At 41.7% G+C, this 144,179-nt stretch overlaps 2 protein-coding genes and 1 long non-coding RNA gene across 3 annotated transcripts in view; 2 read left to right on the top strand and 1 right to left on the bottom strand.

Annotated features, from left to right (window-relative positions):
• The window catches only part of LOC108717488 (F-box only protein 25), a 19,935-nt gene extending 12,477 nt beyond the window's left edge, over positions 1 to 7,458 (top strand). Inside the window, exons 8-10 of the mRNA XM_041565018.1 lie at positions 982 to 1,164; positions 2,377 to 2,520; positions 6,703 to 7,458. Of these exons, the coding sequence (XP_041420952.1) occupies positions 982 to 1,164; positions 2,377 to 2,520; positions 6,703 to 6,792 (417 nt within the window). The 3' untranslated portion in view covers positions 6,793 to 7,458. The remainder of the gene's footprint in view (positions 1 to 981; positions 1,165 to 2,376; positions 2,521 to 6,702) is intronic.
• A 34,681-nt stretch (positions 7,459 to 42,139) lies between these two features.
• Positions 42,140 to 61,661, bottom strand: LOC121394318. The gene is made up of 3 exons (XR_005961651.1): positions 61,027 to 61,661; positions 59,505 to 59,650; positions 42,140 to 42,379 (listed from the first exon to the last, which is right to left on the bottom strand). It is a non-coding gene; the product is annotated as an uncharacterized LOC121394318 (long non-coding RNA).
• Positions 61,662 to 61,899: 238 nt separating this feature from the next.
• On the top strand, positions 61,900 to 134,647 carry hs6st1.S (heparan sulfate 6-O-sulfotransferase 1 S homeolog). Its single transcript, XM_018265908.2, has 2 exons — positions 61,900 to 62,761; positions 133,198 to 134,647. Exons 1-2 carry the CDS (start codon positions 62,256 to 62,258, stop codon positions 133,904 to 133,906), a joined length of 1,215 nt encoding a protein of 404 aa, XP_018121397.1. The 5' UTR covers positions 61,900 to 62,255; the 3' UTR covers positions 133,907 to 134,647.
• Positions 134,648 to 144,179: the final 9,532 nt, after the last annotated feature.

The following is a 144,179-nucleotide window of genomic DNA, read 5'->3' as shown; positions in this document are numbered from 1 at the left end:
CTATGGGGAAGGTCCCCATAGGCTTTCCTAAATTTTTTTGGTCGAAGGATAATCCTTCGATCGTTGGATTAAAATCCTTCGAATCGTTCGATTCGAAGGATTTAATCGTTCGATCGAAGGATTATTCGATCTAATTATTTGCGCTAAAATCCTTCGACTTCGATATTCGAAGTCGAAGGATTTTAATTCCCAGTCAAATATCGAGGGTTAATTAACCCTCGATATTCGACCCTTAGTGAATTTGCCCCTAAAAGTTTACTTAAAGGACAAGGAAAGTTAAACTAAAGAAGTAGCTAGAAATGTTGTAGAATAGATTATGTTTTAAGCTTCTGTACCAGCCAAAGGCAACCACAGCCCTTTAGCAGTAAAGATCTGTGTCTCCAAAGATGCCCCAGTAGCTCCCCATCTTCTTTTCTGCTGATTCACTGCACATGCTCTGTGCTGCTGTCACTTACTGAGCTTAGGGACCCACTCACAATATACAGTACACATAGAATAGAAATGTCACAATATAAGGCTGATTAGTAATTAATACAGATAATTACTACATGGCAGCACAGAAACCAGTGCAATTAGCATCAGCATTTAATATTCCACCCCATAGCATCATCTTTTATTACAGACTAATCTCATTTTCTGCTTGATAATTTGCAACCACCCCTAAGCTTAGCTTCTCAACAGCTGCTCAGAGCCCACTGAGCATGTGAGTGTCACAGACACTTTCCAAGATGGTGACCCCCTGTGACAAGTTTAAAGTTCTGGATCATTGCTGCTATTGACAAGCTCAAACTTTAGGCTGGTGCAATAAGTTCAGTATATAAAATATGCCATTTAGCCATATTCATTTTTAGGGATTAGTTCTCCTTTAAGCGGTCAAGAGAGATTTGACGTTGCCTGTGCAAAGCGTGCTTACTGTTTTGGAGCTGGGTGGCTTTGTGCAAACTACTATTTAAGATTTTGTACAAAACCAATTTCTTTTAGCATCTTGATGGGGGCCCCACCATTTGTGATCTCCCTTCACAAATGCAGGACAATATAATGAACAGATTTACTGATGTCTGGGACATTATTAATCTTAGCCAAGTCACTCCTACTCTGCATGTGCTGAGTGAAGATCAATTCCTTTGGCAAAAACTATGCAAGTACCATTTTGCAGAGAAAATGGTAAGTATAAACATGCCGATACTTTGCCCAGTTATTGTTTAATGTTAATTCTTTTAAAGTGATTCTGTCATAATATTTATGATGTAGTTTTTATTTCTAAATTACACTGCAAATAATTTTACAATATAAAATTTCATTCCTGAACCAGCAAGTGTATTTTTTTTAGTTGTAATATTGGTGTGTAGGTGCATCTCAGGTCAGTTTGCCTGGTCATGTGGTTTCAGAAAGTGCCAGCAGTTTAGGATGGAACTGCTTTCTGGCAGGCTGTTGTTTCTCCTACTCAGTGTAACTGAAGGTGTCGCAGTGGGACCTGGATTTTACTATTGAGGGCTGTTCTTAGATCTACCAGGCAGCAGTTTCCTTGTGTTATGGAGCTGTTATCTGGTTACCTTCCCATTGTTCTGTTGTTAGGCTGCTGGAGGGAGGGAGGGGGTGATATCACTCCAACTTGCAGTACAGCAGTAAAAACGTTGTGTTTTACAAAACAGTTTATGCGTGTAAATACGTATAAACTGCACTACCACTGAAACTAAAGGAAATGCACTTCTGGCAATTCTCACAAGGCGCTTGCAAGCTGAAATCCACCATGGGACGCCAGTGTTGGCATTTTTTAGCAGAAACGCCAATACATCAATAAACTACCAAATCAATAGACTCTATGGGATCTGCAAGTTTGAAACCACACTTTACGTAAATATCCAGCGTATTATAAATATGGTGTCCAAATTCTTGCAAGATAAATGACACATAAAAGTTTTTACGGCTGGTGACGAAATTATGTTGCGTATTGACGATCATTCCTGCTCCATTTTGCATGTAAATAGTTTTTCTATTTCTAAATAGCTTTTCTATTTGACGGGCGCGTGTGGTTTCAGTGGCGTTTTACGCCCGACTGAGCTTTTTTAAAACCGCAGCGTAAGAATGCCTGGCCTTGCCCTAAATGCGCAACATTACTGCTTCTGCCAATGCAGAATCTCCAGAGCTTCTCAGAAACGTATGAATGTTTCTCACAGATAGTTTGCTGCTGATCATTTTGCAGTTACGTGCCTTTTCTAAATGTTAATATCATAATTATCTTGACCCTACACACCACCTTTGCTTTTTGATTGGGTGGTAGGTGCCTACACTATTTATTTTACATTACATCACATTAAGCAACATTTCTTTCACTGTTGTCTGATCATCTGAACTGATTGCTTGTCTCTCCAATAGTTCTGTAGACATTTGAGTGTCTCTAAAACAGGCCACATCGACTGGAAACTGAAGTTCTTTGCTCTTCAGAAATATTATCCAACAAGGGAACAATATGGCGACACTTTACAGTTCTGCCAGCATTGCAGCATCCTGTTTTGGAAGGTACAGAAACATAATTGCTTTTAAGGGTTCCGTAACGGACAGAATGCATTGGGCACTGGGAATTGGCATGTTCTAATTTTGTGTATAATAATGTAATAATGTACATTGGCACGCTGTTTAATCAATAAGTCCCAGGTATTTGTGGGTTGCAGGGAAATGTTAGTAGGAGTGATCAGCCAGTAAAAACAAAAAACACATACTTTTATTTTTGCATTTTTTTTTTTTGCATCTTATACACACACTTGCCAGATTAATTGTATAATCAGTATAATTTAGTGGGCACGAGTTGAATCCTGTACTGAATCCAGGGAGCATGAAATAGGCTTCTAGTCTTTATTCCAAATCATTTGGGAGGTTCATATCACACTCTCAGATTTGGGGTAGCCACTCATTTGCATACATACGCCAGTGTGCAGGTTTCTACTGAAATAATCATTTCTGCAGACACTGAAGAGCTAACAGTATGTTGCATACACCTAATTTATTATTCAGCTGGAATGGTGGGTTTGGAGATATTTGCACACTTTATTGTAACTCTCACATCTGCAGTCACAATTAGGGTTGACACTTTTTCTAGAAAAAATACTGGCCTTCCTATATATTTATCTTACTTCCCTATTAATAACATTGGGATCAACCATCATTTTTACCGGCCAGGCTGGTAAAATATCGGCCAGGTGGCAACCCTAGTCACAATGTCAGTAGGAGCTTTAGTTTTTTACTGCCCAAGACTTTTCCTGGTGTCTCAACTTGCACAGTGTTCCACACAGGAGCATTGGGCTGTTTGATCCTGTACCTTATTATTGAATAACTGATTTTCCCTGGTATATTAAGATATGCAGTATAGATATCTTTCACTACTTGTATACACAGTGTAATACATCTTACAACACAACAGACGGCAAAATAAAATAAATGTAAACAGTTCAAAAGATGAAGTGCCATGTTAATAGACACAAGCGGGAAAAGGTACCCATAAAGCTTCAAGTCTAAATGGTATTACATGGGCTTCAAATAACTGTGGCAGCCCACCCTTAAAGGAATTCAACCCTAAACTTAAAAAAACCCTACCCCCTACCCTAAATAGATACCCATCCCTCCTCCCCCCAGCCTAAGTATTACCCAGGGCAAATGCCCCTAACGTTTTACTTTCCCCTCAGTGCAGATTCAGGCATCGTAGTTCACGGGCGCCATCTTCAGCCGCTTCAGTAGTCTTTGTAATGAGACCGGCACTTCTGCAATTTTCTTGAGTTTCGTCGCATGCGCAGTTATCGCGAAACAGAAAATTGCTCCCAACTGCACATGCACCAACATGCCGGTCTCATTCCGGAGATTTACGAAGAGAAGAAGATGTCGCCCGTGAACTCCAATGCCTGAATCTGCACAGAGGGGTAAGTAAAACTTTAGGGGCATTTGCCCGGAGTAACACTTAGGCTGGGGGGAGGAGCGTCAATATAGGGTAGTGTTTAGTGTTGAATTCTCCTTTAAGGACATGAACAAATGTTGGTTCTCAAAGGTGAGCTTGAACCCCAAAATTCTGAACACGAACCTATTAAATACATTTAGTGGGTCTCCTATTCACCAATAAGACTTGGAAGATGTTCACCTGAATGGTTAGGCCAACCAAGCACAGAATCCAGCACACAGGCAAGATGGATACCATATCAAGAGCCTTACATATATATATAGCCACCTTTCTGTTGTGCTGATGTTTGTTCTGAAGCAATTGGATCGGCACAGTTGCGCCTTCTCTTCAGTTCAATTTTAGCTGACCAATGGAATTATTCCATCAGGAACTATACACCAGGAGTATCTTTCTGAGCATCCCTCCAGCTGGCCATACATGCCTAGATGATCAAAATACTGTCCTTATCTGGCCATGTATGGTCATCTTAAATGACTAAAAAGCTACAGACAACAATTGCACTGGGGACATATGACTTTATATATAGGTTTATATGACTTTATATATCGCCTATGTACAAAGGTAACGGTGCTTAGTGAGCAAATGTGCTAAAACACAGTTATGCAAGTAAGCGCGCTCTATGTAATTAATGTAATATATGAGATTACATTAATGGACCTAGGAGTTCAAATAACATGTTTATTTCTTTTATTACTCAACAATACAAGTTAAAGGGGTTGTTCTCCTTTAAATCAACTTTTTAGTATGATGTAGACAGGGACCCCCAACCTTTTGAATCCGTGAGCAACATTCAGAAGTAAAAGGAGTTGGGGAGCAACACAAGCATGAAAAATGTTCTTGGGCTGCCAAATAAGGGTTGTGATTGGCCGATTAATAGCTCCTATGTGGATTGTCAACCTACATTGAGGTTCTGTTTGGCAGTGCATCTGGTTTTTATACAACCAAAACTTGCCTCCAAGTCTGGAATTTACAATTTTGGTTGATAGGGTCCAAATTCCCCTAGCAACCATGCATTGGTTTGAATAGGAGACTGAAATATGAATAGAAAGAGGAGTAATAAAAATTAACAATACTTTTGTAGCCAGACAAAAGATGGCGCCAGTGACTCCAATTTGAAAGCTGGAAAGAGTCAGAAAAAGTCAAATAATTCAAAAACTATAAAATTAAATAATTAGCCATTCTACAACATAAAAAAACATTGTGTATGAGTTAACATCTCTTTTATTGGTCTAAAGTACAATTTGTTGGTCCCAGTGTTTGTCCTTGGTGTAATCTGGGTGCCGTCACTTTAACAGCTGCAGTTGAAATACACAACATAATCCCATGTTTCTCATTTTCTATTCTATCTTTCTGCTCTGTTTCCTTCTTTCCTTTCAAAGGATTACCATCTTGCTCTTTTATTTAAGGTATTTATTTAAGCATGTTTATATTCAGACTTTGTTTTCACTTTTTCCTCTTTTTTTTTATTTCAAATGTATACATTTTGTTTAATACATTGAGTTGAGAGTGTACCAGTATGAAGAAATAAAACATATTGTCAACACTTCAAAAGTCAAGGTGATTTCCTTGCCCGCCCATAATTTACAAATGCAAATTAGGATTTGGATTCAAGGCCAGATTTAGATAGCAGGTGCCCCTAGGCCTGCTGCCGTTCATCACCCCGGTCCCCTCCCCTTTATTTGTGCATGTCCACAAATCTTCTTCATTGGGTCCAGAGCACTGGGGATTGGCACAGGATTTTTTTTCCTGCACATGCCCAGTGTTTCTAAACCAGAATGGATGAGTTTGGGCAGAATGCTGCCCCCTAAAATCCTGCTGCCCTAGGCCCAAGCCTTGGTGGCCTTTCCACAAATCCGGGCCTGTTTGGATTCGGTTCAGCCAGGCACAAGGATTCGACCGAATCTGAATCCTGCTGAAAAAGGCAGAATCCTGGCTGAATTCCGAACCGAATCCTGGATTCGGTGCATCCCTATTTTATATAAACTAAATCAAGTGGGAAATATACTAGGAAAATAAGGCTAATGTGAGTTAATCCCACAATTGCAAGTTCTTAGAAGACCTCTCACAGCAATTTTACATTATATGTGTTTTTCCTACTCTGGTATGAACTAGGGATGCCCGGATTTTTGGGCAGGCCACATAGGCCCGGGCCTAGGGTGGCAAAATGCTGGGGGCGGCATGCTGGCCGCAACTGAACCTGTCACCACCTGTACTTTGAATCCGCCCGCCACCAGATGAGCAGGTGGGGGGGTGAGCGAAATCCGGACCAGGCGGAGAGGTGTGCGGCCTAGGGGCACACATTTTAGATATCCGGCACTAACCGAATCCAGGATTCGGCCTTTTCCAGCAAGATTTGAATCTGCCGGAATCCTCGTGCCTGGCTGAACCGAATCCAATCCTAATTTGCATATGCAAATTAAGGGCGGGAAGGGAAATCACTTGCCTTTTCGTCACAAAATAAATAAGTAAAAAAAATGTTACCACTTTTTCTCCTTCCTGCCTCTAATTTGCATATGCAATTTAAGGTTCGGTATTCGGCCAAATCTTTCACGAAGGATTTGGGGATTCGGCCAAATCACAAATAGTGGATTTGGTGCATCCCTAGTGTGAACCTGCCAGAGCTAAAGGTTTTGGGCTGGAATTCATGGTTCTCTCCCATGCATCAGAATGTCATATGCAGTATCTGTGCAGACATAAATGTTATTAAAACGAATATGTGAGCCTGAACGTACAATTTCCTTTTCTTATTATACCAGGACACAGGACATCCCTGCACCGCCAACAATCCCGCCAGCTGTCAGAATCCAGTGTCTCCCCAGCACTTTATTGACCTCTTCAGGTTTTGATTGTCACATCCGATTCCTCTATCCTTTTTTTTTTTTAATGTCTGTTGTATTAAAATAAAAAATTAAGATACAATATGACAGAAAACAGAAAAATGCATTTTAAAATACTAGGGTTGCACAGAATCTAGGATTTATAGCTTCAGCTGAATCCTCCACCTGTAATTTGCATATTTTAATATTAACAAAATCCTAAAATATTTAGATAGATATAGATACAAATTTAAAGACTACATTGAATCACTGAGTTGGGCATTGTTACTAGCTGTTATTTAAAGGAGAACTAAACCCCCCCACCAAAAGCCCCCCTAATCTTGCAGGCATTGCGCCTCTCCCACCCATGTGCTTTAGTGTTAAAAAAAAAACCTTTTAAAAATTTCATCCCGATTCCTGACTTGGCCCAACTGTGCATGCGTCGGCAGGCTTTGTGACAGCGAAGAGATCCAAAGACGACGCGAAGATCCGCAAGATGGCGACCAGGAGCTCCACTGAGCTTCTCTGAATTGAAAGGACCAGTAACCTAAAAAATCATTTTAAAAAAATGAATTTGTACTTATTGAAAAAAAAAAACCAAGATGCAATGAAATTTAAATTCGCAAACTTTATTAAGAAATAACTTACCCATTCTCCACTTGCACTCCTCTTCAGAAATGGCCACAGGGCAACGATCCATCGTGTGGCGCTCGATTTCTCCTCCCTGGCTATCTCCTATACAAGGCAGGGAGGGGAAACTGAGCGCCGCACGATGGATCGTTGCCCTGTCGTTATGTAGAAACTATTTTTTTTAAAACATTTTTTTACGTTACTGGTCTTTTAAGGGTCAGAATTTTTAAAAGGTTTTTTTTTTAACACTAAAGCACATTGCGGGGAGGGAGAGGGGGTTGCTTTTGGTGGGGGGGTTAGTTCTCCTTTAAACACTTAATGAGAGTGATTTCTGCTGATTGAGACCAAAATGTTACACCTTTTATTTAAGCATACTTGATGCTTTTTGATCATTCCTTTTGTTGACACTAAAATGATACCCGTTTGTATTCCCAATGCTTTGCCACGGTGCAGACGTTTATTATCGCTGCATTATTTCATTATCTATCCTTTCACAAAAATGCCCATCAGATATACCTGCTTCCCATCGCTCTGCTTTTTTCTTATTATTTTTCCTACAGAAAGCAATTTGTGTGCAGGTCTGGGATCTATTTTCCAGAATGCTCAGGACCAATTCTGTTAAGCATAAAAATCCCAAAAACTGTGCAAAAAAACCCCAAAAAAAGACTGTGAAAATGATTTATTAAATCTTCATTTCAATTTAATTCTGTTAAAAATAACAAACGTTGTTATTCTGCTAAACTCTTGAGAACAGGGTTTTTTTTTGTATGAATCCTAATCTACTAAAAAAACGACAGTGGAATTGTCAAAATAAAAAAGAATCTATAGACTAGTTTTATACCCTACAAACTGCAATTTATTTTCTACAGAGATATTAAAGCTGCGCCGCTGATCATTTTCTCTCTGTTATCATCTAATTGTTTAATTTATTTTAATTTTTAAAAGTTGTTGTTATGTCTGTTCTTTTTTTTTTATTATTAACTGCGCATGTGATAATATTGAATTATTGTTCATATTTTTAGCAAGGAATAATGTATCTGCTTATAGGGATGTAGCGAACTGTTCTGCTGCGAACTAGTTCGCGCGAACTTCGACCGCTCGCGTCCGCCGAATGTTCGCGAACGTTTGGGAACGTTCGCATTTTGAGTTCGCGTTCGATTCGAATACAAGTCGTTCGACCATTCGACCATTCGAATTCCTTCGACCGCTAAAAACGAACGATTTCCATTCGTTCGAACGATTGTAAGCATTCGATCGAATGAAAAGCATTCGATCGAATGGCTTCGATCGTTCGATTCGAATGAAAATCCTTCGATCGAATGATTAAAATCCTTCGATCGTTCGAATCGAACGATTTTAGCGGGTGTTCGAAGTTCGCAAACTGTTCGCGAACGTTCGCATTTTTTGCCGGTGTTCGCGAACGGCGTTCGCGAACACCAAATCGGCAGTTCGCTACATCCCTATCTGCTTATGGAAGGCAGCAGTTGTGATAGTAAGTGATCGACTTGGGGTAATGTGCAATGTATTAGAAGAAGGGGCCCGGTGTTAAACATTTCAACTTCAATATGATCAGCAAGAGTTTAGTCAGCACTCATACCTCCGAAATTCTTTTCAGCTGGTAAAAGTCTCACAGTTTCCACCACCAACTGGTTTTCGAATCCTTTGTATCACAGACCGAATCAACGAATATATTTTCTTAAAACGGTTTTAATTGAGACATAGGCTCTTGACCCAGATAAAACACAACGGTTCAGACCTGCATAGGTCTTTTTTCAAGCCCAAACAAAAAAAAAATTCATTATGATACTCCAACCTTAGTGGGGCAGGGGAAGTAATTCTATGGTATAATCTGTTGAAGGATATGAAATTGAGCAAGAATTGTATTGTGACTGTTGTAAGCCAAAATGCAGTTTAATAAAATGCATATTGTGTTTATTTGTTCTGTACTTAACTGGACCACTTAAACCCATGAAACAAATATGAAGGAAACAAGGAAAATAGAGGGTCACCACTTGCTGCCAACCCACTCATAGAATTCAGCAGAAACTTAAAGGAGCAATAAAGCCATAGATAAAAGGTAGTATCCCTGGAGAGGCTTCCCTCCCCCCCAAACCGCACCAGTGGGCCAACCCTCTACTGGCCCCTGTATGTTCTCTCTTGAGAGGGGGTTTGGAAGGTTCCATTCTGCATCTCCTGTAAGCAGCTGCTGCTCTGGACCTGGATTCAACTGCACATGCTCCATGTCTGAAATTACTTGCAGTGTTCTTCTTTTTTCCTAAATACGTAATGCAAATGGTGCAGTATTGGGAGGGGGGTTTCGCACTGCACAGTTGGACAGCAATGATCTATTCTAGACAGCACCGCACCGGGTGCAGAAGACCGTACTAAATAGGATGACACTGTTTTGAAGGCAAGACCATTTTCCCATAAATGGTCTCCAAATGGAATAGGTTTGGGATCCCCAACCTTTTGAACCCGTGAGCAACATTCAAAAGTGAAAGGAGTTGGGGAGCAACACAAGCATGAAAAATGTAATTGGGGTGCCATATAAGTGCTGTGATTGGCCATTTGGTAGCCCCTATGTGGATTATCAACCTACATTGAAGCTCTGTTTGGCAGTACATCTGGTTTTTATACATCCAACTTGTCTCCAAGCCTGGAATTCAAAAATAAGCACCTGTTTTGGGAACACTGGGAGCAACATCCAAGGGGTTGGAGAGCAACATGTTGCTCATGAGCTACTGGTTGGGGATCACTGAATAGGTAATGAACTGTATAACATATGGCATGTACAGTAGTAGCATACCTCCCAACATTTTGGAGATAGAAAGAGGAAAAAAAAAAGATTTGCCAGGTGTAGCGCGCCATAATTTTTTTTACAACGCCTATTTTTGTGGGCACACACCTTAGTTACCATGTTCATTTTACAATATTTGACAGGTTATGAAAGTTTAAATACATTTTTGTGGTTTTTTTTTATGTGTTAATACAGTTTTGCTAATGAAGGTGAATTGCCCTTTAAAGGAAAACTATACCCCCCTGAACAATGTAGGCCTCTATGAAAAGATATTGCATCAAACAGCTCATATGTAAAACCCTGCTTCATGTAAATAAACCAGGTCCGGACTGAGAATTAAAATAGGCCCTGGCATTTCAGGTACACAGAGGCCCAATCAGCACACATAGATGCCCAAACGGCCCCCACCAGTCCATTAAATAGAGACTTTCTATGGCACCTTATAGCAGCCCTTCTGGAACCCACAGATTGCCAGTCCGGGCCTGAAATAAACCATTTTCATAATAATATACGTTTTAGTAGTATGTGCCATTGGGTAATCATAAATAGAAAATAGCCATTTTAAAAAATAAGGGCCGCCCCCTGGGATCCTATGATTCACGGTGCACACAAACAAACTATACTTGTTAGGTCACATGAGCCAATTAACAGACAGAGTTCTGCCTTTTGCTTTCACACTTCTTCCTGTTACAGTTAGAGCTGCAGTATTTCTGGTCAGGTGATCTCTGAGGCAGCACACAGACCAGCACAAAATTGTGGTTCAAGGCAATATATGTAAAAGGGCAATATTTACTTAAATATATTCCAGTTTGATAAGATTCTTTAGTCAAAGTCAAAGTAAACTTTATTGTCATCTCAGCAGTATATGAATACACAGTGAGACGAGACGACGTAGCTCCAGCTAGTACATATCACAAAAAGGCACTTAGGATACACAATAAATATGTAAACATTGGAAATGTGCAATATATTGGCAGAAGTTGGATATATACATGTGTACACCTTTAGAATTTGTTCACAAAGTTAAGTTCACAGTTCAGGTGTGTCTGGAATGTAGTGGGAGGGCAGGCAGTGAGTTGAGGAGTCTGATCGCTTGCGGAAAAAGCTTTTACCTGGCCTGGTTGTTCGGGCTTTAATGCTGTAAAAGCGTCTGCCAGATGGGAGCAGCGTGAACAGTCGGTTTGAGGGGTGTGTGTGCAGTGTGTGCAGAGGGGTGTGTGAGTCCAGTGCAATGCAGGAGGCCTTTCTTGCTCAGTGCTTGTGGAAGATGTCCTGCAGTGATGGAAGAGCCACTCCAATGATGTTGCCAGCTGCTTTGACAGTCCGCTGTAGACTTTTCTGGTCAGCAGCGCTGGCACTACTGAACCAGACAGAGATGCAGCGCATCAGGACACTCTCTATGGTGCCCCTGTAGAACACTGTGAGTGTGGGAGGCGGAAGGCTGGCCCGTTTCAGTCATCTTAGGAAGTGAAGTCGCTGCTGAGCCTTTTTGGTGATGGAGGCGGTGTTGGTGGTGCAGGTGTAGTCATCAGAGATGTGGACTCCCAAGAATTTGGTGTTCTTTAATGTCTCTACCATGGAACCGTTGATGTTAAGTGGTGTGTGAGCAGGGCGAGTTCTCCTGAAGTCGACGATCATCTCTTTCATTTAATCCTCATTCAGTGACAGGTTGTTCTCACTGCACCAGATTGCCAGCTGCTGAACCTCATCTCTGTATGATGACTCGTCGTTGTGGTTGATGAGCCCCACCACAGACTTGTCATAGGCGAACTTGATGATGTGGTTTGAGCTGTGTCTAGCTGTGCAGTCATGTGTCAGCAATGTGTACAACAACGGGCTGAGAACACATCCTTGAGGAGCTCCTGTGCTCAATCTGATGGGGCTGGAAACATTGTCACCGATACAAACAGACTGAGGCCTCTCTGACAGAAAGTCCAAGATCCAATTGCACAAAGAGGTACTCAATCCCAGCTCGCTTAGTTTCCCGCTCAGCTTTTGAGGGAGGATGGTATTGAATTCTGAGCTAAAGTCTATAAACAGCATTCTCACATAACTGTCTTTCTTGTCCAGATGAGTTAGTGAGAGGTGGAGAGCAGAAGAAATGGCATCCTCAGTTGACCTGTTTGGTATGCAATTTGATATGCGAATTGTAGTGGGTCCAGTGAGCGGGGGAGGATGCTCTTGATGTGTGCCATCACAAGTTTCTCGAAGCATTTCATGATGACCGGGGTTAGTGCAACAGGGCAACAGGGCGGTAGTCATTCAGGCAAGTTACTGAAGACTTCTTTGGCACTGGAACGGTGGTGGTGGACTTGAAGCATGTGGGATGATCATCTGGTTTAGCGATGAATTGAAAATGTCAGGGAAGACATCAGCCAGCTGATCAGTACAGTCTCTGAGCACACAACCAGGAATGTTGTCTGGTCCGGCAGCATGCCACTTAACGTGATATAAACTTAAATGTTTATTTTGATTGTATCGTTTTCCTTGAAGCTGCAAGTCACAGTTTCCCCTGCTTATCTTAAATTGTTATAATTGTTTCTTTGCTTATCTTAAATTGTTATTAATGTATCTTAGTGCCCCTGCCACGTATTCTGGGCTCTCTGCCAAAAGCCAGTTAGGTTTTAAAAACATTGTATCTTTTTCTGGCTGTTCAGCGCAGGAGATCAAAGAGAAAGTTGGGACATTTAAGTAACAATCTGGGACTGTGGGTTGAGCTGTCAAAAGCAGGACTGGCCCACAAAAAAGGGACAGTTTGGAGATATGCAGTAGAACCCTGTCTTTACATTTCTCAAGCGACTGAGCCAAAAGAACATGAAATTTTGAAAAACGTAAGATCCAAGAAAAAACAAACATAGTGTACGACAACAGGACATGAAATATCGGCAAATAATATAGAAAATTATAAATTCTTGGGACATAAAATCGGGGATCTAATAATGTATCACCCTTATTGAACCAAATAGTGGGGTTTTAACTGGTTCATTTTTCAGTATTGTCCTCTCCAGCACCTGATTTCTAAAAAATGCTATTTTTCAAAAAGCTGTATTTTTGTGCATCCTGAATAGAAATGCAGTCAGCCTGCAGCACCCAAGTAGGACTGGAAATAAATTTACCCCTGTTCTTATTTGTGGGCAGCAACACAACTGCCAAAAGAGCTTCTTAGGCAGTGGAGCCTTTTTGTTGTTACAGAATCATCCCTGGGTGATGTTGATATATATGAAAAGAGATTATTGGATGCATTTAAAGGGCGACTATCATGAAATCAATAATCGCAGAAATGAAAGGCTCCCAACATTATGTAATATTATGTCTTTTATTTTAAAGCATTTTTGTTAAACAAATATATTTGAGAATATTATTATTTTCATCATAGTCTGTAAAATTTGATTTTCACGATAGGTCCCCTTTAACCCACAGATCAGCAGATGTAAATATAACGTGAGTGCTGTAGAAATTATACTTCGACGTGGCAAATAATTTACTAGTAGTTCTAGTAGAGTAATGGAAAACCAACAGTCAAGACATGCTGCTCATTCTGTGTCATTGAATCATTTATTTGAGGCTTGTTCCAAATAATAGCAGTGGTCACAATAATAATGATAGCTTGTTCCAAATAATAGCAGCGTGGTGTTCAATTAATGAGGTCATGAATTCTGTGAAAAAAACAGGTGTTAATTACGGCCGTTATTTAAGAAAGGAAGGAGCAAATGTTGTGCATGTGGTTATAGTGCATTTATCTCTGAAATCTGAGTAACATGGGTCGTTCCAAACATTGTTCAGAAGAACAGCGAACTTTGATCAAAAAGTTGATTGGAGAGGGGAAAACATATAAAGAAGTGCAGAAAATGATAGGCAGCTCAGCTAAAATTATCTCAAATGCTTAAAATGGCAACCAAATCCTGAAAGACGTGGAAGAAAACTGAAAACTACCATTCGTATGGAGAGAAGACTATCCAAAATGGCAAAGACTCAGCCAATGATCAACTCCAGGAAGATCAAAGAAGGAGTAAAGTTACCTGTGATACTGTTATAATTAGAAGACGCCTATGTGAAGGCAAGCTATCTGCAAGAAGCCCCACCAAAGTCCCATTGTTAAAAAAAAAGACGTGCTGAAGAGCTTACATTTTGCCAAAGAAAACATTGACTGGCCTAAAGAGAAATGGCACAAATTTTGTGGACTGATGAAAGCAAGATTGATCTATTTGGGTCTAGGGGCTGCAGTTTGTCAGACGACCTTCAAACACTGAATTCAAGTCACAGTACAGAGTGAAGACAGTGAAACATGGTGGCACAAGCATCATGATATGGGGATGTTTCTCATACTATGGTGTTGGGCCTATTTATCTCACACCAGGGATCATGGATCAGTTTCAGTACATCAAAATACTTGAAGAGGTCATGTTGCCTTATGCCGAAGAGGAAATCTCCTTGAAATGGGGGTTTCAACAAGACAATGACACCAAACTCACCAGTAAATGAGCAACTTCTCGGTTCCAGACCAACAAGATTGACATTATGGAGTGGCCAACCCAATGCCCAGACCTTAATCCAATAGAAAACTTGTGGGTGACAACAAAAATGCTGTTTCTGAGACAAAAGCAAGAAATACAGAAGAATTGTGGAAAGTAACAGGTGCCAGAAGTTGGTGGACTCCATGCAGCACCGATGTGCAGCAGTTCTCAGAAACACTGATTATACAACTAAATATTAGTTCAGTGATTTAAAGGAAAGCAAAATCTTAAAATATTTTTCAGTTTTTACTGTGAATGTTTGAGTTTGTAAAGAAGAATGCAGACACTGCTATTTTTTTGGAACAGCCCAATATTCCCTTTTCTTCACTTTTTGTAAAGGAATAACAAATTTGATACATTTTTCTTCATGTTTTGATTTGGAATAGGATGTGCAGAGTTTCCGGTGCATTTGTGTATGGAAATAAAAGCTATTATAAGGATTTTGAGCTTTATTCATTTTTTTTAAACACACTGCTATTATTCTGAACACAACTGTACATTTAACACTATGACTTAATTGTATATTTTGTCATAATGTGTGTTTTCCCAAAGTTACTTGGAACTGTTCGGCCTTGTAAATTTATTGATTTCTTGTGCAGTGCTATGAAAATCCAGCATTGTACTGCTGCCAGGTAAGCTGTAAAAATGGCAGTTGCTGTTTGCACTTTGTTCCTGGAGATGTTGCTATGTGCTACGCCAGTTACCAGCAGATATAAATAGGAACTGGGATTCTACAAGCACTAAAGCTTCAGCTTTCTAACGAATGGAAAAGACCGTGTGCATAGGGTATATGTAATATACAACAAGAGGCACTAGATGGCAGCATTGAGTCAACTTTAATGTTCAGGCTGTGAGCTATGGAGGAAACTGTAGATGAGGCTCTGCCCTGTATAATATATACAAAAGAAATAGAGACACAATGCTGATGTATCAGTACAGTTCTAGTCAAGCCCAAACCCAGGCAAAATGAAACAGTGAGTTCTGGTGCAATAAGTTCAGTATATAAAACATGGCATTTTTAGCCCTATTCATTTTTAGTGTTTAGTTCTCCTTTAAGCTGTGAGTCTAACTTCTCCCAAGGGACCTCCTTATCTAAATGGTTACAATTACTTATTTGCTTATCTCAAAATTGTTACAAAGTATCTTATCTGAAGCCAATTAAGTTAGAAACTGTGTTTCTTTTTTTTAAGCTGTTCAGTGCAGAGAATATGGAACCCTCTCAGCTCCCCTATTCACCTAATACAAAGCGCTGCAGTCCCTTCCTGGCAAAAGCGGCATCGAAACTCAGTGACTCCGCCCCTGAAATATCATAACCCCACCCCTGAAATGGCACAACCCCACCCCCCAGGCAGCTGGTTGGATCATGGCAAAACACTCCCTGGCAATACTGAATTTTCAATAACAAATCTGGCACATGGGCAACAGCCTTATAAACATTATTAAGCATATAAAAGTGCAAAAGGTTTCAGGTGACAAATGCATTGTGTCACTACTACAGTATCTTTTATGATTATTATATACATTGTTATTGTGATACACACTGGGTGCTGATTTTAGGAACAATAGTTGTAGAGAGTTTCTGCATCGCTCTGATCATTTCCCTGTCATCAAGTGCCGATGTTCCCCTTGGCTGAGCGGTTTGTAGGCAGGTGAGAGCACTGCTGCTTTCTTTCCTTTTCATGCAATTCCACATTGTTGGTTTTGTGATGTTTCTGGCTCAGTTCTCTTTGTCTTTCAGCATCTCCGACTCTTGTGTTGGTTGAGACCTTCTGACTCCAAAGGGAACAGCAGAGACTGAATGTTGCACAACTGATTAACGGCTCGTTTGTGTTTGTGAGTGTGCAGCCCATGTAACATAGTAAACAACTGCCATTTCTTCTGATACGTATACTGTAAAGCTTAGTTTATCTGAAATAGCTCATATAGTATAACAACAAATATTCCACCTTTCTTGGTTACGTTTTCTTTTATCTGAAGTTTAAATAGCGACTGTAACATCACTCTAATAGACTGATTTATAGAAGGTATTCTCCAGCTCAGATGTAGTGTTCTCTTTCACTTGCTGAAGGCAGGTGTCAACACTTGCACATGTGTGGCCTCCTCCAGTGCAGTTTTAGCAGACCCTGCTGTGGAACAAAGGCATTTGATGATAATTTCTATTGGAAGGTAGAGGGGGCATCAGCAAATTGCAGCTCTCCTTAGCTTCCATGTAGAAATACTTCCCTCCTTTATTTGAGAAATGGACCCCAAGTAGCCCAGGGCACTCAATGTCAACTTCATTTCGAAAGTTATTGGTTTTATATTGCACAATTGAAGGAACATAAACATTAGGTCCAGAAGCAAAGCCAGATAGTTTTACAGAAGACTAATCACATATCAAACAGACCTGTTGTTCGCCCCAACAGGACCTGGGAAAATACCCTGAGTTGCAAAAAAATAATGGATAATTTGAGCCCATCATAGGCCACAAATGCCCCTTCTTTGCATCTATACTTGATCATATAGCAGGTCCTGTTCACAACCCGACTTAAAGAATGTTGGCTTTTTAGCAGTTCAAACAGGGCAGGGGAAGAATTCCAAGGACGTTTAGACAAGTCCCACTTGCCAGTGTATTTAACATTCCCAGATGAAAAGCCAGACAATGAGAGGTGAAGACCTAAGACAAAATATTGTATACAATTTGAGAGGAAACTACCATTGTAATGGGTATGGTATTATACATTGATACTTTACTTTCCAAGTGGAATAAATGTAGAAGGCTCTCCAGTCTTGAATTTACTGTCTAAGCCATTAGTCCACAACCGTTTTTACGCGTGAGCCACATTCAAATGTAAAAAGAGTTGGGGAGCAACACAAGCATGAAAAATTCCACGGGTGCCAAATAAGTGCTGTGATTTGCTATTTGGTTGCCGCTATTTGCACTAGCAGCATACAAGAGGATTGGTTTGACAATATATCTGGTTTTAAGCAGCCAAAACTTGCCTCCAAGTCCAGAATTCACAAACTGCCTTGAAGCCACTGGGAGCAACAGCCATGGGGTTGGTGAGTCACTGGTTGGGGATCACTGGTATAAGCCATCACTACCACCATCTGTACATATCTTAGTGGCCTCAGTGTGGAAACAGTTAAAAACATAAGCACTCTGCTCAGTGAAAAAAGGCATGGATCACATATATTGCCGTCGAGGTCAAAGTAGACTGGACCTAGGACTTAAGCTTTAAAGGGGAAATGGCCAAAAGCTGTGGAGGGGGGGATGATGGGACAAGACATTCATTATTCATTATAAAGTCATTATTGAATAGTCCTAAATTATTGAAAAGCCCTAAATTCTATGTTTGCCATTCAAATTAAACCCCCAGTGGTCCCACACGCCTTATACCATAGTAACATGGCAGCCAAAGCTGAAGAATAAAAAGGACATTTCCAACATATATACACTGCCGAAATTCAACCCCATTTTAAAAATTAAATACATAGAAACCTAGCAACCACAGCAACACATAGCAACATATGACCTATTAGTGATGTCCAGTTTATTGCTCTTGAAGAGAAGACAACATGCCTCGGCTTTATTCATTCTCACTATGACACGTTGCCTTTCCTGCATTTCCCATCTCTGGGATTTATGTACTAAACCTGGGCAAAAGCAGCAACAGAGTGATCTGACTCCAGTGATCAGCGCTTGATTATGTTCCTCTCCATGGGGAAAGGTTCTGATTAATAACTCGGGGGACAATATACACCAGATTCATGTATTTGTCTTTGGAAATAAATGTAAATGTATTTCTCATTGTGCTGAGTATCATAAAATATCTTTGTCTTATTAGAAAATGTTTAGTTAATGGCGAAAAAAAGAAGTAGCCTTGAACCTTTAAGCTGGTGCAGTAAGGTCAGTATTTTAAATAAAGCTTTTATAGTCATCGTATTTTTTTTAGCCTTTAGTTCTCCTTTAGGGTAAGGACACACTGGACGATTTGTCGCCAACGTTTTAAAAAAGTAAATCGCGGCGACAAGACGATCGTCTTTTTTGAACAGACGATTCACAGCGACTATTGGCACAGAGCGATTTGTATCCCATTACTCTGTGCGGTACGTGCTCCACCTAAACCGGAAACGGTTTGTGCTTCCCGCTGTAACCTGGCGTCTTTACGTGCTTGCGTTCTTGCGTCATTGCGTTCGCATTGTAATTTGAATACAATTGCTGCTACTTATCTGTATGTGTGTGCGTGTCTAGGAGATTTCAGTGCTTTTCTAAGTACATGCTATTTCTGATAAATTGCTCGGAAAAGGGTCTCAGTGCGTTTTGGAGCTACAGGCGATTCACAAACGCGCTGTGGGCACAGGAGCTGGCGTCTTTCATTTGGTTTTGTTCAGAGACAAAACGAGCGATATGTCGCCGCGATTTGCTTTTTAAAAACGTTGGCGACAAATCGTCCAGTGTGCCCAGCGACAAATTGCTTCTTCTTTGGGCAACTAATGTCCCCGAATTGCCTTCCTGCTGGCTAGAATGTAAATCATGGCGGGATGGTTTTGGATCGATTTGGTTTTCCAAAGTCGCCCGAAGTTTCCTCTTGAGGCAACTTCGGGCGACTTCGGAAAATGAAGTGTTCTGCGTGCCATCCCGCCGGCTATTTACATTCTAGCTGGTGGGAAGGCGGTTCGGGGATATTAGTCGCCCGAAGAAAAAGCCATTTTTTCGCTGGGCGACTAATCTCCTGAAATAGCAGCGTGTCTCTGCCCTTAAATTTGAAACAGTGGGAGTTTTTCCAAAAAAGGTCACAGTGAACATTTCAGAATCAAAAAAAAATCTCCATACTCGTCATTTAATTGATTCAAACACTAGATGTGAAGTATATGATAGTTCCCTATAAACATGCCAGGAGAGGAAACCTATTAATAGCATGGAAGTTCTTCTGAAATTTTAAATGCTAAATAGCAGAATAAAAATGAGTCAGCTGCAATTATGGTTTCATAATATAAGGATAAAACAAGTTAAATGATGGGATCCAGAGCCAGAAATATTCAGCTAACCACTGATGTCCATGGTGGAACCCAGTCAACTATAGTTCTTTAGGAAAGAGACAGGTGTAATGAAGGGCTCGTAGAACGATGATGGGATACAAAATGCAACTTGCAGCTACTTTTACCATCTACAGTACATACAGTAGTGATGTCACACATTTTAGAAAATGCTGCACCATGGTGCTGGAGCCTTACACTTTTAATACTATTGTGTACACCAGGGGTCCCCAGCCGTTTTTTTTTTTACCAGTGAACCACATTCAATTGTAAAAAGAGTTGGGAAGCAACACAAACATGAAAAAAGTTTTCCTGGGATGCCAAATAAGGGTTGTGATTGGCTATTGGTGGACTTGTCCCCGTGTGGACTGGCAGCCTACACGAGGCTCTGTTTGGCAGTACACCTGGTTTTTATACAACCAAAGCTTGCCTCCAAGCCAAGAACTCCAAGGGGCAAATTTACTAGCGTTGTCTAATTTGCATACAGCGGGAAGTTGAATGGACGTATACTGTATGTTGCTGCAAATACATTACACTACACAAGCCCAGGAAAGCTTAATAAAAGAAAATAGAGTTGTTATATTGCCCTACACATGAGCCCAGTGTATAGTTTATGTGCCACATGTTAGGAAATGTAGGGGGGAAGCCGGTTACCCTAAAAAAATGTTTTACACTCTTTTCCCGAAAAAAGGAAAATACACCAGCGTTTTTTTGGGAAAATTTTTTAACTAAATTTTGAGGAAGTCCTATCTATTCTATTGTACTTCGCCTGGTCTTAGGTGGCGAAGGCAAGTCTGGCGCAAGAGGCAACGTTAAGTAACATCCGCATCTTAATGAATTTGCACAGTTATGTCCCTTAGCCAGAGCGCAACTTCGCTTGCCGATTGAGTGCGAATGAGCGCCAGCGTCAGTCTCTAACGCTAGCAAAGTTACGCCTGCGCCCGTTAGTAAATCGGCGAAGTACAGACGAATTTTCACCAGCGTTAGTCACTTCGACTTTAATTAAATTTGTCCCTTAAAAAGAACCTGCATTGAGGCCACTGGGAGCAACATCCAAGGGGTTGGTGAGCAAAATGTTCCTTGCAAGCCACTGGTTGGGGATCACTGGTCTAGACCCAGCACATACCCTGTAAAGTTTGGCAGGTGGCATTGTCTCAAACAGACCAAAACATGGCGTTTTCTGCAGTTCATTTGGGATTTGGGCTGATATGTGAGGGCAAAGGTTTTAGGGCAGAGACAGACGAGAAGATTGGGGAGATTTATCCCTTCTTCTTTGGGCGACTAACCTCCCGAACTGCCTCCCCGCCGGCTAGTATCTAAATCGCCGGCGGGATGGCACTCGGCATGGAGTTTCCCGAAACTGCCAAAAGTTTCTCAGAGTGCCATCCAGCTGGCGATTTAGATACTAGCTGGCGGGCGACTAATCTTCCTGAATCTACTTGTCTGTCTCTGCCATTAGGGGGAGCTCAGAAATGTTGTTTGCCAACCTCTGAAGGACTTCAGTTTGCCAAAAACAGAGGTCTGTTTCTCAGTTCAGGTGATGGCCAATGGATTCTATGGTTCTTTTTTAATCTAATCGTTACTCTTATCTTGCTTGTCCAAGCTGATCATAAGAAACTTTCTTCCTCATGGCGCTTACTCCTCCTCATCATTTTCATATCTTGACAAATCCAACTTGTACTAACTGACTCTGAAGATCTGATCCACAGTGCTTCACTGGCCTCATTAGCCTTATCTGTCATTCCACATCTGCTGACTTGTCATGACAGACCCCACTCTGGCTCCGCATAGCAGCCATAGACAGATTGAAATGACAGCCAGCTGATAAAAAGGCTGCTTCTCTGTATAACATGGCATAAGTAGAAGTCAATGAGCCCACAGCAATATATGTCCCCATCCAAAGCCATTTAGCCAAGAGTGGGGGAAACATCATCTCAAATCATTCAGGACCCCACTAGGACCGCAATAAAGCTGGTCATAGACACAAAGATCCGATCGTTCGAATCCTCGATTCGTACAATTTTCGGGCCGTGTGTGGAGAGTCCCGACAATATTCTTCCCACGGAGATTGGTCGTTTGGTCGATCGGACAGGTTAAAAGATTTCTGTCGGCTGCCGATAATATCTCTGCGTGTATTGCCGATCGTACGATTTTCAGAGGGAGACTGTCACTATCTTTTGTTGGATATAGATATCGTACGATTGCTGTCAGGGGCAGAACATTGGCTGATCTGTTCTTTTACTACTTTATTTGATCTGAATGGTTAGTGGCAGGTCAGGAGATGGGAAGTCCGATCGTTCAAGGATTTGAACGATCATATCTTTGCATTTATGGCCATCTTAAATCAAAAGTACTATGTCAGACCTGCAGCACCCTGTTCTGTGCACAAAGTACAAAAAAGGAGGGTTGTGGGTGCACTCCTAAGGCCATATAAAAACATATTTAAATACAATAATCCCCTGTCTAAAAAAAGAAAAACAGGGTTTTTTGTTACAAAGTTATGATCATAAAATTGGTAAGCCGCCATACCACGTCAAGGTAAACCCCATACGGTGGTCCCTAACCTGTTCACCTGTGATCAAAATTTAAAACCTTGGTTTCAATCTGTGGACTAGATCCTCCCCCGCCACCTACATATGCGGCTTTTGAAGGGGAGACTGCCCAGACCAACGCCCATAAAAAAAAAAAAAAGAATGATTGTGAAGAGACTATAATAAAGGCAAAGTAAAGTTGTATATATAAGTGCACACTTGTGTGTGAATGTGTGTGAGTATAAGTACAGGTGTGGGTATAGATGTAAATGGAGATGAAAAAGGAAAAGCTAAATGAGGAGTGTAATGTGTGTGAGTCTGTGCAAGTGTTACCTAGTGATAAGTGCAGCAAATATATATAAATATGAGTGCCTCACAGGTGTTGGTAATAAAAAGGCTAAAGCCTCCCCAGCCGTTAGCATTTGTGGCTTTTAAGGGAGAGAAATTGCCAGCGAAATTACACCAGATACCGTTAGTAAATCGGCGAACTCTGGCAAATTTTTCACCAGCGTTAGCTACTTCGCTCTTTAATAAATTTCCCCCAGTGTCTTAAGCTGGCTATTGATGAGTACATCCAATTTGGCCATATGCAGACCCGTAATGTGGGCCAATGCAAAGTTGTTAGCCAAGTACCACATCAATTCACCAATGAAGTCTTCAGCCAATGGAATTTTTAAAATTGCCAGATATCGATATTGTAGGACATCAGTGAGCCCTCCTTACATTGGCCAATAAGCTGCAGACTCAGTCTGGAGCTTATACAGTATTGGCCAGTGTATGACCAGCATAACCTTACCTGCAGCACTGGTTGTCTGTTTAGAGCATCTTTAATGTATTGATCTGTAGTTACATACTGTGCATAATATGTACATGTTCTTGACCCTGTGGGCTCTGTAATCCAGGTAAGCTCTGCAGCATCGACAGGAGTTCTGCTGCCCTACAGATGTTGTTAAACTGCAACTTCCAGCCGGCCATTGGAGAACTTTAGGTTGCCTGTACGTGGGAAGGTGCTATGGTCCTGCAGGCTATATTGATTGGCTTCCACCCTTAGCTGGAGAGAAAGAAAAAGGCACCATAAAACACAATTATTTAAATTGCTAAGGGCACAGTAGATGATTTTTAGCAACTGATTTGACATTCTTGGGGATTTTAGGGCCCGATTTGGCATTCAGGGACTCTGCTCAAACTGCCTCTAGCAGAGAATTCTATCATTAAATGTGAAGTGCTGATGGCTGATGACAGGGTCAGACTGGGATTAAAAAGCAGCCCGGGCAAATAAATCATAGCAGCCCACATGTAAACACACAATGGTCTTGTACTCATCCACTCATATACTGGGGTAAAACTGCAAAAAAGTATGTGCATATAGAGAGCCTCCTTTCTCCCTTAAGGGTAGGGGCACACTGGACGATTCGGGGAGATTTAGTCTCCTGGTGACTAATCGCCTCGTCTTTGCGGCGACTAATCCCCCCCGAACGCCTTCCCTCTGTCTTGCGCCAGCTAAAATGAAAAATCACCTGCGCTAAAGCACACGCGGCGCATCGTTTTCTGAAGTTGCCTGAGCAAACTTCGGGCAACTTCAGAATACGAAGCGCAGCGTGTCTGGCAATGTGTTGGCAATCGGCAAACGAGCGGATCTCTCCCAATATGCCCACATTGAGGTAGACGATATCGGGCTGATCTGATCGTGGGCCCTAGAGCCCAACGATCGGATCACAATGCTGTCCATACGGGCAGTCAGATTGCGGGACCGCATCAACGAATAGATGCGCCCACAATATGGCGAGATTTTAACCTGCCCAACCGAGATCTGGCTGACTTTTGCCCAGATATCGATCGGGGAAGGCCAATGAGCTGCCGACAAGGTCTGTCAGCAGCTTTTATCGGCTCGTGTATGGGGGCCTTGTGGTGAAAGTCTCCATAGCAATTCTTGAAACTGTGCTGAATTAATTGTACAGCCAATGTGTCTATGTAACTTTGTTATGGGTGAATGGAGGGTGGCCTGACCAAATGTTGGGCCACAGAGGTGGCTTTGAACCAAAAGAGCAAAACCTTGATTATAAATACATAATTGAAATTGCCAGTATCCCCAGTGTTAGAGCAACAGACATAGAAACAACATGGTTTCCCTGCAGGTGCCAGGCATTTTGTGTCATGTTTGTGTGTATTTGCATGCACTGGAGCTTGTGTACCTTACATTGTGCGTGACCTCTCCCTGCCCGCTGCATGATTTACACACACTTTGCTTGATTCAATTTGGCACCTGGTGAATATACTAGACCTTAATAAGAACTGTAGGGCTTCTGGGACAGATTTACTGTGCCCCTATTTCTCGTGCTTAATGCATTCATGACGGATGGGTTTGCCCTTGTTCTTCTTACTGGAACAGACTTCAGAGGTTCATATATTAATAACAGAGCAGGCCCTATAGCGACTTGGGATATCTGCCAATTTTTCATATGCTTGCTCCTATACTTTTCTTTATTAGGATAATTCAAAAATTTGGGGGTTTCACCAGACATTTGCTTACCCTTTAGGGTCTGGCCACACGAGCAGATTCTGAGAGATTAGTCGCCCCAGCAACGAATTTCCTCTTCTTTGGGGCAATTATCTCCCCCCGAACTGCCTTCCCTCTGCCCTCCGCCAGCTAAAATGAAAATCGCCTGGGTGAAGGCACACACGCTGCTTCGTTTTCCAAAGTTGGCCGAAGTTGCCTCAGAAGGAAACTTCGGGCGACTTTGGAAATTCGATTTTCATTTCAGCCAGTGGAGGGCAGCAGGAAGGCAGTTCGGGGAGATTGTCGCCCCCCAAAGAAGAGAAGATTTGTCGCTGGGGTGACTAATCTCCCCGAATCTGTTTGTGTGGCCAGACCCTTAAACGAATGAGGATAACCATGGTAGATAATACACACTTGTCTTCCTTCATCCACCGTCCATTCATTTAAACAGGAAGCTCACTGACTGGGACTCTAACACTCATCCTCCCGTTCCTGAGTGACCCAGGAGGGGGTATTATTCCCTTGACAAAGGTATATATAATGCAGGATTATACAGATTATTGAGTATGTAAGTAAAATTCCAACTGATGCTTCCTTTGGCTGGAAAGGGTTTATGGGAATTGTAGTTGAGTAGTAAGTGGAGGGGTACATGTTGGCCAGCTCTATTCTAACCACAAACAAAGTATTCTTCTCTTTTACAGACTTCAAGTAATCAACCAACAATAATAAACCATTCACTTGGTAATGAATAAACATATTATCCAAAGAGGCAATTAGCATATAGGCCGTAGTCATCACAATTTGTATTGTATTGGACAGACATAATATTAAAGGCTATTGTGATACTAAACTCTATAGTTAGTATAGATATGGGTATATAGAATTTATGTGAAAGTAGGGAGGGGTGTGTGTATGGATGCTGGGTTTTCATTTGGAGGGGTTGAACTTGATGGATTTTGTTTTTTAACCTGATTTAACTATGTAACTATGTATTGTATGAGGGCAATGGCCCGTTCTGATGTGTGCTGCTCACACTCCTATTTTAGTGCAAATGGACCCCTTGACATAACATCATGGTGATGCCTCCACTTTCCATGCCCCTGGGAAACAGTTGTGGTAGCGGAGAACAAAGCTTGGCTTGTTGAAGGAGAACACATTTTTAAAGAGCTCAGGATAATGGGGAAGATCAGGGTTACACGTCTATGAATGAGTTGCATGTTATGGGGCTAAATGGCTTTCTATAAGCGTGCTAATCAGTCCCTAGTTGGTCTTTTAGGGAAGATGGTAGAGAGAGAGCTATAGATATCCATCGTGACGTGTCTATCTGCACAAGGCATACGGCAGATCATTTGCATCAGATGCATCACTCCAGATTCTCTTTGCACACATGCAAGGGTGATATTTAATAGGATCATTTACTGACCTTGATTATGAGCCATTAGGGGGTATTCAAACAACAGTAATTTAAGACTGATTTTAGAAGCAATGGTGGGTTGTACAATCCTTGCGTGGTGGTTCCAATTAGTGATGGGTACATTTATTCGCCAGGCATGGATTCGCCATGGGGAAAAAAAAATTGTCGCTCGTCAAAATTGTTAGGATACCAATTGACTTTTCTGCATTTGTACAAAAGACTCGCTCGTGTAAAAATTGGCGATTGTCAAAATTATTCGGACGCCCATTGACTTTAATGCATTTGGACAAAAGAGTCACGCGTATAAAAATTGTCGCTCGTGTCAAAATTGTCACACGTCAAAAAATTTTGAAGCCCATTGACTTTAATGTGTTTCGGAATTTTTTTGTAGTTTCGCAATTTTTTCAGAGTTTCACGAATTTCTCGGCAAAGCGACATGGGACAGATTCGCCCATCACTAGTACCAGTGGGTGCAGCATTGTGTTTGCAGTGACTGAACCATTAAAATGCTCCCCTAATGTACATGGCCCAGGGGCGACACAAGGAGACGGCACCTTCGTTACAATGTAATCACATGGTCCATAAATGAAAGATACACAGAAGATACTGTATGCCCTTCAGCTCATGTTAATTATCAGCTCCCACTTTACTTTCTCTTTAGAAGTCCCTGGAGCAGAGTGCACATACCAACATTGCTTAATGGGTAGATCCCCTCCCTGTCAGTAGCTTGTTTAGCCTGTGTATGGGACCCACCAGCAGACCTCTCTAAATAATATCTGGACAGGTTTGATTTTAATGTCTACATAGACACTGCAGTGTAGTCCTCACCTGACAGGCCTGTGGGGACCTCTGTATGATCTGATCATTGGTCTTTGGGCCAAGGATTGGCTCATTCCAGTTTGGCCGGTGTCCAAATTGAGCCCATATCTGTCAGGTTTCATTTTCACATCCACAGTGCAACTCCGCTACTCCACAATCTGCTGGAAGCATACTAGCCACGATCCCCTGAGAGAGACTCACAATTATTAACGCTCCCTTCTCACTACCTCTTGGTAAGTGCAAACGGCCCGCAGGGGCGATACATCACTATCTGAATCATTTATATTTCAGAGCCACAACACCTGCAAAAAGAATGCCTATATGCCTACACTATATGCCTACACTATATGCCTACACTATATGCCTACACTACATGCCTACACTACATGCCTACACTACATGCCTACACTACATGCCTACACTACATGCCTATACTACATGCCTACACTATATGCCTACACTATATGCCTACACTATATGCCTACACTATATGCCTACACTATATGCCTACACTATATGCCTACACTATATGCCTACACTACATGCCTACACTATATGCCTACACTATATGCCTACACTATTTGCCTACACTACATGCCTACACTACATGCCTACACTATATGCCTACACTATATGCCTACACTATATGCCTACACTATTTGCCTACACTACATGCCTACACTACATGCCTACACTACATGCCTACACTATATGCCTACACTAAATGCCTACACTAAATGCCTACACTCAAGCGACAACTATGTGAGTGGTTCTAAATACTTATATATCATTTGTATAAGACGTACTACACTATATATTGCTTCCCTTTTTTTTAGGCATTTGGGGAAACATCGATTAGCAGATATCAGCGCACTGAACCTTGTTTAATCAATAGCCGTTGGTTATGTTCAACTTCAACAACAAGTAGAGGACCTATTATATCTCTTTCAACATGGTAAAGGGCTGGATTATATTAAGATAACAATGTCATAATCAGATGTATTTGTTCCCACAATACAGCATTTTGCCCCCAGATTTCCATATTGTATATGAAATTTCTGGTCAGCGGGACTTCGGAAGTGTCCCGACCAGTGTCATGTTTAAGAACCCCACTCTTTCCCACCCCACTGAGCCCATCAGTTAATACTTTCCCAAGTGTGGATTAATTTCTTGCTGACGCTTCTCCAGGCTATTGTTTTACAAGTGTACATTTGCTCTGGCATTTAAACGAAGTACCAAGCACCCTGACCTTCAGTAAAGCCCTCGACTTCAGCAGGATTTTCTGAAGAGCAATGAAGCCTAAAGCTTTCATAAAACCATCAATAGCAATCATACAGCTGAAAGCACTGAGCGGCCTCATGACAACTCTCGAGTCAGAGAGGGATCTTCAGGCACAATGCTAAATTAGTAAAAAGAAGCCAATGTAGGAGGAAACTAATGATCTCCGATGGAACAAATATTTCAGATCAGATCTGCTCGTATGTCTTTCAGCTAGTGTATATATATATATATATATATATATATATATATATATATATATATATATATATATATATATATATATATATATATATATTTCAACCATGTAGACCATGGATTTTGGTTGCTGCCATCCATATTCCACATATATATATCTGTATGTCCAGGGTAGTAAGCAGCGCACGTCGGAACTTTAAAAAATATTAATTTATTATCAAAAGTTTAAAAGCACATTGTAAGGATCGACGTTTCGGTCTGGGTCTGAGACCGTTATCAAGATCCCATCTGTTGTAAAAGACAATGCTTTATGCTCACACATAGAACACAACGGGAAATAAAGTCACCAACCCCCACCTTAAAGAAACATTGAGATTTAAGACATGATACAATACATTTCCATAAGTGCTAAATCGCAACAATGTTGCATATGAACAAATGATGATACAATTAATACAAACAACTTAAATTAAGGTACTACGGGGCAAATTCACTAAAGCGCGAAGCACCTAACGCTAGCGCAAATTTGCCAGCATGACGTCATTTCGTTACTTCACTGATTTACTAACGGGCGCTGGCGTAAATTCGCTAGTGAAGTGGACCTACTCTAGCGCTACTTCGCACCCTTACGCCAGGCGAAGTTGCGCTATGGCGAAGGGACATAACTACGCTAATTCACTAACTTGCAGATTTTACTGAACGTTACCTCTTGCGCCAGGCTTGCCTTCATAACCTCTGACCATGCGAAGTGCAATAGAGTAGATAAGGATTGCTTCAAAAAAAGTTTTTTAAGTGTGATAGGCTGAAAAAGATCGTACACTTTTTTGGGGTACCCTCCTTCCCCCCTACATTTCCTAACATATGGGACATAAACTATACAGTGGGCTCATGTGTAGGGCAAAATAACAACTCTATTTTATTTAATTAAGGTTTCTCAGGCTTGTGTAGTGTAATGTATTTGCTGCTACATATACGTCCATTGTACTTTAACTTGGCGCCGTATGCAAATTAGGCATCGCTAGCGTAACTTAGCTTTGCTTGATGAATTAACGCTAGTGTAACTTTGCTACCGTTCGCCTCCCTTAGTGCAACTTCGTATTTTAGTGAATTTGCGTAGCGCTGGTGAAACTACGCCTGGCGAAGTGCGGCGAAGTGCGGCGAAGTGCAGTGAAACTGTCGCTGGCGCAACTTGGGGACTTAATGAAATTGCCCCTATGTATCAGTCTTAGTTCCACATAAAGGGAGTATACAGAATATGACATGATAACATAGCAAAATTATCTCTGATTCAAAAAACATGATAGGGACAGTTGTTCATTGAGTCCATGTGGCGCTAGTGTATTTCATTTTTTTATCCAAAAACACTCCCTTTGGAGAAGCATCTCGGACCTATCACCATCCCTTTCAGAAGGGGTTATGTGGTCAATCCCAATATATTTAAACGTAGGTAAGTGATGGCCCTTTTCTAAAAAGTGTTTAGCCACAGGTTTTTTAATGTTTGATTGTCCCTAAATGGCGTACTTATTGCAGATCAATGTGCATCCATTCTAAGGTACAGAGTCTGATCCGTCTTTCCCACATATGAAAGGCCACAAGGACAGGTGATCAGATAAATAACATGAGTGGTAGTACATGTGATGAAGGATCTGATGGCAAAGCTTCTACCCGTATGTGGATGTGTAAAGGTGGCCATACACGGGCCGCTAAAAGCTGCCGACAGGCTGTGTCGGCAGCTTATTGGCCCGTGTATGGGGCCCCGTGACGGGCTTCACTGATCGAGATCAGGCCGAAAGTCGCATCGGATGGGACAGAAAATCCCGTCGGATCGCAGCCGCATCTATTAATTGATGCGGTCCCGCGATCCGACCGTCCGTTTGGGCATCGTTAGGATCCGATCGTTGGGCCCTAGGGCCCACGATCGGATCAGCCGATATTGCCCACCTCAAGGTGGGCATATCGGAGGGAGATCTGCTCGTTTGGCAACATCGCCAAACGAGTGGATCTCTCCATGTATGGGCACCTTTAAGCTCTGACCTGGAGTCATAAATCGACATGATGTGCAATTCGGACATCTGAAGCATCCCTTCTTCCTATTTGACAGCCAACCAGACTTTGTTTTTTAATAGCACCCTATCGGGTCGATGTTAACTAACAGGTAAGCTAAGCTAAGCCATCATGGGGGGACTCTATAATATTGGTTTTAATCCACTATCTGCCTGCAAAATATTCCATTTCTTACCCACCACATTTTTAATTTGCCCCGACACTCCTGCAAATTGTGAGGAGAACACAAGTCTATGTGAAGACTGGTCTCTCTTATCACTATCAATCTCTTTCCTTTTGGCCTTATATAGGGCTTGTTTAAGCAGCCTTCCCGGATAGCCCCTCGCTAAAAATCTATTTTCCATTTCCCTCAGTTGTATAGCCGTAATTTCATCTGTGGACTTTTCTGCAGCACTCTGCAGAATTATGAAATAGGGAGGGAGGATTTCATTGCCTCTGGGTGTTGACTATTAAAGTGTAACAATGTGTTATGTTTTTTTCTAAATAGAGAGTAGTCAAACCTATTTCCATTGCGGGTAATTTGTATGTCCAAAAACTGTACGCTGCTTGTACTGCCAGTGGCTTTAAATTTCACTGGACCATCCGAATTAATTAAATGGGTCACCATGGCCGTACCCGACACCTGCATATAAAAATCATTTTTGAATCTGAAATAGTTCATAGTGAGGTACATTTGTAATAACTGCAAGACAAATTCAACGTCGGGGCCAGAATATTCCTCAAATTGTATTACCGATCTACGGACAGACTCAACAGCCAAATCTTGAGGAATACATGTGTATAAATTAACAACATCCATTCTGGCCACTGTGATTACTTCATCTACCTCAATTGTAAACTAAGACTAAGCAAATGTGGGGTGTCTGGCAAGTATGATGGTGTGGCTTGTACAATGGGTTGCAATATTGTATCACCAAATATTCCGATAGGGTGAAGTAAGCTGTCCCTACTGGATACTATGGGCCGTCCCGGGGGTGATGCAGGATTTTTATGCACTTTAGGCAAAGAGTATAGAAATGGGCATTTTGCAAAATCCATTGTCAAAAAAGGCTTTAATTCATCTGTAATTAATCCGTTGTCAAAAGCCAATTTGATTCACTGATCCACCTGCTTTTTAAATTGATTGACAGGGTCACATTTCAGGATTTTATAGACATGTACATCAGATAACTGTCTAACAATATCATTGTGATAGTCCACATAATTCAACAAAACAATCTCCCCTCACATTTGACAAAGGGCGCTGCCCGAAACATGTTGTGTACCTCTATCCCCAATAAAGAAGTTATTGCATTCCAGTTGCTGCCTTGGATTTGTCCCACACCTCTACATATTTCTACAGATTGACCTTATTGGGATATCACGCACAGGATATCCCGTGGGAAAAATCCGACCCAGAGATTAGGTGAGCTTTACTTGTACTTTTAATTGTGTAATCCCCTCACCCTTATCAGCAGGGCGAATCACAATGCGGCTGTCATCCGACAGGGTTTTAATAGCTTTAATTTCAGATTTGGTGAAATTACTTCCGATGAATGGAAACACCTCGTTTTCTACATCTTGTTTAAAACGTTTAATAGCTGAATTTGTCAAAGGGGGATTAAACAAATATATATATTGTGTGGGGGAATAGCTCAAACCAATGGCTCAAGCCTCCCGTTGGCTCCACACATCCCAGCGGAACAAGCCCTTTGTATTCCACAAGAACAAATGAGCTTTATATATTATTTACATGGCTGCTGTTTGGAACATTGCTTGTTGTGGCATTCACATGAAGCCATAAATATTCTGCCCTGGGAAACAGCACTATCAAAGAATTTGAGTACAATGCTCTAATTCTCTCGTTTTGACTTTTAAATTGTCCGTTTGGGGCAGATTTACTAATGTTCAGAAAAAAATAACCTCCTTTTTCTGCATTCTAGCCAGAGAATAAACGTTTTTGTGCAGTTCACTTTTTTTTTTTCCACATGAAAATGAATGATATTATTCTCCTGCCCAGGGGACATTTTTGCTTGAAGAGCCAATATCAGAGAATTTCTTCTGATAATGAAAACAATATTTTAAGTGAATATTCGTATCTTTGCAAATGATTTTCCCATAGGTTTGCACCACCTTGGAGCAAGCTGAAGTTAAATGTAGGACCCCCGCCATCAAGGGTTACAGAGGTACTGAATTCTGGGGACACATGGCAGATGTGGGCTCTAAGATGGAATATCGCAGTTTGATGTTGGGGCTGATCAGGAGTGAGGGGGTTTGTGTAAATGATAGGCACATTTTGGCACACTTTGTAGTGGTCAGGGCAGATCAGGGGTGTAACTGAGCATGCAAGGGTATATTCTGCCATTTTACTCACTCAAGGGGTTCATGTAACCAGTGGGCTACTAACTACGGTCTTCTAGAGAAGCATCATTTTCACTTGCTACAACTTTTGTCCATTTTTATTTGAGCAGGGGAAATGCAGTTGCATATTGAAGAAACTTAAGATGATTGGCAGTTGAGGTGGGGATATACAAGGTCGCCCCTTGTGGTGAGGGATATCGGGCTGACCCGAGCGTGGGCTCTAGAGCCCAACAATTGAATCACAATGCTAGGAATGTAGGGGGTCAGAGCGAGAACCACAACAATGAACTGATGTGGTCCTTGATCCAATGGGAATTTGTAAACTTGTCCGATTAACATGTGCCCAATTTTGGGCCAGATATTGATCGGGGAATCCCATTGGAGAGCCCCATACACTGGCCAATAAGCTGCCAACTTAAACCTTTATTACCATTATTCGTATTAATACGTTTTTATAAAGGTCCAACATGTTCTGCATAGTGATGGGTGAATTTGCTTCGAATTTGCTTCGCTGAAAAATTGTGAAACGGCAAAAAATTTGCGAAACGGCAACGGAATTTTTACCAGCGAATTTCAGCACCCGTTTCGTGAATTTATTCGCCGGCAGCAAATAAATCTGGCCATCACTAGTTCTGCAGCATGGGAGTTGATCTTTATTGTTTGTATTGCTTTGCAAATACGTGGCCATGTACTTGTGGTTGCTGACTTGTTTCCTCCAGACCAAGATTGACCCATGTATGCTGCCCTTAGGAGGGCCAATCTTAAAAAAATGGACAGCTATGTATTGGGCAGGGTTGCAAATCTTATTGCAGAAATTGATTTATCTGCTAAACTTATGTGATGAGCAGATCTCAAAGTGTATGGCCATCTACAATCTCTCTGGGGTTTTGGTGACCTTGGCAAACATACAGGTAAAGTAGATGGTTTGAGTTGAGCGAGCCTAGGAACAAGATCAGTGTAGAGCTGCAGTGTAGAGACCTTCAAAATAATAAAAACAAAAGTTAAACTATTAAAAGACTTTTGGGTGATGTTGCCATTTAGTTGAATTTTCTAAGAAATTCATTTGTAAGTTCTCCCTCAGTTTTTGTATGTTGGATTATTATGGTGCTCCTGTTTCCCCCAGCTCCACTGGGTAAGGGATTGACCTGCATAACTGACAAAAGTCTGAAAAGATCTGTGAAATAAATCAGCTCTGTATAAAGGATAATAATAATAATATAAATGGAATTTTAGAGCCTGGTCATTCTGCCCATTTAAAACTCAAGCTTATAGGGCCTTATGGAGCTGCACCACATCACAGTGAGTTGTATACAGCATCAGGCAGATCAACTAAGAGGTTCCAAGATGCTGCTTCTGTTGGAGAATCCAAATGTGATTTCCTTGCAAAGGCATTACACTACACACTTTAAGATGTAACAATTACGATCTTTCTTGGAAAAGACCTTTCCAAAAAAGATTGTTTGTTTCAATACACATGTGTGGAGCTGAATCATCAGATATACAGGTAGAAACAATAGAATTTTACCTGTATCTGACGATGGCCGATGTTTGGGTGCCTTCAAAGGCACCGATCAAAATTCAAAAATCGACATGCCGACCAATATCCAAGTCTTCTGCTGATATTGATCTGCACTTTTCCCAACAAACACGCACTGAATATCGTATGAAAATTTGTTTTGTACAATATTATCTGTGCATCTATTAAGCCCATGCTGCTGATGACCTGATTAATTACATTTATACAAAACGATATTATGGGAGAAGGGTAATTGCCATTTCACATGTGAATATCTGTGGCCTGACTCTAAGCAGAGCAGCGTAAGCAGTACATTTAGACAGAGCGGCTCTCCTGGGAAAGGTTCTGTTGAACACAGCCTCACATCAAAGTAGAGAATTCAATCCCTTTAATCAAGTGGATCATAATAACCCCATTGCAAAAGATCACCCATTTTCTCATTTTCTTCTTCATTTTCCTCCAGGTAAGTACATGCTGGAGATAACATAGTTTTTAGGTTGTACAGGAAAGCATGTGTTTGGGTTGAGGCAGATGAGCAGATTCGGGGAGATTTAGTCGCCTGGCGACTAATCACCTCTTCTGCGTGGCGACCATCTCCCTGAACTGCCTTCCGTTTGCTTGAATGAAGAATTGCCTGCACTAATACACTCGCTGCGCTTCGATTTCCCAGACGGAAGGAAGTTCGGGGAGATTGTCGCCACGCTATTTCTATAATGGGAATATTTATAAGTGAATATATAATTATTTTCTTTTTTATGCTATGATTATCCCTAGCTTTTATGAAGGTGCCACTCAGGCTGGCCATAAGCTTACCTATCACCTCCCATAGTCCTCCTGTCGTGTTATAATATTATAGCAAGAAAATATAAGAGTGTTGTCTGATATAACTCTAGGCATGACCAGAGGCACTGGGCTGTAAATGGAATGCACTATAACAGGGGTCCCCAACCTTTTTTACCTGTGAGCAACATGCAGATGTAAAAGGAGTTCAGGAGCAGCACAAGAATGAATAATGTTCCTAGGCGTGCCAAATAAGGGCTGTAACTGGCCATTTGGTAGCCCCTATGTGGACTGGCAGCCTATAGGAGGCTCTGTTTGGCAGTAAACTGGTTTTTATGCAACCAAAACTTGCCTCCAAGCCGAAATTCTAAAATAATCACCTGCTTTGAGACCACTGGGAGCAACATCCAAAGGGTTGGTGAGCAACATGTTGCTCACGAGCTACTGGTTGGGGACCACTGCACTATAACAATAAACACCCCTCCATGTTTTCTCATATCCTGTACTAAGAAATGTCATATATCTATTCCAGCATTCGTTTTCCAGTGTAGCAGGACCTTATACAAGTATGGATATTAATCACTTATAGGATGTGCCTAGTTTAAAAAAGAGCTTACAGTCATGGAATGGCTACTCTCTTGTCAGTCTCTAATGGATCAGAAAGCCAGAAAGATCGGTAATGCAGGACATGAGAGGAACTGTGGTAGACCCAGACCCAACCCAAACCCGCAACACGTGACCCAAACCACAACCAGCATATTTACTCACTTTGATCCGCAACCCGACAGGAAGTGATGGTGCTGCAAACCGGAAGTGTCATTATCAAAAGTGGACCGGACAGAAACAAGTTTTGTAAAACTTTAAAAGGAGTAAAATATAGACAATATCACATAATTTAGATGAGACCCGGGACCCGCGGGTATATCGCACCTGAAAATCCTCCCCTCATTCCACAGGGTGCCTGCCTTTTTTGCGGGTAACCAGCAGGTACCCGACCCGCTGCAGGACTCTTCTACCTACCTCATGGACTATGGCTCCCCCCAAACATGGTGCATCAGCAGATTTAACTTTCAGACATACATGCCTTCATGGTATGACAATATACTGTAGTTCAAATAGTCAGTAAGGTAACCAGTTCCCAGGTCCGGACTGGGATTCACAATAGGCACCGAATAGACAGAGGCCCAAGCAGCCCCCCACCAGCCCAATAAATAGTGACTGTCTATGACAACTTTCAGTAGCCCCTCTGGCATTTGCTAGAACCCACAAATTGCCAGTCCAGGCCTACTAGTGCCCTTAAAGTCCCATTGCAAAAGTTGTCCTGGGGCCCTCCATTGCTTGATTGTTTTATGAGAAGCCCCTGGCACCGCTTCTAGAAAGCATTTGTTTGCCCGTGAGGCTACCAGGTTTTCTACCCAAAAGTTAAATTTATATGATTATCTTCTCTTTATTTTGTATGAGGTTATATTTTCCATATCTGAGGCCCTTGTTTTCTGAGGGTGAGATATACAGTATACTCTAACCAATAAATGGAAGTCACATTTGCTATGTAATCATACAGTTGGAATTTACATGTACCCTGTGTGTTTCCCCTGGGCTGGCAAGAACACCTAGTCCACATTAGGCTGGAATAGCTATAACTTTTTCACTCTAAATTAAGGGGGGGGGAGAATGGGGCCAATCCAGAAGAACAATAATGGTTATTGTGCTAAATTGGGCACAGGCAGTAGGCCACCGCTGAAGAGGTTATTGTGCTGAATTCTTTCTTTTAAAAAGTCCACAAAGGTTTTGTTTTTCTGAGCTAGGATCATACAGCTGAAGATTTTGGCATGCAATTAGAAATGTAGGAAAAAACATTCACTTTTGTTCTCAGCTGGAATGCTAATTACTGTTGTTTATATATTATAGCTTTTTGGACAATATATGTGTCCAATTGAGAGGACTCTGCTTCATACCTAAACTGACATACCTCCCAATGTTGGAATTCAAATAAGAGGGTCAATTTAGATTATGTTTCTGTCCAACTTGGCCATGACCATTTATGCCCCCAAATCCTGAAACTGACACTTCACCCACATTCTTGTAAGTCCCAATCCTTTTGGGGGTCCATGATAATTACCTGTTGGAAATTAGGTGGAAGATATTATTTTGTTGAGTACAAAGTGATCTAACTAAATTGGGAAACTGGGCAGCAAACTGGAAAATGAAGTTGAAAATTGATAAATGCAAGGTTATACACTTTGGCAGAAATAATATAAATGCAATTTATACATGTAATGACAGTGTGTTGGGCGTTTCCTTAACTGAGATGGGTCTGGGGATTTTTGTGGATAAGACGTTGTCTAATTCCAGGCAGTGTCATTCTGTGGCCACAAAAGCACATAAAGTATTGTCTTGCATAACTCAAGGGATGAAAACATAATTATGCCTCTTTATAGGTCCCGACTAAGGCCTCATCTGGAGTATGTAGTGCAGTTTTGGGCTCCAGTCCTTTTTTTATGAGCTTATTAATGAGAGCGTGCAGAGACATGCAACTATACTGATTAGGGGGATGGAAGAATTAAATTATGAGGGCTTGTTCTCTCTGGAGAAAAGATGCATTTAAAGGGACATTAGAGGGCATTATAGACAGATTGTGGGAGATCTATTCTTCCATGAGGATCACCGTACCAGAGGCCACCCCTTTAGATTAGAAGAAAAGAACTTTCATTTGAAGCAACGTAGGGGGTTCTTCACAGTCAGGACAGTGAGGTTGTGGAATGCACTGCCGGGTGATGTTGTGATGGCTGATTCAGTTAATGCCTTTAAGAATGGCTTGGGTGATTTCTTGGACAGACATAATATCCAAGGTAATTGTGATACTAAAATCTATAGTTAGTGTATGAGTATATATAGTTTATGTGAGTGTATGGTGGGTCAGCATGTGTATGTGCGCTGGGTTTCATTTGGGGGGGTTTAACTATGTAACTATATAGAATTGACCCCTAAAGCTTGATAAAGGGCTGGATAAGCTCAAAACATCGCTTAGCTTGAGGCACAAATAAAAAAAAATTTCCACTTAATCAGAGTGCTGCTGAAATACTTTCTTGTATATAGAATTGACCCCTAAATGCACCATAAATGGCATGAGTTAGGGTGCAACACAAGCATGAAAAAAGTTCTTGGGGTTGCCAACTAAGGGCTGCTCTTGGACATGTGGTTTCCCTATGTGAACTGGCATCATACTGGAGGCTCTGTTTGAAAGTACAACTTGTTATATTGCAACCAAAACGTGCCTCCCGAACAGAAATGCAAAAATACACCTGATTTGAGGCCACTGGAAGCAACTTCCTAGAGGTTTGTGAGCACATGTTGCTTATGAGCCACTGGTTGGGAATCACTGTGTTAGAATAAAGAGAATCTGAATGTTGATATATTAAGTGAGACAGTGAGGTCAAGTAAAATTAGTTGGGGCAATTGTCTCTAGGTCATTTATCATTGTCTGAGTTTGGCACTTTGAATTGTGCCTAAACAGGAAGGACCCTGAAGAAGGGAGGCTGCATTTTTTCAAAGCCCTCTTTGATTTTTCCCATCTACATTTCACTTTCTTCCATGATATTAATGGGTGACCTTTCACTCGTCAGATGTTGTTAAAGTACAAATCTCAGTACCCCACCCAACAACCATTGGGTAGGTGTTTTAGCTGAACAACATCATGAGAACCACAGGTTGCCCATGCTTGACAAAGGGAGGCTGTTTTCTCTTTAACAAAACTGGGAATGTACCATGCATCTATTAAACCATGTAAGGGCTAACAATCCCCACTTACAGTATTTGAATTATTTGATGCATCTGGCACAACTGCGGCAGGCACAACTCCTGCAGCAAAGACCCCGGAGTCATGGGTAAAAACATCCAACATTGCACATTACACTTGAGTTTGTAAATGAGCCTTAAAGACTTCAAATATCCTTCTGATGATCCCTATGTTGTTTTCCAGCTTTTGTTACCAGTTGCCTAACTGCTTTATGTAGAAGACTGAAGCCATTATACACTAAATCATAATTACTCATCAGTGAAAGAAATTAAGGAGACATTATGTACAGAAACTCTAAATAAAAATCCTCGGGGGTGGTAAGAGAAAAGTATTAGTAATTATACAGTATGTACAAAATGCAAATTGCCCACTGGAATCAAATTGCCCAATTCATTAATAGCGGCTTTGAGGGTGGCCACCATTGATAAAGAGCGGGGCTTTGATCCAAAACAGAAGCAGTTATAGATCAATGATGCTTATTTATATGCTACTGAGGAATTCACTCTTTCCATGCACAGCACTAAGGCACATGGCACATAATTGTGGGGTAGGGTTCAGATTTAGCTCTTCAACAGCGACTAGGGGGAGAGGGTAGATCAAAAGATATGTTATTATTATGAGGCAATAATGACATTTAAACATCTGCTGTGTGTGTTCCTTGTGTTGGTGCAGAGCTGCCTTATTCCTTGGGCTGGAAGCAATTAGAGAATACCAGGATACAGGCTGATTAAAGCTGTCAAGAACAAGGCCTATGTGTTTGAAGCAAGTTGCATTGGCAGCCCACTAATAAACGGGAATTTGTGGTTTCAAGCACTTTTAGGCAATAAAGATTTACATGCTTTACGGATTAATGTTAAGTTTAGTGTTACCAGGACATTGGTCAGCAGGAAATGCAAGTCCCGAGTAGATTTATAGCCTGTTGCTGAAGAATATAATACTGGCACCAACAAGTTTACCCTTGACCTCTGTTTAGACATTGCTGAGGGATTTCCGGCAACTTTGTATGAAAGTTTTTTTTGCCTTGTATGGAAAAGAGCAACCAACCTAATAATATCTCACCACTAAAAATCAGATATGCACATTTTACTTAGTGTAGAACACAATTTTGGCCACATTCATTGAATCTGGTTAACTGTAAACCTAGACCTGACAGTCAGCAATTGCTGTAGATTTGGTCTGTCTAGCATATTACTGTTAGGTACATATGGGCAAATAGACCCGTTTGACAAACAGTGGAGCAGGCAGACCATTGGCCAGTAAATAGCTTCACAAATGTAATGGCCCTGCTCCAATCCTTTGCCCTAGGGTTGGCCCTTAGATGAATGTTTCCTTTAGGGGATACCATGTGGGCTCCTTGATCAGACATCTTGGGCACCCACAATGAGTTCTGCACTTTTAGTGACAGAATGGGCTCCGTTATGCACTTTTGGGGGCAATAAGGTTTTGGGATATTTGAGGTACCATGCAAGCAGATTCCTAAGGAAATTGACTTGTTTGGACCAATACAAATTTGTAGTTATCAATTAATGTAACAGAAAATTGAGCAAAGCAATATACTTTATCTGTACCCATTTTTAGCCATGATGAAATGAAAGGTTTAATTTTGTTTTTAGGGGTTACTTCATTGGAGGGTACCTATTGTTTTCACTGGGGTCCTTGTTTCTGCCATAGCTGTTGGTTGTGAATTATGGTGTTGACTTGGAGCTCAGGCAGTTGGTGGAAGGAAATGCAGCAGTAAGAAATATATTGCTTTGCTATTATTAAAAGACTCTGACTATGCCTCTAAATACAAAAGCAATTAGCTTGGCTTTACTCATAAATTATGTTTTGTGCATTACTGTGCTATCATTTTTCAAGTATAAAATCTGATATTTTTCATTCTTGATTGATCGAACCTGATTTAGATTCCTATAAAATAAAATAATATTCATTATACTGCAAGAATAACTTTACTTCTCTGCATATTTGTATTAATGAAAGTGAGAGCTCCCATGCAGCTTGCCCTGACAAGGAGAATAAATATTGATCCACAGGCTATAATGGTATTTTCCCTCCCAGATTGTCATGGGAATAGGGAATATTTTATTTGCATACAATATATTATGTGCCCTCTAAGAAAGACCACCCAAATAATGTATTATATTATACTGTAAATCCTACAGACTACAATCACTAAGATCTTGTAATAACTTACCCCGGTAGGGGTGTTGGGGGTCGGCGGGGACGCCCACCGCACTCCAAGCGGGGACGCCCGCAGGGTTCTTCGGCGCCTAGGGCGCGCGCGCCGTGTCTGGTTGTGTCTTAAAGGCGCACGCGCGTTGACGTGTGACGTCAGTGCGCAAAGGCGCAAAATTCAAATGTTTTTAAAGGTACAGTTTTACTTTATGCATTGCCTGTGATAGGATTGATATCCTGGTGCTTCTTGTGCTTGCTGATCCTGACCTTGATTCTTGTTTGATAACCCGTGTTTGACCCTGCTTGTATACTGACTACTCTGAACTCTGAATATTGACCCAGCCTGAACTTTGACCACTCTCTTGCCTGATCCTATCTGTCTGATTGATACCCGGTTTTGACCCTTGCCTGCCTGACGATTCTGATATCCGCCTGCCTCGATCCAGCCTGTCTGACCATCCGCTTGCCTTGACCATTGTACCGTGACCTGCAGCCAAAAGACTCTGCTAAACAGCCGTGCCCCTCCGCCAGCCAGAACATCTCGCCTTGCACCCCTCGTTAAGTCCAGGTGGCACCCAAGTAAGCTGAGGGCTCCTCCCGAAGCCCAACGGTGGTCACACTACTGGTGAAGCCGAGCAGAGACCGGGGTGCTTGGCATTTGTTCTGGTATCAGGTGCCCGGCCGTGACAGATCGGTCCTGATTCCAAGTGGCATAGCCAAATGATGCCCTATTGTACTTTCCCCTTAGAGATTAACTTCTTGTTTCATTGTGTTAGTGTGTGTCATTCTTGTGTCAGTGTGTGACCAGTGTGTAATGGGGGGACACTGTCAAACACCTCCCAGTTCTGCAATGCATCAACTTTACAGCATACATGTCCTATTTGCAGATGCAGATGTTACTGATGATTTGTCAGAGGGAAAATGGCCGCCTGGTGAAAGTTACTATTTGTTTTAGGAAAATGTGATGGCGCTGGCAAATGATGTGGCTTGGGTGGGGAAGATATGCCACATATATACATGGTAGGAAAATGTAGGCTTTACATGTCCTTTAAGGCCTGGTGGCATCCAAGTAGCGGAGGGCTTCTCCCGAAGAGAAAGGCAGCTATTATAGGCAGAAGTGTGAGCCGTTACTGGAACCTTGGCATTTGTTCTGGGTTTTGGGATACCATGCGTAACTGTCCTCGCTAGGACTGTGGCCCTTCAGGAGATCCTTTGGTATTGTGGCAGGTCAGTCTGACCCTGGCTTTATCTGGAAACAAAAGAAGCGTTACATATAAATGGAATCGGTCACATTCATGAGATAAACGGTTCTGTAAAGAGATAAAGGAACTAGTTGAGAGATAAAATGTGTTTTATCAACCACAATGTCTGATCTCGTGCAATATTTATCAAGAACAGATGCTACCATGAAATAATCGGATTCATGATTAGAGTTTTTCTGTCAAATGTACCTACATTACTGTTAACTTAAAGGGATACTGTCAGGGGGAAAAACTTTTTTTCAAAATGAATCAGTTAATAGTGCTGCTCCAGCAGAATTCTGCACTGAAATCCATTTCTCAAAAGAGCAAACAGATTTTTTTATATTCAATTTTGAAATCTGACATGGGGCTAGACATATTGTCAATTTCCCAGCTGCCCCAAGTCATGTGCTCTGATAAACTTCAATCACTCTTTACTGCTGTACTGCAAGTTGGAGTGATATCACCCCCTCCCTTTCCCCCCCCAGCAGCCAAACAAAAGAACAATGGGAAGGTAACCAGATAGCAGCTCCCTAACACAAGATAACAGCTGCCTGGTAGATCTAAGAACAACAGTCAATAGTAAAAACCCATGTCCCACGGAGACACATTTCTTTTGAGAAATGGATTTCAGTGCAGAATTCTGCTGGAGCAGCACTATTAACTGATGCATTTTGAAAAAACATGTTTTCCGATGACAGGATCCCTTTAAACCCTTCAGTAAGACTAGGGACAGATGGGGCCGAAATAAACCTGCTCAAACACAAAGGCCGATTTCAGCCCCTCACCACAAGCAGTAGCCTCTTCTTCTTTCGTGTCCGGAAGTTTTGTGTCGGTTCTGGCGTGAACACACTCTGTGAATTTCAGTGCAAAATGCAAAGTCTTTTCGTTTGTTTGCACAGGAACAGACACAAGGCTTCCGGATGCGAAGGAAGAATGAAAATGCCTCTCGCAGTAAGGGGCTGAAGAAGTCCTGCAGATTTCAGCTGGGTGATTTCACCCCATGTGGCCCTAGTCTAAAGACGGCCATAGACGCAGAGACGCTTGTTTGGCGATATTAGGCTGATATTGGTTTGGTGATATTGGGCTGATCGGATCACAATGCATCCGAAATGGGTGGTCGGATCAGGGGACAGCATACATGCACAGATGCGGCTGCGATCCAACTGGATTTTTTAACCTGCCCGGTGTCGGACTGGCCCACCAGGATACCAGGAAAACTCCCGGTGGGCCCAGGTGTCAGTGGGCCCTCCTGCTTCTAATCATTTGGCCTATTTCATGGCCATTATCAATTTCTATGAGAACAAAGAAGCTAAATAGATGAATTAATAGATTATAGTATGTAAAGAAAAGAGACTAGGAGAATAGAGGTTGAGTGAGGAGAGGAAGAATAATAGTACTGAGAGTGGGCCCCTGGTCTAAGGTTTTTGGGTGGGCCCCTGGTGTCCCAGTCCGACACTGTGTGGGGGCCCCTGAGGTAGCAGTCCCAGTGGGTCCAGGACCCCCAATCCGACACTGAACCTGCCCGTTATCAATATCTACCCGACTTTCTGCCCATTATCAATTTTGGAAGCCCGTTGGATGGCCCCACACGGGCCAATAAGCTGCCGACTCTATCTGTCGGCAGCTTTTATTGGCCTGTGTATGGGGGCCTTTAGGGAATGAGTTATTACAATTCAATGTGGTGGAACCCAGATGGATCCTGATGGATTTCAAGTATTTGATCATAATTATAAACTCTTTCCTCATTTTGAACAGTGACATTTTTTATTGGGTGATAGAATTTGTCAGCTTTTCTTTCCTATGAGGTGTTAGCAATACTAGAATAAACAATATATGGGCATATATTATTTGTGTATTTATGAGTGTGCACTGCAATATAGGCTGCCTCCATCAAAAGAGCTTCCTAGCCAGCATTATAAAATGGTGCTATCACTACTGAATACATTTCAGGTGTAGCTCAGCAGAGATTTAATGGCAACTTCTGTTCATATCTGCTAATGCAAATCACCAAAGAATGAATAATTGGTTCTTTTGAATTCTATTTACAGGTTTTCTGACTCCCTGATTAGCTGAGTGGGAGCAACTATGTCGGAGCGGACTAACTGGCCGGGCCTCTCCATTTGGGGTAACTGGAATATGAGTGTAAGCTGATTAATCAGTGATCCTGTTATGTATCCCATGTAGAAGGCTGAGTTACAGTATGAGTTACAGTATGTGCACAATGGATTTGCTCTCCTCATCCCAGAGGTACTTATTCCTGTGGCCTGGATTTTCAGTTGCCTGCAGTACATGTGCTTCCTCTGGCACTTTTGGGTCACACAAATAAACTCTGTACATCATCTTCGCTAGCTGGGATTTGTAGCCTGACACCAGCTGGAAGATCACAGGTCGGCTATAATGGATATAAATGATAATCTCCCAATTAATAAACAGTCTAATTATATGGAATGTATGCTTTATCTATGGATATTGTATTTTCTTCTGAGGCATGGGATCCAAGCATCTACACTACAATAGTTTCTGAAGATTCTAGGTCTCCTTTTCTAGTTCTAGAGGTCACTGTACCATTTTCTAGTTCTAGAGGTCACTGTACCATCACATTGTTTTGCAAAAGGGGAATACCTATGCTAGCATTGATGGTATCCATGTGTGCAGAGAATAATAAAACCTAGGGAGTATATCCTTTTACTGCACCCTACGTACTGCACCCCAGATTTGTCATGCTTTTTGCCATTGGTCAGCCTTAAGGAAGTAAAGAGGAGTCAGACTTCTGCAGTTCCTCTTTCTGCTGTTCCAATTATTCTGGCGGCCAAGAATATGGAACAATACAAAGATTAAAATCCATGTTTATGGTCTCTCCTATGGTATCCATGTGTCAGCCAGAGAGACAAGGCAAGCCATGGTCATTCATGCCTAGATGCAGTCAAGAAGTTTGGACAAATTAGATAAAACTGCCAAGTGCCCAACCAGCATGGCATCTCAGGGGTCCATTTTGAAATACTCTCCGGCATTACACTGGGAGGCAATTGTCAGGGAGCCCGGAGCTCCCTCCTGGGAGGTAGTCAGGATCAAGGAGGAAGCCCTCTTGAGGGTGCAAGGTCGCGGTATCCAAAAGGGTTAAGCAAGATACAAGGTCAAAGTCCAGGCAAGAGTTCAATGGCAGGCAGATCAGGATCAAATAACAAGAGTCCAGGCAAGGGGTCAAAACCAAGGCAGGAGCAGGAATCAGGATAACAGGATAACAGAAACCCAGGTTCAGGGTAGCAGAACCTATTCTTGGGCACCCTTCTGGAGCCCTGGGCGCCCTTTTATAGCTGAATTTGTTGCCATAGTGACGTCACTGGCGTCCTTACGCTGGAGTGCTTGCGCCGGCGTGTTTGCGCATGCGTGTTTTACACATGCGTCGGCGTTGCGGCGCTGGCGTCCCAGCGTCCACGTGGGCCGACTGGGCGCCGCCATTTTGGATTCTTCGCCGCCGGGAGCAGACGCGTCTCTTCATGCTCCCGGCGGTCTTGACAGTGATGGATTGAGCTGTAGGATAGCAGGATGGTCATGACCATCTTATATACTGCAAGTCGATAGAAACTTGCAGAGGATAATCAAAAATAAATACTGTATGTCTAGACAAACAGAAAATAAAAACGATGGCAATGTGCCTAATTGGCCATTTACTGGAAGCAGTTGGTAGGTCACTTTAGCAGTGACCAATGTAGCCATCAGCAAATTGCTGTCCCTGTTTAGAACTTTTACCTTAGAGACATTACAACGAATCCATGAAAGGGAAGAAAGAGACAAAATGAAAGCCCTTCTTTAATAAATCTACATTGTTAGATTCTACCTTGAATATAAAGTACAGCTTTGCGTGCCGCTACATAAAAAGCCATGAAGCTAATAAGAACTCAAGAAGAACTTGCCAAAATATGAATAAAGTGAAGCTATTAGTTATGCCGACCATCAGAGCAAACGGCAGCTGCTTCTATTAGAAGTGTGGCACCAAACAGATTACAGTGTGTCACGTCACTACAAAGACTCACTGGGAACTTTCCCTTTGCACTTTCAGACAACACAAGATTAAACAAAGGGAGGTGAAACCTTCAGCAAAGGGGAAACAAGAAATGAACCCTGACAAGACTATAAAAATGTAGAATTGTATAATAAAGTAGTCACTGTCTGGCTGGTCAGAAATGGCTTCCATGCTTTGTACGACCAGTAATGACAAAACAATAATATCCAAACTAGACCATAGTTAGAGGACTATGTAAAATTAATACTTATATATTGGCTGTTACAAGACAGGAGAGGGTGTGATTGTGAGAAAAGCAATGATTTTGTTATGAATGTAAAACCGCCTCTTCCAATTTCATTGAATGTAGGGGGGCACCAAATCCAGGATTCAGTTTGGGATTCGGCCAGGATTCAGCCTTTTTCAATAGGATTTGAATTCGGCCAAATCCAGGTGCCTGGCATAACCAAATCCTAAAATCATGTGACTTTTCATCACATAAAAAAGGAAGTTAAACAATTTTTAAGCAGTTCATAGTTCTCTTCCTTGAACATGCAAATTAGAGTTCAGATTCAGGTCCCTATTTAGCTGAGTCTTTCGAGAAGGATTCGGGATTTGGACGAATTCCAAAAAAGTCAATTCAGTACATCCCTACTTGAATGGGATGTGCTTGACATCTGGTGTTTCTAAGCCCAAAGATTAAATATATAATATATAAAATCACCAGTATTGAAATACACCAGTGGAAGAAACACCCCATGTACCACCAGTTGAAACGGCAATTTAATATAAGCAAAACAGAAAGGAAAGAAACAAAATCAAACACTAAAGCTTACCATAGACGCAAAGATCTGATTCATACTATTTTTGTTACTATATTTGGTACTATATACTATTTTTGTACCGTGTGTAGAGAGTCCCGACAGTTTTCGTCCGGCGGAGATCGGCCGTTTTGTCGATGGATCAGGTTGAAAGATTTCTGTCGGCTGCCGATAATATCTCTGCGTGTATTGCTGATCATACAATTTTCTGTGGGAGACTGTCAATAGCTTTGGTCGGACATAACTTTCGTACGATTGCTGTCAGGGGCAGAACATCGGCTGATTCTTCTGTTCTTTTTTACTTTATTTGATCTGAATGGTTAGTGGCAGGTCGGGAGATGGGAAAGTCCGATCGTACGGTGATTCATACGATCGGATCTTTGCGTCTATGGCCAGCTTTAAGGGCCAGATTTATTAAGGGTCTAATTGTAAATTAGAATTCAAACTAGAATTTTCGAGTTTGATTTTTTTGTCAAAACTCACAAATTCAATTTGGGAATAATCTAAACTTGAATCATACCTGGACCTAGGGTTGCCACCTTTTCTAAAACCTGCCTTGGCAGGTGTTTTACCGGCTAGGCCGATAAAATACCGGCTGGGTGGCAACCCTACCTGGACCCTGGGAACAACTTGAATTCTAAAATTTGCCACCTAAAACCTGCCGACTTAATGTAGAAATCCAGTGACCCATTTGAAGATGTTAATAAACTTCCATTCGATATGTGAGTATATTTTATAAGAGTTAAAAAAAATTCACATGAATTCGAAATTTGACATTTGATAAATCTGCCCATAGGGATGGCCATACATGCACAGATTTGGCCAGGCATTTTGGCTGATTTTGACCATACGCACCAATCATCTGGCCGTGTATGGCCAGTCTGGGAGCTGCTTAGAGTGATAATCTTGCGATCCATCTAGAGTAATTATCTTGCGATCCTGGTGGATCAAAGATCATCATTCCTAATGGAAAATTTACATTATAAGTAAGCGAAGAGGAACTACAACCCAGCGCCTATTTATTTCACTTGGAATAAAAGTAAGACTAAATAATTTCTAAGGTGTTGATCCGTGGAGAAGAACTGACATTTCAGGTGAACATTAGCTGGATTTTCTCAACAAAATAACCCAGATTGACAGAGGAAATTCAACAAGATCAGAATTCCTATTTATTACTGGGGTGAGAGAAGAAACATATTCAGTAAATCCTAGAATCTAAAGGCCCCTATACACGGGTCGATAAAAGCTGCCGACAGACAGAGTTGGCACTTATTGACCCGTGTGTGGAGCCATCCGCCGGGTTTCCTCGATCGATATCTGGCCAAAAGTCAGACAGATCTCGATTGAGTGGGTTAAAAAAATCCCGTCAGATTGCGACCTTATCTGTGCGTTTATGCGGTCCCGCTATCCGACTGCCCATATCAGATGCATTATGAACTGATCATTGGGCCTTAGGGCCCACGATCGGATCAGCCTGATATCGCCCATCTCAATGTGGGCATATCGGGGGGGGGGAGATCCGTTTGTTTGGCGACATCCTAGATATAAGTTGGTCTACAGTTCTGCTTGAAAAAATACACTAGAGGAGTCGAAAATTGCCCTGCTGATATTGCAACTAATGTGTAACCCACTCTGTCTCTCTCTGACATGAACATTGAGTGCTACCTCAGCACTGCGCAATTTGTTGCGCCCTAAAAATACATGTTAATAATAAACCTACGAGGTTAGTATGAAGAGACAGGCTGCTTCTGAGATCACCCAGTTCTGAGTTCTTTGTGAAGTTGTCTCTGTTTTTTTCAGAGTTGCCAGATACAGAAAGTGTGACAATTTGGGTTATGTTTATTTACTGTTTCTCATAACAGTCAGAGCAAAGATCTCCCAAGGATTTGTGTTTTGCAGCATTTAGATGATAACCAGACTATAAGACAGTCCTATAGGAATGCAGATAAATAAGGAATTGTTAAAAAATATTTATTTAAATATATTTGGCCAACTGCATCAGTCATCTCTGAGCCACTTATACTGAATACTTATAACGACATTAGTTGAAATAATCCTGAGTAATCACTTAAAAATGTCCTTCACATGCAGGGGGGCGCAGAGGTGCAGCTTTATTGCATGCTGCATGACTTAAAGGCATACTGTCATGGGAAAATAGTTTTTCAAAATGAATCAGTTAATAGTGCTGCTTCAGCAGAATTCTGCACTGAAATCCATTTCTCAAAAGAGCAAACAGATTTTATTATATTCAATTTTGAAATCTGACATGGGGCTAGACATATTGTCAATTTCCCAGCTGCCCCAAGTCATGTGACTTGTGCTCTGATAAACTTTAATCATTCTTTACTGCTGTACTGCAAGTTGGAGTGATATCACCCCCTCCCTTTCCCCCCCAGCAGCCAAACAAAAGAACAATGGGAAGGTAACCAGATAGCGGCTCCCTAACACAAGATAACAACTGCCTGGTAGATCTAAGAACTACACTCAATAGTAAAAACCCATGTCTCACTGAGACACATTCAGTTACATTGAGAAGGAAAAACAGCAGCCTGCCAGAAAGCATTTCTCTCCTAAAGTGCAGACACAAGTCACATGACCATGGGCAGCTGGGAAACTGACAAAATGTCTAGCCCCATGTCAGATTTCAAAATTGAATATAAAAAAAAAATCTGTTTGCTCTTTTGAGAAATGGATTTCAGTGCAGAATTCTGCTGGAGTAGCACTATTAACTGATGCGTTTTGAAAAAAACATGTTTCTGATGACAGGATCCCTTTAATAAATGAACCCCAGTCTGTATAATTCATACTTGTCATGAGGACAAGTATTATTTCAGACATTCCAAGCAATAATGCCTTGTAGGTACATATTTTGACTTGCCAATTGATTCATTTGTGTCACTTATTTAAAGTGATGATGATAAATTGTAATACACTGTAGGGAGTTTATTTTCTTCTTACCGTCGCATTGTTAATCTACACGTTGAGGAGAATATCCTTGACAGTTGGCATCTGTTTCCATGACTGCAGCAATGACTGCTATGATTTTCCTGTGTCTGGAACTTTTACGCTTGTTCTGTTTTTGTGACTTTATCTGATAACACGGTGGGACATCACATTCTTTCTCTTGATTGTCTCTGGGAAAATTTCAGTCCGTCAATTTTCACTGCCCTCTTTAAAGCAAAAGGGCAATGTAACATTTGCCCCTGGTCTAGAAATCATAGTAAACCCAAAGGTTTGCTCTCAAATCAAATGCAACTAATGATTGCTATGGGTAGGTTGTCCTCGAATGGGGGTTCCCAACCTTTTTTTTTACCCGTGAGCCACATTCAAATGTAAATGAGCCAAGAAGTAACACAAACATGAAAATTGTCCTGGTGCCAAATAAGGACTGTGGTGGCCCACAGGAGGCCTCCAAGCAAGGAATTCAAAAACAAACGCCTGCTTTGAGGCCACTGGAAGCAACATCCATGGGGTTGGAGAGCAACATGTAGCTCACGAGCCACTAGTTGGGGAACACTGAGCAGATATGTTGCCCCCTGTTATTGTAACTCACACTAAGATGCTTTACATGTACAGGGGAAAGACTTCAAGAAGATTCCAGATGATAGCTCCAAGACAAGGATTGGGGCAAGAACAACTAAATAGTATGGATCCAGCAATGAATATTTAGCATATAAATTGTAGTAAACAGTTCTAACTCAACAAAAACAAAAAAAATGGAAGGAGAACTCCAGCACAACCTGGAATAAAAGTTCTCCTTCCATTTTTTTGTTTTTGTCTACAGACACACAGTGAAGTTGCAAGAACAGAGTAACTATATTCAAGCTGAACATAATATAGTTTACAGACCACCACCAACCTGTTTGCATTTGGACTTCATTAACTCTTATAGTCCTAACAAAAAAAAACTACAGCAACGAGGCAAAGGGCTATTACAAAAAAAAAGCTGTGGAACCCCAAAAGAAAGACAAAGAGCTGGACCATGAACCCACAAGAGTAGGGAATATGCCATTCATACTTGAATTATAGGTGAGAATTGACTGACACAGGTAACATTTCATGAGTTTTTCATAGGAGGCATGGAGACCAGTTATAAATTAGATAGATTGCGATATATATTATCATAAGATAATAGGTAATGTTATACAAATCCATCCTGAACTTCACAAGCTAAAAGTGTCACAAAGAAGCTGACGGATTCTGACATGTATCATAAATTTTAAATAACAAATGGAATATTTGTTCATACTCTTCTGAAGGTGGATCAATGGGCAGCGGAGGTCTCATCTTTCACTCGTAGCCTACAGGGGTTCTAAGCATCACTAATGTCTATTTTGCAACATGAGTAGATGAAGTCCAAGGCAGCGATGTCACCCACCCTTAGGCATAACAAGACCTTAATTTGACTCAAGATCTGTCCAGAGGTAGATTATGTTTCTCGATACAGTTACAAGGTGCACACATGAGAAGTACTCTTTGTGAATACATCAAACAAAGACACCTATCCCAAAGCACACACACACACAAAGCATGGCTATGGATGATGTACTATAATTAGACTGTGTCTTTCTGTTAACAGTTGTCTCATGCCTGCTCCTTTCATGTATTAATCCCATAGCTGAGCACTTCTATTATCAGAGGAGAACAAGGAAGACGTTTCCCATGTACAGAGAGACCTCACTCTGTCACGCTGATAAATTATTGAAGACTCTGGTGACAAAGCATTGCATCCTGCTGACATTTTCAGCTCCTCTTGTCGTTTTTTCCGGAGATCATAGGTAATTCTGCAATATATCATGACCTTTTCTTTGACATATCGGGTCAGGACAATAGACTTCTTTGACTGTATTTACCAAAGGCCATCGAAAATTGGACAGGATCTGAAAATAAAGTTAATTCACCTGCCAATATTAAACTGTTATGAATGGAACATCTCATGTATCTAAGTAAAAATAAATCAGGCACTGAAGCCTAAAAGCTGTATTCTGTATATCTGTAGGGGTTACTTTTCTTTGTATGCCCACAGAAAGTATTTTCTGTTATCAGTAATTCAGATACCAGCAGGGGTGCTCCGCCAATGAGGCGAGTTGAGGCCGTCGCCTCAGTCGGCAGCGCCCCACTAGGTACCAGGGGCAGCAAAAATGCTGCTCCTGGTACTTTAAGAGCGAATTTCTGGGGGAGGGGGGGCAGCGGCAACTGCTGCTGCCTCAGGCAGCGGAGGGGCCAGGATCACCCCTGGATACCAGTTAGCAATCTTCTAAATCCATTTAGCTTTTTTTCTACTGGACTGGTCTATCATTTCCCTGTTGTTGGGGAACACCCTACTTTAGAAAAAAATAGTACAGCGTGATTAAGAAAACAAGTTTATTTAGGATAATGAGACGTGTCCATTGATTTGTATAAATTTCAGCAAAACTATGCACTATTTTACATGTTTTGAGGTATAAAATTAAAAACCTGTTTTTTAAGTAAACATTTTCCCAAGTTCTTTGGTGGCAAGAGCAATGAGGTTCATCAGGCGGAGAGCTCATATTTGATAAGGGTACATAAATGTGTGAGCAAGATAATGGCATGAGTCAATGGTCCCTTTCTACTGAATGTCTTCCATGTCACCTGTTGCTATAACCAGGGCAGCTATCAATGTGGTGTAGGTGGCACAATTGTATGGGGACTGGTCACTGATGGGGCTCTGAAACCAATATTTAGGCTAGAGGAATACAGAGAATAACACAGGAATCCCAAAAAGCTATGAGGATCCCCAGTTAAGGTTGTCACCTTTTTGATCTGGCCCTACCGGCCGGTGACGTAAGGGTGGGGTGGGCCAGAGAGGGGCAGGGTTGTGCCGGTCCAGGGGCGGGTTATGACATTCCAGGGCAGGGTTATGATGTTCTGGGATGGGGGTATGATGTTTCTGGACGGAATTTCGCAAGGAAGGACTGCACCCTTGGATTAGGTAAGTAGGGGAGAGGGGCGGATCTGAGGCAGGCCAGGGCGGGCCCCTGCCTTGGCTGGTATTTTACTGGCTAGGCCGGGGAAATCCCGGCCAGGTGACAACCCTATCCCCAGTATGACTGTATGACTATACAGAGCAATGGTGAGTGATTTAATACCACAATCCCACATAATATTCCCTAGCACAGAAATTTGCACATTAATGATTTATTTAGAGAGATTTTTTTTATAAGTCTGACTCCCCATGGTGTAACCTTGTTGTTTTTAAAGGAATGACAATATAATGTACTGTTGCCCTGCACTTGTAAAACTGGGGTATTTGCTTCAGAAACTCTACTATAGTTTATATAAACAAACTTCTGTGTAGCCATGGGGGCAGCCATTCAAGCACAGGACACAGAGTATATAACAGATATGTTCTACTATAGTTTTTATAAAAAAACTGTTGTGTAGCCATGGGGGCAGCCATTTAAAGGGATACTGTCATGGGAAAAAAAAATTTCAAAATGAATCAGTTAATAGTGCTGCTCCAGCAGAATTCTGCACTGAAATCCATTTCTCAAAAGAGCAAACTGATTTTTTTTATATTCAGTTTTGAAATCTGACATGGGGCTAGATATATTGTCAATTTCCCAGCTGCCCCATGTCATGTGACTTGTGCTCTGATAAACTTAAATCACTCTTTACTGCTGTACTGCAAGTTGGAGTGATATCACTCCCCCCCCAGCAGCCAAACAAAAGAACAATGGGAAGGTAACCAGATAACAGCTCCCTAACACAAGATAACAGCTGCCTGGTAGATCTAAGAACAACACTCAATAGTAAAAACCCATGTCCCACTGAGACTCTTTCAGTTACATTGAGAAGGAAAAACAGCAGCCTGCCAGAAAGCATTTCTCTCCTAAAGTGCAGGCACAATTCACATGACCACATGACCAGGGGCAGCTGGGAAATTGACAATATGTCTAGCCCCATGTCAGATTTCAAAATCGATTATAAAAAAATCTGTTTGCTCTTTTGAGAAATGGATTTCAGTGCAGAATTCTGCTGGATCAGCACTATTAACTGATTCATTTTGAAAAAAAAAATTTTTTTCCCATGACAGTATCCCTTTAAGCATGGAATTTGTTTTAGCCACTTGTGTAATGGAATCTGAGCTGGATAACCAAGATGGCGTCCAAGATGGTGGCTCCCTGGTTCCTCACGGACGCAGACGGATGATGTCGACCTCTTCCCACACTCAGATTGGTCGCCGGCGACGGAATGGGCGTCGGCGTCAATAATGGGCGCCGGCGTCAGTCGCACACGTCAGCGCGTCAGTCGCTGACGTCAGCGCGTCCGCGCATACGTCATGACGCCGATGCGTCCAAAATTGGCGCCAAACCTGGGCCTTTATAAGGGAACTCCGGACAGTCATCAGTGCCCAATTATAGGTTTAGTTTACTACTCCTGGGTGTGATTCATTGCAAACTTCTTGTCTATTGTGTACCGACCCTTGCCTGGAATTCTCGACCTTGAACCTCTTCTGCCTGGACTGATCTTGTTGCCTGTTTTTGACCATTCTTCTGTCTCATCCTCTACTGTACTGCGAACTTGGACATTGTTATTTTCCTCCCTTGGTCCTCACTACTCCTGAGGCCTTTGGCCTTACAACTTGTTATACTGGCATAGGACTCTTTCTGTTTACTGCCTGTTGCCTTGTAAATCTGTGAGATGCTAACTCTATGTTTGTCCTCTACCCACTGGACCATTGAAATGTTAGGTCTTTAGTTGCCCTTTAAGTGAGGAATGTCTAACTGGTGGCTCTCCACTTGTTCATAATACATATCTCAATTCATTGATCAAGCAGGTTTGCAAATTTCATCTGCTGGTGCAGCATTTCAGCCAGTGCAAGGTGTGTTGGTCGATAGGGAAGTGGTGAACAGCCACAACTTGTAACTGCAGTATTTGTTCCTGGCTGGCAGTTGGTATCAGATAGGTTTACTTAAAAACAGAGCTTTGAATGGATATGGCAATGAAGGGATATGCACATCTCTTTAGCAGTGAGAGCAGGGAGAAATGTAGAAATCTGCCAATATCATTAAGGATGGATTGGAGTGGAGCTAGACAGCTGAGCTGAGTTCCAGTAAGAAGGAGCTGGCAGGTTGAGTTGGAAATCACGGTGCATTATTTATATCTTTCCTGCAATAACTAGAAGCCTGGAAGCTATACAGTAGGGCTGTATTTGGGCACTGGTATATATCGCATGTTACACACATACAATTCTAGCTGCATCAGAAGAGGACAAAAATATCTCAAATTAATAAAAAGCAAGGGCATGTTTCCATATACATATCAATTAGTGGGACATCATATAACCAGGACTTTAACCCAGAACAAGACAGGGCTTTCACTAGGTGCTGGTTAAAAGCTTCTAGACCTTTACCTATGAGTGCAGCTTTTAGCTGAGACATTTTCTAAGGAATATTACAAGTGGCGTTTCTCAAGTTAAATGTAACAATGACTTGGGTTCCTCCAAGTCTCAATGCCCAGTCCTACTCTACAGACAGTTGTGGGCTAGGACTGATGATTAGGCTAGAGCCACACAGGGGCTGAAATCAATAAGCTGAAATACTACCAAGGCAGACCAGTAGATTTCGGCTCAAGATTCAAAGACTTGAGCTTGTTTGCTGAAGTCAACCGAGTCTGTTCGCGCCAAAGACGGTTTACAACTACTGAATGCTGAAAAGACAGGAGGCTACTGCCCACGTTAGGGCTGAAATCATCCAGCATATTTCAATTGATCTGATTTTGGCCCTCGTGTGGCCCTAGCTTAAAGCTGTCATTGCTAATGTCACAGAGGCTAACCTCCCTGGCCATGCCATGTAATCTCAGATTGGTGTCGAAGTAACTGGTTCTGATCTACATTGGTCACTTTCCGTAACACAAAGGCAGCAAATGGGAGACTAAAGCGAGATGTGACCTGAGTGCTCCGCTCTGTGATATTTCTGCACCTGTATTTTTGCATTGAAATCTGCTCTAAGGCCAAGGACACTCAGAGTGTTGGCTCCAATTGCTCTCAGCCTGCGTATTTATTTTCAGGCTGGGAGAAGTGGCTCCACTCCATGCCCCAGCTCCATTCACCTGAACTAATTACACTTGCATGCAGGCACATGCAGCAATCGTCCTAAATACAAGAAAGCAGGCATTTTCAGGACGACTTCTGCTCAACAGCATGTGCCTGAACTCAGGGCTGGATTTATATAGTGGGCACCGCTAGGCCCGTTGCTGTTTGCTGCTCATCACCTCCCCTTTATTTGCTCAAATTTTCATCATCAGGACCGGAGCAATGGGGATTGGTGCACCGGGAATTTTAAAAACTATCTCCTGCGTATCCCCAGTGTTTCTGAACCAATGTGGGTGTTTTTGGGCAGCATGCCGCTGCCTAAAATTCTGCTGCCCTAGGCCTGGGCCTTGGTGGCCTTTTCACAAATCAGGGCCTGCCTGCACTCAAGCTTAAGCAATTCATAGGCAGGCTGACAGCAGCGGAGCCGACATTGAGGTGGGCGATATTGTGCTGATCCGATCGTGGGCCCTATATGCTGCAATACAGGCGGTCAGATCGCGCGACCTCATCAACGAACAGATGCGGCCGTAATCAGACGGGATTTTTAACCCTGCCCGATTTCGGCTGATTTTTGGACAGATATCGATTGGGGAAGCCTGTTGGAGGGCCCCACTCACATGTCAATAAGCTGCTGACTCAGTGTGTCAGCAGCTTTTATTGGCCCGTGTATGGCCAGCATAACTTTTGCAGAACTACAACTTCTACCATGTCAACGGCAGTCAAGAACTGACTTTTTGGAGAGACTCGGTTGCAGTTCACTGCTAAAGAGGTTAGATGGCAGACACTTACATAATTGTAAATTAGCATGTAAAGGGTTGGGCTCCAACATTCCAGTTTCTCATAAAATCACCCCATGCCCAGCTTTGGAATTTACTGCAACCAGGCGTCATTCCATAAGATCAAGTCTTCTAATAGCCTGACTTTAGAACCACAAGGGACACCCAGACTGCCTCCACTATCACTGTGTATTAACTTGATTCTATGTCGCTGTCTCTGCAATTATATAGTATATAGTAATTTATTTTAGTGTATATTGATGTCTTGCTAATTGGAAGGGCAGACATGAATCAGAATATGGAATCCACATAACCCTAAATCTGCCTTTGTAATTCATAGGTGCATTGTTTAGACAGAGTGGCTGTCCCACTGCAGCTGGTTGGATAAGCCTGATCGTTAAAAGGCTGCTGTCGTCAGGAAAACAAATGGTTACTGTTGCTTTAAAACAATGTATTAGGTTGGCTAAATTAATTAATTTGGGAGAAGAAATGTACTTCGTTTAGGAAAAGGCCCATTTTGTGCTTGCATGGAGGAATCCATTTCCATGATACCAATGTAATTATTTCCTTTCTGGCAAAATAAAAAAAACTCGAATTTTTCGTGATTTATTTTACCCCGAGGATGGAAAAAGTTTGAATCCGAAAATCCGGCATCTCAGACCTGCCGAGATTGTATATAAATCAATGGGAGAAGTCCCGAAAAAATCCTGATGGTTTAATAAATAAGGGGGAAATAACCTGTGCGGATTTGGCCGGAGTATATTTTAGAAAACAATTAGATAAATTCGGATTTTGATAAATAAACCCCATAGTATTTGTAGGTTCATCTTTGCTAATGCTCCTTGAGTAGGGAAGTTCACAAATTCTAATAATCGGATGGTTTTGTCTGCTATAAAATTCCTGTTCATCTATGGGCCTAGTTGCAAATGATTCACAGCATCGACTTTATTGCATTTTGCTTCTAATCCCAGCAGCCCATTACTTCGATAATAATCTCAATGCCGTTTATATTGCCACGGGGGCTTGTCTGCATGCATTCCCACAGCGCAACCCCCTTCAGCATTTACTGTCTGTACCATCACCCTTCACCCGAAGGTGATAAAGCATCAGACTGCAACTATCCCAGATAACAAGGTCCCTTTCTCTGTCTGATAAAATAGGAGCTAAAAACAGGCCCTTTTATCCTATCAGACACAGTGCAATTAGAGACAGAGAAAAAGATAACTCATGAATAGAATGACCAATGGGATTAACACATTTGCATTCCCAATTTACAATGGTATGATAAACCTGCTGAATTGAATCTATTTCCTTAATCTGTATCATTATACTGTGTCTGCGTGGAAAAAAAAGACATATACTAGACACATTTTTGGTCACATAAATGGAGAGAAATCACAGATGGCTCAGTTAGTCAATATACAAAACTTCTGCACTGCAGTCTGCTTTCCAGGTGGTAATCAATGAATCCCCTCCAGACCTGGTCATGAGTCTAAGGGTTAGTCGCCTGGCGACTAATCGCCTCGTCTTCTGAGCGACTACCTCCCTGAACTGCCTCACAGTGTTTTCTCATAGGCTACAATGAAAAGTCGCCTGCGCTAAAGCACACACGGCGATGTGTTTTCAATAGTCGCCCGAAGTTGCCTCAGTGAGTCGCTCAGAAGACGAGGCGATTAGTCGACAGGCAACAAAATCTCCCCGAATCTCCTCGTGTGGCCTTATCTTAAAGTGCAATTTTCCAGCTGCAAAAAAATAACTCCTTTATGTTCTTGTGCCCAACTGAGTATCTAGTATCACCGGTTGAGATACAATTATAGTCTTTATAGATGCAATTATAGTCTTTGTTAAAGAGAAAATATTCACGCACATAATGCTACACATATACCGTTTCCTGGAAATGCTTCCTACGGCAATTAAAATCTACTGAATTCATACGTTTTGAAATTTGACTGAATACTGAATACTCCAGAAAAGTATATGGCTGAATATTGGCCCATATCTGAACTTTAGTTTTCATAGTAATATTCGAGTAATAACGATATCTGTTAACAAGTAATTGTTTTGTTTTGTTGTCTAGCGATTTGAAGACCCATTTGCCCTGATGAAAGGGAACATATCTAAAATGTTGCTTTCACGTATTTGGTGTTTGACACAATAAACCACAGGAGTTTCCCTGTATTAAACTGCAGCCAGGTGTCTCATAGTCGCCACACAAAAGGGGGTGCCTTTCCCTTCTCACCCAAATATCAAGAGGGTGAGGTGTCCAATGTGTTTGTATTGTTACTATTTAGCAATTAGTATTACTGTACAGCAGGCAGAACAATCTCTGATTTGTTGCAATGGATTTCGTACTAGGGACGAACAGAAACCACATCACCTCAGAGTTCACTTGAATTGCGGTTTTACAAAGCCCCAAAGTCTCTTATCCAGTAACTTTCCTCTCAGTTTAACGCTTTACAAAACATTGTATACCTACGCCATGTTGTCCACATCCAATCAGAGCTTAGTAACCGGCTGTGACAAATGGAGCTACGGGTTGGAGGATTCCATTGGAACACAACAGCTAACAATCACTCAACAGCAGTTCCAGGAAATCCACGTGGGAGGCTGATTCCAACCTGAAAAATAAAGGAGAAAGCGAGTGTGTGAGGTGAGTGTAGGAGGGGCCCGGGTTGTGATCATGGTGGTGCAGGGACTGGAAGGAGCTTCAAATATTGTCTGCAGATCTGAGGAGACCACATGGGCTTATATCAGGATGAAAGCCTGCTTGATTCCCCCCCCCCCCAAGCCTCTTATCTTTCTCGGTCCCATGCTAAAGGTGGCCATAGACTCAAAGATCCGCTCGTTTGGCGACATCGCCAAATGAGCGGATCTTTCCCCGATATGCCACTAAACAGCATGGCTATATCGGGGGTAATTCGAACGTTCGGCCGTATGGCCGAACGATCGAATTACGATTCGCCAAGGGGCTCCGACGGGTCGGTCGGTTTAAAATCAAACCTTGCCGATCGATATCGTGGCCAGATATCGATCGGGAAGACCCGTCGGAAGCCCCCATACACGGGCAGATAAGCTGTCAAATCGGTCCAAACGACCGATATCGGCAGCTTTATGTGCCCGTGTATGGCCACCTTAAAGAGCTCTTGATTTCTTCTATTGGATACATGGTAACCATGCAGGGCAGCCATCAGGGGGGGACAGGGGGGAGAGTTGTAGGGGGCCCCGAGGGTTAGGGGGCCCTGCCACGCCACATTTACTTGATTAGCCCGGCCCCCCATCTTTCCGAGAGCTGCTGACTTCGGGAAGGCATGGACGTTTAAGGGGCCCTGGCCACCAATTTTCTTATAATGATGGTGGGGGGGCCCTGGCCACCAATTTTTTTTCCTCATGTGGGGTCCTAGCCACCAATATTTTTTTATGGGGGGGCCCTGGCCACAAATGTTTTTTTATGGGGGGCCCTGACCACCAATATCTTTTTATTAACATGTGGGAACCCTAGCCACCAATATTTTTTTTGTTTTTTTACTGTGTGGTGGGGAGGGCGGACCTGTAGGTGGGGCTTGCGGTGGGCGCAGCCAAGGGGGCCCAGGAAATTTTGTCGTACGGGGCCCTGCGATTTCTGATGGCGGTCCTGTAACCACGGCCACCATCAGAAATCACGGGGCCCCGTACAGCAACATTTTCAGGGCCCCCTGATCCCCACCTTAGCCCGGGCCCCCAAGCCCACCCCAGATTCCACCACCCCCCCCCACAGTAAAAAGTCCAAGACATCAGAGCTAAAAACGGTACCCCCTCCCCCACTCACAAGTTATAAAAGGCCATTGGTGGTCAGGGCCCCTTATAAGTTAAAAAAAAAATTGCAGCCAGGGTCAAACAAAAGTTTTTTAAAACAACATTGGTGGTCAGGGCCCCCCCTATAAGTTAAAAAAAAAAAACAACATTGGCACCAGGGCCCCCCCATAATTTTTTTTTTAACTTGGTCAGTGGAACTTACCTTAGATTCTTCTATAGCTACTTTCGTGGCTTCGGGTCTTTTTGTGGTGTCAAGACTTGAACTTCGTGTTTTTTCTTGGTTCTGGGTCTTTTTGCGGCTTTGGGTGTTCTTCATGCTTCGGCTACTTTGTGACTTTGGGTCTTTTTGCTGCTTCAGGACTTCAACTTCGGGTTTCTTTGCGGTTTTTGGGTCTTTTCGTGGCTTTGGGTCTTTCGCTTCGGCTACTTTTGTGGCTTTGGGTCTTTTGGTGTCTTCAGGACTTCAACTTCGGGTTCTTTTCGCGGCTTCAGCTAGGTTCGCAGCTTTGGGACTTCGGCTCTTCTGCAATTTGTGACTTCACCGATCCGGGACTTTGGCTCTTCGGGACATTCGGCTCTTTCGGCGGCGCATCACTTCCTCGCTGGTAAGGGGGGCCCGGCTAATTTGAAAAGTGCAGCACAGCTGGGTCCCCCTTGAGGCCCGGTACAGTTGTACCTCATGTGCTCCCCCAATGGCGACCATGAGGGCAACAAAAGGGGTAATGTAAGGACAGGGGAGGGACAGAGGAGAGGGACAGAAGAGAGGAAAGTGATAATGGAGAGGGGAGGGACAGAGGAGAGGAAGGGGATAGAGGAGAGGGGAGGGATAGAAGAGAGGAAAAGAATGGAGGAGAGGGGAGGGAGGGACAGAGGAGAGGAATAGAGGAGAGGGGAGGGACAGAGGAGAGGAAAGGAATAGAGGAGAGGGGAGGGATTGAGGGGAGGAACAGAGCAGAGGAAAGGAATAGAGGAGAGGGGAGGAACAGGCGAGAGGGTAGGGACAGAGGAGAGGAAAGGAATAGAGGAGAGGCGAGGGACAGAGGAGAGGGGAGGGACAGCGGAGAGGAAAGGAATAGAGGAGAGGGGAGGGACAGAGGAGAAGGGAGGGACAGAGGGGCGAGCTACCAGGGTAGGCGAGAGCTGCAGACTGGAGCGAATCCGAACTAGGGGTAGGCAGAAGAATCTTGAAGAGGCACCCACATGGTTGCGCCCTAGACAGGTGCCTCTTCTGCCTACCCCTAGTTCCCCTGCCTGATGGTATCCCCCGTGCCAGCTGCGTGAGAGACTCTATAGTCTGTGCTGAGCCGGGAGTGAAGAGCTGAGATCGGCCGCGTGTGCGGGGGGAATCATTTAGATGCGGCACATGATATTGGTTGATCCCAGGAAGCCGAGGAAGGACTGTTCCCTGCAAACCCTGGGAGATGGTGACATATGAGGTGGGTTGGCAGGACCATGGTTGAGAGGAGCAGCAAGTTTCTGCTGATCGTGGTGGGGTCGGTGTTCTTCATGCTGATCTTGTACCAGTATGTGGGGCCAGGGATGAACCTCGGATCTCCCAGCAGATATTACCAGGAGGACGCCGACCTCTTCCCGACCCCTGACCCTCACTATATCAAGAAGTTCTTCTTCCCAGTCCGGGATCTGGAGCGCTCCCTCACCTTCGATATGAAAGGGGACGATGTCATTGTGTTTCTGCACATCCAGAAGACCGGGGGCACCACTTTCGGGAGACACTTGGTGCAGAACGTCAGACTGGAGCTTCCTTGCGACTGTCGCCCCGGCCAGAAGAAGTGTACCTGCTACAGACCCAACCGAAAGGAGACTTGGTTGTTCTCCCGATTCTCCACTGGTTGGAGCTGTGGCCTCCACGCCGACTGGACCGAGCTCACCAGCTGTGTGCCGGGGGTACTGGGCAACAAGGAGATCAACATCAAAAGGTGGGTTTTAATAGTCCATGTTGCGACAATGCTGACACTCCCATCAACCCTTCCTAACTCTTCCTGTGATGCTGCTGGGAGTAGCAGGAGGTGCTGGGAGTAGCAGAAAGTGCTGGGAGTAGCAGGAGGTGCTGGGAGTAGCAAGAGGTGCTGGGAGTAGCAAGAGGTGCTGGGAGTTACAAGAGGTGCTGGCAGTAGCAGGAGGTGCTGGGAGTAGCACGAGGTGCTGGGAGTAGCAGGATGTGCTGGGAGTAGCAAGAGGTGCGAGTAGCAGGAGGTGCTGGGAGTAGCAGAAGGTACTGAAAGTAGCAGAAGATGCTGGGAGTAGCAGGAGGTGCTGGGGGTAGCAGAAGGTGCTGGGAGTAGCAGGAGGTTCTGGGGGTAGCAGAAGGTGCTGGAAGTAGCAGAAGGTGCTGGGAGTAGCAGAGGGATGGCACAAGCCAGTACAGTATCTAATAATATAATAATATCACCCAAATTTTATAGTATAGGCAACATTTCTATTTAATAAGCACTGGGAAGTTGCCTAGTGTGCCTTTCTGAATAGAGATGATCTATTTTGGCTGCAGTTGCACCAGTAGAATGGTGTCCTATTGTGTGGCAATGAGGAGTTTTATAGTACACCTTCCCTCTTTTTTGCTTTATTATTATTATCATTATAATTATTAATAATAATATTATTAATATTAATAAGACTTATTTACATAGTAAGCCAATGTGCAACAGAATCGGACCCATGTCATTGTTGGTGTACAGTAGCCCTTAATCATAGGTGTTAAAGGGATACTGTCATGGGAAAAAAAAATGTTCTCCCCCCCCCCCAAAATGCATCAGTTAATAGCGCTGCTCCAGCGGAATTCTGCAATGAAATCCGTTTCTCAAAAGAGCAAACAGATTTTTTTTTGTATGTTTAATTTTGAACATGGGGCTAGACATATTGTCAGTTTCCCAACTGCCTCCAGTCACGTGACTTGTGCTCTAATAAACTTCAGTCACTCTTTACTGTTGTACTGCAAGTTGGTGTTATATTACCCCCCCTCTACAACAGAACAATGGGAAGGCAACCAGATAAGAGCTCCCTAACACAAGATAACAGAGGCCTGGTAGATCTAAAAACAGCACTCAATAATAAAATCCAGGTCCCACTGCGACACATTCAGTTACATTGAGTAGGAGAACTTAAAAAAAATACACTTGCTGGTTCAGGAATGACATTTTATATTCTAGAATGAATTATTTGCAGTGTAAACACTTTAATTTAGAAATAAAAACATCATAAAACACATCAATAGGCTGCATCCGATAACCCCTGATTGCCTTTCCTAACCCCAAGGGCTGGACTCCACAAGCGTTTCTGGTCAGATCGACGCCCACCGTCAAAAGCACGCGTCAAGTCGGATGGAGTCAAATGCGTGAAGATATAATTGGACTGAATTAGTTAACAACTACACGCTCCGACCCGACTGTCGGATAAGGACGCTGCTTTCTGCTTCCACATCCGACAGTTGTGTCGCATCGAATGTAATGTAGTTGTTAGCAATTATAGCTTTACACGTGCGTCTCCATCCGATTTGTCGCGTGCGTTTAGTTGACAGGCGTCAATCCAACCCTAACACTGGCCCTAGCTCATTCCCCAGGCAAGGAGACTTTACTGAATAGAAGTGACTGGGAATGGGGGGGGGGGTTGCACGGCTTTTCCTCTCTTGTGGGCGGGTGATGGAATTTGTAGTGATAAGACAAAAATGTTGTTTTAAATGACATTCTGGAAATTTTAATAGGTCAACATTCACAGTCAATCTGTTTACTTGGAACTGAAACGGAATTGCTCAATAACATTAACCGCACTTATAAGTTTTTATTGTCAACTTGACCTTTATGTTCATTAAAGCTGTCTTCAGGGGGTCCAGATAATGGCAACTTTCTAATGGGCCCTCTCCTTTTCATTTCACAGTGTCTTATTCAAATCAATGCATGGTTGCTATGGTAATTTGAACCCTAGCAACCGGATTGCTGATATGGCAAACTGGAGAGCTGCTGAATAAAAAGCTGAATAACTCACAAGTAAATAAAAAACTTGCAACCAATTGCAAGTTGTCTCAGAATATCACTCTCTACATCATACTAAAATTTAAGTCTAAGGTGAACAACCCCTTTAATGGGAAAAGATGTGTCAGAATTTTCCAGTTTTTGGCCTTTCAGCTGTTACAACTTCAGCTGTTGGTGGTTGCTGGGAGTTGTAGTTCTGTAACAGCTGACAGGCCATTAGTTGGTCTGTTCTGCTTTATAAAAATAACCAGGCCCTGCTTTCTACCTACAACTAAAGACCACCTATATGTTCAGTGCAGAGTAGACTGAATTAAATAAGTTCCGGGGTGATAATGAAGATGTCTCTAGAATAAACTCCCATGTGTCTCTTTGCCCTTTTGGGCATCTGACTTTACACTGAACTTCTCCCTTCTGGCACCAAAGTTTCACATTGTTCCAAATCCTATAGGGGTCAGCGTTAAAAGAAGCTCAGGGAAAAAAGTATAATGGAAAAGGGAAAAAAGTATTTTATAGTGTAGTATTATTTTTTATGTTGTAGTTCCACAACTTCATACATTCCCGAAATTCACCTTAGGTGCAGTTACCCTTTAACAATCAAAGTGTGACAGGCAGGCAGTCCTGACAGCTGGAAATTATCGCTTCTTCAGTAGTCTGGAACCCTGCATCAATTCTGTCGTTGGGAATGGCCGAGCAGAAATGAAAAATTTGCTTATGTAAATGTATAACAATACAAATTGTTCCTCCTAAATCCCTTCCTTTATCCGCTCTCTCTGCATTTGTCTGTGACGTATTACTGATCACAGCCGTGGAAAAATAAAACTATAAATGTGATATTTTATGGGGTTAAGTTAAACTATCTGTCTGAGAAATAGTCTTCATGGGGTATGTGCCTCCCACTTATAATGGAGAGTCTAGAATATAGCTGCAGTATGCTGATATCTACAAATGATGATATTTAATAAATAGGAAAGGCTGCTTCCCACTGTTCTACCCTAATGTAAAAATCCACAGAATCAGCCCCTCCGCAACTTGACAGCCTTCAGCTGGGAGTCGTGGCAGTACAGCTGTTGGAATACACAGGCTGGAGACAGATTTTACGCAGGACCATTGTGTCTGACTGGGTACTGTCTGCCTTGTAATTCCCAGCATGTCCATTTTCACTATAGATTTACCCACTGAATATGGCAAAGTTAGGTGAGAGTTTCTGAAACAAACTGGAAGGAAAGCAACCTTATATTGCTTTGCATCTTAAAGGAGAAGGAAAGCTACTGAAGAAGTGTATTGTAAGACACAATAGTGCAAGCTATAACAAGCTATTTTTATTCTGCAGAATGCTTTACTATACCTGAGTAACAGCTCTAGACACTGTCTGTTTGTTTAGGATAACAGCTGCCATATTAGCTTGGTGTGACATCACTTCCTGCCTGAGTCTTTCCCTGCTCACTCATAGCTCTGGGCTCAGATTACAGCAGAGAAGGGAGGAGGAGCAAACTGAGCATGCTCAAGCCCTGCGCTGGAGGTTAATGCTGAAAACAGGAAGTCTGATACAGAAACCCATGAATACACAATAGAAGGAAAGAAATACTGTGTTTCTTTTGACAGAGGACTCAGAGCAGCATCACCTTGAGGGTTTACTGGTGTATTTATAGAGACCTTTCTGATAAAGCTTACTTAGTTTTAGCATTTCCTTCTCCTTTAAAGAAGTTGCTCATCTTCAAATTAACTTTTAGTATGATGTAGAGAGTGATATTCTGAGACAAACTGCAATTGGTTTTCATTTTTTATTAATTGTGGTTTTTGAGTTATTTAGCTTTTTATTCAGCAGCTCTTCGGTTTGCAATTTCAGCTATCTGGTTGCCAGGGTCCAAATGACCCTAGCAACCATGCATTTATTTGAATAAGAGAATGGAATATGAATAGGAGAGGGACTAAATAGAAATATGAGAAATAAAAAGCAATTGCCTTAAAGGGCATTTGTTTTTTTAGATGGGGTCGGTGACCCCCATTTTAAAGCTGGAAAGAGCGAGAAGAAAAAGGCAAATAATTAAAAAAAAAAATATAGAGAAGAAAAAATGAAGGCCAATTAAAAAGTTGCTTAGAATTAGTCATTCTATAATATACTAAAAGTTAACTTAAAGGCGAACCACCCCTTTAATCTTAGGCCCTGAGTTATTACTGCCTGCAACTCCCAGCATGCTTTAATTTTTTATTATATATGAAGGAATGCTTAGAGTTCAGGGGCATCTGGGGACCCAAGCTACTGGCAGTTGTATCGCTGAATAATATTTGCACTTATTCACTAAACAGACATATAAAAATCACCATGGGTTTAGGAAACGCATTGAGCCAACCTACTACTGGTATGGGATCCTTTATCTGGAGAACTGTTATCCAGAGAGGAAAGGCAGCTTCCCTCTGGACTTTAATCAAATACCTCCAATTTTTCTAAAAATATTACTTTTTACTTTGTAATAATAAAACAGTACCTTTTAATTTATCCCAAGCAATGATATAATGAACCCTTAATGTAGACAAAACCAGCCTATTGGGCTTATTTAACATTTAAATTATTTTTTAGTAGACTTAAGGTATGGAGTTCCAAATTACAGAAAGATCCTTTATCTGGAAACCCCCAGGTGCCGAGCATTTTGCATAACAGATCCAATACCTGTACCAAGGCATTTTCCAGTGATGTTTGGTATTGTTAAAGGAACAGTAACACCAAATAATGAAAGTTTTTTTTAAAGTAATGAAAATATCATGTACTGTTGCCCTGCACTGGTAAAACTGATCGGATCAGAAACATTAACAACAAGCTGCTGTGTATCAATGGTGGAAAGTGAAAAAAAGTCTATATGGCACAGGTTAAATAGTGGATAACAGATAACACCATTATGTTCTACAGAGCTTATCTGCTGTCTAACCTGAGCCTTTTCTCCTTTGAATGGCTGCCTCCATTGCTACACAGCAGTTTATTTATATAAACAAAAGTAGTGTTTCTGAAGCAAACACACCAGTTTTACCAGTGCAGGGCAATAATTAAAGAATGAGGAGAGCACTGCTCAATAGCAAAAACGCTGTGGTTGTGTTTATTAAAACATAAACATAAAACATTAAAGCTTTTAATAAACACAACCACAGCGTTTTTGCTATTGAGCAGTGCTCTCCTCATTCTTTAATTTTTGTCATTTGTTGGGATAGCGGTTTACCCAAGCCAGGATTGATGTATTCCTAAAAAGACTGAAAAGGCAGTGCGGAGGACATCATTTGTTTATTTTGCAGTGCAGGGCAATACTACATTATATTTTTATTACTTTAAAACACTTTTATTTTTATTTTTTGATGTTACTGTTCCTTTAAGGGCTAAAATATTTTATTGCACTGGGGCTTTCCACTGCTTTTTTTCCCTTTACCTTCTGACTTGCCATGGCATAGAAGTAGTACCTGTACAGCATGTTACCTGTTCTGAACTCTGGGAGGGTTTAGTCACCTGACCGCGAGCAAGCATCATGTGCGAGTAACAACGTTTCCTACTTTCTCCATTCATTCCATTTTCATAGAACCCACTACCACTGCTGCAATTCTTTTTGCCCCTAACCCCTTAATGTAAGGTTTACCATTTCTCTATAAAATCCTGTTATGTTTTGTTTTCTTCTCCCAACAAAGTAAATATCCGTTCCCCGTCTGTCTGTCGCTGTCACGATTACATAGCGGGAGGTAAAGGAACATGTTTGTTATCCGAACACATTTGTTTTGCTTTGTAACTGCTATAACCTGTTTACACTGACAGGGTCTGTCTGCTGTCTGCTAAATAAATTAGCTTTACAGAACTCAAACTGTGCCAAATGTTCTAATTCTGTAGGGGGAAAAAACAACCCTTATTTCTGTTGATTTACTGTTCTGCTGACTTACATTCAGTAGTTGGCTGTCAGAATAAAGATGTCTATAGCTAAGTTTTTTGGAATGTGTTGCAGTGAAATGATCCTGTTGTTTGTGCAGGTTATCCAAAATGCTCGGGACCTGGGGTTTTCTGGATAATGGATGTTTCCGTAATTTGGTTCTTCATACCTTAAAGGAGGCCATACACGGGCAGATTAAAGCTGCCGATATCGGTCCTTTAGACTGATTTCGTAGTATTGTAATCCGATCGTTCTGATTCATCCGATATTGCCCAGCTGTAAGTCGGCATATCGGGTTAAGATCCGCTTGTTTGGCCACCTTGCCAAACGAGCAGATCTTATAGTGTATGGCCACCTTAAGAGTGGTGGCAGATGAGGCTACTGGGTGGATTAGTCGCCCAGCGACAAATCGACTCTTCTTCGGGCTACTAATATCCAATAAATGCTTTCCCGCCTGCTTAAATGTAAGTCGCCAGCAGGATTGCACTCGGATCGCTTCCAAAGCCTCGTGAAGTAACTTTGGGCGACTTCGGAAAACGAAGTGTTCAACCGACGATTTACATTCTAGTCGACAGGAAGGCATTCAGGGGAGATTAGTCGCTCGAAGAAGAGGCGATTTGTCACTGGGCGACTAATCTTCTCCCAGCAGCCTCGTCTGTCACCACCCTAAATCTACTAGAAAATCATGTAAACATTAAATAAACCCAATAGGCTGGTTTAGTTTCCAATAAGCATTAATTATATCTGAGTTTGGATCAAGTATAAGGTACTGGTTTATTTTTACAGAGAAAAAGGAAATCATTTTTTAAAATGTGTATAATTTGGATAAAATGGATTCTATGGGAGACTTTCTGTAATTTTGGGGCTTTCTTGATACCAGGTTTCCGGATAACAGATCCCATACCTGTATTATAAACGTTCACTTTGCCTGTTTCTCATCTAAAGTAAAAACGCGTTCTTATTTTCCTTAATTCCGCTTAGTTTTTAACGGATAATTGCTCTTGTAAATTTAATTAGATTTTGTCTGCTGGGAGATCTGTTTTTTCACACTCAAAGAGTTTATATTAAAGAGCAACATTTCTCTCTACTTTGCCTTTGCAGATATTGAGCTTAGATTTATATGGCCTTTTTAAAGCACTATAATCAAGCCAAATAAAAAGGGCTTGTACTGACACTGTCTCCTTGTAGATAAAATAATGGCACATATGGGGTATTTTTTCAGAAAGCAAAGAAAAGTGCCACAAATAATCAATGTAAATAACTCCCTAAATAACTAAGTAGAATTGGTGGTCTAAGTGCACTGGTCCCAGACCCTCAGCTTGAGGAGTTGGAAATCTGTAAACTATGCAAAAAAGACAAAAATGGGCCTCCTGGCACTTTTAGAAATCCACAGGGAAACAAAAATGGAAGTAAAAACAATCCCTTATTGGCAAAAAATATAATATAGGCATTTACAGCAGTCTTGCGCGTTTTGTGCCTAGTGGGCACAAGCTGAAATGTTGAGCCAATTACTAGTGCAAAATAGGCTCGAAATGCATAGAGCCTCTAGAGATGCCTATATTTTATTTTTTACATTAATGTATTGTTTTTGCTTCCATATTGTGTGGCCCTGTGCTTTTCCTAGATTGTTGGGTGGCCCATTTTGGGCTTTTTACATACGGGGTATGGGGTATAGCAGTTTTCACCATTGAGAGGGCAAGGTGATCATTTATACCAATGATTGGTCTCTGTAAAACACATCCAGACAGAGAAGCAGTAAAAAAGATCTTCTACAGAAGTGTGCCTAATTCATCCTCCTTGGATCGATTACCTCCAAATGTACAAAACCCCTGCAGCCGCCCCATTCTGTTGATGGAAAATGAATAGATTTGGGTTGTTGCTTGGTGTCTAAGGGTCAGGGCACACAGGCAGATTTGGGGAGATTAGTTGCCTGGCAACTCTTCTTCAAGGCCACTAATCTCCCTGAACTGCCTTCCGCCGTTATAATGAAAATTGCAGACGGGAAGGCACTCAGAGCAATTTGTTTTCCTCTTGAGGCAACTTTAGGCGACTTCGGAGCAACTTCCGGCAACTTCTGAAACCGAATCGCTCCGAGTGCATTCCCGCCGGTGATTTTCATTATAGGCGGTGGAAGGCAGTTCGTGGAAGTTTAGCTACCCTGCAGAAGAGGAGATTTGTCACCAGGCGACTAATCTCCCCGAATCTGACCGTGTTCCCTGACACTAAAGGGGCCCTCCGACGGGCTTCCCTAGTCGATATCTGCCCAAACACTTTTTTCAGTTGAGTTGTTTTCAGATTGTTCACCATAAACATAGACTTTTTTTCAATTGCTATCTATCTTTTATTTTTTACTGTTTTCCCAAATTGAAGTTTAAAGTTTAATGTTCATGTCTCTAGTGTTTCAGTCTGGCAGCTCAGTGATCCAGGAACATCTGATCTGTTACAATCAAGGGCAAATAAGATCTTGAGCTGTATTAAAAGGGGCATAGAGTCACGGGAGGAGGGGGTCATTCTTCCACTGTATAGAGCACTTGTAAGGCCCCATCTAGAATATGCCGTTCAGTTTTGGTCTCCATCACTCAAACAGGACATTATTGTATTAGAGAGGGTACAGAGAAGGGCAACTAAGCTGGTAAAAGGTATTGAAAATCTTAGCTATGAGGAAAGACTGGCCAAATTGGGGATGTTCACGCTGGAGAAGAGGCGCTTAAGGGGTGATATGATGACTATGTATAAATATATAAGGGGATCATATAATAATCTCTCTAATGCTTTATTTACCAGTAGGTCTTTCCATCTGACACAAGGTCACCCATTCCGATTAGAAGAAAAGAGGTTCTGCCTAAATATTCGGAAGGGGTTTTTTAGAGTGAGAGCTGTGAAGATGTGGAATTCTCTCCCTGAATAAGTTGTACAGGCTGATACATTAGATAGCTTTAAGAAGGGGTTGGATAGCTTTTTAGCAAGTGAGGGAATACAGGTTTATGGGAGATAGCTCATAGAACAAGTTGATCCAGGGACTGGTCTGATTGCCATTTTGGAGTCGGGAAGGAATTTTTCCCCCTCTGAGGCAAATTGGAGAGGCTTCAGATGGGTTTTTTGCCTTCCTCTGGATCAACTAGGTAGTTAATAATAAAAACAAATATTGATATTGACACATTTCTTAGTGGCGTCTGTGGAATATTAGCAACTATTGTATCAATTCTAACAGCTGTCTGTAATGAAACTCCGGGATTCTGTTCAGCAGGGACAAAGATAACAAATGTATTACCTAAATGTATCAATTTAGAACAGTTAAAGAGTCCACAACCCCCACTCCCAGAGCTGCTTTAAAAGGTGAAAACAATTTTTGATTTATTTGATTTAAATTGAGTTTATCGGAGATGGCCTTCCAATACTTCTGAGCTTTGAGGATAACAGATTTCCTGATCCCATACCTGTACATGTGTATGGCCACCATGATCTGTTTCGGGCTGTAGATCGGAATAGGAATCCAGGACCGCATCAGCTAGTTGATTATTGTAGTATTGTAGAATTGTAATCCGATCTTTCCGATTCATCTGATATTGCCCAGCCGTTAGTGGGCATATCGGGTTAAGATCCGCTTGTTTGGCGACCTTGCCAAACGAGCGGATCTTATTGTGTATGGCCACCTTAAGGACAGTTGGTGAAACACATTGTTTTCCGAAGTTGCCTGAAGTTACTTCACGAGGCTTTGGAAGCGATCCGAGTGCAATACTGCTGGCGATTTACATTTTAGCAGGCGGGAAAGCATTTATTGGATATTAGTAGCCCGAAGAAGAGTCGATTTGTCGCTGGGCGACTAATCTCCCCCAGTAGCCTCATCCGACACCACCCTTAAGTTGGCCATACACTATTATGGGAGATGGTCTTCCGATACTTCTGAGCTTTCTGGATAACAGATTTCCTGATCCCATACCTGTACATGTGTATAGCCACCATGATCTGTTTGGGCTTTAGATCGGAATAGAAGGATGTGAAGAGTATCTGTTGTGGACTGATAATCCTCAATCCACCAAAACCGCAGGATTATAGCTGTGAAGGCTTACATGTCCAGATGGTCAGACAATATGGCTGAAATCAGCCACGCTGCCCGGCCAACTCATGTATAACCAGCTGTCCGGCCAACTCTGGCCATGTGTAACCAACTGTCTGGCCAACTCTGGGCATGTATAAGCATCTTTACAGTAATATGTTGTACATATTTAAACAGTGGCAATTTGGACCCCCTCCCCCTTAGCAATAGTAAAGCTGTGTTCACGGGTGCAGAGTGATAGAGAGAGCAAGAGTGATACACTTCCCTGTTCCTTGTTATCATTGAATTGATCCCAATTCACTGTGACTAGTGAGATTTTGGCAATCTAGGTGTGTCACTTAATTGCATTTGATTCAGTGAGTAATGCAGTGAGCAGAGCAAATAATCTTGTGAAAACTAGATTTGCATGATGGGTTGTAATCTTTAATGGGCATGAACCCACATCCCTCTGTGTCTCAACATGTGGAACATTTTCTTTGTTTCTTGTAATATTTGTTCACCCTTTTAACTGCTGAGGTCAGATTTGAGGTGAATGCCTGTTTGCTCTCCCACTTACCGTTGGAAGCCTAATTAACTGGTTACTTATGGTAAGATTCAGGGTGAGGCATACAAACATACAGATCAATGGAGGGCACTCCAGCTAACAAAGCAACAAAGATGCATACGTTTTATGTGAGGTGCAAGCAACCCAAGGGCACCTTAGTAACCGGAAACTCTATGTCACATATGTTGGGTTAGCACACTCAGAAAAAGGGGGATTCCCCTCTTGACAAAGGCTATCAATGCGAAACGTCATTACTGGCAAGTTTATCCTCTCCTTGTTGTGCTTCCTTTTTTGCCTCAAACATATAACTGGGTGGTATGGATATATAACTGACAATATTATTGTATATATATATATATATTGCTTTGATGAGTCACAATTTTGATTGATGTATATTTTATTGCCATAATATAGGTCCAAATAATCGATTCAGGCGGCACTCCTGATATATATAAAGAGATTCTTTTTATACCACCCTTTTGTTTGTATATATTTTTTCTGAGTGTGGAAACCCAACATATGTGACAAAGATTCAGGGTGAACAATTATTTTTTGTCCTAGGTCTTTTTGAAACTATGGTTGGAATAGTTACATTCTTATAAAATTGTCACCTTGTTGTGAGCCAAGAAGGGTCATTGATGAAATTTTGATCCTCAAAGTGTGTGTGGGGGGGCTAAATCCATTGAGGTAAGGACCATGTCGGTTTGTTGTCCTTGTCCCTATGGGCTTTATGTCCATCATTTTGATCCGGTTATTCATGATCATGCGGAGCATATAAGGAAAAGATTCCTTCATTTGGTGACCTTGAAGATCTTTCAGTGTAGGGCCACCTTTACCCTGACCCTTTTCTCTGAATGTGAATCCTGGGTCTAAAGCTTGCCATAGACGCAAAGATCAGATCATACAAATCCTCGATTTTCAGACCGTGTGTGGATAGTTCCGACATTTTTTGTCCCATGGACATCGGCCGTTTGGACAATCGGCCAGGTTAAAAGATTTCTGTCGGCTGCCGATAATATCTCTGCATGTATTGCCGATAGGACGATTTTCAGTGGGAGACTGTCACCAGCTTTTGTCGGACATAAACTTTCGTTTAGGGGCAGAAGATCATCTGATTTGTTATTTTACTACTTTATTTAAACTGAAGGTTAGTGGCAGGACAGGAGATGGTGATGTCCGTTCGTTCCTTCGTCCGATATTGCAGGTAAATCTGCACGGCTATGGCCAGCTTAACACAACTCTGATTGTTCCATCTGAGACCTAACTGGGTTAATGAGTAAAGGTGGCCATAGACTCAAAGATCCGCTCGTTTGGCGACATCGCCAAACGAGCGGATCTTTCCCCGATATGCCACTAACGACAGTGGCTATATCGGGGGTTATTCGAACGTTCCGTTACGATGCGCCAAGGGGCTCTGACGGGTCGGTCGGGTAAAAATCAAACCTTCCCGATCGATACCGTGGCCAGATATCGATCGGGAAGACCCGTCGGAAGCCCCCATACACAGGCAGATAAGCTGTCAAATCGGTCCAACCGACCGATATCGGCAGCTTCATCTGGCCACCATAACATTTCTTTGTCTAATAACCGTGGAGAACATCTAATGTCCTATTTGTGCACACCTGGCATACTGTAGGGGTTTCTCTTTTTATAGGAATCTCTTGCTAATAAAATATCTACCTAACATATTTTATTATTTCCTTCATAAATAAAATGTTTTCTCTCCTGGCAGAGATTTCTACAGCAGTTTCCCTGTACTGCCAAGGCACACTACCTCAGGCACTGGGAAAATAGGAAGTGAACAAGATGAGACTGTTAAATCTCATTAAAGAAAAATTTGCAAGTGTAAATTATAACCCTTTCCCTTATGAAATATGCTCTGTGCTGAAATCTCCCCCCCCACCTCTTTTTCTGTTAAAACTCCGAGCCAAAGCTGAATCTGCCATATGATCACAGCAGGATAGTTTGAGTGTAATTAAAGGGGTTGTTCACCTCTAAATTTACTTTTAGGGGGTTATTTATCGAAGTCCGAATTTATCTCAATATTTTCTGCTACAAACTCCGATTATCCTCAGGTTTTTTATGCTTATTTATTATTACATTTTCCTGAAAATTTGCTTTGCGGGAAAAAAATCTTTTTTTCACCCGAAAACTGCACAAAACCGAGCACACATAAAAAAAATCATTGTAACTTCTCCCATTGGCTTAAATGCAACCTTGACAGGTCTGAGATGACAAATCTTCTGATTCTGGCTTTTCTGTCCTCTTGGCTTAATAAATTCAGAAAAATTTGTGATTTTTTAAAAGTTAATATAATATGAGTTTTTTAAAAAAAAAAAAATCAAGATTTTTTCGTGATTTTTGCATTCGAAGTTCAGTAAATAACCCCCTAAGTATGATGTAGAGAGGGATATTCTGAGACAATTTGCATTTAGTTTTCATTTTTTATTAATTGTGGTTTTTGCATTAGTTAGCTTTTTATTCAGCAGCTCTCCAGTTTGCAATTTCAGCAGGCTTGCTGCTAAGGTTCAAATTACCCTAGCAACCATGCATTGATTAGAGACTGGAATATTAATAAGAAAGGGCCTGGATAGTGAGTAATAAAAAGTAGCAATAACAATATATCCTATATAATAAAGTGTCTCTGCGTCCAGTCCCTGTGTCCGTGGGATTGCGCTACTGCGCATGTGCCCCACGGACCGTCTTTTTTTTAGATTAGGTCAATTCTGTTTTTATAAACGTTTGACTACATATGTTCTAGCGCCCGTTAATTTAACGGGCTTAATGTCTAGTTTATATATATTTTAGATGAGGTCAGTGACTCCCATTTGAAAGCTCGAAAGAGTCGGGAGAAGAAGAAGGCAAATAAAAATAATTCAGAAACTATAAAAAAAAAATAATGAAGGCCAATTGAAAAGTTGATTAGAATTAGCCTTTCTATAACATATTAGAAGTTAACTTAAATGTGAACTACTGGACAAGGTCCAAACTTAAATAATCGCTATGGTAACAGCAACAGCCTCCTTCAGAATAGCCCAAATAACTTATTGCTACCTCAAGTTTGCTGCCTTTGTCCATGATAATGTAGCTGAATGCCGACTACCCCAATTCCGTGGAACTATAGGATTCAAGCTATGAGACTATATTTGCTCCAGCATCTTAATAATTAATAAGCTGCCAAGTGTTTCTCCTTTAAAGTAACACGCCGGTTGAAATGCAAGTTATTAGCGGAATGTGACATTTGATTTCAGCAGATGGGGAAGCTATTGTGTTCGGGTGCTATTCTTGCAGGGAAAGCCCCTGGTGTATCATGTGCACAGACAGCACGGGTATTTATAGATGTCCCTTAATCTCCCTCTTTGTGTGCATAATGGTTTAAAGGGGACAACTGAAACTGATCCTACATTAAACCACTTCTCAATGGTGAAAGTCCTGTCAGTCTGTCTCCATTTGGGTTAAAAAATATGGCCACCTGCAGGGCGAGAGGGTTTCACTTATAAGGGCAGAGACACATGTGGAAACTTCGGGCGACTTTGGAAAACTGGCAATTTAGATCCTAGCAGACGGGAAGGCAGTTTTGGAAGATTAGTCGCCCGAAGAAGAGGAGAATTGTCGCCAGGCGACTAAATCTCCCCAAATCTCCACGTGTGTCTCTGCCCTAGATGCAGTTTTATGATATTTTTAAATCTGTTTATTCTATAAAGGGCATGTTTACATTTTATATTTCTCCTCTTGAATGGGCAATTATGGAAAACCAGAAGGCAAAATCTGTTTCTAGCTGGTTGTTAAAATGCAAAGCAATCATGCAAGTGTTTATTTGGAGCTGGGGGGGGGGGGGCAAGTCTGTTTCCTTTGAATCAATATTTTGAATAATTCTCTGCGGTTGACATATAATTAGAGTTTTGAGAGCTAGATGTCCCTAACAGGAACACCAAAAAATGAAACTGTTTTAAAGGAATAACAATATAATATAGTGTTGTGCTGCACTTGTGAAACTAGTGTGTTTGCTAGTTTATATAAACAAGCTGCTGTGTAGCCATGGGGGCAGCCATTCAGGAATAGGATACACAGTGGATAACAGTTACGTTCTGAAGAATCCCATTGTATACTACAGAGCTTATCTGTTATCTGCTGTGTATCCTGTGCCGTTTCTCCTTTTTCCGCTGTGAATGGCTGCCCCCATGGCTACACTGCAGCTTGTTTATATAAACTATAGTAGAGTTTCTGAAGCAAACACATCATCAGTTTTACCAGTGCAGGGCAACATTACATTATATAGGCTTTCCTTTAAAACAGTTGAATTTTCTATGTTCCTGCGAGGGAGCAGTGTTGGGTACTTGCTATGCACTGATACAGGCCAGAGATTAGAACAATTGCCATAAACACTGATGGGTGAATTTATGCGCCAGATGCAAATTCGAGGCAAATTTCCATGTTTTGCCGTTAAATTCGCAAATTTGGTGCGAAAATTCTCCAGCGTCAAAGTTTCATCATTTTAGACGCCGGTGACGATTACCTGACACCCATTGACTTTAATGGGCACCGGCATCCAGTTTGACGCCAGCAAATTGTTGCCACAGTCAAAATCGGCTTTCCGCAAATTTTTCACTCGTTTCGCGAATTTCATGGGAAGCAAAACAAGACTAATTTACCCATCACTAGCCATAAATAATGTATCAAATACACATATGGTACCTGGGGGCAGGCACTCAGAGCGCTTTGTTTTCTGAAGTCGCCCATAATTGCCTCACAAGGAAACTTCTGGCAACTTCGGAAAACGAAGCGCTCCGAGTGCCTGCCCCAAGCAGTTTTTATTTTAGCCAGCGGGAAGGCAGGGGAAAGCAGATTGGGGCGCATAGTCACCGCAAAGAAGAGGAGATTTGTAGCCTGGCGACTAATCTCCCTGAATGTGCCCGTGTGGCCAGACCCTAAATGTCTGATGCCTAAAGTGTGATATTCTGTTGAAGTGTGGCACAACTGTAAATATGACCAAGACTTTATTAGTTTGTTTGTAAGGTTGTTTGTAAAGATATACTTAAATAATTCTCCAAGGCATGCTGACAAGTTAAAAAATATAGTTTATTTACATCAAATATTAAAATACATGAGAAATAACCCCTTTAGCGCCTAACGCGTTTCATGCTTACCTAGCACTTAGTCATAGGCAAAAGTTTGTAAAGATGCCCCATGGGTAGGGTTGCCACCTGGCAGGCATTTTACTGGCCTGGCCGGTAAAAATGATGGCTGATCCCAATGTTATTAATAGGGAAAAAAGATAAATATATAGGAAGGCCGGGGGCCGGTATTTTTTTCAGGAAAAGGTGGCAACCCTACCCATGGGTGAGTTTTCTACCCTCTTCCTACAGTTTTAGTATCAGGCACTGACTGCTGCCAATTTATTTTGGCCCCTGCAAGTGCCACATTTAATCCTCGGCAATGCGTTAACACTTGTATATCAGTTGTCATGTTTGGAACAAAACAAATGTCATTGCCTTGCTTGATCTCTTGACTGAATATAATGGCAGAATGGACACTGCGGAATGTGGATTGCAACAGTTTGGGTTATGGTGGGAACAGCAGGGCGATACAGATGCTCTTGCCTAATTACCTTGATTTATAATTGAATTTCCCACATAAGTAAGGGCAATGACATCACCGGACTGGGCTGACAGCTTCATCTGTTTCTGCCATGTTGTATAACCAAGCGGCAGGGGGTTTTTCTTTCATTTAGCGCTTTCAGTCGGGGTCTGCAGCCTTTCCAATTGTCTGGTGCCAAGCGGGGGTTGAATTTGTGACAGATAACCAGCGAGGCAGCTAATTCTATCTACTGCAGGATATTTTCTTTCTTTTCTCTCCTTTCTAGCAGCACTCTCATGTTTGGGCAGATGTAGCCTTACCAGCTGTGCAGAGAAACATCAATTAAGATCATCTTGTTAAGGGGCACCCTGCGTCTCTGTGCCATGGAAACTGCTTTAGCAGAGTAGTTACCAGATGGTTCCCTGGTCTGCAGGGACGGCTCAGTACGAGCTGCTAAGATTTCAACTCCCTCAGCGTTACAATTCACCTTCCTTAAGGGGAATTTAATCTACAGGCCACAACATGTCGTTAGGTAAACAGCCTTATTCATTTCCCATGCAGTGCATTGAGAATACTGGGTACTGTAATTACTGTAACGGAGGCAAGACTAATCCTAAAGGGGAAAGCGTCTGCACTTCAAACCTTTCAGATTTAATTCCAAAAAATGGAGGAAGGAGAAATGAAACTTTAGAGGTTCAGCTGATGGCACAAGATGGGGTTCTGATCATTTTCCTGCTGAAAATGTTGCACCAGAAAGCCACCGATTGTCTGTTGTCCTTTCATCTTCAATCCTATGTCAGCAGTAATTGTGTGAAAATACCATATCGGACAGTCTTCACATATTTCTTGCCCTTTGGTTTGTAATATAATTTCTGATTGCTGATGCTGCATTGATCTGATAGTAGGATATATCCGTTTGCTGCAAACTTGCATAGATCACAATCGATGCACACTTTCCCTATGGATAAGCTCATTGATCTGCGCTAAAGGTGCCACACGCTTACAGAGATTGTTGTATAGCAGATAAATGGTCTTTAAGAATAAGTGTTGAGTATATACAGAATGATGAATGGGTAACATAAAAGCTTCCATCTTGAAAGTAAGATCATTTGTAGGAGAGATCACTCATTAAATGGGCTGAATACACCAAAACAGCAGTTAGATTCAGGGGTCCCCAACCTTTTTAACCAATGAGCCACATTCAAATGTAAAAAAAAGTTGGTGAGCAACAATTTCTTGGTGGTACTAAATATGGGCTGCCATTGATCATTTGGTAGCCCCTATGTGGACTGGCAGATAACAGGAGTCTGTTTGACAGTCTACATGGTTTTTATGCAACCAAATCTTGCCTTCAAGCCTGGAATTCTAAAATTAGACCTGCTTTGAAGCCACTGGGAGCAACATCCAATGGGTTGGTGAGCAACATGTTGCTCACGAGCTACAGGTTGGGGATCACTGGATTATCCTATAGGAAGATCACCTGCGGAGATCTTCTTATTCACACAAGATTGGCCATGCATCTACTGATATTGTAATACAATCAAAGGGATCCAACCAACATTTTATTGTGGCAAACAGGAATATCCATGGCACAATAATTTCCAGATCTCTTCATCAACATTCTAATAACAGATAATTGAAACCTTGTATTGGACAGCAATATCTGTGTGCGACCGCATTAAGACTAAAGTTGGCCATACACTATAAGATTCACTCGTGTGGAGAGGTCGCCAGAGAAGCAAATTTTCCGATATTCCCACCTTGGACAGGCGCTCGCTTGGTCCTAGGGCCAAATGATCGCAGTGCAACTAAGGGAATGTGAAGAGTCGGAGCAAGGACCACATCAATGTAATGGTCTGATTTTTGATCAGATTGGGGAGGTCTGTTGGAGGGCTTAATACATGGTTGAGTAAGCTATCAAATTGGTCTGAAGGATCCAAATCAGCATTTTAAATCTACCTGTGTATTGTCCTAATCTACCTTAATCTACCTGTAATCTACTTTAATTGTCCACCTGGTATAGATATCTGGAACTTCATTAAACTGCTTGCAGTTCGAAAGAGTTCACAAGAGCTGCTAGGTACCCATATGTTCTCTGCTTTGATGCTGAACCGCTGTCTTTGTGTATTCTGTTTTTTACAGACCACATCAATCAATATCCCCAGTGCCCGAAAAGTACTTTCCTTGTTAATCATATAATCACAAGCACCAGAAAGGTAGTCTTAAATGTCAAATCTTCTGGGCGGCTCACCGTTTACTCTTGGTGGTTCGGGTGCAATCTGCACTTAGAATCTAGAGCAGTGTTTCAGTTCTAAGGTATACATTTTATTAATACATTTGATTACAAACAAGCGTCCGAGGTCTGATGGGTTTTGTGTCTACGCACTTCCTCAGAGACCTCATCCCTCATGGGATTTAAACCCACAAAGACCCTCCCATAAAATTAACATTTCAATTGATACATCTCATAAAAAGAGTTCACAAGAGCTACTAGTTACCCTTCTGTGCTCTGGCTTGATTCTGACCCTCTGTGTTTGTGTATTATGTTTAATACCATTTACTTGCACAGAGGGTTTTCAAATGTAAAAATACCAAGTTGTTAGATTCTTGCACCTTGGGACCAAACAGACCATGACTTTATTTATTAACCCAACAAGACTAAACTTGTTGCAGGGGAACTATATCTGTATCACAGTTCCTCACTGGTGCCAGCCAGTGAAAGGGGGTTACATATGTTTCCATATGTACTTCACTTGTGCAATATCTTATGCCAACAAATCCAGTCGTCTCTGTCCTTCGATGCTTTGCTGACTGATCAAGCGAGGGTACGCAAAGAAAGTAAAGAAAGGCTGATATCCAAAGCCGCCTTAAGATATAAAATAAATAATGAGCCAAAAAAACACAGTTTGCTTTCAGAGTGCTGAGTTTGCTTTAGATATCCAATCAGTCTGTGCAAGCAGAACTTTATTATGGCATTCTCAATCTCATGCTAAACTAAGCCCAAAGGCCTTCAATGCACACACGTATTTTTGTCTCCTTTTTGTACCAGCTGATAACAGACAGGATACATTCTTTACTTTTGTGGGAAAACATTATAATTCTCTCCAGCCTGACTGCAGGAATCGAATCAGCCTATTCACCTTATCACTGCAGCCCCCCTTTGCCTAGACTTTATGAGCTGAAGCAAACCAACAAAAATAAAGCACATATCATGAATAAAGCCTAGAAAGTCTCCCTTCTGTGGTAATTCCTATGGTTTGCAATTAAAAGGTATTTTAAGGGCCTTTGTTACCCATATTGGATCTTCAGTGGGCACAAAATGCTCCAGTTGCCACTTCCCATAAACTTTAATAGCTCTTTATCCGCAAAACTAATTGAATCCATATCCTTGAGTATTATGAGTTTCCAATCTTCATTATTTTAGATCATCAGGTTCTGGGTCCAGTCTCAAGGCAGAGTTTGGGTGAAACTTGAAAAAAGTACAGGTATAGGACCTGCTATCTAGAATGCTCGGGACCTGCGTTTTCTGGATAAGTGATCTTTCCATAATTTGGATCTACTTACCGTAAGTCTACTAGAAAATCATGTAAACATTAATGAAACCCAATAGGCTGGTTTTGCTTCCAATAAGGATTAATTATATTTTAGTTTGGATTAAGTACAAGCTACTGTTTTATTATTACAGAGAAAAAGGAAAAAAAATTTAAAATTTGGATTATGCAATTATAATGGAGTAAATGGAATGGACAGCCTGTCTGTAATTTGGAGCTTTCTGAATAATGGGTTTCTCATACCTCCCAACTGTCCCTTTTTCGGAGGGACAGTCCCTCTTTTGACAGCTCAACCCGCAGTCCCTCATTTGTACTGGAAAGTCCCTCTTTTCTATGCACTGAACAGCCAGAAAAAGAAACAAAGTTTCTCACTTAATTGGCTTTTAGCAGAGAGTCCAGAACAGGTGTAAATAACATACTTTGTAACAATTTTCAGACACAAAAACACAGTTTAGATAAGGAGAAATATTTTTAAATTTCATAACCTGCCAAATTTTGTAAAACAAACATGGTAATTAGGGGGTGTGGCCACAGAAAGGAGTGTGGCCAAAAAAATTTGCTGCGCTACGTGCGGGAAAAAAAATTTTGTCCCTCTTTTTACTTCCAAAATGTTGGGAGGTATGGGTTTCTGCATAAGAAATCCCATACCTGTACCTATTTTCCAGGAAGGCGCTGGCTTCTAGCAGTTTCTCTACCCAAAAAACACAATTATAATAGTGTAAATATAATATATTACTAGTAATGCTGCAAAAATAAAGGATGCATTTTTATGTAAAGAATTAATATAAATGCATTTTGCCTATAATATTTTCATCACTGTAATGAATAATATTTTTTTTTTCCTTATGAGAAATACTGTATATGCTAGGGATTCCGCTTCCCTACATCTAGGAGGTGCCAGCGTGGAGGAATTCAGCAGCATAAACTGTATTTGATTCTTGAAATTATTTTATTTATTTAAGATGACCTGTTTTAATATTTTAAAGAGCTAAATATACTCAGTAACAAGCCTGCGACATTTGACGGTAGCAGTTATCGATCTATGTTTTTATTACCCAGGAAGCAGTCTCCCAATTTTCCCCATAAAACAGACTGAAGAATAAAAATATACCTGTCACGTGCCAAGTTGTGTCTGACATTCCTCCAAAATAAATCCAGCTCATTTCTGATTTCAAAATGGCGCCCTTGTAGCCGAAAGAAACCTTCGCCAGAACTACATTTATGGCTCCTCTGTGAGCGGTTCATAGAGACAAATTTCCATATTTTAATAGCAGCTAGGATATGTGAAAGTGTATGTGAGGTTTCTCAGCAGGGAAAGCAATTTAACAAGGCCTTATTACTTTCTCCTATATCCTGTCATAGCAAATTAGATCTCCTGGCCAAGGGAAGTGAGGGATGGAAAGGAAACGTGCTTCTCACTCTCGTCCTGCTGGGCCAAGCTGCTGACACACCGCAATGTAACCATAACTGGAGAGACAGTTCCTGCTATTGTAAAATGCAGATTTTATCCGTGTGAAAAGATTGATCCACTGGTAGTCTGAATATAAGGTAAACCTGCTGTTGGATCAAGGAAAAATTGCAGGTGGTCAACAACATGAATTTTTACCTGACCCGCTTTCCGCAGTGTTCGTCGCGCTGACCAGAAGGGACATCACATCAACAGTTCTAAAGCATTAGGGCACTGGGATTTATAGCTATTTCCTCTACATTGGTCACCTGTAGCCCCCCACTGCAGAGGATTGGGTACCCATGAGGCACCCACACACTGGACAAATGAAGAATAATCCGCCTGAGTCCCAAACATATTCTGTGGTTACCCAACTCGATGCAGGACTCTAGTATGTGGCTTATTTATAAACACTGGGCAAATTTGAGCAAACAACCCCTCGGTGCAGATTCAGCGCATCGGAGTTCACGGGCACCATCTTCTTCTCTTTGGTAATCAGCGTAACAGCGCATGCGCAGTTGGAGCAATCTTCTGTTGCCAAAGCGCCAGAAGACGACCCGAAGGTTACCGAAGAGAATAAGATGGCGCCCGTGAACTCTGATGCCCTGAATCTGCACAGAGGGGTAAGTAAAGGTTAGGGGCATTTACCAAAGGTACCACCTAGGCTGGGGGAGAGCAGGGAGGGGTTCTATGTAGGGTAAAGGGGTATGGGTTTTTATTAGCAAGGGTTTGGTTCTCCTTTAAAACTAAAGATATACAAAGTAATAATGCTGCACTATATGGCTTTGGCATAAATGAAGTGTAGCTCTAAAAGGTGGATTTGGTGGATTGGGACATGACCAGGTGACCTCCAGACTGCTTGATGTCTTGCTTTATATTTATGTATATTTATTAAGTGTTTTCCATGGATCGATCCACACACACTCCAGAGTTGGTTTAACACTGTGGGCCACAGTTCCTCAGAGGAACACCCCACAGTTCCCTGTTCACTTGTATGGAATTTTTATTGTTCTCCCCTATTGCACTTTGTGCACTGCTCTTTCACTCTTGTCTAAACCACTTATTTGCTTGTTTTAATGAACAGAAACTTCCGAGCAAATATTTCCTTAAACACAGGCAATACTGTTATTCCCTTGAGCCAAATGTTTGTTTTATGTAATCGATAACCAAGCAATGAAGTCCCTCTTCAACGACTGCTTGTACAGTGCCTGGAAATGGTTGGGCAGGTTGTACTTCTGTACCCTCACTGGTATATCTTGGTTTTTAGAAAGCTACAACCTGTGTGTCCAGCTAAATTGCAAATATCTGCATCTTACATAGCATTGATATATACACAGGTGGCAAATATGAAACACAGAAACCTTGGAGGAATCTGGAGCAAATCAAAGGGCAGATCCCCACCCTGTTGGACCCACAATAGCTTTTCATGGTATAAACAGAACAGATTTGCAGTTAAATGAGCAATTTAACCAACACCAACCTTTCAAGCAAGGGTAGAATAAGGATCCATCTCTAAGCTCACAAAGTGCAGTCACTAACAGGTGTCTGTACTCGTAGCTGTGTACAAGCAGTCTTATAGGCATGAATAATTGATAGAGATTGATTGGTAGGAGGCACGCTTTCAGCTGGGATTCTTTAAATGGAAAGAAAATCTCTCTGAATATTGAGTATTGATGTGGGACATAATGAGGCATCACTGAGCTCTTTAGTAATGGAGGTGACTAGGTCAATGATAATTCAAGGATGAGATTTGGAGAGCTGAACCGTTGAATCACAGCTCTTGATGCTAATTCCCGCGTGAAGTCTCTATTGGGGGAAAAACATATTTCTGATTTTTTTTCCACCCTTATATCAAAGAGCCCGAGAAATGTATTGATGCGGTCTCTCTAAAGATATGAAATGGTTTGTTCGTAGAGTTCTGACTACAGCTGCCAAATGGCCTTTCTTTTAGATCTTTTCATTTATTCAACTTTGAAGAGGAACCTTGTTCCCTAAGGATCAGGCTGGATGAAGCAACTGCATTGCCTGTCATGTTGTGATTGTCCACAGGCCTCAAAACATTACTATCCATTCTTATTAACAGAATCAGTCCCAATGCAGCCGTGTAATAATAGCCCTTATACATCTGCGTAGACCGTGTTGTGGTGACAGTCAGGAATACCTATGTGTAAAGCAGGAGCTGATCTAGGGAGGCCCTTACCCACTGAAATGGGTAAACATTGAATTCACATCTGTAAGGCTAATTAGCAATTTAAATGAATCCATGTAGCACTTACATCAGTGCAGTATGCATCTAAATTAAGTGCTAATTAGCTTTTTAAGTTAGAGATTCAGTTTGTGTTCTAATGGGTTTTGTTAAGGCTGATGTTGCCACCCTAGCCTAGGGCCTGTTTTACTAGGGTCACACCTGTGTTTTGTTTTGAAGATACGATCTCAGAAATAATTAAGTGTGACACCTCAGAGGTGGTTCTTCTTGGAGAGGGCAGTGAAGTTGCAGCATGCCTGTTAAGTGATGTTGTGATGGCTGATTCTACTAATGTCTTTAAAGCTGGCCATAGACACCCAATATAATCGTACAGAACAAAAAACGATTTGACACTGTGTGGGGGCTCCAAATATTCACTTTAATCTGATGAAATAAAGAAATGACGTTTTAAAGAAACCTTTTGTGAGATTGCAGTAGATTCCGGGTAATGAGTACAGATTACGCTCCAAATATTCATCCCGACAATTTTCATACCATGGTGATTGGTCGTCTAGCCGGTCGGGTGACTGTCACTACTATTTTCGAGACTTTTGCTGTCTTGACAGGTCATGGCTAGAACATCGTCTCATTTGTTATTTTTCCTCTTTTAATCCTACAATTGAAAACAAGCATGATATCCAAGGCTATTTAAGGTCTACAGTTTGTTTAGTATAGTTATCAGTGTATAGTTTATTTATTATGATAGAGTACTGTATAAGGATGTGTACATATTTACACTGGGGTTTGTTTGGAGGGATTGAACTTGGTCTGTTTTCAACCCACCATGGGTGTCCTTGGTTTCTTTCCCAAAGGCAACTTACCTGACCTGCAGTGTGGGTGTGTAGATATACAGGTATGGGATCTGTTATCTAGAAACCCGTTATCCAGAAAGCTCCAAATTACTTGATCCCAACAAAGATATATGGGAGTTGCACCCGGGATTTGCTCTGAAAATGTGCCAATTTTGGATGTGATATAGATATATGTGTGTGTATATTCTAGAGATAGGTGTTCCGACATATTTGATAAGTTAGGTTAAAAAAAGACACCCGTCCATCAAGTTCAACCTTTTAAGTCTATGTATAACCTGCCTAACTGCCAATTGATTCAGAGGAAGCCAAAAAAAAAAACCCATTTGAAGCCTCTCCAATTTGCCTCAGGGGGGAAAAAAATTCCTCCCGGACTCCAAAATGGCAATCGGACTCTAAATGTATTAATTGAAATTGAGCTGCTGACAAATCTTCATACTATAACATTGACCCAAGGAAGGAATGCATGTCTAAGGTGAGCGGTAGAGATGAGAGATTGAAAGGCAACACAATCCTATTCCAGGGGCTGTTTACTACAATGCACTGACAAAGAAATATCTCATTCCTAATTGCTCCAAGCATTTTGGCACAATGACCTTGTGTATTTGATGTGTCACTTTTAATTATGGACTGCAGGTAAGAATGTGTACCTGGGAGCCATGTTGCTTTTGCTCTGATAGTCCTTTCGGGTACATTGATAAACTTGTGGATCAAGCATATATATGTTTTGTCCAATCCATGGAGTAAAAATTACAGAGTAATTGAATGAATAGGGGCTGTCACCATTATACAACTGAAATACTCCACCTGTTGGTAAACTGCAACTCCCAACAGGTGGTCCCTACAAGTTGCTTGTGATATAATAGCATTAGCACAGAATTACATGAAATACTGCAAATTCTCTTCACTTCACTTTGGGAGTAGCAGATCAATACAGTGCTTACAATGGGCATATTCATCCAAATTAGCTGAGCATGTGTGCTCCAACAAGTTGATTCACAAATCAAAATCTGGTTGTTCTACTATGATACTGGGAACAGCTAGCGATGATATGCAAACTCAAAAAATGTTCTTTATATGATTCCTCTCCGCCATTAGCTCATTAGCCATAGGCAGGTATGAAGTACAAACTGGATATTGGGATACTCATAATGAATTCCTGGCAGGCTCACTGGGAGTTGTGCACAGCCAAAAAAAAAAAAAACAGCATGCAGTGCCACCTGGATAATACTGGTGAGTTTCTAGAAACACATGAAAGATGTTACCATTGTATCCAATGAATGGATATCTTTTTGTCTACGCACTTGGTGCACTTTCAGTGTTTTTTGACTGCTGTCAATCTTTCACCAATGCTGGAAGTGGGACAGTGTCATCAAGTTTTAATTACCCCCAACTAGCAAGGTGGCTTGCAGGAATGCCCCAGCTGAGGTCAGTCGCATGACCGCTTTCACTCACATGCATGAATGCAATTATGGATTTGTCTGTGCATTCAGTAATGCAAATAAATACAACCGCTCCGACTCACCGCAAATCACAAGGTAGAAGTCTGGCATCTTGAAATTATACAGCGGTTGCTGGATTCCCTTGGCGTCCCACGCCAAATACAATAGGGGAACAAAAGGTGGAGTTCCCTACACCGGGGTACTTTAAAAGCATAAATCTTTATTCATCAATATTTAAAAGACATGCAGCATGGTTGCTTGACGTGTTTCGGGCACTCAGTAATGCACTCATGCTTTTGTATATATAAATGGAATGTGAGCTTTTCCTAGCAATGGTAAGTGGAAGTAGGTCCAATGGGAATACGTTTTGACACCTTGCTTATATCATGGACTTGCCTCCTGACCGCACCCTGTTAAAACCAAGCAAATATTGTCTAAATGAGAATTAATTTATATGCAAGTTGCAGGTTACACTGGTTTTTATGTGAGCATGCACCATGTTTGGAAACAGAATTCCAGACCTGTCAATTCTACAGACAGCTCTGTAACAACTGTATGGGCACAGTTTTCTGAAACCCCCAGGTGCTACTTATTCTAATGAGGCCTTATGGCACCGAGGGGCTGTTGGAATTCAACGTCCCAGCTGTTGCTCAGTGGATGGAATATGTTTTTGGTTTGACACCTTGGTAACAAAGTGATGCAGCTGTCAGTGGGGTTACGATGGCGCTGTTATAAATCAGATGCCGCGTGGGAATAGCAATATGCCAACTCATGAAGAGGGATTGTCAGCATGAACGATGGACACTTTGAAACAGATTTTGCATGTTAAGTGGAACCGGAAAATTTTTCCATCCTTCGTACTTATCTAGGAGCAGTGGTGCCACTAGATTATGTGAACTACTGTCACAGACAATACAGAACTATGCTTTTAGCAGTAAGGCTAAGGCAACACGAGGCTTAAAGCAGTCTTCCGAAATCCACAAGGCTATTTCAGCCTTCACCGCAAGCAGTATCCTCTTCTTCTTTTGTTTCGGTTCCAGCAAGAACACACTGGACTTGGTGCAAAATGCAAAGTCTTGCATATCTTTGCCGAATTCCGCTGAGTTTGTTTGTGTCGGAGCCAACACAAGGGTTCTGGACATGAAAAACAAGGATACTGCTCGTGGTGAGGGGCTGAAATTGGCCTGTGAATTCAGCCCAGTGTGGCCCTAGCCTAAAAGTTGCCATACACAAACTTTCCCATCATCTCTGCTTCTTTTTGACTCACCAATCCCAACTGATAGCAGCTTCTCTTCACTTCCTACTGTTCTGTTAATTTGTGCGCTTTGCAAACATTAGACTTCCATACCTTGTGTGGACCCTTCTATGTTTTCTATCTGTTTGGCTTATGGGTAGATCGTACCGTGTATGACTTTCTTAACCCAAATAATATGTTACTTCTTCTCAAGCCTAGAAAATTCTTGTTTTACCACCTACCTGTTAAGGCTTGTTTTAAGTACACCATCATTTCTCTTAACCAAATACACGGATTACAAATAAGCTTCACACTTTAGGGCAGTGATCCTCAACCAGTGGCTTGTGAGCAACATGTTGCTCACCAACCCCTTAAGGCCCCCATACATGAGTCGGCAGCTTATTGGCCGTGTGTGGGGCCATCCGACGGGCTTCCCCGATCAATATTTGGCCAAAAGTCGGGCAGATCTCAAATGAGCAGGTTAAAAAATCCCGTTGGATCGAGGCCGCATCTGTGCGTCTATGTAGTCCAGCGACCCGACCGCCCATATTGGATCCATTCTGATCCGATCGGATCAGCCCAATATTGCCCACTTCAATGTGTGCATATCAGGGAGAGACCCGCTCATTTGCCGATATTGCCAAACGAGCAGATCTCTACGTCTATGGCCACCTTTAGATGTTGCTCCCAGTGGCCTCAAAGCAGGTGCTTATTTTTTTTATTCCTGGCTTAAAGTCAAGCTTAAGTTGCATAAAAACCCATGGGTACTGCCTAATAGAGCCTCCTGTAGGCTGCCAGTCCACATAGGAGCTTCCAAATGGCTATTCACAGACCTTATTTTATACAACCCAGAACGTTTTATGCTTATGTTGCTCCCCAACTCAATTTACATCTGAATGTGGGTCACAAGTAAAAAAAAAAATGTTGGTGATCCCTGCTTATGGGTATGCAATTGGTGTACCTTTGGCTGGGGTGGAATTAAAAATCCCAGTACACCCCAAAGAAACACTGTATATGTACAATATCTTAAGCTCTGGCCTGTTGGAGAAACTACAGAAATATTAAAATTTCTGTATTACAATTTATCAATCTTTAAACTTCTCTTTTGTTCAACTGAGGTTGTACATAAAAGTAAAAATAGCCACACAGATGTTATGCACAGGTCCATTCTTGGTTTTCTTGCCTGAGGCACAGATAGATAAAGTGTCTCACCCAAGGACACATGGAGGAGGCAGTGAAATTAAATCAGGCTTCAAAGGTTCCACCCAGGGTGGGAACCTATAACCTAATTATTCTCTGTTGAGCAGAACGTAGACTGGCAACGTGCTCACCCAGGGCTCTTTTGTATAAATATGAATTCTATAACCTGATCTATTTACGTACAGATGTAAGTTTCCATTCGCCGACTCTTAGATATGGGACATCTGATGTGTTGGAGTTAGTGAAAGCCATCTATGCTAGGTTCTCAAGCAGGTGTTAAAAGAAGTCTTAGGCATATGGTGATTGTCAGCAATCTGTGCTTTTTCATGTGAGCAACAGATGATTCCTTATGGGGATCTGAGGCACGCCAGGAAATATAGAGCATATTTACCATTTTAATTTGGTATTCCCATATGTTTCCCTGCAATTCTTCAGCTCTTACGACATCTTTTCATTGTATTTTGTCAAATATATATATATATGTGTGTATATTTTCCTGTATTTTTTTTCTTTCTGTCTTGCATGAGAATTCCATTATTTAATTTCTTGAGGTCACGAGTTACTATATCACTGAATTCATCCTGGAAATTACTGGATGCCAGCAAAGGATATAGCTGTATGGCCAAAGGGGCATAACCTGGCATGGGAGCTGGAAAGTAGTTGATTACACAAACCAGAAACAAAAACATCCCCACTCCCAAAGGGAAGGTCGTGGCTTGAAGAATCCCTCAGCAGGGCCCACAAGAGCCGGGGGGCCCACCGGGTTTTTTCCCAGGGTCCCGCGGCCCAGTCCGATCCTGAATAGCTGCTTTCCCTTTAAGTGTGTTCATGTGACTTTCAGAGGTGGGTATAGTAAATACAACATACAATTATTTGTTCTGGTGTTCACCTACCTCCATATCTAGCAGCTATAAAGGGCTTAAAAGTGGACCTGTCACCCAGACATAAAAAGCTGTACAATGAAAATCCTTTGCAAATTAAACTTGAAACCCAAATCCTTTTTTTCTTTAAAACATCCATACCTTTTCTAAACTCATTTAAAAGTCTCAGCTGTCAATCATATATTGCCTGCCCCTCCTCTATGCCTCAGGCATAGCCACTTACTTTCACTTTCCATTCAGTACTTCCTAGATGTTACTGCCCTCCTTACATTCCCCTTCCCTCCTCAAACTATATAATTGTGTAGGGCACTGTGCATAGGCATTAGGCCCCCCCATTCTGGCGCATATACAAGATTTTGGGGTGATATACAACTTGCCACAAACTGGCACCTGCCTGCTTACTATGATTGTGAATTCCAAGACTCAAGGAAACAAAATTTAAATAATAATATAGTGTGAGTGAAGTTAATTTTGCTCAAATAACATGATTGAAAATAATTTGGAATAATTTATTGGGGTGACAGGTCCCCTTTAACAATTCACTGCTCTGCTTTAAGAGTATTAAATTAAAATTTCTGGGTGCAGTCAGAATCCCTGTATACTGTATCCAGTTATGTATAGACACATGGCAAACCTGAGAATGGGTTTGATTGGCTGCCCCTCCGCCCACAACTGAACAACTGTGGGCATGACTGAAGGTCAATTGCATTTATATAAAGCGCTGTAATTTTACCTGCTGTAGGATGAGGAATAGGGAATCTGTATAAAAATGAAGGACAATTCAAATTGAGAGCCACCTGAAAACAATGGCAGCCTAGGCAAAGCTGAAAGTGCAGAGTCTGTAACCTCTTCTTTTGAAAGAGCAAACTAATGCAGCTGTTCCCTTATTTCCATTAGACAGGCGGAAAATATTAAAGTGAAACCATAGCACCTCTTATATTAATCGGTAGCTGTGGAAAATCAGTCCAGTGTCATAAATAACATCTAATTATATGATGAAAATCTTGATTTATATCTCTCCTTCCTGCCTAAGGATTATTGATATGTGGAACTTTAATACATAACATCATTACGGTAGGAAGTGGGTGGAAAAATTCCGCTAATGCAATTTATTCTGCTCTCTGGGTGCACACGTCTTTGGTAATTCTGGAAGTCGGAGTTTAATGGGCACTTCCATTTGTCTATCCACTTAGCAGGCTGGCAAGGTAACTTTGATTGGGAGTTATGTACTTTGTTTAACCCTTTCTTGACAGCTAACCAAATCATCTGTGGTTGAAAGCGATTTAAGAAAAGAAGAGGGCTCCTGCCAGAGCTGACTTGGGCTGAAAGCAGGGGCCCCAGGGCCGTACATTTTTGTGCAGCAGCAGGTGTAAGCTATTTAATAACACTACATGTGCCCCACAAATATATGCTTTTCCACTTTTATAGGATGCTTTTCCAACATCATATATGAGGTTCATCCATCATACAACCTGCATGTTGTTAAAGGGGTTGTTTACCTTTCAGTTAAATTGTTTTCAGACTGTTCACCAGAAATAAAGACTTTTTTCAATTACTTTCCATTTTTTATTTTTATTTTTTCCCAAAATCTAAGTTTAAATTTAAATGTTTCTGTCTGTGGTGTTTCAGTCTGGCAGCTCAGTAATTTAGGTGTAGACTCTAAACTCTTAAAATTTTGCAACATTTAGTTGATACATTTCTCAGCAGCATCTCTGGAGTATTAGCAACTATTTTATCAATTCTAACAGCTGCCGGCAATGAAACCCAGAGACTCTGCTCAGCAGGGACAAAGATAAGAAATGTATCAACTAAATGTTTCAATTAAGAACAGTTCAGAGTCGGCGACCCCCCCCCCTCCCAGGGCGGTTTTAGAAGTTGAAAAATGACACTTTACACTTCAATATTAGAAAAAGAGTCACACATAGAAAATAGAAAGTAATTGGAAAAGGTTATATCTAGTGAACTATCTGAAAACAACTAGGTGTTTTTGAAGATGAACAACCCCTTTAAACTACAGCTTATGTAATTCATGTTTTCTGCTTTATCATATTGGGAGCATTGCTGCAATGGGAAAAGCAGATTCAAGGAAAATCTGCCCTATAAATAAATTAAAAAGCATGGGCAGATTAAAGCTGCTGATATTGGTCCTTTAGACCAATTCGGCAGTTTATCTGCCCATGTATGGGGGCTTCTGATGGGACTTCCTGATCAATATCTTTCCACGATATCGATCATGAAGGTTTAATTTTTCAGACAATCGACCCATCGGAGCCCTTCGCTGCTCGTTGTAATCCGATCGTTCGGAATATAGCCCTGCGTTGGTGGGCATATTGGGGAAAGATCCGCTCGTTTCGCCAAACGAGCGGATCTTATAGTGTATGGCCATCTTAAAGGTGCCAGTGCTTTTTGTATGTCCAGATCACATTGCTGATATTGCGAATTGCTGTGTGAGATGCCATATTGCTTTTACTCTGATGTGAGATGCCATATTGCTTTTACTCTGATACAATCACTGTCAAAAGCAGTTCTTTTGCTACAGCGCAGTGTAGCCTTTTGCAGTGCCTTTTGCAACAATGGCAGCTCCCATCAGTAATATACAATTTTATTCTTAGTTCTGTCTGTCCAGAAGTCGTTACATTCCTGCTGCAACACAGCACGAGACCGTTCATACCATAACTTTCTGTTATACGAGAAACCCGTTCCAGTTGGACTTCTGAATGTTTGTGCTTTACTTACTTTTCTCTATTTGTTCTTCTCTTCAATCTCGAGAGAATTTGGTACAAAGGTTTGAGCAGCTGCTGGCGGCTCGCTCGCAGAATAGTCATTATTTCTTCTATGTGCCGCTGTTTGTTCTCTTATCGTGGTTCTTTGTGTCGGGGATCACTCATAGGCATTCAGTTTGTTATATTGGAAATTTTGGTTGTACAGGTACGGTTATCCAGAATGCTTGATACCAGGTGTTTTACAGTTATGGGCTATTTTCCTATTCTCGATTAAACTGTTTTTTTTGTGACATGGCAATGCAATATTTTGGAGTTTTCTTGACTTCTGGATGATTCAATACCTGTATTGTGAGCTGTCACAGCTCTTCAATTGTGCTCTGAGCTTGTTACCATTTTTCTTACAATTTCTATTGGTTACAGTACACTGACAGATCTATTAGCTCTATTTTTAGGGAGTCACCCATACTTATACCTTGCCAAGGGGGAGAGAAGGGGGCATGAAAAGAAATCACCCAGATTTCTATCCAGGAATGTTGACTCCTGATTTTAGCATTAATATACAGTACAAACAAATTCTAACAAAATAGCTGCCTTTTGCACAAATTCTGCATGTAGAGAGACATGATGTCTGGTGATTTTAATAGAGTGAGTTGCAATACATCTTTTAGGCAAAGGAGCCCCCCCTATTAGATATATTGGATCTAACTGACAGTGAATATCTGACACCCAACTGCTGCATGAAGACAGAATGAAGAGAAACAGATGCTGAGAGAGGAATAGTGAAGATAAACTTGATTATTTCAGAAACAGTACATTGATTGAAATTAGAAAGTTTCTTATTTCAGTATGATGAAGCTTATATTATATTTTCATTTTCACATTAGTTTTCGCATACTTGGGACATGAATTCTGTTAGCAATGCAAAAAAAAAAAAAATGCAGTGGATTTCTATATAATTTCTTCTGCCATGACGATTTTGACAAGGATTAGGTAGGATAGTTTATGTGGGCCAAGTCTGTGCTGCTCTGCCTTTAACTTCTATATTTTATGTGGCAGTGACAAAGTACTTGACTAAAACCAACTGAAATATTATCTAATTAATTTAAGCCCATAGAATAAATCCCGTTTACTCGACATTATTCTCATACAAAAGGCCCAGCCTCATTCCTCCTGAATGGCAGGAAGATCAATGGAGCCGTTAAGAGAGAGAATTAATTAGTCATTTGGATTTTTTTCCCCTTCTATTCCATGTTGCCCTAAATTGAATTTTCAGCCTGCGCAATACTGACTGCTGCGTGGCGTATTGGAAAGGGATTTTAGTCCGCCTTCTGGGCTCGTCACTCGCTAATAAGCCACAAAGCCCTGATCGGACTCAGTAATTGCTTTTGATACAAATGTTTCAATGTGTTGCTGCGTATGTATTTGTGTGTGTGCGATCGTTCATTTCCTCTTAATGTGGGCGAAACACAAACTGCCTGCGCCCTTCCCTGATTTGTCAATGGATGCCGAGCATTTTTAAGCATTTAAAAAAAACAATAGTGGGAACATACTGTTCTCATCATCACACTGATTTAAGTGTATTTACAAATGTGAAACCCAGTTAAAATGTTATGTTTTTACTGTCTGTCAAACATAGTTACGTTATTGGCCCTTTCATGTGGTTTTATTGCTGTTCCTATTGGGGTGGGCAGGAGGCTTTTACATTTAAAAAGGTGTCATTGGTTACTTCTCCTTGATCTGTATGGGCTGTAACATTCTCATTGGCTACAGGTAAATTCTAGGCTTGAGCAACAGGAACATTTTCCGGTGTAGTTTTAGATGTTCGCCTCTTGTATCCGTTATTGGTTGCTTTGCATGTAAATCTGTTTGTTCGATGTATACTCCCATTTATTGTACAGTGCTGCAGAATATATTGGTGCTTTATAAATACTGTACTTGTTACTGATATGCAAAATTTTATATATATATATATATATATATATATATATATATATATATATATATATATATATATATATATATATATATATATAGTAGAAGAGGTACCGGAAGTCACAAAAAATACAGTAACTTGTGCGTGGATGCAATCCTCAAAATCAATCGAAATAAGTAATCGGAAAGAGCTGCACTCGCAGGACTTATAGTGAAGTAAAATACTTTTATTGTGGGCACAACTAATGCTATGGCTGAAGCACTTGCATATATATATATATATAGCCTTTATTAAATCTGATTTAATTAAGACTAACTCTGAAGAACAGGTCCCTGTGTGCACCTGCATCTATTTGCTTACATTGTTGAATTTCTGGTAGCCCTGGGGCATGAACTTTAGATGGGAGTGGACTGGTCCTGGACGCTGTCGGATGTTTACATATACAGAGACTTAAGGCACCCATACAGGGGCCAATAAAAGCTGCCGACAGACCGAGCTTATTGGCCCGTGTGTGGGGCCATCCGGTCGGGCAGGTTAAAAAATCCCGTCGGATCGCGCCCGCATCTGTGCGTCTATTTGGTCCTCCGTAGGGCCCACGATCAGATCAGCCCGATATTGCCCACTTCAATGTGGGCATATCGGGTAGAGAGTCACCAAACAAGCGGATCTCTACGTCTATGGCCACCTTAAAGGTGGCCATACACTGTAAAATTCACTTGTTTGGCAAAGTCAAACACTGCCATGCACGGTAGATTTAATTTGTTTTGAGTCCTTTAAACTGATTCGGCAGGTTAGACAAAAAACGGCCAGATATTGGTTTTTACCATCCAACCGTGGAACATATTAGCTAGTTAAGCTGGCCATAGACGCAACGATCCGATCGTACGAATCGTGGATTCGTACAATTTTCGGACCATGTGTGGAGAGTCCCGACATTTTTCGTCCGTCGGAGATCGGTCGTTTGGTCGATCGGACAAGTTAGAAAATTTCTGTCGCCTGCCGATAATATCTCTGCGTGTATTGCCCATACGATTTTCAGAGGGAGACTGTCACTAGTGTTGTCAGACATAAGTATCGTACGATTGCTGTCAGGGGCAGAACATTGGGTGATCTTTTCTTATTTGATCGGAATGGTAAGACTTTGATCTGAATAGTTAGTGGCAGGTCGGGAGATGGGAAAGTCCGATCGTACGTTGATTCGTACGATCGGATCTTTGCGTCTATGGCCAGCTTTAGTGTGGTCCTCATCCCATCTGCACCAATTTCAATCATTGTAACCTTAAACCCTAGGGCAGAAGAATCCAATTAGCCTGATATCTCCTACCTAATGGGTATATCTGGGGAAAGATCCACTCGTTGGACGACCTCACTGGGCTTTCCTTTTAAGATCTGCTAGTTGGTGACCCTTTGGGAGAGTACCAAGTAATTATACTAATAATTATACTGACGTGCCTTTCACCTATTGAGGTTTTCAACCTGCCAGATAGATATCTAGATGATTTTCAGCAGGATGCATAAGATGACCAATGAAATATGGAAGATTGTGTCAACAAGCCAAGTCTGTCTTCGTACCGACTGTTTTTTTTTTTTTTCTTTAAATCTGTCCATTAGATATCTACCTCATTTCTGACCAGATATCTATTGGATAAGCTGTCTGATAGAACCTAAATGCAGACAGATAAGCTGCCAACTTGGTTTGAAGAGGCTGATTCAGCACCTTTCAAATCTGTCTGTGTCTGTGTATGGAAGCTATACAAGGACCAATATCTGCTGACTTGGTCTGGAGATACAGATCTGTAGATTTTATAAGTCTGGGTATTACAGACTTTACTAAAGCAGTGGCCAGCTGAACATGCTGGTAGCAGCTAAGGGGATTATTATTTAAATGCATCACATTTTGGAATCCTGGGAAAAATTTGGTTCATTAAAATAATAAACAACTCTCTATTAGATCAGAAAACCCTGTATCCATGCAAGGTCAGATCTAATAAAGGCTAAATTGACAGGAGAGTTGTAAATGTGTTTTGGCACGGATTGTGTGTAATTGTTATTATAATGATATTATTATGTTAAAAAAAAAACCTTGTTCTTAATGGTTTATCATCATAACTGGGGCCACTTGACAATTTAGCATGTGCTTGCAAAGTATATTCTTCAGCATATCTGCTTAATATAATAAATAAATGAATAACATATACTGTGCTGAGGTTTTGATTGAAATCACATGGCAACTGAGACACTCTCATAAAGCCTTTAAATAAATAAAGGCCAGGATTAAAGGGGGCACCAGAGGGGCATGTTAAACAGACCATTTGCTGCCATGCTTTTGTTTCCCCTGAGCACAAGTCTTAGAGATGAAATCCCCCAGGTCCTTGGTAATCGAAACCCATGAATCATACAGCTTGTCTACATAATTGGGACCCTTGAGAGGGAAGTGTGTTTTCAGGGTGTATTCAAAAACAGGATCACACCTGTTAGGTCCCAAATAAGCCCCACAGGCAATGATCTTGCACTGGACACGCCATTATCATCAGTATTAATCCAGTACCCATATGGCACTGACTCTCTTACAGAAGAAGGAGTTAAACAATAGTCAACACCACAAAAACACTATGCTGTACGTCTTGAGTATGAAGACTCTTGGCATTTCTGATGCCATATATATGTATTTTTTTCCCTTCCCAAGAAGAAAATGTAACTTTTTTTTTCCAAGGCACTTGAAGTGAATGAAATCAGGAATGCTATTGACATTCATGCAGATAAGCCACCTTGCATTGTGCCTCTATATAACTTCATTGTGCTTTGAGAGCAGAGTGTGCAGGGGGACAAAGGCCATTGTCAGATGTTATTTAGATCCGTGGCCCCTCACAAGTCCCAGATGACTTGTCTTTTTCAGCAGACCCAGCACAATCCCCTAGCAAATAACCCACTTTAATGAAGAGTAACCCCACTCCAATAAAGTACTACAATAATTCCATGTGTGTGAATCTGCACGTTCACCTGCTGCAGTGTGTAAATAAAAGGAATATATAGTTACAGATCAGGATTGCTGTTGTGGGGGTAATACATGTGGTACCTTCTCAAGCAGCCACTGCCAGAAACCCAGAGCTCTTATCAAGAGAAATTCATTACAACTTAAGTACAGGACCAGAGCAGAGTGGTTTAGCCCTGCGCACAAAGTAATCTCTCAAGTGCTCTTGCACCGATAAGAGGATGAGCAAAGTGAATGTGATATGTTAACTCACTAGGAAAAAGGGAAAAAAATTTTTAATGCAATAAGCAGGTTTATATAAACTGGGTGGGTGGTGGAAGTATATGGGTGTTAATTGAAATAAAGCAGAGTTGGGTTGCAGGTATATAACAGGGATTCTTGATTTATTTGTGCTGCTCTGAGTTTGTGTCGATAATACACCTTTGATACAATAACATTTCTGCAATAAATAGTCTCTGGGAAGGGACTGTGGCTGTGAGATAGCAGGTATAGTAGGGAGAGAGATGGTGTCTATAGTAACAGTGGGATAATAGTCTCTGGGAAGGGAGTGTGACTGTGGGATAGCAGGTATAGTAGGGAGAGAGATGGTGTCTATAGTAACAGTGGGATAATAGTCTCTGGGAAGGGAGTGTGACTGTGGGATAGCAGGTATAATAGGGAGAGATGGTGTCTATAGTAACAGTGGATAATAGTCTCTGTGAAGGGAGTGTGACTGTGGGATAGCAGGTATAGTAGGGAGAGATGGTGTCTATAGTAGAAATAGGGATAATAGTCTCTGGGAAGGGAGTGTGACTGTGGGATAGCAGGTATAGTAGGGAGAGATGGTGCCTATATTAACAGTGGGATAATAGTCTCTGGGAAGGGAGTGTGACTGTGGGATAGCAGGTATAGTAGGGAGAGATGGTGTCTATAGTAACAGTGGATAATAGTCTCTGGGAAGGGAGTGTGACTGTGGGATAGCAGGTATAGTAGGGAGAGATGGTGTCTATAGTAGCAATAGGGATAATAGTCTCTGGGAAGGGAGTGTGACTGTGGGATAGCAGGTATAGTAGGGAGAGATGGTGTCTATAGTAGCAATAGGGATAATAGTCTCTGGGAAGGGAGTGTGACTGTGGGATAGCAGGTATAGTAGGGAGAGATGGTGTCTATAGTAGCAATAGGGATAATAGTCTCTGGGAAGGGAGTGTAGTTAATAATGGGATGGTCAAAAAAGGACTCTGGTTCTTAATTCTTAAAGAGCTTTCTAAAGGCTACATGATATATACTGTCTTAAATTGCCAGTGTTGAGCACATGTCTGACATGTTTTAAGCCTTTTGCAGATTAGTTTCAGCTCTATCCCTGTTCTTAAATGACATTTAATTCAATGTTTAACGCATGTACTGTCCTTAAATAGCTAGCATTGAAACGTTTCTGATTTTGCAGCAGTAGAGTTGCCTTTCATGTATCTTTGTTATGTTCCTGGTTTGATTTAATGTATGGTCTCAGAAGGAGAGAGGGTATCCCCCTGATAGTGCTGCATTTCCCTGGTTTGATGAGTTCATTTTTCATGTCTCCCGAAATGTCAAGCAGAAGAAATCTGATTGCTGCCTTGAAATGTAAATCCGTCTTCATGGCTTTGGATTGCACGTTCAGATACAGCTAATGTATAAAGATACCTCTACTGTATAAAACTAAAAAAGGAAAAAATTCTATGTACATAATCGATGCCCTTCTGCAAGCCTTTGGGGCTGTCATCATGGTGTTATTAAAGCAATGGTCTTCCTGTATAAAGGTGCCCATACACGGTTAGATTAAAGCTGCTTATATTGGTCCTTAAGACCGATTCAGCAGGTTTTGCCCCGATCAATATCTGGCCAAGATCGGGGAGGTTTGATTTTTCTGTCGATCGAGGACTGTATAGACTAGTTGATTCTCTTTGTTGTAATCGGATCGTTCGGTCCTAGGGGTCGGATCAACCCAATATCGCGCTGCCGTTGGTGGGCATATCGGAGAAAGATCTGCTTGTTTAATGACCTCGCCAAACGAGCAGATCTTATCATGTATGGCCACTTAAAGGAGAAGGAAAGGTTAAAACTAAGTAAGCCTTATCAGAAAGGTCCATCTAAATATACCAGTAAACCCCCAAAGTAATGTTGCTCTGAGTCCCCTGTCAAAAGAAACACAGCATTTCTTTCCTTCTATTGTGTGCACATGGGCTTCTGTATCAGACTTCCTGCCTTCAGCTTAAACCTCATTGCCCTGGGCAAGAGCATGCTCAGTTTGCTCCTCTCCCCCCACCCCTCCCTTCTCTACTGTAATCTGAGCCAAGAGCAGGGAGAGACTCAGGCAGGAAGTGATGTCACACCATGTTAATACTGCAGCTCCTATCCTTAACAAACAGAGAGTTTCTAGAGCTTTTTACTCAGGTATGGTAAAGCATTCTACAGAATAAATATAGCATTCTAGCTTGCACTATTGCAGCTAATCTATTGGCAATAAAATGCCTCCGTAGCTTTCCTTCTCCTTTAAGAAACATTAGGGGGCAGATTTATCAAAGGTCGAAGTGGGAATTGTTAAAATGTGATTTGAGTCTTTTTAAAAATTTGAACTAAATTTTCAAGCCAGTAGTGTAAGGTGGCGAGCGGTGAGAGAAGGAGAAGAGATCAACCCCGACCCGCCACCCGCGAATAGGGGCGCAAGGTCGGCCCAAACCCGCCAGACGCTTTAGAAACACAACAAACAAGCTGCTGTGTAGCCATGGGGGCGGACATTCAAGCACAGGATACACGGTAGATAACCGATAAGCTCTGAAGAACCCCATTGTATACTACAGAGCTTATCTGTTATCTGCTGTGTATCCTGTACCTTTTCTCCTTTTTCAGAGGGGAGTTGACCGCTATTACAATGCTGTCATAAGGAGTAAGGGAAATCTTTAAGGAGCTTTCTAATGATCTTTGAGCGTTATATTTTGCAACTTTTTAGATTTTAACTAGCTTCCCATGGGTGGAATTGATTTAGACTTAAAAAGTCACTGGCCTCCTCCCAAGCATGAATTAGCCCACACATGAATGAGCAGTTACTATTCATAGTATTATGGCTGCCTGACCAGGGCCAGGGCCGGTATTACAAATTTACTGGAAATGTGGTTGCCGTTAAAAATGAATACCCTTAACAAAAGCCCTTGGCCCTCCTCTCCAAACGTACCTTTTCTTCACCTGCTGGCCATCACGCAACGTGGCTCCATCCCTTTTGCGTCACAACCATCCACCCCTTTTGAGTCACGGTCCGCCCCCTTTGTGCCCACCATGGGTGGTAAAAATTTCCTGAAAAGGTGCCAACCCTAGTCGCTGGTGGGTTTGGGTTGCGTTTACATGCTGGCTTTCAACTCCAGCAGTCTCCATTTATAGGTGCACACCTGCCCTGCCTCCTTTCATGATGTCCGAGAGGGCCAGGGCAGGTGCGGGTCTATATATGAAGGTGTCAGCTGGGTGCAGATTGGGTATGGGACAGGTTAGGGTTGGGTGTGTGTTGGATTTTTGTCAATCCGCACATCACTACTCCAGAGTATCCTAACATGACAACTCCAAAGTACCCTCATAACATAAATGGTCTCTGTCTCTGGTGAGATACAAACTCCAGCAACTCAAAGTCTCACCAATGCTTAGGAACAGACATAAACCCAAGGGCTTTTAATTCTCTGGCTGACTGTATATTCAGGGGTTTCACATGTTTTTGCCCCCCATAGTTTTTATCCAAGCGTGTTTAGTCAATAGATAACACTTCCATAAAACCCAACTGATGTTTGAAGTTTTAACAAAACATCAGAAAATGTTCTATTTTAAAACTGGCCAAGGTTTTGTCACAAGAAAACAAATCCAGGCCAACAATAACAATATAAACCCCAAGCCCATATACATATGCCATTTGCTCAGTGACATTACTTTACTTCAAAGAAGTTTTTCCACAAAGTTGAGAACGAGCCGCCGCGCTCTTAACGTGGGACAGGATCCTCTCCTAAATTTGAGGATTATTCCTCTTGGCTTGCTGTTCAATGAACCGTAAATATATTCCTTTCCCACTACAAAATTCACAGCCTGGGGGTTAAGTGATATAATGAATCACTGGTCCCAGCTCTGAGCCTCTAGGGCTTGTAAATGCAGATTAGCAGCTTCTGTAGGGGAATAGCCGGGCTGAAAAAGCAACTGGAAACGGAATAGTCGTGGCTTCTTCTATTCAGCAGCCGCCTGACTGTGCTTCTTTTGCATGCAGATAAGCTTGCCCTGAATAATTCCATTTTCTACACGTCAGCTCCCATGATGGTCACATTCCATAATTGTCACCTCATACCTTGCTTAAGGATTCAATCCTCATAGTACTTTCCCTTTTGTAACACATTGCTATCGGCCTTTTAAAAGCATTTGGTAGAAGGTAAGAAGGTGGGGTAATTTCTCCCTATTATTTCTGCTTTCCGATCAGAGCTTGCATTGGAGGGGTGCAAGAAATGTCAACTGCGACACATTCTGGGACCACAGAGCTATAGATAAAGAAATCTCCATATTGCATTTGCAACTTGAAACTACAGTTCCCAGAATCTACCAACAGCCAAAGTTTATTGTAGAGAAATTGTAGCTCAGCAGCAGGACAGCAGTAATTGTGTATTTTAGCAGCCAGTATTCAAAGGATTTCTTCTGCCCGCCCCTTTTTGTTATATCAGAAGTGGGCAGGTCTATAAATAAAAGTGGCAGTTGGGTGCGGATCGACTTTTTGGCAACTAGCACATGGCTAGTGAATTTCCCTCTGAACCCAACCCAACCATTGTATTAGATATATGGACATCACTTACTCCAAAGAGCAGGTTCCACATCTCCTGATGTGTCATGCACTGGCCAACTTGAGGTACTTTCTACCTCCCATCTCCTAATTAGACACTCCATGATGTAATCTCTGCCTGTTTGCTCCATACTAACAGGACCATGGTACTTCGACATCATGTCTGTAGGACGGTTGACCATCTGGCTTGTTCATAGTCAGCACATCCAAAGTTATACAGCAGCACTAAGTAGAGCTATTAATATATGGAGCATAGTCTTGGTAGGGTTAGGTCCTACAAGTCATTCATTCTATGTTCCCTCGGGAGAACCTCCATTTATCTTGAGTCTGTCATGTGGGACTGTCCACAATGGTTCATCATCAGGATCTGCGCCCTTGATCTCTCTAATAAGCCCTAAATCAAAGACAAACAGTTCCATTGTTACTTTTAAAGACTTATGAGCTGCCTGGTGAATAGGCCTGAGCCAGAGCAAGTTGCGGCGATTGAGATGAGAACGTTTAAATATTTGTTATCCCAGTGATAAAGAAGCCTGTTTGCTGCAGTAGTACTCTATTCTTTGTGGAGCTTCATGGTGATAATTAAAAAGGAAATATACCCTTCTATTTATTCTCCCTGAAACAGACCATAAACACTATGGGTATAGTGCTTACTATTTATGCAGTTCAGTCTTTTTCTATGGTTTCTATAGCTGCCATATTGCCTGTATTGCAACCATTAAGGGGATTATTTATCAAAATCTGAAAATTTCTGATAATTTTTGGTAAAATAGTCTGACCAGATTTTTTTTTCCTCTTATTTATCGATAGATTTTTCTGAAAATTTTCTGTGCGGGAAAAAAACTCGATAAAATCGTGAAAAAATTCAAATCGTACATAGTTTTTTGGATTTGACAACCAAAAACTTCGGATTTTTGCCCGAAACTCTTACGCGAAACCCAGCGCAGATAAGAATATCTCCCACTGACTTGAACTCGGCAGGTCTGAGTTGGAGTACTTTTTTATTCTGACTTACACCCTTGGGGTTTAATAAATTCCGAAAAATTTGAGTTTTTTTTCCACTGAATTTTTCCACTAAATTCGGATTATAAAATCTGAATTTAGTAGAAAGATACCCTCAAAGTTTTTGGCATTCAGACTTTAATAAATAATCCCCTAGGTGTTAAATATTTTTGCTCCCAAAAGCATCCTACTATATCCTTGTTTCCTCTGAGGATGATGGGATGTGTAGGTCAGTCACAGCTGGAGGGATGCAGATAACTACCCCTGCCTTGTTTTGTAACTGTATTTTAACATTCCCCAGTGATGAAGAGAACACTAATAATGCATGAACGAGAGTTGAACGAGTTGAATTATAAATGTACTTTGTGGCAGCGAGCATGCTGGGATTTCTTCTACATCTCCTACCACACAAATCAAGGTTGTTATCCTGTAAAGTGGTCGGAAATTAAACCAGATGGGTTCACTTGTTGGTCATGACCCACTTAGCTTGAAGGCGAGGTACTATCCTGGGAGCAATTAATGGAGAGAACCGCAGGCCGGCGGCAGTAGCAGCTCGCACTGTCTAACACCGCAGATGCTCCTTGTGTCATCTCTCTGTTTAGGGAAAAACACATATTTGTATTTATAGGAGTTTTGTGGTTTGTAAAACACTTTCTTAAATGCTAATGTCGCTTTGTCAAGTTTTATGGCACATTCTGGCTTTTCCTCCTGAGTAAATATCATTAAAACATTCAACACCCCCCCCTTCTTTTTTGTCTGTCCAAAGGCTCTGCTTGCAGCCAAGTTATCATGGGTTAGGCATGTCTATCCCGTCTCCTCCTTTAAATCCCATGCCTATATCATAATACATTTATATGTTTAAAGGTTCGACATAAGTATACATTTATAGGGGATATATGTTATCCGAAAAAGAGAATGTAATTCGAAGCAACTTTGTAATATACTTTGTTTGGAAAGTTATTTGTAAATATAACTGAAATTGAAAGCAGGTTCTAAATGTAGCAGAAATCAGTAATGCATAATTGTTTTAAAGTTTAGAATAGAAAGGGACAGAGACTTAGAAAATATTTACAAGACCACGAAAAATTAGGGATGCACCGAATCCAGGATTCGGGACGGGATATGACCAGGATTTTACCTTTTTCCGCAGTATTCAGACGAATCTTTGTGCCTGGCCGAACTGAATCCTAATTTGCATATGCAAATTAGGTCCAGGAAGGGAAATCAGGTGACTTTTAGTTACAAAACAAGGAAGTAAAAAAAAAACATTTCCCCACAGTTTCCTTTCCCGCCCCTAAGTTGCATATGCAAGTTCGGATTTAGTTCGGTATTTGGCCGATTCTTTCACAAAGGATTGGGGAATTCAGCCAAATCCAAAATAGTGGATTCGGTGCATTCCTACTGAAAATGTGTAGTGAGTGTACATTAGTAAGGCTATTTCTTAGAATTACATTGTCTCCCATAACACAAAGTATTTTTTGAGGGGCTAACCAACAAATTTTGGTGCAGGCCTGTGTTTGAGCAGTTTCTTTTATGGTTTTTCTCCAGCTTAAAGGAGAAACAAACCCTTTACCAAAAAAAAAACCCCCTATCCACACTCCACATAGATACCCTTCCTCCCCCGCAGCCTAGCTGACCCCCCCGGGAAATGCCACTAACTTTTTACTTACCCCTCGGAGCAGAGTCACAGCATCAGAGATCAACGCAGAAATCTTCCGGGTCTTCGTGTCTTCCGGCGCTTCTGCAATTTCCGTCTATTTGTCGCAAACCGGTAAATTGCCCCAACTGCGCATGCGCCACCTTGCTGGTCTCTGTCTCAGCTTACTGAAGACCCGGAAGATGGTTGCGGTGAACTCCGATGCTGTGACTCTGATGTAAATCACCGGCGGGATGGCAGTCATAGCGAATTGTTTTCCAAAGTTGCCTCACGAGGAAACTTTGGGCGACTTCGGAAAATGATTCCCTCCAAGTGCCATCCTGCTGGCGATTTACATTTCAGCAGGCGGGGAGTTAGTTTGGGAAGATTAGTCGCCCCGTAGAAGAGGAGATTTGTCGCCGGGTGACTAATCTCCCTGAATCTGCCTGTGTGCCCTGACCCATAAACGTGTGAGATGGGCAACTTCCTATCCACACAGAACTATGACTAATGGTTCTCTGTTATTTCTCACAAATGTCACTAACTTGGATTGAGGATGATGATTAAATAATGAATAACATGGCTTTAAAAGGATTGTTAACCCCAAGATACAAATGTGGCTAATAAATGGAAATCCTCAACAGCTACCCAATATACATTCATTACATATTTTCAGTCGTTTTAGGGTTAGTTCACACGAGGAGATTCGGGGAGATTTTGTTGCCTGGCGACTAATCGCCTCGTCTTTTGAGCGACAATCTCCCCGAACTGCCTCAGCGTGTTTTCCCATAGGCTATAATGAAAAGTCGCCTGCGCTAAAGCACACGCGGCAATGTGTTTTCCATAGTCGCCCAAAGTTGCCTTCGTGAGAAAACTATGGAAGACTATGGACTATGGAAAACGCATTGGCGTGCGCAACGCAGGCAACTTTTCATTATAGCCTATGGGAAAACACGCTGAGGCAGTTTGGGGAGATTGTCGCTCAGAAGACGAGGCGATTAGTTGCCAGGCAACAAAATCTCCCCGAATCTCCTCTTGTGAACTAACCCTTAAAGGGATACCGTCATGGGAAAAACATTTTTTTCAAACTGAATCAGTTAATAGTGCTGCTCCAGTAGAATTCTGCACTGAAATCCATTTCTCAAAAGAGCAAACAGATTTTTTTTTATATTCAATTTTGAAATCTGACATGGAGCTAGACATATTGTCAATTTCCCAGCTGCCCCAAGTCATGTGACTTGTGCTCTGATAAACTTCAATCACTCTTTACTGCTGTACTGCAAGTTGGAGTGATATCACCCCCCCTCCCTTTTCCCCCCCAGCAGCCAAACAAAAGAACAATGGGAAGGTAACCAGATAAAATCTCCCTAACACAAGATAACAGCTGCCTGGTAGATCTAAGAACAACACTCAATAGTAAAAACCCATGTCCCACTGAGACTCCTTCAGTTACATTGAGAAGGAAAAACAGCGGGAGAAGGAAAAAAAGCATTTCTCTCCTTAAGTGCAGGCACAAGTCACATGACCAGGGGCAGCTGGGAAATTGACAAAATGTCTAGCCCCATGTCAGATTTCAAAATTGAATATAAAAAAATCTGTTTGCTCTTTTGAGAAATGGATTTCAGTGCAGAATTCTGCTGGAGTAGCACTATTAACTGATGCGTTTTGAAAAAAACATGTTTTCCGATGACAGGATCCCTTTAAAGTAATTTGTAAATGTAATGAATTTCTATTGAGAGCAGTATCTGCTCCCCCATTTCTCCACTCCTGTCTCTGACTTTTAAACAATGTTGCATATATCAGTTCTCCTCCAGCCGAGAAAGACTCCTTCTGTTACATTGTCAGAGCCACCAGGGCAGAGAATATGAACGGCCGGAAAAAGGCTGCTATAGTAGCGATTTAATTTTACAAATGACTTTAAAACCCGCCAACAGTGTGTAATTAATGTATATTGGAACTGTTGCTTAGAATTCCATTCTCTTTCATGAGGCAACATTGTATTTCTGGTTTGACATTCCCTAAATATTTGCGCAGTAAAATAACAGTATCTATAAACATCCACAGGAGAGAACTTAACAGTGTGTCAGGTCAAATTAATCATTTTTTTCATTTGTGGCGTTACTGTGCCATTTAAAAAAAAAAGTGGAAAGGCTTTGGCTGTGTGCACTGTAGGAGCAGACATAGTGCTTATTTCCTGGTGAGGAGGATAAAGTTGCTGTATAAACATTTAATTTGTTGAGAGACACTACATTTTGCAGAGCTTTTCCAGCTATTTCCCTTTTTTTGCTTCATTTAAAAGTCATTGCATCTCAATAGCAACAGCTTACCTACAGCATGCTTTACAATTTGGTATGGCTCTGCTGCTGCCTAATGGAAAGAAGCATCTTTCACAAATGTATTAGCTTAGTGTATCTGCTGGTGGTGATTATTTGTTTGCAGACTGAATCTCAAGCAACCAACCACCAGCAGCATCATTTTGGCATTGCTTTCCCTTTAAAGGGAGTCAATTTAGGGTCAGGGCACACACTCAGATTCGGGGAGATTAGTCGCCCGGCGACAAATCTCCTCTTCTTTGGGGCGACTAATCTCCCCGAACTGCTTCCCACCAGCTAGAATGTAAATCACCAGTGGTATGGCACTCGGAGTGCTTCATTTTCACCCAAAGTTGCCTCACCAGGAAACTTCGGGCGACTTCTGAAAACAAAGCGGTCCAAGTGCTATCCCGCCGGCGATTTACATTCTAGCCAGCGGAAGGCAGTTCGGGGAGATTAGTCGCCCGAAGAAGAGGAGATTTGCCGCAGGGCGACTAATCTCCCTGAATCTGAGCGTGTGCCCTGACCCTTAGAGAGCTGTGTGTGTGTGCGGGGGGGGGAACTAATTGCCTCTTCTGCGGGGCAACAATCTCCCCAAACTGCCTTCTGCCTGCTATAATGAGAAAACGCCTGCGCCAATGCACTCGCGATGCTTTGATTTCTGAAGTCGCCCTACGTTGCCTCACAAGGAAACTTCGGAAGACTTCTGATATTGAAGTGCCGTGAGTGCATTGGCGCAGGCGATTTTTTTTATTTTAGCAGGCGGAAGGAAGGCAGTTCACGGAGATTGTCGCCCCGAAGAAGAGGCGATAAGTCGCCAGGCAACTAAATCTCCCCGAATCTTCCTGTGTGCCCCTGCCCTTATGATCTTTGCTTTGACCTCTGAGGCAGTATCAAGGTCAGATAAGTGCTGATGCTTCTAATGATGGCGTCCCATGACTCCCCCGTACAGACACTCCGACTCTGTTTTAATTTACATTCCTCTTCTGCTCTTGTCTGTGTCACTCCATTTTCCACTGGAAGTAATTGATCCCAAAGGCAGTTAATTTTTTTTTAATACTTCCTTTCCTCCATGCGAAGTAGCGCCTGTAAATGTGATATATCTGTTTGGTTTATACGGAGGAAATGGAAGACTGCTGCAGTTTATTTTTTAATGAAGCCGAGTATTTCATTATGTATAATCCCCGGGTGTTGATAAAATGTTATATTAATACATTTATGCATATTAAACTTTCACAGCCGTTTACAATATGCCGGTTGCTTTATAAATCAAAAATGTAAATGTATTTTTTTTTTCTTCCCCTTTTCCCCCTCGTTCTTGTGGATTGGTGCTTTTTGGATATTTTGCTCCCTTCTTGATGACTTTCTCCAACTAAAGGTAATTATTCCACCCATATTTAATCAATTCATCTTCAGTGCATTTTGCCAAATTAATTCTGTGGTTTTGTATTTGAGTGAGTTGGGCTGTTCACTCACTCACTCCCAAGATTTTTTTATGGCCACCAGGCTACTCCATTGAGCTCTCTGTTTTATAATTCAGCCCTCAATCTATAACTTGAGTAATAGGGCAAACTATAGTTAGTCAGCCCTGCCTTAGGGCATATTGTGCTCTATTACATATATATATATATAATTATAATAATTATATAATTAATGTGCATCACAAGGGATGGTTTTAGGGGTTGGACAGAGATGGAATGTGCAACTGGTTGCCCCTTTGGAAAAGCCTTGATTTGTTTAAAAAAAATAACCAATTTAAGAGAATTGTTGAATACGCCGGCACTATTTTAGGATCCATCCTGTCGGACAGAAGAGATTAGGGAGTTCCCATCCACTGACGCATTCTCCTGTTTGGGTGATCTCTGTTTCCAGTTTATAATCCTAGTGCCGTACACCTACAGGTGCCGTAGTTGAAGGCATTAAATAGGACGGTTCCATAAACATTAGTTATTTATTTCAAGAAGGGTTGTCCTTGGTGCCGAGACCAAATTAAAAATAGCCTTTGCATTGCCCCAATACCTATCCTGTAGCTTCTGTAGAACGATTACTCTTACATTGTTCTGAATGCTGGGAGATGTAGTTAACAGCTGGAATCAATAGATTGCAAGGCCCTGATGGAAAGTGTTTGTGACACCATCTTGCTTTAATATTCACACTAACCCAGGGTTACAGCCCCTCCCCATGACACCACATTGGCTTGCTATGCACACTACTCCACAGTCTTAGTTTCTTCCCAGAACAGCAATAAATCTTTAGGGAACAACGCAATTTGATTTCTCTCTTCATTCAACTCTGTGGGGCCCCAAAAAGGGTCGGCCCTACTCCGCTCTGGCAGTGACCCCGGGCAGTGCCGCTGTGTTATTTTGGAACATTAGTATGATCTGAAGAAGCCCAGATTAGGAAGTATGAGGCACAGTACCTAAATCGCTGGTTTATATACGGGTGGTCCTCCGCCTGAGTGCACAGTACTTGGGGAGAGCATCCCATGCTCTTTCTCATGATCGGAGCTGAATGGGGCAGAGGATGCTTGGAGTAACACACAAAGGCTCCGCGCAGAATCAACCCACAATGCACAGCAGGTGTCCCAGTGCTGCTCTGATATGTTTAATGGCCTCAGGACTGGATCCAAACTTTAGAGGCTCTGAAATGGGGGAGGTTTCTTAAATTAGCTGGGTGTCATGCACCTTCAGTTCTGAGAACCCAGATGAATATAACCCTTATGTATATTTGTATATGCTCAGTTGTTGGCTTCCTTGTGGTATGGTTGGGGGAGAGAATATAGTTTCTAGGTAGTGTAATTTGAATCTTCTTGTTGGACCCTAGGGGGACAGCCAACTCGTATGTAGCTTGGCCAAAAAAGTGGAATTTAGTTTGACACCTGACCAGGTCATTTCCACTTTGGTAGTATTTTCACTGTGTCTTGTCCCTTTTATAACGTGATATTGTGAGGCGCATGTGATATTTATGTCTGGCATGGACGCCACACAAGTTCAACAGGGACATTTAATCATAGATATTGATCCTGGAACATGCATTTAAAGGAGAACTAAAGTCTAAGTAAAGAAGTAGCTAGAAATGTTGTACATTATGTTTTGGGCTTCTGTACCAGCCCAAGGCAACCACAGCCCTTTATCAGGGAACATCTGTCTCCAAAGATGCCCCAGTAGCTCCCCATCTTCTTTTCTGCTGATTCACTGCACATGCTCTGTGCTGCTGTCACTTACTGAGCTTAGGGACCCACTCACAATATACAGTACACATAGAATAGAAATGTCACAATATAAGGCTGATTAGTAATTAATACAGATAATTACTACATGGCAGCACAGAAACCAGTGTAATTAGCATCAGAATTTAATAATCAGCCCTGTAGCATCAGCTTATATTACAGACCAACCTCATTTTCTGCTGGATAATTAGTGACGACCCCTAAGCTTAGCTTCTCAACAGCCAATCAGAGCCCACTGAGCATGTGAGTGTCACAGACACTTTCCAAGATGGTGACCCCCTGTGACAAGTTTGAAGTCCTGGATCATTGCTGCTATTGACAAGCTGAAACTTTAGGCTGGTGCAATAAGTTCAGTATATAAAATATGGATGGCATTTTCAGCCGTATTCGTTTTTAGGGTTTAGTTCTCCTTTAAGCATTGTGATTACACCTCACTTGTATAACATTGGCTTTTACTCTAGATAGAAATATACCAGGGTAAAGGCCCCTCCACTTTACCAGTACTCCTCTTACTGTGCATGAGTTATAGTGGCATCATAGTATCCGGCCCTCCAGTATGAACAACAACAACAAACAAAACCAAGTAATGACCAGAAATGCATTATCATGTCGGCAGTAAGAGGGTAAATCCGGACACTTCTCTCTAAGGGCAGAGACACGTGAAGATTTGGGGAGATTTAGTTGCCCAGCGACAAATCGCCTCTTCTTCGGGCGACTAATCTCCCCAAAAAGCCTTCCCGGATAGCACTCAGAGTGCTTTGTTTTCCAAAGTCGCCTGAAGTTTCCTCGTGAGGCAATTACAGGCGATTTTGGAAAACGAAGCGCTCTGAGAGCCATCCCGCCAGCGATTTAGATTCTAGCCGGCGGGAATGCTTTTCGAGGAGATTAGTCGCCCGAAGAAGAGGCGATTTTGTCACCGGGCGACTAAATCTCCCAGAATCTTAGCGTGCCCTTACCTTAATACAGACTCTGCACTTCAGGACACTAAAATCCATCCTAGTGTTATAAAAAATCACACAGTTGAGGAACTGTATGTGGTTTACTGCCTTTAAGTAATAGTGCTGCCATTCCTTTGCTATTGAAGTTAATGACTGTGAAGTGATTAGAACTTGGGTTCTTTCTGTCTGGTCTGACCAAAACTATCCCACTTATTCTGTCTGTGATCCTCTGAACTCGGCTTTAGGTGACAGCTGTATAGAAAGCATGGAATTTCTGTCAGAAGACCCTCCGCCGTGTCATTATTTTATTGAAATGGCTGCACTTTGTTCCCTGCCGCTCCTTAAGCCCATTTATTTTTAGGAGGGTGTGTATCTTGGAATTTGCTACTAATTAATAGTGACACTCTGGTTGTGCATTCGGTGACATTTCCCAAAATCCCTGGCTGCGGCCAGAAGCCTCACAAGGAAGCTTCGGACAACTTCAGAAAACGAATCGATCCGGGCGACTTCGGAAAATAAAGTGCCATCCCGCTGACGATTAACATTCTAGCCGGCAGGAAGGCAAGGGAGGCAGTTCGGGGAGCTTAGATGCCCCCAAAGAAGAGGAGATTTGTCGCCGGGCGACGAATCTCCCCGAATCGCAGTGTGTGTCTCTGCCTTAACTGTCATGGCTATATCTGTTTTCTTTAGGGACTATCTCTGGAATGAAAATGCTCTTTAAAGCACAACAAAACATAAAGGGAAACTATACTCCTGAATATTGCAGGTCTTTATGAAAAGATATCCTATAAAACAGACCATATTTAATAATAGTAATTATATTAAAGGGATCCTGTCATCGGAAAACATTTTTTTTTCCAAAATGCACCGGTTAATAGTGCTGCTTCAGCAGACTTCTGCACTGAAATCCATTTCTCAAAAGAGCAAACAGATTTTTTTATATTCAATTTTGAAATCTGACATGGGGCTAGACATTTTGTCAATTTCCCAGCTGCCCCTGGTCATGTGACTTGTGCCTGCACTTTAGGAGAGAAATGCTTTCTGGCAGGCTGCTGTTTTTCCTTCTCAATGTAACTGAATGTGTCTCAGTGAGACATGGGTTTTTACTATTGAGTGTTGTTCTTAGATCTACCAGGCAGCTGTTATCTTGTGTTAGGGAGCTGTTATCTGGTTACCTTCCCATTGTTCTTTTGTTTGGCTGCTGGGGGGAAAAAGGGAGGGGGATGATATCACTCCAACTTGCAGTACAGCAGTAAAGAGTGATTGAAGTTTATCAGAGCACAAGTCACATGACTTGGGGCAGCTGGGAAATTGACAATATGTCTAGCCCCATGTCAGATTTCAAAAGTGAATAAAAAAAAATCTGTTTGCTCTTTTGAGAAATGGATTTCAGTGCAGAATTCTGCTGGAGCAGCACTATTAACTGATTCTTTTTGAAAAAAAATTTTAATCCCTTTAAATGTATTATATGTGGCATTCGATAAACAGTATTGAAATACAGAAACTTTACATACTAAAGTCCATCCCCCTGACACCTAGGAAGCGCTGTTCTCTCACACAAACCTAGGATATGCAATGAGTTCGGTTACACTAGCCAATGAATTGACAGGGGCGTGTCATTTACGTCTACAATTCTTTCTGTTGAAATCTACAGGTGATCAGTGAGTGACACCGCAAAAAGGTGGCTTTAAAGGGAAACTATCTCGACAATGCGTTTTACCTCATGGAAACAAAGAACTTTCGAAATATAATCAGATTAATAAACAAAAATCTTACAATCTCTGTGGTTATGGGAGATAAAAGTGATTATTACCTCATATCTGTCTTTTGATTGTGTCTCCAGGAACCACAGCCATTTTTAGGGGAGAACACAACAAAATGCCCACTTTTGCCATTATTATTATTTCCTGCTTCCTCCTGATTGAATGTGGACTGACCGGCTTAGGCAGATGCTTTGGTTTTCATGTGGCCGTTGCTCCTCCTTGTACCTCCTGTTAAAGCACATTGCTATGGATGCAAATGGATGTTTTATCAGAGAGAAAAGAAGCAGAACGATAACATCAGCAGCAGGTTAATTACCACGGCTGTGTTTAGAGGAAACCATCTGTTTGGTCATTAGTTGTGATCAGCAGTCATTAATTGAGTCATGTCTCATTAAAGATTCCGTGTTATTTTGTCAGAGATAGAAGTGCAGATCACTGCACGGCCACTGTTGTTCCCATCTCCGGCTTGTTTCTCCTGGCATTTGCTTAATCACTGAAGGCACAGACCACTGCTTCCAAGAAATTATTTTTACTCTACTTTTCAATAGATAGGAGGCAATGCATGCCTTGTTTATTTTCTGGAAGCATGGCTGTCTTTAATGATGTTGGGATTTAGGGAAACAACAGATTGTGGGTCCCCAGTATTTAAATTACCGTAAGTAAGACCATTCAAACCATGGCCTTCAGCGGATAGTGGACTATGTCTCCCTGCTATACCGCAGCCACAGTCCCTATTATCCCACTATTACTATAGACACCATATCTCCCTACTATACCTGCTATCATACAGCCACACTCCCTTCCCAGAGACTATTATCCACTGTTACTATAGGCACCATCTCTCCCTACTATACCTGCTACCCCACAGTCACACTCCCTTCCCAGAGACTATTATCCCACTGTTACTATAGGCACCATCTCTCCCTACTATACCTGCTATCCCACAGTCACACTCCCTTCCCAGAGACTATTATCCCACTGTTACTATAGGCACCATCTCTCCCTACTATACCTGCTATCCCACAGTCACACTCCCTTCCCAGAGACTATTATCCACTGTTACTATAGGCACCATCTCTCCCTACTATACCTGCTACCCCACAGTCACACTCCCTTCCCAGAGACTATTATCCCACTGTTACTATAGGCACCATCTCTCCCTACTATACCTGTTATCCCACAGTCACACTCCCTTCCCAGAGACTATTATCCCACTGTTACTATAGGCACCATCTTTCCCTACTATACCTGCTATCCCACAGTCACACTCCCTTCCCAGAGACTATTATCCCACTGTTACTATAGGCATCATCTCTCCCTACTATACCTGCTATCCCACAGTCACACTCCCTTCCCAGAGACTATTATCCACTGTTACTATAGGCACCATCTCTCCCTACTATACCTGCTATCCCACAGTCACACTCCCTTCCCAGAGACTATTATCCCACTGTTACTATAATCATCATCTCTCCCTACTATACCTGTTATCCCACAGTCACACTCCCTTCCCAGAGACTATTATCCCACTGTTACTATAGGCACCATCTCTCCCTACTATACCTGATATCCCACAGTCACACTCCATTCCCAGAGACTATTATCCCACTGTTACTATAGGCACCATCTTTCCCTACTATACCTGCTATCCCACAGTCACACTCCCTTCCCAGAAACTATTATCCCACTGTTACTATAGGCACCATCTCTCCCTACTATACCTGCTACCCCACAGTCACACTCCCTTCCCAGAGACTATTATCCCACTGTTACTATAGACACCATCTCTCCCTACTATACCTGCTATCCCACATTCACACTCCCTTCCCAGAGACTATTATCCCCACTGTTACTATAGTCACAATCTCTCCCTACTATACCTGCTTTCCCACAGTCACACTCCCTTCCCAGAGACTATTATCCCACTGTTACTATAGACACCATCTCTCCCTACTATACCTGCTATCCCACAGTCCTTCCCCAGAGACTATTATCCCACTGCTACTATAGGCACCATCTCTCCCTACTATACTATCCCACAGTACAATTACAATAGCCAGGATCTCCACTTCTACTAAAAGCAACACATGACCCTTTTTTTAACCTGCTTTCCGACAGTCCAGTGCCTGAAAGGTAGTTCAGGCGATGCAGAACCTGATAGTAAACATGTAGATTTGAAGTAATATAAGTAAACGTTTACACAGATTTCCTTCTGACTTGTTCTGCTTTACGAGGCCCCATTCTTCAACTACATTTGCTTTATATGTCATTGTGGGAACAGCCCTAAGTGCTGGATAAAAATCTCCTATTTATATTTTAGTTTTTTGTGAGTAAAATTAGTTATTTGTGATGTGCCTTTTTATTACCACCTTTTTTTGTTGTTTCGTTGTTTTACCCTTCCCCCTTAGAATGCAATAACAATATCATACGACTCTGCTTAAGTCTTATTTATTTGCATTGCATAGCACATTTTTCATGTTCTGGAATTTTAAGGATTAGCCTAATCTTTAAAAAAATATCTTGGGTTCAGCTGAATCCTGGCCTTGGTGTACCCTTTGTAATTTTAGTTTAGCAACACATGGACAAAAGCAGAGATTGCCATTGAGTATCTCAGCTGTTGAGTAGAGATGTGTTGTATACTGGGGTGAGTGCATTCCACCAAAGCGTGATGCCTCTAATGTGAGCGACTCATTCATGTTATGGGAAAGTATGCAGGCTGGCAGCAGTGGCATTTCACACATAGCATGCAAGTGCGAGTGGTACTTTGCTGTGTGTGCTGGTTAAGAATTTTGTAAAGCATATATATATATATATATATATATATATATATATATATATATATATATATATATATATATATACACAGTCTGATAAAACATTAAAGGGGAACTCCACAAAAACATAACTTAAGCTTTATGAAAAGTAAACATAATTTCAAGCAATACATCAATTTAAAAAATATGCAGACATTTCATGATTTGAAATAGTTTGGAACAGTTCCCTAAGCCTAGCCCCCTGCTCTCCTGCTGATCTGTCTGACAACTTTGCTGAGCTGACTGACTACTGTTATTTTGTATCAACAGCCATCTGTCCTCAGCCTGCATCCTCCAAACCTCACAATTCCCTGCACATGTGATTTCAATAAGGAACAGAACATCTTAGTGCAATGCATTGTGGGTTATGTAGTTTCTGCTGCTGTCCGTAAACTGTGGAGAAGTTGTGACAATTCGTAACATCAGTGTTCAGTCCCTCCTTCCCTGCCAGGATTCCAAATGATGCAGAAAGAGAAGAACTGTTCTCCAGATTTCAGCATAGAAAATGGCAGAAACAGGCAACTGTGATGGGTATATTAGTGGTTTCTGTATTATGTGGGCCTCTTTATTAAATTTTGGTTTAGAAGCCGGATTTCCCCTTTAAGATTTTCTATAGTGAAACTTTAAACACAATGCAGCAGGGCTTTAGGGTTTAGGATTGCTGTCCTGCCAACAGAACTATGCCAACATGCTTATGCACATGCACACCTGTACCCATAACCGAAGCTGTGGCGGAAGTGGGCTGCATGTAAGGATTGAGGGTAGTCTATGGCTTTTAAATCCTGCAGTAAGTATTCCTCTATCTAAAAGTGATCCCCAACCAGTAGCTCATGAGCAACATGTTGCTCTTCAACCCCTTACATGTTGCTCCCAGTGGCCTCAAAGCAGGAGCTTATTTTTGAATTCCAGGCTTGGAAGCAAATGTATTGCCAAACAGAGCTTCAATGTAGGTTGACAATCCACATTTGGCACCCCAAGAACATTTTTCATGCTTGTGTTGCTCCCCAACTCCTTTTACTTCTGAATGTTGCTCACAGGTTCAAAAGGTTGGGGACCCCTGATCTATAATAAGCTGCCAGACTCTAATGCCGGCACTGGAGACAATGATATGAGCAGCCTTTCCCACTGAGAATAACTTGAGAGAGCAAAAGTTTACCCGACGGCACAATTCCCATTTCCCCATTTACTTTCCAGTAGGTTTCTCCAAATCCATGAAAGCTACATCAGACTTCTTGTGGTGGGCTTCTCTAGTAAAACGTAGGTCCCAGTCCTAAGAAACAAAGTCCTGCTACTCATGGTACTTAAAGGAATTTATTTGAAGGATTCACGTAACTTGGTCTGCTCCCTGGAATAAAAAATACCAGTTTTCGCTTTTTAATCCTATTAATAACTTTTGATTTTGTGATAACCTTGGTGGTAAAGGTCATGCTCACTGCTTTGCCTTTTGTTTAATAGGACATTTTTACAGTTGAGGTTTACAGGGGTTAAACTGTGCTGAATATTGGAATGTGTGTGCAAGTCCTGAAATGTACAAGTAGACACACAATGTATGTGTTGGCATTGTCATTGGTAACTGCCTGAACATGCAGATGCTGAAAAAACATTGGTAGGGGGCATATTAGTAAGAGTAGAGGTGATAAGGGGGCACTATGTGATGGAATGTAGAGAGTTAGGACTAAGGAGACTAGAGAGCAAATTTACTAAAGAGCGAAGTGACTAACACTGGTGAAAATTCGCAAGCGTGACGTCATTTCGGAACTTCGCCGATTCACTAAGATGCGGATTTTACTGAACATTACTTCTTGTACCAGACTTGCCTTCGCCACCTCAGACCGGGCAAAGTGCAATAGAGTAGATAGGACTTCCTCAAAAAACAGTTAAAAAGTTTTCTAAGTCCCAAAAAACGCTGGCGACTTTTCCTTTTTTCAGGGTGATAGGCTGCAAAAGAGCGTAAAATTGTTTTGGGGTAACCGGCTTCCCCCCTACATTTCCTTACATATGGCACACTATACACTGGGCTCATGTGTAGGCAGTGTCGGACTGGGACACCAGGGGCCCACCCAAAAACTTTAGACCAGGGGCCCACCAAAAGACCTTAAATCAGTACTATTATAATTCCTCTCCTCACGCAACCTCTATTCTGCAAGTCTCTTTTCTTTACATGCTATAATCTATAATTCAATCTATTTATTCTCTTTGTTCTCATAGAAATAGGTAAAGGCCATGAAATAGGCCAAATGTTTTGAAGCACGAGGGACCACTGACACCTGGGCCCACCGGGAGTTTTCCTGGTATCCCTGTGGGCCAGTCCGACACTGTGTGTAGGGCAATATAACAACTTTATTTTATTTTATTAAGGTTTCCCGGGCTTGTGTAGTGTAATGTATTTGCTGCAACATATAAATCCATTCAACTTTAACTTCCCACCGTATGCAAATTAAGCAACGCTAGCACAACTTCGCTTGGCTTGGCCCAGTAACGCTAGCACAACTTCGCCAGCATTCGGCTCCCTGGACGCAACTTCGGATTTTAGTAAATTAGCTTTGTCCTGGCGAATGTACACCTGGAGAAGTGTTGCGCTGTGATCGAAGCCGTCGCTGACTAATTTTCGGAGGTTAGTGAATTTGCTCCTAAGGGAGAAGATCTTTGGTGTGGTAGTTGACCTGCTCTGTTCTTTAGGTCATGACTTGTAGATCCCCTGATTAGAAGATTCAACTCCCTATGCAATTAAGCAAATCCTAATTAAAAGCAGACTGCGGGTTTAGCCCTTGTTAAAATTTTGAGTATTGCTAAATCGGAACTGGTGACCTTGTGGAGAATGAATCCATTCATAACTGGGTGTTCAGCTGGAAAATGTGTACATTCCTCTGTGCCCTTCTCTAATGTCCCCTTGCTCAGGTAGATGTTTAGTATGGGCACTTCTGCCTTTTGGGTCTGTTTACCAGGTAGATAAAAGCTGGTCATGCACGGGTCAACCTGTTTGTTAGCTCCCGAGACCACATGGAAAGCACATGCAGACCCATCATATAAGGACATCATCCATGGCCTGATGTGACCTTCACAAACAGGATTCTTTGGACTTATACACTTTTTGTGGCTTGCTCAATTAATGTATTCCGTAATGTGTTGCTATTTGTGTTTCTCGTCTGACTTACAAAAATAATGTTACATCCCTGTTTGGTGGGAAACATTATTATGCAAAATAATAAACGCAACGTGGATTCATCAGACTCTTTTAAGCAAAAGGTTTCTCACACAAAGTAGTTGCTCTGTGACCCCCCCCCCCCCGGGCCTACCTCAAATTCCTGGTCACGGTTCCTGCACTGATCAACTATTTGCTTTTATTCTGTATGGAAAGCAGAGGATGTTCTGAAAAGACTGCAGTCCATTAAACATTATTGGGGCCTGTCACACCTCAGACATATGGAGAATGCACAATGGAGTGATCTGCATTCACTGGCAATAGGCATTATCTGCTCTGCGGGATCCCACCGACTGAACACTGCTGGCAAACAGAAACTACGGCTAATCCAGGAATAAAACACCATCCATTTAACCGTATCTTACAAGAAAAACTATACTCCTTTACATGAGGGCATCCAAAACTGCAGACTTGGCCACAACCAAGTACAGTAGTTAAGTGCATCTCAATAGAATAATAATGTTGCAGCAGCTGATGCTATGTGTCATGTTTGGGCCTTCAAAAAATATAGTGTGGGATGTGCCCCTCCGGAAATGCAAATTGTTTCAAATGTGACCTGCTGTATTTGGATGACAGTCCAGCTCTAAATCTTCTCTCTTCTTTTGTCAAACGGCTTCTTTTTTTGTCCTTTTTGACATTTTGTACTTTTTATTCCCCTGGGAAACTGATTTCCACGCTACCTCCCATGAGTCTTTTTGTTGCCCTTTTTCCCTTCTCTGTTTCCTGCTCATTCTCATGTGTGTCTATTATAGCCTCCCTTATATCAATGTTCTTCATTACCTCCACCTCCTACACACAATTCTTGTCACTTTCTCTCCTGTTTCCTTCCTATTTTCTCATGCCTCTTTTTAGTCTTCAACGTACTTCTCTCTCATTCATTCATTCAGCTACAGCGGGACCTGTTAATTGTTAGGCTTAAGGAAGAAGGGTCGAAATTTTAGTCCTTGTGCCAATGTAGACTTACAAGATGGACCCATGCTATACCAACTGATATGGATAGAATCATTGGGTTGGTGAAAGTTCTTGGCCAGCTCTCCTTGGTAACAAGGAGAGCTATAATACCATGGAACAGAAAATGACTGTTCTAAAATATGGGGAACATGCTAGAAAGGTCATTGGATGACCTACTAGGTATTAGAGGTTTAAGAGAACTGCAATATAAAGAGGCCAATCCACAATGATATGTGGTGTTGTTAAGAGAGAGGAGTGGTTAGAAGACCTGGGATTAAATGTCTGGTAGTAACAGAAGACTTGAAGTTGGGGAACAACCAGTTGCATAAATATTGAGGGTCGGTTGATCTGGTATTTTTCCTTTTTTTGGACAGAATTATATTTAAACCATAATGTCATATTAAGATGTCTATGAAGTCCTTTAGCAGGCCTTTAGAATCCAGGCCATGGTTCCTCAGATGGTACCCTGAAGGAGCCTCCAACAGATTTGGCTCTCACACACCCTGACGTAATGAATGGTAAAGATACCTGGTGCTCAAAAGGTAGAGGTTCGGCTGCCTCACAAGAACAGTTGCATAGAAAAAAATCCAATGGCCATTCTATGACCTTGTAGGAGCCCACACACCACCAGAGACCTGCAGACCACAGGATGGACCCAGTGTATAAGAGGCAGCACAGCTAGCATGGTGGTTGCCCACCTAATCTTATAAATCCGAGCAGGAGAGAAGAGCAGAAAAGTATGATAAAGCAAAGGCAAAGAAAACAGAAACCAAGGGCATCTGTGACCTTCACAGGGAATACAACTCATGGCGTGCGAGGATTGCTTGTGTCCTGCGGGTGTGCTGACTCACTAGTAATTCCCCAGTTTCATGACTAAAAAATTCTTAATATAGACAAAAGTAAACAGAGCCATCAACAGGTTTCTTGGAAGATAACGCAGCCGGAACAATATATTCTTTTTTCCTTGCCTCCATGAAACATTATGCAAGTGGCCCCTGAAGGGGGTTATTCTCGTGCCGCTTCCGCAGCTGGATGCCTGATTGCATAACGCTATGAAGCCACATTTCCATCTCGGGTAAATTTAACAGGTTTTATGCTGAAGTCTGAAATTAAAACTTGTTAATCTGCTGTATATTAATAATCACAGCCCAAAATATCATAATTACCCCCACCAGCCAGACTCCTGTAATTGTCATTTTCCTGGTGCCTGACTGTGAGACGGGAATGACAGGTGACTTCACTCTACAGCTGTGTGTGGGTTGAAGTGGTGCCGTAGGTGCGAGGATATCACAAATGCCTACTTTTATTGCATATTAACTGAAATTCTCCGTCAGGCAGGCAGAGGAAGATGTTAAAATAGGCTGGAAGAAATAATAATTTGCTGGCTGTCCATCTGTGGAGAACTGCAATTCCAACAATCCCCTAAAACCCAAAGGCATTCCCAATACATTTATTGTGTATGTTTCATATTGACTGATAAGTGGCAAGTAGCATCATTTGTTTATTACTATCTTCTGCTGTTCTTGAAAGACCAGACAGTTTCTTCTAATTCTAAGCCCCCTAAAAAACAGCATTGCATATTGGTTAGGGCAGCGGTCCCCAAACAATTTGCTCATCGACGCCTTGGATGTTGCTCCCTGTGGCCTTAAAGCAAGTGCTTATTTTTTAAGTTCTAACTTTTAGACTAGTTTTAGTTGCATAGAAACCAGCAACACCTTTTTCATGCTTATGCTGCTCCCCGATTCTTTATATTTTGATGGGGCTCATGGGTAAAAAAAAGTTGTGGACCCCTGGGTTAGGGAATAGCATAATAGGCACCCATCTCCGTCTGTCCTCTTCTGGCCAACGTTTTAGCTCTAAGACAGGGGTGCCCAAAATGTAAATCGGGATCTACCAGTAGACCTTTAGCTGGGGATCAGTAGATCTCAAGACAATGTCAACAAACACCCTCCTATTTCATGCTTTTCATTCAGATATTTATTACTTAAGGTTACATAAGAAATTGTTAAATAAAGCAATATAAATTCTCTCATAAATAAATATAATATTTAAGTAATATTTTTCATGGAACAGAATGCTAACCATGTTTTTATGGATGTAAATCATAATTGGACAACATCACTAAAGGTAGAACTGGCGTTAGTAAAGTATGGGCACAACTGCTCTAAGGTCCAATTATCACAGTGTGGCTTTACTAATGTTCACTTACTAGTATTCAGACGTTGACAGATGGAGAAGGGTGTTTTTGTCCTCTGCTGTTTGTCCATAGTAGTAGGATTCCAACTTCAGGGTTCTTCTTTTATAGATGCTGCGCCTGCTCACCCCGCCCCTTTTGTGATGTCATTGGCGGGGCGGCATGGATCTATAAAAGGAACCCAGAAGTCGGATGTGGGCAGGCGTGGGCTAAGTGTTTGCGGGCTAGAGTTGGGGAAATCCCAACCCGCACATCACTAGTCCATAGCCATTTATCTCTTTAGAAGATAACATGGGCTAGAGTCCTGCGCGGAACCAATTTATGAGACCCGCAACCCGAACCGTAACCCGCATATTTACCCACTTGGATCCACTACCCAACCCCGGGCTGCACATATCTTATCCGCAACCCGCCGACCACCATTAAACAGGAAGTGCTATCGCTGCGGAAGTGGAATCTTCATAAGTGGGCACAGACAGAAAAAAAGTTTTGTATAATTTTAAAAGGAGTAAAATAAAGATAATATAACATAAGAAATATAGATGAGACCCGCAACCCACAGACCCGCGTCTATACCCGCACCCAAAAATCCTACCCTCCTCCCACAGGGTACCCGCTTTTTTTGTTGGTAACCAGCAGGTACACGACCCTCTGCAGGACTCTAACATGGGCACCTTTAAAGCATCTTGCTCCATATTATTATAGACTGGATCTTGGACGGTACATGTATGGAATCTATTATCTGGCATGCCTGGAAGCATGGCTTTTCCGGATAAGCCTTTTAAACCTTCTGACTGCTCTAATATCTTCTTGTAAAGTTATTAAATAGTTGCTATATTAGACAGTTGAGGGATGCGAAGGGGCATGCTTCACAGAATGCTTCATGATATCAATCCTACAGCTCCAAGGAGGAGGGGGGTTATCTTGGCACATGTGCAGCCGTTGGGACTGAGGGATCACAAGTTAAGGAAAAGTGCTACACAGGGATTCCAACTGGAAATAAAATTATATATTCATTAAAATGTCCTTTTACCACTACAGACCAGAGACATGTTTACAGCCTGTGGGCAGATTCTCCCATCGTTCTTTATTTTTTTTAAAATAAGATTAGATATTTCTATGGTAAAAACAAATGAAATGTGTCCAGTTTTGCTTTTTATCACTGAACTCCAGGGCTGATGGGCTTGGAATCGTCAGTGGCAAGAGGTGTGCATCAGGATTGTGATTGACTAAGATCTTGTTATACATAAAGAAATATAAAATGGTTTTAAAGGGGAACTAAACCTTAAAAATGAATATGCCTAACAATGCCATATTTTATATACTGAACTTATTGTACCAGCCTAAAGTTTCAGCTTGTCAATAGCAGCAATGATCCAGGACTTCAAACTTGTCACAGGGGGTCACCATCTTGGAAAGTGTCTGTGACACTCACATGCTCAGTGGGCTCTGAGCAGCTGTTGAGAAGCTAAGCTAAGGGGGCGTCACTAATTAACAAGCAGAAAATGAGGTTGGACTGTAATATAAGCTGATGCTACAGGGCTGATTATTAAATTCTGATGCTAGTTGCACTGGTTTCTGTGCTGTAATGTAGTAATTATCTGTATTAATTACTAATCAGCCTTATTTTGTGACATTTCTATTCTATGTGTACTGTATATTGTGAGTGGGTCCCTAAGCTCAGTAAGTGACGGCAGCACAGAGCATGTGCAGTGAATCAGCATAAAAGAACACTGGGAGCTACTGGGGCATCTTTGGAGACACTTCTACTGCTAAAGGGCTGTGGTTGCCTTGGGCTGGTACAGAAGCCCAAAACATTTCTACCTACTTCTTTAGTTAAGCTTTAGTTCTCCTTTAAGTGATGGCAAGGCCTGGGAAGGCAGTCAGACTCAGCTATGGCCCTTTAGCTGTAGTTATAGTGGGGAATATATAGTTCCTACAAGTAGTCCATAAAGGAGTGTTTCCACAACAGAAAGGGCCAATAATTTAGTGTTTTGTCATCTTGCCCTATCTGCTACCTGCATAGTCCCAAGACTAAAAAGTCTACTGCTTATTTCCATATAAGAAACATGTTTTCCAACATTTCCAATATCCATATATATCTTCAGGCCTTCAAGTGCAGTATTATGGGTCCTCAGGTTTATTATGGACTTGCAGAAACTCGGATGAAGCAGCGCACACTCCTCTCCTCACAGTTTAATAGTTTAAGCCCGGTGCACAGTGTAGAGGGCACGGCAACCCTCAGGAATACGTACTTAGCCAAACAAATACACTGGCACACGTGGCAATTCAAGTGCCGGGTTACCCCGTGCTCTTTATTGTGCGGACGTGCAACGTTTCGGGGTTCCCGAAACGTTGCACGTCCGCACAATAAAGAGCACGGGGTAACCCGGCACTTGAATTGCCACGTGTGCCAGTGTATTTGTTTGGCTTATTATGGACTTGGACATCTCTGGCGAAATAACTGAGCTTAATTAGGTGGATTGGGCTGTTGTCAAAAACACACCAGTAACCAGTTGGGACTATTGAGTATTATGCTTTGGTTCATTCTAGTTGGATGCATTCTATCGATAATTTTGCTTATAATAAAACCATTTCCACATCATTGACAAGGAAATGAAATGCTGCCTATGTACCTTTCTATAGAAATCGGATAGGGCGTTATCTCCGTTCATCATCATTTATTATTAATTCCTATTCCACCTTGTTGCTTAGGGGCTGCAATTGTATCCTGATGCATACACTCAACCCCTCATTTAGCATGTATTATATATCCCTTCTTCATCTCACGCTAGGCGTTAGTAATTAGCCAGAATATCTCATTTTAATTATGGACAAATCATGTCACAACAACTTTTATCTTTGTGCTGCCAGAGAGAGCAGTTAGTCTCGTGTTTCCTATAAAACACAGCTGCACTGTAAGGTAACTGCATGGGGTGTGATAATGTTAATTGTTGCTTCTCCTTTTAACCCTTGCAGCAGTTAAAGGGACAGTAGTGCTGTATGTCAGCTGTCCAACCGAATGCACTGGGCCACATGCAGGCATAAGATCATACTGTTTGGCCAAAGCTTGATTATATTCTAGTATGGGATTCGTTCTCAGGAAACCTGTTTTCCAGAAAGCTCCAAATTGTGGAATGGCCGTCTCCCTCCATTATATTCAAATAATACAACATTTGGAAAATGATTTTCTTTTTCTCTGTAATAATAAAACAGTACCTCGTACTTGATCCTAATTAATATATAATTAATCCTTATTGGAAGCAAAACCAGCTTATTGGGTTTGTTTCATGTTTACATGACTTTCTAGTACAGGGGTGCCCAAAAGGTAAATGGGGATCTATCAGTAGACCTTTAGCTGGTGATCAGTAGATCTCAAGACACTGTCTAGTCTTGAGTTGTACAGCTTGTCTAAATCAATTAATTCAGATATTTATTCTGTTAAGGTTACATAAGAAATAGTTAATAATAATACATGATTATTATAACAACAATACAATAATATCATAATATTATAATACATAATAAAACAATCAATTCTTAAATACAGCAATATAACTTTTCCCATAAATCAATATTATATTTAAGCAATACAAAATGCTATTATGGATGTTGATCATAATAGGACAAGATCACATATAAGGGCACTCTTGTTCTAGTAGATTAGATGAATTATGAAGATCCAAATTACAGCAAAATTCATTATCCAGAAAACCCCAGGTCACGAGCATTCTGGATAACAGGTCCCATACCTGTATTTTAAATATCAGTGTGTGGTTGGTTTGCTGGATATAAAATACTGCACATGTTGTTGCATGCCCCCCTTGTATCCTTTCAAGTAAAGAATCTCATTAGCCTTTCTTGTTTGTGTTTATAGCTCTGATATGATCTCGGTGGAGCATCACGTTATAACAAAAATATAGATGATAGCTCTTTCTACCGGCCTTAATTAGCTTCTGTGTGTTATTAAAGCATTCTTGCATACAGAATTCAGAGTTGCCTACCCTGCAGAATTGTAATGGTTTTGCTCACATGTGCATTATGTGAGACTGGAGTGGGTGCTAAAACAGAGTCTTGCATCGACGTGGGCATTAATATAATCTCATTTGAAGGGCCAGGATTTTTCCAGAAGATGGATAGGATGCTCATAGTTGGAATTCCTGGGGATGGTAATTGATGACCTGCATGCTGAAACATATTTAGGCATATACCTCCTTCCCTACTGTTTGGTGGATCCAGCTGGTTACCTTTTGATTCACGATTGTTGCCTTCAACAAAATACCACCTAAAAGAGGCAGTTTGGTTTAGTCTTGAGATGCTTGATGTACAACTGATCTATTTAAGTATGTAAACAAGTGTAGACAATAGTAGATTTTGTTTGAACTTAGGTGTTTTTTATGGTTTGCTGCCTTGCCAGTTGCTGGATGTCAGATGACTATATTACTGGACACGGGGCCACCCATTGCCACCATGTTTCCAATCTGGACCAATGTTCTTAGATGCCAACTGTCTGAGCCACTGTTTACGGGTGTTTCATATTGGGAGGCTGTACTTGGCCAATTGTGTGGGTCTTTGTTCTAGAATAGCGATATTTGTTCTAGAATAGCGATATTTGTTCTAGAATAGCAGTATTTGTATACTGCTGAGATGACAATAAAGTTTACTTTGACTTAAATGTTCATAGTAATATACATCAATGCAAAGCACTAAGTTTGCTTAACCACAGTAAACCATAGCAACAATATTATTACTTTTAAACAGATGCCCAGTAGATGCTACCTGCCGATTGGTAGCTATGGGTTACTGCAACTGTGCAAGCTAAAGTTGGCCATAGACGTAAAGATCCTCGATTCGTACGATTTTCAGACCATGTGTGGAGCGTCCCGATATTTTCGTCCATCAGGGATCGGTCGTTTGGTTGATCGGACAGGTTAAAAGATTTCTGTCGGCTGCCGATAATTTCTCTGCATGTATTGCCGAAAGGACGATTTTCAGTGGGAGACTGTCACCAGCTTTGTCGGACATAACTTTCGTATGATTGCTGTCAGGGGCAGAACATCGGTTGATCTGTTCTTTTACTACTTTATTTGATCTGAATGGTTAGTGGCAGGTCCTGAGGTGGGGAAATCGTTTCGAACGATCGAATCTTTGAGTCTATGGCCAGCTTTAGTGTCTTTACTACACAGCCCCAGCAGACTCCCAATTTGGCCTGAAGGCAGGACCTCTAGCTGCCTAACCCTGAACTAGATCTCATCTACCCAATAACCTCTCCGCTTAACTTGGCTTGGTTTCTAAATCATTATGGCCCACCTCTTTTTCAAAAAGGAAGAAATACAGAGTTCCCTTGTTAGGGTGACTCAACAACAAAACCTAAAACAGGATAGAGAATTAGAACCTTATATCTAGTAAACACCTTTATCTAAATTAGTGAAGGCTACAGCCCTCTGATATCCAAGCAGTGGAACCCTGGTAATTATAGGTGGCTGCCTGCATATGCCAGTGATAGTCATTAGCTGGCTTGATTTTCTACCTTGAGCTTTCTCTTGTATCTATAACTATCCTATTCTAGGACTATTGTCTTCTAATTTCATTGAGACCCTGGAACTTGGCCAAGTAAACTGCCTGTGACTTGATTTTCTACCTTGAGCTTTATCTTGGATCTGTATCTGTCCTATCCTAGTATTATTGTCTTCTAAATTTGAGGATACCCTGGAACTTGGGAAAGTAAACTGCCTGTGTATAGGTAGCCTTATTAATCTTCTCAAGCAGTTGTAGATGTTTTTGCAGGACTGAATTAGAACTTTGACAGGGCAGTAGCCTGTGCTATGCATAGATTTAGATGTAAAGTAAAAGGCTGGGGAGCCACTGGTTGCCTGTTCTTGGTATGGATGTTTTGCAGCTGTCTCTTTTGGCCACGTGACTTCTACCATGGTTAGTAAATGCTTCCCTCTCCAGTGACCTTCAGTGTTTATCTTGTTTCCATGCCTGACACATTATTTTCTGGCCAACTGGCTCAATGTCCTCCTGTTTATTCAGACACGCTTGTTTCTGAAGCAATAATCTAATCTCACAACTATGTTTGACATCTGGCTTCGGCTAAATCCGTAATTAGGGCTGGGTGTGAACATATCTTTGGGATCTGCCCTGAACATCACGTCACTTTAGCATCTTTTATCCCATTAATACAAATAATTGAGCCGTGGAAAATGTCTTTAACCTTGAATATCTCCATTGTATAGTACTGAATCAACCATAAGATGTGAAGTTTGAGGCGTAGATTGCGTGTTGTGATATATAATATGCGCCAAATGAATTTCTGCTATACAAGAGAGTACAACATAGCAGCCACATCACATCTTCCAAATTGTATAACCATGAAGTTTTATCTATCCATATGTGAGGACACGATTTTAAAAGATGCAAGAAGGAATCTCCATAGACAACAATGAACTGCAACATCTGGTCATGAAGTGATAATAGATAAATTACTATTATGTTCATATATAAGGGAAATGTTCACCTTGGACCCGTACAGAATATCCAAATATTCTGTTCCAAACCTTATCGAGCCAGCTGCTAGGTACAGCAAATAAAGCTTTGCAAAAATGCCATTATATGAAATCAAGTTCATCTGACTAATGGTGAGTCTTTAATAATAAAAAAAAAAACCCAACCTCCTATTATGCTTTATGGTGGAGCCAATTATCACAGGAATGCTGGCACAATGATAATTGCAGTGGTAGAGCAAAAGTGATTATTTTTGAGAAGCAGCATTGAAAGCAAAGCTACCCACATGGAAACTAGGTAAGGGTACCAGTTGCATTGTCTGTGTCATTCGTACTACTCCACTTTCCCATGTTGATTGGAAAATATAAGCCACTTCTTCCTCATGAAAGGTGGGGAATTATGTATCGTGAAGTCAACTTTTTTGCAGCTTTGGGCCAATGTGGAAATAATTCAGTCGGGTTGCGGTTGTCTGTGGAATTCTCTGTAAGACTCTGACCTCGAATGTCTCCAAAGTCACCTTGCAGCTGTTCTTTTGCGTGAAAATTAGTTGGCTGCTTTTTCTTCAGTTGTCGTGGACAGGTGTTCTTTAGGAGCGTTGCCAAATGGCATCAGAGCCCTGGGAATTTATTATGAACCATTTTACTGTATCCTGCACAGCGTCATTCTCTAAAGGAGTTTGATTGTGGGTAAAGTTCCTTTAAAAACTGCAACTGACTAGTCATAGGTGCCCGAAACCTCCCAAGGGGAGAGGGGTAAGCAAATAAAAATGGCAGTAATCTGAAAGTAAAGTCTAATAGTGCTTCGTACAGGATAGTTTTATGTTAATGCTCAGAACATGGATTTCTGTAACTTTGTCTTGCTGACAAGAGCATCCACCATTGGAATACAGGCCAATGTCTCCAACTGGAGATGATCACACCAAAAACAAAGAGAGATTGTTTGAGAACAAGGGAATCTTATGCAAAGCAACAACTGCTGAGATTAAAAAAAACTTCATTTCCGTTCAGGAAAGCTAGATGGGGATATAAGTATACATTATTCACAACTCTCTAACCCAGTGGAGCTTACAATCTAAGGCCCCATCATACACATACTCTCAAATGGGTCTTTTTATATGAGGAGCAGGCTTGTCTATATCTGTTTGGAGTGTGGAAGGAAAATTGAGCACCTGGGGGAAACCCACGCAATAATAGGGGGGACATTAATACTACTTGAAGAATAGTAGCAGCAATAAAGATGCAACTATACCTCTCTACCACACATATTCCCTCCCCAGTAACAAGATGCCCTAAAATGCTGAAATCTACTTCATTCTCCAACCTGAAGCCTTTAAATATCGCTCTATATAGTGTTCTGCCGTCTATTAGGACAGAGACATAAACATTTCAGCTATATGTTTGTATTTCCAGGCTCCTCCAGTTCTGCTTTATCAGTGCCATTATATCACATATCAAAATGCTGCCAAGAGATTCTTTTTTAGAGTTTTGGATATGTGAGCTCAAATGATGCTTCATACAGAAATACAGCACCATGGTGCCTGCTGGTGTTAAGATGTCTTTGGCACTTCTCGGAGTGATCCATCTTGTATTTGTTTTGCTACAGAATGTATTTATTCTCCCGTACCTGTGTGTGTGTGATCTAAATAAGAATTTCTGTGCACACTGCAGGGTTGTAGGCACTTGCTGAAAGACTGGAAATATGAAAGATGTTATACGGCATAAATGTATCTCTGTGGGCACTTTATTTTTCTGGTGCCCTTGAAGCATTCAGACGTTTTGCCTTGTCACTTTGGGTTTATTTTTCCTCCTACTGGCGAGATAATCTGATTAATGTCGCTTGCAAATTCCCCTTCTTATATTCTTTCTGCTGCCAGTATCTTCAGTAACCAGTGCCTGAAGCAGGGCTGGAGATAAACACAATAAACCACCCATCACTGCTTTAATGGATGGGTCACCATCTTGGAAAGTGTCTGTGACACTCACATGCTCAGTGGGCTCTGAGCAGCTGTTGAGAAGCTAAGCTTAGGGGTCGTCACTAATTATCCAGCAGAAAATGAGCTTCTCTTGTAATATAAGCTGATGCTACAGGGCTGATTATTAAATTCTGATGCTAATTGTACTGGTTTCTGTGCTGCCATGTAGTAATTATCTGTATTAATTATTAATCAGCCTTATATTGTGACATTTCTAATCTATGTGTACTGTATATTGTGAGTGGGTCCCTAAGCTCAGTAAGTGACAGCAGCACAGAGCATGTGCAGTTAATCAGCAGAAAAGAAGATGGGGAGCTACTGGGGCATCTTTGGAGACACAGATCTTTACTGCTAAAGAGCTGGGGTTGCCTTTGGCTGGTATAGAATGTACATAATGTACAACATTTCTAGCTAATTCTTTGGTTAAGCTTTAGTTCTCCTTTATAAAAGGCTCTATTCATTTTGCAGTGCTCTTTTCATCTGGGACCCAGTTCCATGACTGACCTCTATTGTATTTTCTTCTGTTTCAGGAAATTTTATTACATCACTTTGCTGAGAGATCCAGTTTCTCGATACCTCAGTGAATGGAGACATGTACAGAGAGGGGCCACCTGGAAGACTTCTCTCCATATGTGTGACGGAAGAACGCCTACTCCTGAAGAGCTGCCATCTTGCTATGAAGGCACAGACTGGTCAGGGTGCACCTTACAGGAGTTTATGGAGTGTCCCTACAATTTGGCCAACAATCGTCAAGTCCGGATGCTGGCGGACCTCAGCCTTGTAGGATGCTATAATATGTCTTTTTTACAAGACAGCAAGCGAGCTCAGGTTCTTTTGGAAAGCGCCAAGAAGAACTTAAAAGACATGGCATTTTTTGGGCTCACAGAGTTCCAGAGAAAGACTCAGTATCTCTTTGAGAGGACTTTCAACCTTAAGTTCATCAGGCCGTTCATGCAGTACAACAACACACGGGCTGGTGGAGTTGACTTGGACAATGACACAATCCAAAGGATTGAGGAACTCAATGACTTGGACATGCAACTCTATGACTATGCAAAGGATCTCTTCCAACAGCGCTACCAGTTCAAAAGACAAATGGAAAGGATAGAGCAACGGAAGAAGAACAGGGAGGAGCGACTTCACCACCGCTCCAACGAGGCATTTTCCAAGGAAGAATCCGAGGACCAAGTACGCTGGCCCACAGAAGATTACATGAGCCATATTATAGAGAAGTGGTAGATCAGAATGGACTTTTATACTACTAGGGTTCACATTTGTTAATTCTGTATTGTATAAAATCATGACCGTTCAAACGAGAAGACTTTTTATTTAATATCTGTAGCACAGAGTTTAATATGTCTGCTGTGGTTCATACTCTTATGGAACGGAAATCACCTATTTAATGTAGCAAAAAAGGGATTATGCAGAGTTGTCAATGCAATAACGTAGATACCCAGAGCATTGCTAACTGTCTTTCGCTATTTCACCCTGAACGCTGATGGTCAACAAATAACAGCGATACGTTTAATGGATTTAGTTAAGTTCATCTCCAAGTTTGTTTCAGGTACAGGTATCTTTTATAACACTGTTTTTTTCCAGAATGGATGGCTTGCCCCTACAGTCTTTTTTTATTATATGCAATTAGATTTTCTTTAGAGTGGACCAAAATTTCATCTTTGTGCAAACAATAATGGTGGTATTTCTTCCAATTTAATAAGTCATCCTAGCAGAGCTATACCTGTCTTTTTTTTTTTGTTTCCTCTTAGGGTTTGGCCACATGGGCAGATTCGGGGAGATTAGTCGCCAGGCAACAAATCTCTTCTTCTTCACAGCGACTAATCTTCCAAATCTTCTGCTGGCTAAAATGTAAATCGCCTGGGGGCAGGCACACGGAACGCTTAGTTTTCCGAAGTTGCCCCCAGTATCCTCATGAGGCAATTACGGACGACTTTGGAAAACGAAGCGCTCCGGTGCCTGCCCCCCAGGCGATTTTCATTTCATGGCGGAAAGCAGATCGGGGAGATTAGTCGCCGCAAAAAAGAGGAGATTTGGCACCTGGCGACTAATCTCCCCGAATCTGCCCGTGTGGCCAGACCCTAAAAGTTATACTGACACTTAAACAAGACAAGCCATTAACTGGGGTGCAATTGTTTTTGTTCAAAACTTCAAGAGTGCAACTTGCTTGCGAGGTGGATTGCCGCACCGTGGTATAAGGGACAGCAACACCACTTCCTCAGCCTTCTAACTCATTGGGTCTACCAAGTTTAGACAACCATACATACAAAAATGTCTTCAACCTTAACCACCAGGATCCGGCATGCCAAAGGCCTGTTTTTGCTTTAAAGGAACAGTTCAGTGTAAAAATAAAAACTGGGTAAATAGATAGGCTGTGCAAAATAAAAAATGTTTCTAATATAGTTAGTTAGCCAAATATGGAGTGACTGGGTGTGTAACATAATAGCCAGAACATTACTTCCTGCTTTTCAGCTCTCTAACTCTGCGTTAGTCACTACTTTAAGGAGGTCAACATGGGACATAACTGTTCAGTGAGTTTGCAATTGATCTTCAGCATTCAGCTCAGATTCAAAAGCAACAGTTATGACCCATGTGCCTCCCCCTCAAGTCTCTGATTGGTTACTGCCTGGTAACCAATCAGTGGAAAGAGAGATACAAAGCAGAAAATAAATAATTTAAACATTAAATAAACCAAATAGGCTGGTTTTGCCTCCAATAAGGATTCATTGTATCTTAGTTGGATCAAGAACAAGGTACTGTTTAATTATGAAATAGAATAAGGAAATAATTTTTAAATATGAATTATTTGTTTAAAACGGAGACAGCCTTTCTGTAATTTGGAGTTTTTCGGATAAACTTATGTTGTCTGCATTGCTATGACGTGATTGTGACCGGATCCACAGGGTTAACACGCAGCCCACTTCCAAGACTAGTAATTTTACTGGGGGCTCTGCTGTTTTAGTGGCATTTATGGGAATAAGGAAAGCACTTAACTTCTCTGGGATTTGTAACAATGTGTTGGCATTATATTGCATTTTCAAACCCCAATTTGGATGGACTGTACCAAGTCAAAAAGATTGTGACCACCACCCACCTCCCTACCCCTGGCCTGTGAGATATTCTGATAACCAAGGTTCTAGTTAAAGAAACAACAAGCTATTTGACTCGATTTGTGATTTTTTTTCCACTGTATTCAACAAGCAATGTGAAATGTTTGCTCATTACAATAAATCAAGATATTTTAAGTTATTTATATGGGGATCTTTTCAATATCTGATTTTTTCCCCTTGGTATACTCAGTGTGCAGAAACCCTAATACGGTACATAATTCAAACACGGAAGCATAATGGGGTGTCCCACACAGCATCAGCCCTAATCATTTTGCCAACAGGCTGGTATGAGCTCTGCTTATTGAATGGATGTGCTACACACTAGTCTAATGTGACTGCAACCTGATTGTGTGTGTCTGTATATCCTAGTGATATCGAGAGCAGTGATGAGTGAATCTGTTTTGATTCGCGGAAAATTTGCGAATTTCCCACGAAACGGAGGAAAACTCACGATTTTGACACCTGCAGCAATTCTGTCGCTCGTGTGAATTTAACGCTGGTCAATGGGCGTTTTTTGACAACGGCGAATTTTTATGGCAGTTTCGCAAAATTTATTCGCTGCCACCAAAATGTGGAAATTCGCCGTGAATTTGCGCCTGCCGTATGTATTCGCCCATCACTATGAGAGTCTAAATGAATATGTGATGCTACATTTTCTGTTCCTAAATTGTTTTCATTAACCATTACCCAGAGCCTATGGGGCAAATTCACTAAGATTCGTAGTTGCGCCAGAAGTTCTTCGCCGCACTTCGCCAGGCGTATTTTCGCCAGCACTACGCAAATTCACTAAAATCCGAAGTTGCGCTCAGGGGAAGCTTAAGGTTGCGAAGTTGCGCTAGCGTTAATTCGCCAAGCAAAGCGAAGTTACGCTAGCGATGGTTAATTTGCATGCGGTGCAAAATTGAAGTTACAATGGAGGTATATGTAGCATCACTACACAAGCCTGGGAAACCTTCAAAACAGCCAATAAAATGTTTATTTTGCCCTACACATGTGCCCACTGTATATTTAAGTTGCCATGAGTTAGGAAATTTAGGGGGGAAGGAGGGGAGCCCCAAAAAAATGTTCGATCTTTTTCAGCCTATCACCCATAAAAAAAGAAAAAACGCCAGCGTTTGGGACTTAAAATGTTTCGCCTGGTCTGAGGTGGCGAAGGAAGTCTGACGTAAAAGGTAGCATTCAGAAAAATTTGCGAGTCAGTGAATTTGCATAGTTACAGTACTGTATATTCGTTGCGCAAATTCGCCAGGCATAAGGGTGCGAAGTAACACTAGCGAATTTACGCCATCGTCCGTTAGTGAATCTGCGAATTAACGAAAATGCGATACACTAGCGAAATAACGCTAGCGTTAGGCGCTTCGTCCTTTAGTGAATTTGCCCCCATGTCTTTAAAGTAAAGACTTTATTAGGTGGCAATAGATGGCCTTTAATTGTTCAGTACAGGATTACCACGCTTGCACACCCTGGCTCTCCAGAACAAGACGACCCGGTGCACGGTGAAGGAGGCCTCGGCAACCTCAATTGTAGCAACAAAGAAGAATTTCACGGGCTAGTACCTGCTTGAAAGAACCTTCGAGTGCCAGTGAAATTCTTCTTTGTTGCTTTAATTGTTCAGGCAATTTAGCCACAAACAATGGGTAAATTTGTTCTTTGTATGCTGAGTCGCTATCAGACTGAATGTGATCAGTCCATACTTTAAGGTGGCCATACAACTGTAGATCCCCTTGTTTGTACCAGTTGAACGTTGGATACCTGTACCACTGCTTCTGTCCCAACTGAAGCACATGGAAAAGTTTAAGAAATTGTGGAAAACAAGCTCAGAAGGCTTCAAGGTTTATAAACGCAACATGTTTCGAGCAAAATGGCTCTTTTTCAAGTGATGGACGAGTGGATCTTGCCCCAATTTGCCCACCAATGATCGGATCACAATGAGGGGAATGCAGTAGTACTGTGCCTGAGCAACATGCGATCCAACGTGATTTTTTAACCTGTCCGATCAACATCTGAATGCTTTTTCACCATATATATATCTGTTTGGGAAGCCTGTCATATGGCCCCCATACACCGGCCAATGAGCTGCCGACTTATTGTGTCGGCAGTTTTTATTGGCCTGTGTATGGCCACCTTTAGTTTTACTGTATAAGCATCCAGTTGTTAAAGGGTAGGAGAAAACACAGTGTTAAAGGCTGCTTACATTTGGGAACCCCCAGTGATTGTATTACATACCATACCAACTGCACCTTCCCGGGTTTTTTCCAGTGAGCACCACGGAGCGTTCCTCTTCTGGCTTCTTCTTTCTTCAAATTTCCCTGGGTAGACGCATGTTTTTTCCAACCATATATATTATTACTACTCATCTGAAGAGGATCGCTCTGTGGTGCTCACTAGAAGAACCCCGGGCTGGTGCCGTTTTCTGCTGATAGGAGCACTGGCCCGGGGTTCTTCCAGTGAGCACCATGGATCAATCCTCTTCCGACTTCTTCTTTCTTCTCGTGGCTGCGCATGCACAGTAGAACGAAATAGCTGATTTTTTAGTTAAAGTTCGGCCTTTCGCTCTACTGCGCATGTGCAGCCGCGGAGCGATCCTCTTCAGGTAAGTAAATACATTCACTTGGGAGTACCTAACATTTGGCACCCCCAAGTGGAAGAAGACTTTCCTTCTCCTTTAACAAGTGTAGCATTTATGAGGTTCAGAAGCATTAGAACTGCCTACTACAAATCTCCCCAATGTGCCATTTTTGGTTGCACAGTCCCGATTTTGACAGCTCAACCCGCAGTCCAGGATTGTTACTAAAATGTCCCGACATTCTTTGATCTCCTGCACTGAACAGCCGGAAAAAGATACAACGTTTCTAAAACTTAATTGGTCTCTTGGGGAAACTGTGATTTGCATCTTAAAGGAAAACTATACCCCCCAAACAATGTAGGTCTCTATTAAAAGATACTGAGTAAAACAGCTCATGTGTAAAACCCTGCTTCATGTAAATGAACCATTATCATAATAATATACTTTTTTAGTAGTATGTGCCATTGGGTAATCATAAATAGAAAATTGCCATTTTAAAAAATAAGGGCCGCCCCCTGAGATCGTAAGATTCACTGTGCACACATACAAACCAGATGTAAGGTCACATGAGCCAATTAACAGACAGAGTTCTGCCTTTTGCTTCCTCACTTCTTCCTGTTACAGTTAGTGTTGTAGTATTTCTGGTCAGGTGATCTCTGAGGCAGTATAGATAGAGTCACGAAATGGTGGTTCAAGGCAAGAGATGTAAAAGGGCAAGATTTATGTAAATATATATTCCAGTTTGGTAAGATTCTTTAATATGTCATTCAATTTGATATAAACTATCTGTTGCTTAAGTATTCATTTTGGGGGTATAGTTTTCCTTTAAAGGGCAATTCACCGTCATAGGCAAAACTGTAATAACACATAAAAAACCACAGAAATGTGTTCAAACTTTCATAACCGGCCGAATTTTTTAAAATGAACATGGTTAACAGGGGGTGTGGCCACAAAATGGGAGTGGTCAAAAAAATGTCATCACGCTCTGCACGGCAAATCTTTTTGTCCCTCTTTCCATTTCCAAAATGTTGTGAGATATGCTACTAAGCCTCAGCCATTATGTTTTTCCTCTGTTAGATACAATTGAACACTTGTTTACTGTCCTAGATATTCTTGGAATTATGACTCAGTGGCTGAAATAGTTATGTTTACATATGCCTGTAACCTTGTAATGAGGCAAGAGGGGGGCCACAGCCAAATGTTGAGTCTCCAAGGGGTGCCTGACCCAAAAATGTCTGGAAACCGCACATTAAACTCATCTCCTCCTTCTTGCTGAATGGTATGATTTACACTGTGCTGCCTCTGAATGAGAACATTATCAGATAACAGCGTGCGTGACACAAAGCAGTAACGAGGATCCTCCAAACGAGCACTAATTAGGGCCTCTCTGGAAGTTGTCTCACTGCGGCAGCACATCTGCAAAATAATGAAAATGCATCACAGCTCTGAAGCACATTTATTATTCCAATTATCCGGAACCACTTCATTAAATCTTACAGCACCTACACAAACATATACTGTATATAAATATATCTGGTCTCACTAAAGGTTGAAGTGGTTTTACAGGAAAATATATTTTTGGGAAAGGGAGACTGAGCTGAATCAAATTTAGAAATTATCTTTATGCAACAAAAAGTGGCAGTTGGGGTTATTCTTTCCTTGCAAGGACAGCGTGTAGAAAATACACAAATGATATTAAATTTTAAGAATAGGAGCTGCCATATCATTGTTAGACCACAGAAATATAGTGTAATAGGCCAATGCAGCAGGTGCCATTTGTAGTTATCATCTGTTAAACCTTTCCATGCAATACACACTAAATCAACACGCTGCAGAAACTGATTAATAATAGGCGTATGTGCTGCATCACTGCATAGACGCTACTGCAACACTGCTGAATGTGCGAGCGCTGATCAGTAATAAGCTCATAAAGGGGAACTATCGTGAAAATGAATATTTAATGTAAGCATTAGGGATGTAGCGAACCGCCGTTTTGGTGTTCGCGAACGCCGTTCGCGAACACCGGCAAAAAATGCGAACGGTTCGCGAACCGTTCGCGAGCTTCGAACACCCGCAAAATCGTTCGATTCGAACGTTCGAAGGATTTTTCGTTCGATTCGAACGTTTGAAGGATTTTCATCGTTCGATCGAAGGATTTTCATTCGAATCGAACGGTCGAGGGATTTTAATCGTTCGAACGAATGGAAATCGTTCGATTTTAGCGGTCGAATGGTCGCGAACTCAAATTGCGAACGTTCCCAAACGTTCGCGAACATTAGGCGGACGCGAACGGTCGAAGTTCGCGCGAACAAGTTCGCAGGCGAACTGTTCGCTACATCCCTAGTAAGCATCATACTGAAACAAGACATTTTCTAAATATAATCAACCCATTTCCGAAATAATCAAGTTACTCGTTGCTACCCCTCTCAGCATCTGTTTCTCTTCATTCTGTCTTCATGCAGCAGTTGGGAGTCTGATTTTGACTGACATCAGATGTATTTATTAGAGCTCACTTGAATAACTGATTCCAGCACAAACAAAATCTAACAAGATAACGGACTCCGGTACATATCCTGCACATAGACAGGATTTCTTGTGCTCACTGCTCTCAGCCTGTGTATTTTTTCAGGCTGAAAGAAGCGGATCTGCTTCATTCTCAATTGATTTGAATAAGATCTGCTTCTGTGCAGTAAAGGCTATTTTAGAATGATGAGATACAGAGGCTGAGAGGGGGATAGTGAAAAAAATTCACTTATTTCACTATGATGGTTATATTAAACTTTCATTTTTGCATTTGTTCGCCTTTAAGTGTAGGAATGTTAAAGCTTTTTTCCCAACAAAATATATATATATACACATACAGGTATGGGTTCAGTTATCTGGAAACCCATTATCCAGAAAGCTCTGAATTACGGAAAGACCGTCGCCCATAGACCCCATATTACCCAAATAATCCAAAATTTTAAAAATGATTTCTTTTTTCTGTGTAATAAAAAAAACAGTACCTTGTACTTGATCCAAACAAAGATGCAATTAATCCTAAATGAAAGCCAATTGGGTTTATTTAAAGTTTACATGATTTTCTAGGAGATTTAAGGTATGAAGATCCAAATTACGGAAAGTAAGTTGAAGGTAAAATTTAGACCCCAGTGTAAAATGTATGTATAATGAAGCAATAGAATTTATAATGAATCAGATGAAAATTGAGTCTAGGACTGGCCAGATATGGGATGATTTTGACGTAGTTGGCCAGCTTAAATATATTGCAATATATGGACAAACAATCCCTGTTTTGTTTAAGGGCAGAGACATGGTCAGATTCGGGGAGATTAGTCACCCAGGGACAAATCTCCTCTTCTTCGGGGCGACTAATCTCCCTGAACTGCCTTCCCGCCGGCTAGAATGAAAATCGCCAGCGGGATGGCACTCAGAGTGAAGCGTTTTCCGAAGTCGCCCGAAGTTGCCTCATGAGGAAACGTATGGCAACTTCAGAAAACGAATCGCTCCGATTGCCGTCCCGTCGCCGATTTTCATTCTAAATGACGGGAAGGCAGTTTGGGGAGAATAGTCGCCCCAAAGGAGAGGAGATTTGTCGCCAGGCGACTAGTCTCCCCGAATCTGTCCGTCTCTGCCCTAAAGTGTAAGGCATTTTTCAGTAGCAGTATGCACAAAATGTCTCAATGTCTTAAATATATTGATAATGGGATGAGTGCAGAGGACTCATGTATATGTATATTTATATAAATATAGTGAATACCCAGGACAACCCCACATTTGCCTACCAAAGTATTTTCCATTGTTCCAGGAGGCAGTGACCTCAAGTGGAAACCCAATACTGAATGCAAAGCTACTGGGAATGGGGAAAAGGGCTTATGAGAAGAGTTGATGCTTTGGGAACAACATCTTTACACATTTTCACAACATCATCATAGATCTACAGTACATCTGCACAGGTAAAGTACACCAGGTGACTAAGGTACATCATCCCTTGCACAACCCTTTGTTAGCCCTGAGCATGTGCAAGGTGCCTGGGAATAGGAATAGGGCTTAGTAAGAAAAGAATGTTGTGCAGGTTCTTTTGCATAGAACTACATTCCGTTGGCCCAGGTACCTATTGCTGATTGTATGCATTTGCGGAGAGATGCTTTCCCTTTTAAACTTTAGGGTCAATATTTTTATTTTTCCATATCTGCGGGATACCCATATAGTATGTACGGCTTGAAATGTGATAACAGTATATTATGCAGAAATTTAACTATAATTCCTGTGAATAGAAATATAGGCTTTTTTTTAATTCCTGTGAATAATAGGCTTTTTAAATGTGTTTTTATATTGAGTGTCATTTCATCACCACCCACTCGCAACGCTGTAAATGAGGCAAGTGTGCAAGATTTAAAAAGCAATTATAGCCACCGGTGCTTTGTATCCAGGGGATAAGCATGCTGGCATAGGTTGGTATTTCTCTGCGAAGGCCATATGAAGATCTAAGGAGATTTGGCAGATGGAGAGTTCCATTTATGGACAGAACACAACCCAGTGATGCTAAAGTATGGCTCTTGAGCCTAATAGATTCAGGCCCGGATTTGTGGAAAGGCCAACTAGGCCCGGGCCTAGGGCGGCAGGATTTTAGGGGGCGGCATGCTGCCCAACCACATCCACATTGGTTCAAAAACACTGGGCATGTGCAGAAGATACAATAATTTTGTAAATTTCCCATACCCAATCCACATTACTCAGGTCCCGATTATGAAAATTTGAATGAATAAAAGGGGGGGGGGGCATGGGTGACGAACGGCAATGGGCCTAGGGGCACCTACTATGCAAATCCGGCCCTGGATAGATTAGGGGTTCTGAAAGGAGGGATATGTTCACCAACCCTAAGAGACAGTCACAGAATACTCCCCCCAAAACACTAGTCTGACCTGCTTGGTTTAGGAGGAACCAAAAAGAAAGATTAACCACCAGACTTATGTCTAGAAGCTCTCAGCATGAGTCATTAGCTGCATCAATCAGTGAAAACCTTATCTGGCATAAAAAAACAGACTGTGTGTAGGAGAAGATAGTGTTATTTTAATACTGCATATTGCTGGCTTTTCCCTAAATAGCAGATAAAGAGGAAAACGAGGCATTTGGGGTCAGAAATTTGAGAGACACATAATAAAATAATTTGCAAATAGAATAGTGGCAAGTGAGGGTGATTATTCAGTACAGAGGGTCCCTATGCTCTGGGGATCCTTCATCCTAGGAACTGTGTAGGTGAGACAAGGCCACCGCTCATGGTAACTCTCTCTCTCTCTCTCTCTCTCTCTCTCTACAAACTTTTTTAACCTTAAGTCTAAGTGCTGCTCATTCTGTGTCATTGAATCATTAATTGAGGCTTGTTCCAAATAATAGCAGTGTTCAAAATAATAATAGTTTGTTCCAAATAATAGCAGTGTGGAGTTCAATTAGCGAGCTCATTCTGAAGCACTGGAAGATGGTGCCCGTGAGCTCACTGTGCTGAGCCTGCATGTGGGGTCAGTAATTCTAGAAGGCACACAATTCAGGGGTAAGACTGTGCAGGGGGAGGCAGGGAGTGGGGCCAGCAGAGGGGGGCAGTGGGGACTTTTGGCTAAAGGGGGGTTTAGTTCTCCTTTATGGGTCAGGCCACACAAGCAGATTCGGGGAGATAAGTCGCACCACCGACAAATGTCCTCTTCTTCAGGGCGACAATTTCCCCAAACTGCCTTCCCACTGCCCTCCTCGCCTGGGGAAAGGCACACGTGGCACTTCATTTTCTGAAGTCAGCCGAAGTTGCCTCACGAGGAAACTTCGGGCAACT

The sequence above is a fragment of the Xenopus laevis genome, chromosome 5S (genome assembly GCF_017654675.1).
Source record: "Xenopus laevis strain J_2021 chromosome 5S, Xenopus_laevis_v10.1, whole genome shotgun sequence".
In the NCBI taxonomy this organism is placed as follows: domain Eukaryota; kingdom Metazoa; phylum Chordata; class Amphibia; order Anura; family Pipidae; genus Xenopus; species Xenopus laevis.
Note: the sequence above shows the minus strand (reverse complement) of the source record. Positions and strands in the feature narration are given on the sequence as shown.

Coding starts and splice junctions, on each gene's coding strand:
- hs6st1.S (XM_018265908.2), top strand. CDS start 62,256: ATGAGGTGGGTTGGCAGGACCATGGTTGAGAGGAGCAGCAAGTTTCTG. Junction 62,762..133,197: donor AAGGAGATCAACATCAAAAG/GTGGGTTTTAAT, acceptor CTTCTGTTTCAG/GAAATTTTATTACATCACTT.